At 45.5% G+C, this 139,173-nt stretch overlaps 3 protein-coding genes across 11 annotated transcripts in view; 1 reads left to right on the forward strand and 2 right to left on the reverse strand.

Moving 5' to 3' along the window:
* SCUBE1 (signal peptide, CUB domain and EGF like domain containing 1) overlaps positions 1-22,911 on the forward strand; it is a 234,040-nt gene extending 211,129 nt beyond the window's left edge. For 5 of the 8 annotated variants that reach the window (XM_043969294.1, XM_043969297.1, XM_043969296.1 and 2 more), the window contains 13 exons: positions 658-780; positions 2,296-2,415; positions 3,990-4,082; positions 6,417-6,533; positions 8,557-8,715; positions 9,751-9,954; positions 12,304-12,465; positions 13,210-13,377; positions 14,816-14,977; positions 16,163-16,360; positions 18,302-18,454; positions 18,747-18,826; positions 20,552-22,911. In XM_043969294.1, coding sequence (XP_043825229.1) covers positions 658-780; positions 2,296-2,415; positions 3,990-4,082; positions 6,417-6,533; positions 8,557-8,715; positions 9,751-9,954; positions 12,304-12,465; positions 13,210-13,377; positions 14,816-14,977; positions 16,163-16,360; positions 18,302-18,454; positions 18,747-18,826; positions 20,552-20,704 — 1,892 coding nt within the window. In that variant the 3' untranslated portion in view covers positions 20,705-22,911. The remainder of the gene's footprint in view (positions 1-657; positions 781-2,295; positions 2,416-3,989; positions 4,083-6,416; positions 6,534-8,556; positions 8,716-9,750; positions 9,955-12,303; positions 12,466-13,209; positions 13,378-14,815; positions 14,978-16,162; positions 16,361-18,301; positions 18,455-18,746; positions 18,827-20,551) is intronic. The other 3 variants (XM_043969295.1, XM_043969298.1, XM_043969302.1) reach the window with 1 other exon arrangement.
* A 14,342-nt stretch (positions 22,912-37,253) lies between these two features.
* SULT4A1 (sulfotransferase family 4A member 1) lies at positions 37,254-82,489 on the reverse strand. 2 transcript variants are annotated; one of them, XM_043967279.1, is made up of 8 exons: positions 82,357-82,489; positions 81,692-82,072; positions 52,988-53,118; positions 51,253-51,333; positions 51,038-51,164; positions 45,077-45,171; positions 42,553-42,691; positions 37,254-39,313 (listed from the first exon to the last, which is right to left on the reverse strand). In XM_043967279.1, the coding sequence occupies exons 2-8, from the start codon at positions 81,858-81,860 to the stop codon at positions 39,201-39,203; spliced, it is 855 nt and encodes a 284-aa protein (XP_043823214.1). In that variant the 5' UTR covers positions 81,861-82,072; positions 82,357-82,489; the 3' UTR covers positions 37,254-39,200. The 2 variants fall into 2 exon arrangements, with proteins under 2 accessions (XP_043823214.1, XP_043823215.1); XM_043967280.1 differs by having other exon boundaries at positions 82,458-82,475.
* On the reverse strand, positions 81,935-109,921 carry PNPLA5 (patatin like phospholipase domain containing 5). Its single transcript, XM_043967730.1, is given in 15 exon segments — positions 81,935-82,319; positions 88,454-88,543; positions 88,956-89,117; positions 89,789-89,845; positions 90,416-90,532; positions 91,685-91,817; positions 93,413-93,625; positions 95,571-95,631; positions 98,019-98,228; positions 100,125-100,190; positions 102,767-102,999; positions 106,063-106,257; positions 106,260-106,301; positions 106,465-106,594; positions 109,907-109,921. Coding segments are annotated over 15 exon segments (2,109 nt in total).
* Positions 109,922-139,173: the final 29,252 nt, after the last annotated feature.

Genomic DNA, 139,173 nt, shown 5'->3' on the forward strand with positions numbered 1-139,173 from the left:
AGCATGTTTCCATGTGTCTGTCACCACGTCTATCTGATAAAGGACAGAGGGTGAACTACTAACAGCTGACATTGCTGCTGCATTGGAGGGGTTGCAAGACGCTTTGCACACATGATCTCAGCTGGTTGTCACCATCCCCACAGCCTTAGGAGACAGCCAGGCCTGGTATTATTTCCCTCTTTTTACAGATAGAACACTAAGGGACAGAGAGGGGATGTAATTTGTCCAAGGTCACACAGCTAGTGAGAAACAATTAAGCATTCAACAAGTTTCTATTAAGCACCTAGTATGTACTTAATACACTGTGCTAGGCTGTGGGCATACAGACAAAATGCAAACAGGCCCTTCCTGCCCCCGGGGTCATACGCTCCATCCAAGGACCTCCTACCAGGGCCACACATGAGCAAATGCAAAGCCTCGAGATCTTGACTCTTAGTCTCCTGTCCCCAAGTCCAGGGCACCCCATCTACTCCACCATTTGCCTCAAATGGCTGTCTGCCCATGTGACTCCATTTCTGAGTGTTTGTCTTCTCTTTTCATGGTGCGCCTTCCCAGAAAATGTTCTTTCCACTTTATCTGTTGAGGTTTGTATTTCAGTGAGAAAGGCTGCCTGCCTTCTGACCTCACCAGGCCTGGCCTGGCCTTCTGTGCTTCTAGATGTCGATGAGTGCAGCATCAATAATGGGAGCTGTGACTATGGATGCATCAACACAATGGGCGGCTATGAGTGTGCCTGTCCTGCCGGAAGGAAGCTCCACTGGAACAAGAAGGATTGTGTTGGTGAGTGGGTCCCACCTGCTTCCCCATCACCAGTGGTCAGATCTCAGGACTGACAGAAGGAGATAAGAATTATCCCCATTATCAGCACAGTGGAAGGACTGGAAAGCATGCCACAAAGAGCAAGTTCAGGGTTACAGGTCCACAGGATCATAGATTTAGAGTTCAAAGGCTCCTCACAAGAGTCATTTAACCCAGGGGCAGCTAGGTGGCAGAGTGGATAGAGCACCGGCCCTGGAGTCAGGAGGACCTGAGTTCAGATCCAGCCTCAGGCACTTGACACTTACTAGCTGTGTGACCCTGGGCAAGTCGCTTAACCCCAATTGCCTCAGCAAAAAATAAGAAAGAGTTGTTTAACCCAAATTTCTAATTTTACAGAGAAAAAGGCCAAGAAGGGGAAATGACTTGTCCAAGCTTATGGCAGGAGTAAGCAGCAGAGTCAGGACTCAAACTGAGACCCTGTGACTCCAGAGCCAGGCCTTCCCCACAGTCTGACTCTGGCTCTGTGAGGCTAAGTGGCTCCTTCCTCCCAGACCACGGCAGCCCTGGAGAAAGTAGGAAAAAGTCTCCTCACCCCAGTCCCAGTTCTGCCACGACTTGCTCCGAGTTCTCGGACAAGCTGTTTCCCCTCTTGAGCCCTCAGTTTTCTCACAGAACCTCAGCTCTTATATGTTTTGCTGCTCCACGGTCATCTAGTCCATTGTAAATGTACAAAACTCTTCTCCACAATAACGCTGATGGTGGGGTCACACAGACACCACCTGAAGAGTCCCATTGATGGAGAAACCACCACCTCCAGCCACAGCTCTCCCCTCTTGGAACAGTCCTCACAGCCACCCGGCTGCCACCCATTGCTCCTAGTTCTGTGGGCGAGGCAGAACAAGCACAGCCGACGCCTTCACCCCATGAGAGCCCTTGTAGATACTGACAAGCAGCGGTCTGGTCTCCCGCATCTTCTCTTCCCCAGCTGCTTCAGCCAATCCCTGTACGCCACATGTCCAGTCCTCTCCCTAGTCCTCCATCACGGGTGCTTGCCTGGTGTTTGGCTCATCCTGGTACTCCCATTCTAGAGAAGCGGCCATGTGTCAATGTCCTCCTAAAGATGTGGTGTACGGAACAAAACACAGCACCCCAAAAGCAGGCTGGCCTCTGCCCACCCTCACTCTGGGTCCCTCTTAATGCACCCCGAGATCATGTTCTAAGAAGGCTGGATAGGGCCACTGCCACGCTTCCTTCTGGCTGCAGCTGTGGAAGTCTCCTCTCATTGACGTTGTGGCCTGAGTTCCTGAACAGTCCGCCCATCTCACCAGGGACCTTGCACTGAGTTACTGGTTAAAAAATGTTTGGTGAAGTGAAGTGAAGTGAAGTGATGCTGCATCCTGGCTGTGGGTGCAGTGGGCTCTAAGAAATCCCTTCTCCACCACCCCCGCCCCACCCCTTTCACATTCCTGATCTTTGCATGGGTCTCCTCCTTGAGGATTGCCCTCACCGTGTGACCTCTCGTGTCTTCCCCCTCAGAGATGGTGAAATGCCCCCCGAGTGCAAAGGCAGCCCCCCGAATCCAGCTGGCCTGCAGCAGGACCGGAGGCCTGGAGACCTGCTTCCTGGCCTGCCCTTCTAACACGCTCTTTATTCCAGGTAACTCCAGCAGCTGAAGGCCCACCCCACAGGGAGGAGGGAGAAGGATTCCTCTCTTGTGGCTTGAGCCAGAGCACTGAAGGTTTTCTCACTTCTTTGGTCAAACATGAGAAACATGGAGTGGAATCCATGGCCTCCTGCAAGGCCTCCTACAGGAAGCCCTCCCTGATCCCCTTAATTGTTAGTGCTCTCACCCTCCTCATATTATCCTGCTCAGACCAGACTGTGTGTGTCATGTGCCCCCAAGGGTATGCAAGCTCACTGAAGAAATCTTTTTCATTGTCAGAACATAGTGGGTATTTGATAAATATTAGTTAGATTGGATTAGACCAGATTGGAAAGCGTGCTGGACTCATTAGGAGGCCAAAGTTTGAGTCTCAGCCAGGCCCTGGTCACCTGGGTGTCTTGGTAAGCTTCTTTAGTTCTGTGGGCCTTAGCTGTCCTGTCTGTGAAATAGGGTTAATAGGCTCCTTTGATAGGGCACTTCTAGGGACCCTAAAGCATTTCCTATACGTTATCCGATGTGATCACTACAACACAGCAGAGGGGGACTAGAGGAGCACAAATGGTATCCCTCCTTTTACAAGTGAGTAGACAGGCTCAGAGATGGAAATAGTAACTCACCTAGAGTGACAGGGTCACTAAGTAACCTTGACTTGAGCCCAGGTCTCTTATGACTACAAATCCATTACATGATAAAATACTTCACAGGGTGTTTAGATAATCAGGCTTTGGAAGAGCTTTGAAAAGAAAGAAGCAGTTTGCAAATAGACGGGATCATTCTTATTGTTAGTAACAAGGTCGTGTGGCCCAGTAAAAAGAGCACCCAACCAGGAGTTGGAGGGATGAGGGTCTGACCCCAGCTCTGCTGCTTCTTAATTGTGTGATCCTGGGCAAGGCATCTTCTCTCACCCCCTGAACCTTCACATCTTCACTGGTAAAATGGGGATAAAAATACATTTGACCAACCCCGCAGGGCTTTTCTTGGAAAAGTGCTTTGTAGTATTTGAAGTGCTCAAGACATGAGAGCTGCTGTTATGAAGGGCCATCCAAGTGTCGGTCACTCTGTTACTAGCATGACTTCTTCAGTCAGTGGGGTGTAGTGGACACACAGCTGGCCTCAGTCAGGAAAACCGGGCTCCAAGTCACCCTCTGACCCCTCATAGCTGTGGGGCCCTGGGCAAGGCACTGAATGTCCCAGGGCTCCCCTCTCCACCCTGCCCCTCACCCCCAAGCTGCCCTCCTCAACTAGAATGTGCAAAGCAGGGGTGGATCGGCAGGGTGAGTGGAGCTTCCCTCCCAGGCCAACCCTAGACCAATGAAATGAGGTCCACAATGAGGTACATACATGGGTAATATGTAGACAATTCTGTGTAGAAGCTCATGCACCCAGATTAAACCCCTTTGATTGGTTATCCCCCATACTGTTGGGTGTCCTCATCATCATTACTCCACTCTTAGGCGACTTCCCATTTAAGTCGGAGCTAGAATGCTAATTCGAAGGACTCGGGGGAGGGGCAACATTCTCAAGGACTCTTGCTGGAGCCTCAGTGTATTTGCTCTCTCTTTTCCAGATTCAGAGAGCAGTTACTCATTGAGTTGTGGCATCCCAGGACAACAGGGCAAGTCACAGCAGAAACGCAACTCAACTGTTCCCAACTGCACAGGTAGCACCCCCTATTTATTCCTTTGCCTAGCATTGCCCAGCACTTTACACTGGCAAGCCCTAGGAAAGCTGCACGAGGCCTGAAAGACACAAACTCCAGGGAAGCTGTTGGTGCAACAGGGGAAGAGAGGCTTCTTTATTGTTGTTGTTCAGTAGTTTTTCAGTCACATCTGAGTCTTTAGGACCCCTTTGGGGGGATTTTCTTAGCAAAGATAATGGAATGGTTGGCCATTTTCTTCTTCATCTCATTTGAGAGATGAGAAAACTGAGGCAAATGGGTTAAATGACTTGCCCAGGGTCACACAGCCATTACGTGTCTCTAGCTAGATTTGAACTTCAGTCCTCCTGAATCCAGGGCTAGCACTCTATGCACTGCACCCTCCAGCTTCTTTCTTCTTGACTTAGGGAGCCCCCAAATGCTGAGATACTAAGAGTACATGGTCAAGATTCCAGGGGACTCTGATTCTCATTAACAGTGGGTGGAGTAGATGGAGAGATGGCTTCGGATAGGAGAACCTGGATTCAAGGCCCCCTCTGACACAGACTCCAAGCAAATCCTCAAACTCTAAGTACCCCCAAGAAATTCTAAGACTGCAGGGCAGTTGCCATTTGCCTCCAACATGAACAAAAGATTTCTTCTTGAATCTGTGATCCTTTGAGAAGACAGTCATCAGGAAAGGCAACTCGGCATGATGGACAGAGTGCTGGACCTAGAGGCAAGAAGAGCTGGGTTCAAATCCTGCCTCTGACATTTCTTAGCTGTGTGACCCTGGGAAAGTCACTTCACCTCTACCTGCCTCAGTTTCCTCATCTGTAAAAGGAGAGAGCTAGATGAGACGGTCTCTAAGACCCCTTCCAGCTCCAAAGCCATGATCCCATGGTTTTGTTTCCCAGAGCTCCTGACACATATGTACACAGGGAGGGTGGTAACCTTCTCACCCGATCCATCTTTGCGTACCTTCGGTGATTCAGCTTTTCTCCATTTCCTTATTTGTAAGAAGAGAAAGCTGAACGAGATGGTCTTTGGAGGTCCATTCTACTTTGAACATTCTGTAGTTCTTCGTTCTAACCCTACATCCCTGGCAAAAGGAAGACAAGGAAGAAATATGCTTGGACTGAGAAACTTTGGCAATGTCTTGACCAACGGTGGCAACCGAATGACTGAAGACTTCTTCCCTTTGTTCATTCCCTCTGCCAGCTAGAGAGCAAAAAGCTTCACTGGCTGCTCCAAGAACCATCCTCTTTCAATAATTCGATCAATGAATCATAGGCCTACAATTCACCTAGCTCTAAGAAAATTATAGAACTGGATCTTGTTTCTGCCTTTAATAAGTTAGGGCCTCTTGTTAAAGAAGCCCCACTGTTGCTTCCGCCAAAGTCCTTCAAACTTTAATCACTGAAACCCCCTCTGGTTTATTATTTCGTCAAGAGAAATGAGTGAATAGAATGGAAAGACACTTATTAAGCGGTGGGTGCCAAGCACTGAGCTAAGTTCCAAGGATACAAAAAGGAAAGGAAGAGACACTCTCCTTTCAAGGGGTTTGCATTCTAGTTAAGGGAGACAGCAACATAGTTTGGTTTCATAGTAAAATGGAAAGACCCAGTGGTCCTTAGGGGGCAAAGCCCACCCAGGTTGGGAGTAGCAAGAGATATACCCATTCTGACTAGTTACCATAATAAGGCCAGTTTTTGGCTAAAAAGTGAGCAAAGGCAGCAGGTACTGACAATAACCCTAAGAGAATAACACTCTGTCCCACTGGCGTTTCCTGTAGGCAAGAGATCAAATGTGAGAGAATAAAGGTTATTGGCTTCTGTGTGGAAAAGCTGATTGTAATGTCCTAAAGCCAATTATATTGAAAGGCAGGAGACATAGTAAGGCAGATAACAGGTTTCTATGGTGGACCCAGCGTGGCTGGTGAATGCACTTGTTCCTAGCTGGCTTTCCCTACCTGTCTTTGTGATCCCAAGTGTTCAATGTCCCTAGGAAAGTCGGCTTCTCTTTTGTGGTGCAAAATGCCTGAGGTCTTAGGCTTAGAGAACTGTGAAGAGTTTGGCCTGTGATAATTCTGTGCCATAGATAGGGCCATTGGTAACTAAATTACTGACACATTCTGAGCCCTTCCTGATTCTTTCAGGTCACCTGTAAAGTCAAAGGTGACAGGGCACTGTCAGTCAGAGTAACTGCAAACCACCATTAATCACAGCAGGGTGGTGGGCCAGGGAAGGAGATGGATAACATCCTGGGGAACATCATGCCCCCACCTTGGAATGCTCCCTCAGTTGGGCCCCCAAGCATCTGGGTCTGAGGAGTCCTCTGCTTTGGCTTTTTTTGCAGATCCTCTGGTTCCTCCCGTCAAGCAGAAAGCCCGCTTCAAAATCAGAGATGCTAAATGTCACCTGCGTCGACGCAGCAAGGATAAGGTGAAGGAGGTGGGAAAGCAAGCACTACTAGGTGAGTTGCCTGCCTGCCTGCCATGGAGTCTGGCACATGTCATCCATCCTCATGGGAGCCAGTGAGCAGAGGATCTTAATGACTTGGAGAGGAAGAGGGCCCTGATCTGAGGGTCTGACAAGTCCCTTTCTTGGTAGGAAATAGGGATAGCAAGTAGGGAAGGCAACAGAAAGGACTTCAGGAAAATCAACATGTATTTATCAAGGGATGAACAAACATACTGAGTGCCCACTGTGCGTAAGGCCCCTTGCTCTGAAGGCCCTGGGGAAACACAGACAGATGAGACAGAGACTCTAAAAAGGCACCACATGCCAAGTCTGTGCTCCAAGGAATAAGAAGTTCAGGGTGTGGTGATGGGCTGAGCTATACAAGCAGCAGGAGAAAGCAGGGAGAACAGGTCTTAGAGTCCGGACACCAGGGTTCTTGTCCCTGCACCATTGAAGGAGGTCAAATGACCCACCAGAACATTTCTTTATGAGCAGAAAGCCAGAGCCAAAGGAGCTGCAGCAGGTCATTGGAGACCATTGTCAATAAGCAGCTGTGGCTGAACTGACCCTCCCCCACTCTCCAGATTAGAGCCGTCTCAGGACCTGAGGCTGGTCACTTTCTACCCCAAAGAGTACTGAGGACACAGTGAACAACTCTAACTCCAATTCTCTCTCTTCAACACCCCATGTCAGATTGGAGGGCAGGGGAGAAGCATTTCTATAGTGCTTCCTTTGTGTCAGGCACTGGGCTAAGTGTTTTTCACAAATATTATCTCATTTATCCTCAAAGCAACCCTGGGAGGTCAATGCCGGTGGTGTCCCCATTTTAAAGTTGAGAAGTTAAGTGACTTTCCCAAAGTCACAGTGTCTGAGGCCAGATTCCATGCCCAGTGCTGGATCCCCTGTGCCATCAGTGGCCTCAGTCGCTGCTGCTATGAACTAGTAGGAGAAGCAGTGGATTGGGGTATCTGTCAAAGACATGAAATGTGCTACCTACACCCTAGAGTTATTGTGAGAACCAAATGAGATCATGGATATAACGCACTTTTCAAACTACCAAGGGTTGTACAAATTTAAGACATCATTACAAGGGGGCATCGAGGTGGCACAGTGGATAGAGCACCGGCCCTGAATTCAGGAGGACCTGAGTTCAAATCCGGCCTCAGACACTTAACACTTACTAGCTGTGTGACCCTGGGCAAGTCACTTAACCCTCATTGCCCCACAAAAAAAAAACCAGTAACAAAACAAAACACATCATTACACAAGGAAGCAGAAAGAACCCTGGGTTTGGAGCAAGGGACATGTGTTTAAATCCTGCCTTTGCTACTCACTAGTTATGTGACCTTAGACAAGTCACTGACCTGGCCTAGGCCTCATTTCCTTCACCTGCAAATTGAAGGACAGGATGCAAGGTTCTCTTAGCTCAAATCCTCTGAGCCTTCTGTGTCCAAGTTGTTTTTATTTTAACACTTTCCCATCACTAAAATATTTCAGTTGTTGGGGTGACAGCCTAACTTTCATTAATTACATTCCATATGATGTTTCCTGAAAGCCACAGTGACACAGTGGATGGAGCTGGCCTCTAAGTCAGGAGGACCCAAGGTGGCTATGTGACCCTTAACCTCTCTGGCAATCCTCTGAAATTCATTGCCAAGGAACTGCCAGTCCACGTTGGCAAAGGATGCCACTCTGACATTTCCCATGGCCTTGATCCTGTTCTAGCTTATGCTGTAGTTGTGTTCATATCTTATCATCTCTATTAGATTGTGAGCTCCTTGAGGGAAGGGACGGTATCTCTGTATTCCCAGTACCCACATTCAGTAGGAACTTAATAACTGAAGTCTTTACTTACCATCCTCCATGTAGGCCTCTGGTTAATGGCACATCCATCCATTCATTCATTCTATATGTCCTGAGGGTCTCCTCCATGCCCAGCACCATGCATGAAGGATACTGTCCAATCACTGCCCTCCCAGCTCTGCCTACCATATACTTCTTGTCTCTCTCTCTCATGTCACCTCTGTCATGCCAAGGTGGTCAATTTCCTTGTACAGACAATTGCCAAGTGACCTTTGTGAACCTCCAGTGTGACTCATCCAAGAAGAAGCGTCGAGGTCGCAAGTCTCCTTCAAAGGAAGTGTCCCATATCACTGCCGAGTTTGAGGTAGAGATGAAGTCTGATGAGGTCTCAGGTTTGTGAAAGGTTGTCTTACAGACTTTTATTATTTTATGCAATAATTGTATAACAAGAATATATGTATATATGTGTGTGTATAATACATACCACATATGTTATCTATTTTATACACACATACACACACAAATATACACTTGTGTGTGTGTGTACATATACATAGACACAGATTTTAGCCGTAAGGATTCAAGGCAAAAATGAGGAAGTGTCTCTCCTCTGTGCGTTGGTAACCTGCTTGACCCAAAGGAGGTTTTTCTCTGGGACAGTCTATGAAACAGTGCTAATAACAACAATGACAAGAAAAGCTATAGAGGAGGCAGCAGGCCTCAGAGTCAGAGGTCATGGCTCAAGAACCACCCCTGCCATGTCCTTACTGGCCAAGGTGACCCTGAGGAAAGAACTCGGCTTCTCCACACCTCAGGAAACTCAAAAGCTCTGAGTTGCAGAAGAGCCATAGGTCTTATTAGGAAAAGCAGGTTTCTTCATCAGAAATTCCTGATACCAACGAAATCCCAACCAAGTCCTCGTGATAACAGCAGCTTCCATTCATTGGTCTCTTTACAGTTTGCAAAGTAGTTACCATACCCTTCAATGGATCTCATTACAATCCTGTGGCTACACGCTCTTCTTACTCCTGGTTTACACTTGAGGAAGCTAACAGAGGCCAGGTCACCTGGCAAGGGTCCCTCCCACATCTCAGGAACTGCAAATACAGATCTCCTAACTCCAATCCAGAATGCCATCCACTCCACCAGGAGGTCTCACTCCTGTCTGGGACACTAAACAGGCAACTCTGGAATTTAAAGTGGAAAGAAAGCTGGCCCAGAAGTGGTCAGAAGTCTGGAACGTAGGCCTCAAGCACCTCTGGACAAATCATTTAGGCCCTCAACAGTTTCTTTATCTGCAAAAGAGGGATAATAATCCTCACCCTAATAATCCCATGGCTGTTATGAGGAAAGCACCATGTAAACACCAAAGTATTATAGAAATGTATCTTACTATTAAAAATTCTTCCTGTTCATCTCTTACTCAGACACCTGTAACACCGACTGTGTCCGGAAAAAGCTGGAGCAGAAGTTGCAGGCTGCCATCAAAACTCTGCGGAAATCTATTAATAAACAGCAATTTTACCTCCAGTTTTCGGGTACAGAATATGAAGTGGCCCAGAAACCAGCTAAAACCCCTGAAGGACAAGAGGCGTGTCGCCCTGGCACGGTGCTGCAAGACGGCAAGTGTGGTGAGTCAATCGGTCAAGGAGTATTTGTTAAGCACCTACTATGTGCCTGGGAGTAGGCCAGGTCCTAGGGCTACAAATACAACAGGGAAACAGTCCCCGCTCTCAAGGAGTCTGTATTCTATCAGGGGAAACAACATATACAAATATAAATAGATACACTATATCTCTACACACATACATAGTCCCGGGGCGGGGGGGGGGGGGGGGGGGGGCCAGGAAGGTAGCATTTGGGCTGAGTACTGAAAGAGACCAAAGATTCTAAGAGACAGTGTATTTCAGGCATGGGGCATGGAGAGTGGGAGATAGGAATTGGAGGGCTGTGCATGGGGAACATTAAGAAGATCAATTTGACCAGACCACAGAGTATGTGAAGGAGAATAATGTATAACGAACCTGGAAAGGGAGACTGGAGCCAGGCTGTGAAGGGCTTTAAAGGGCCAAACAGAGAAGTTTGTATTTGATCCTAGAGCTAACAGGAAGCTACGGGAGTTTGTGACCTGTGCTTTAGGAACATCTCTTGGGCAGGCTGTGGAGGACGGACTGTAGCAGAGAAGAGGCGTGAAGCAGAGAGGCCAAATAGGAGGCTATTACAATGCTGTATTACAATGGTCCAGCTGTGAGGTGATGATCTAAGGTGGTCATTGTGTGAGTGAAAAAAGGAAGAGAGGTTATGGACGTAACAAGGGCAAGATTGACCTATGGGGTGAGGAAGAGTGAGGAGCTGAGGATGAACAGGTTGTGAACTTGAATGACTAGAAGAAGGCTGGTGGTCACCTAGACAGAAACAGGGAAGTTCAGAAGAGAGGAGGGTCTAAGGGAAAGTTAATGAGTTTGGTATTAGACAGGCTAGATCTATGATGCTTGTTAAAGATTCATTCTGAAATACCCAGTAAGTAGTTGGTGGTGTAGGACTGGGACTCAGGAGACGAAAACTGGGTATATAAATTTTGACAATCATTTGCCATTCATAGGAGCTCACCATGTGAGAAAATAAAGATAATTACAGATAATGGAACAGTAAAAATGTATTCACAGGAGACAAAGAAATCACAACTCTCCCCACCACCTGAGACCAAGAACCCTAACAAGGTCACAACCCAAGAAACTTATAGCAAAGAATGCTAATTCCTAATTCCCAAAGTGCCCACTGAGCACCCCCTTCTTTATTAGCCCCCATGCTATGGCATGGTGGCACAATGCAATGGCTTGTACCAGAACCCACACCTACTGCATCCTCCCTGCTTTGAGGTCAAGGTACAGTTTATCTGTGAACAGTTTATTCTGCCTGAGATAACAGAGTATAAACACACTATGCTGAACCACTATTCAGCCAGACAACCAAAGGACAGAGATGAAGGAGGCTCTACCACATCAGAAGAAAATTGGCATCCAGCTGAAGGCAGGTCTGTCCCCCACCAAAAAAAATCACTTGGGGCACAGACTGAGACTACTGAGAACTAAATTGCTCAGTGTGGGAGAAAGCTGGTACAGCTTTGAGGCCCAGCCCCAAGGGAAACCACCCTTAAAGGGGAAACAGTCAGAAAGTGAGTGATAGGGGAATAGAAGGTAAAAAGGCTGAAATTACCAAAGATCTCAGGAGAAAGAAAAGTAAGTTTCAAACCTTGCACATAGGCAGGGGAGAGATTAATAACAGGGAAAATATTAATAACACAAGGGAGTATAACCTCCAGATCAGCTAATTGAGTCCAAATATCTCTAAATAAATATTGTAAGACAAAGGAAAATGAATCAATATCAGATGATGCAGATGATCTTACAGGTTCCCAAAATATCATAGAAGTACAGCAGGATGTTTCTGAAAGAACAGAAAATCTGAATTTGTTGTCAAGTAGTTTTTCAGTTGCATCTGACTCTCTGTGACTCCATTTGGGGTTTTCTTAACAATGGTATTGGAGTGGTTTGCCATTTCCTTCTCCAACTCATTTTACAGATGAGGAACTGAGGCACGTGGGGTTAAGTAATTTGTCCAGGGTTACATGCTAGTAAGTGTCTGAGGCCAGATTTGAACTTAAGAAGAGGAGTCTTCTCGACTCCAGACCTGGCACTCTATCTACTGGTAAATCTTACCAAAGAGATAACAACTGATTGTTAATACATATACGCAGAAGTTAAGGACAATCTGGAAGAAAAAGAGATACAAAAAGCAATAATGTTAAAAAGAAAATATGATCTCTATACAAGCAAAACATTGATCTGGAAGACAGGATGCACAGAGAGACAACTTAAGCATCATAGATCTTCCAAAAGAACATCCATTTTTAAGGTCTTCCTTGCTCAGAAGCAAATTTAGGCATGTCCTCATAGTTGCATTCTGCTTTGGTTTTTCAGTGGCCTGTGGACCAGGCACCTATTACAGCGGAGAGCACAGTGAGTGCCTTCCTTGCCTGCCAGGAACATATCAAGATACAGAAGGTCAACTCACCTGTGAGCCTTGCCCAAGTAATGATGGCCAGGGCCTAGCAGGCGCCCGAAATGTGTCTGAATGTGGAGGCAAGTGAAACTTGATTCCTAAAGGAGTGGGCAAGTCCACCATGTGCCCTATGTTGTCTCAGTCTGTCACTATTTTGTCTTGGGAAGCACAAACACTTACCATTAAGCCCATGTTACTGGAGTCATTCTACTCAATGGAATCGCATCAACTTGGGTCAAGCTAACACCCAAGGGAAAAACTGGAAGAGTATTCTGGGTAATACTATACAACTGACATACAAGCATGTATTTCCCTCCCCTGGGCCCTCATACAACCCCATGGGAAGCTCATCCCAGGCTTGCACCAAACCAAGCCTGCTTTCTCATCTAGTCCCAGTCAAAAAGGAAACCCTGGGCTCTGAATCTCAGTTTCTGTGAAATAAGTTTGTACTACATGACCCTAGCTCTAAATCTAATGAATTCCTATCAAGTTATTCTGTCAAAATGGGATGAGGGCGTAGGTCCAGTCAGCAGCTCGATCAGAGCTGGTCAAAGGGGCCCCTCTGTTCTCTGCTGGAAATTTCCATTCCGTTTGGTTCTAGAGCTGGGGGCCTGCTTTCTAAGCCCCTTTTAACAGCCCAAGTTTAGAAGCTCTCCCTCCTCCAGGATTTGCCAGAAAGTGCCTTTAAGGCTTTTCCCTACTTGTGAGCTGGAGGAAGAGCTGAAGCATAGAAGTAGCTGGTCTGCTGGTGGCTCTGTCCTTCCAGACCACTGGTCCCTACTGGACCAGCTTCCTCCCATAAGAGATGACTTTTAATTTTTCAGGACAGTGTTCTCCCGGCTTCTACTCATCCGATGGCTTCAAACCTTGCAGGCCATGCCCTCTGGGCACATACCAGCCCGAGCCAGGACGCACCCTGTGCTTCCCCTGTGGAGGGGGGCTGGTGACCAAGTATGAAGGAGCTGTTTCATTCCAAGACTGTGAGACAAAAGGTAAATGCACCTTCCCCATACCCATTCCTGCCTCTAATGTTTAGCAATAGGTGTGGAAGTGGAATAATGCAGCTCGGGCCATGAACCAGAGAGGAGGTCTAGAACATCCACCCACACTTGGCAAATTAGAGGAAGGATTTCAAGTGGGGTTCAAGCGGGGTTCATGCTATAATAGTGCAATCTGGTGTGATCCAACAAGCATTTGTTAAGCGCTTTATGTGTGCAAGGAACTAACCTAGGTACTGAGGATAGAAAGACAAAATGAAAAGTAGTTCTTTCCAACTCCTAGAAACACACTCCCTAAGGTTTTACCTTGTTTCATATCTGACTTCCATCTTTAGTCACATACACATGTACATGTACACAACACACACATACATATATATATGCACATGCATATCCAGATATACACACATATACACCTACAGACACACAGCACACAAGCATACATACACATCTGTGTTCACATATATATATATATATACAGACACAGACACAAATGCACATATAGAAACACATTTGTACAAGGCACATATGCATGTACACACACACACAGATATGCATATATACACACATACAGACACACTCACAAACATAAACACATATACACATGAGATGGAACCTGTAGCCCAGACCAACACAAGCAGGCCACCTCACTGGAACGAATCCCTCTCTCTTCTTGTACCTTGACTGTTCTGTCTAGTTGTTAGAGTTACCTATCTCTCCCCAAAAACAGGGAATTGAGCAAGACAGGTCTTGTCACCTCTCTGGGCCTCAGTTTCCTCATCTGTGGAATGAGGAAGGTAGGTGACTTCTACAGTAGGCCCTTCCAGCTCTTGAGCTAGGGTCTGTGAGGCCTCCATGGTGAAGTCAATGTAAACCTTTGGGTTATATTTATGATAGAGGATGGGCAATCTGCCCAAGACTAACAATAAATTTTCTAGTCCAGAGGAAGGAATCAGTGAAGGTAGGAGTAATCAAGGCAGACTTCATAAAGGAACTGGGTTTTTAAGAATGTGTAAGGTTGGGGCAACTAGGTGGCGCAGTGGATAGAGCACTGGCCCTGGATTCAGGAGGACCTGAGTTCAAATCTAGCCTCAGACACATGACACTTACTAGTTGTGTGATCCTGGGCAAATCACTTAACCCCAGTTGCCTCACAAAAAAAAAAGAAAGAGAAAAAAAAAGAATGAGTAAGGTTTAGGTTTTGTTAGAAAGAAATAGGGAGTTTTGCTGATTTACAAGCCTAGACAGAAGCAATTTCTACTTTTGATCCCATCTCAGCGACGTGAGCATTTTGAAATATTAGTTATAGAGATCATAGCTCTGTGAAAAGTTGCTTCTGGCAATGCTGTAAAGGGATTGATGGAATGTGATGCACACTGAGAGTTCTGCTTCTGTTGACTGTAGTAACAGCTTGTCTTGTGCCTCTCTGCAGTCCACTGTTCTCCTGGACACTACTACAACTCCTCCACCCATCGCTGTATCCGGTGTCCCATTGGCACCTACCAGCCAGAGTTTGGTCAGAATTACTGCATAACTTGCCCTGGTAACACAAGCACTGATTTTGATGGCTCTACCAATGTTACTCATTGTAAAAGTAAGTCATAAACAGCACTGAGGAGTCTGGGATTCCATTACTGTTAATAATAATAATAGTGATTATGTGGTGCTAAGTATTCACCTTCATATACATTCTCTTGTTTGACCATCTCCATAACTATGAGAGAAGACAGACAGTCATTACTGTCTCCATTTTTAGAAGGAAAATAAGGCTTAAGACTGCAGGTATACCTTTGACCCAGCAATTCCACTTTTAGGTCTTTTTCCCAAAGAAATCATGGAAAGGGGAAAGGGACCCACATGTACAAAAATATTTATAGCTGCTCTTTATGTGGTAGCAAGGAATTGGAAGTTGAGGGGGTGCCCATCAATTGGGGAATGGCTGGACAAGTTGTGGTATATGAATACAATGGAATACTATTGTACTGTAAGAAATGATGAGCAGGAGGAGTTCAGAGAAACCTGGAGGGTCTTACGTGAGCTGATGATGAGCGAGTTGAGCAGAACCAGAAGAACATTGTACACAGTATCATCAACATTGAGTGTTGACCTACTGTGATGGACTATATTCTTCTCACCAATGCAATGGTACAGAAGAGTTCCAGGGAACTCATGATAGAAGAGGATCTCCAATCCAAGGAAAAAAAAAAAAGAACTGTGGAGTATAGATGCTGATTGAACCATACTATTTCTTTTGTTTTGGGTGCTATTGTTTTTTTTTTCTATTTTGAGGTTTTGCATTACTGCCCTGATTTTTTCTCTTATAACAGGATTAATGCAGAAAAAGGATTAATGTTATTATGGATATATATGTGTGTGTGTGTGTGTGTGTGTATATATATATATATATGTATATGTATATAGATATATAGATATAACCTATATCAGATTACCTGCTGTCTAGGGGAGGGAGGAGGGAGGGGAGGGAGGGAGAAAAATCTGAAATTGGAAAGCCTGTATAAACAAAAGTTGAGAACTATCTTTACATGTAACGGAAAAAATAAAATACCTTATATGTAAAAAAAAAAAAAGACTGCAGGTATAGATATTACTTAGAGGCCTAATGACCTTCACAGCAGCTTATGTGTGGCCCAGAGGAAGCCCAGTCCCCAGTTTTTGTTTCCTTTATCCACAACCATTAAGGGTGCCTAAGGGCTAGGACTGGTACAGAGATAAATGCTGCACAGCTGGTGTTCTCAAGAAGGTTCTGGTTTCTCCACAGACCAGCACTGTGGAGGAGAACTGGGAGATTACACTGGCTACATCGAGTCTCCCAATTACCCGGGGGACTACCCAGCCAATGTGGAATGTATATGGAACATCAACCCTCCACCCAAGAGAAGAATTCTCATTGTGGTGCCAGAGATATTCCTACCCATTGAAGATGAATGTGGTGATGTTTTAGTGATGAGAAAAAGCGGTAAGTGGCTGGTGATAAACTGTGGAGACCTTTAAGTCAAAGGATATGTCTGTTAATAATGAACTAAATTCCAAATATTATTCTTACTCTTACTCCTACCATGATCTGTTTCATAAGATACCATATTCAAAGAATTCACTGCTGAATGATGAATACCTTCTTCTCCACATTTCGATCTAAACTAGTTTTTGAAAGGCAGAAAAAGTAAGACAGTGGTCCTGTTTAGTCTGTTCCAGTAAAGGGAAGCCCGCTTAACCATCTAAGTCATTGTTATAATATTGTTATAATTTAGCATCATTATTAATATCTCATTTTTGATATTTGAAAAGGGAGTTTCTTCGTAATATCCTATGTCAGGTAAGTATTATAAGGATTCTTTTCCACATTTTTCGAATGAGAAAACCAATACTTAGGGAGGGGAAGTGACTTCCCCAGAGTGACAGAGTTAATAAGTGTCAGAGCTAGAATCAGCCTGAGTCTCCTGACTCCCATCAAGGGCTCTTGCCATTAAATTCACATTTTCACAAAAGCTCAGCACCATGCCGCTACTCCCTTTATCCCATCACTGTAAAAGAATAACATGGTGTCAAGTCTGACAAGGGGACCCTAGAAGTCACCTAGTGTAACCTCCTCGTGTTACAGATGACAGAGGGAGATGCTCACACCACACACTCACATATTTCTTTCTAAAAGCCTTCTCAGAGTACTAGCCAATTGTGTAAATAACCCCACCAATACTAATGCCTTGCATTTGTACAGACACGACGTCCTTTTGAATGCAATTTCATCTCTGTTATTGTCTCTGAGGAGCAGCATGGCACCTTGGCAGGAGCCCTAGATTTCAGTCAGAATGCCCCCGGGCCCAAGGCCAGGCTCTACCAGTTGTGACTGGTGTGATTCTGGGCAATCCCTTCCATCTTCTTTGGTGTCTTGGCCAAGAAATGGAAATAATAATCCCTGCTCTGCACCCTGCCTCAAACGTTGTTGGAATGGATGAGAATAATTAAACAGATGTTTGTTAAACGAGACCTTCTAGTTAGCTGAATTTTTCATGAGGCACCAGTCCTGACCTCAAAGGGCTCACCTTCTACCAGAGGGGAAGAAGGACTTACAACCTGGTGCGTTCACAAATAAGTGTGCCACAAGTTAGTGTGCAATGAGCAAGACCCAAAACCCTCTCGGAGAGCTAGGGAAGGGAGAGATCACTCTCACCTGGAAGTGAGGGCAGGAGCAGGTTGAGAAGGGCTGGGGGATGCGGCGCCTGAGTCAGGCCTGCAAAGGAAAAGGAAGCTCGCGATGGGCAGAGCTGAGCAGATAGTGTGTTCCAGGTACGGGGCACATCTTGGGCAAAGCGTGAAACATCAAGTGCTCCCATTAGGGGTAAGAATGTAAAACCTGGAAAGGTTGGAAAAGGAGGGTGGAGCCAGAAAAATGGAGGGCTTTACAATGCCCGCCTGAACAGCTTGTATCGTATTCCCTAATCACTACAAGATTTCTTTAAGAGGGTATTGAAATGACCAGCCCCATGTACTGGTTATAGTATGAGACTAGCTTGGAGGGAGGAGAGTGTGTATTAGAAAGTCCAATTAAGAACCAATCAGGCTTATCCCATTGAGTGTCAATGTGCTCCTGAAGTCAAGGGCAGGGCTGTATGAGTACAGAGATGGAGGCAAGAGATGATGCAGAGCTAAAAGGCCACAGGACTTGGGCATACATTGGAGGCAGGGAAAGGAAAGAGAGCCCCAAATGACCCCCCGGCTTTGAGCCTGTGTAGCTGGGTAGAAAGTGGTGTCATAAGAGGAAGACCCTCCCTTCCCAGGGTGACTGTGCACCCTCACACTGGGGAGCACCATGATCTTCACCTTAAAGCCGGGACAACATCAGGCAGGGATGAAAATCCAGGATGGCTTCCACCATGGTGATGTCTACTTCACTTTGCAGCCTCCCCCACATCCATCACCACTTATGAAACATGCCAGACCTATGAGAGGCCCATAGCCTTCACGTCCCGGTCTCGGAAGCTCTGGATTCAGTTTAAATCAAACGAAGGAAACAGTGGCAAAGGATTCCAAGTACCCTACGTGACCTACGACGGTAAGGCTGGAATCATTTCCCATCTTTATGTCCAATCCAATCCAACAAATATTTTCTGGCCACCTACTACAGGCATGACACTCTCCTAAGTGCCAGGGACACAAGGAAAAAACAAAGATCTGTCTGTGGGTCAGGCTGCAGGCTCAAAGCATGGTTCTGGGCTGAGAACAGAGAGATGAAGATCCAGGTCTACCTGAGTCTCTCTATTGGCCAGGAGGGGACAGAAGGAAGGAAGCAACTTAAAGCTGATGGTCCCAAATCACTTCTCTTCTTTTCTGCCTTCATTTCACAGAGGATTATCAACAGTTAATAGAAGATATAGTTCGAGATGGAAGGTTGTATGCATCAGAAAATCATCAAGAAATTTTAAAAGTGAGTGTTTTGCTTCAATTCCTGTGGGGCCTAAACACAGTAACAGACTATGGCATGTAAGTCGTGTGCGAATGGAGGCAGGATGATTGAGGATAAGCAGCTAACTCAGAATTGCTATTTTTCAAGGACTGATGAATCCCTGAAGGGTCACCTTCCTTTACATGCATACTTACTCCTCGGGGGAATCTGTCCGTAGAGTTTATGGTCATGTTGTCACACTAACTTGAAAACGCTCAGGGTGACAGGCAGCACAGCAGAGTGGGCATAAGGCAATGCTCGAAGGTTTGCCAAAGCACTCTACACACATTTCATTTGATCATCACAGCCTTGCAAAGTGAGTAGTACAGATATCGTCCCCATTTTTCAGAGGAGTATCAGAGGCCCAGAGAAATGGCATAGTTTGCTTATGGTCACACAGCTGGTGGCCATCAGAAGCAAGTTCCAAACTGAGGGCTCTCCTAACAACACATGCAGCTCCCATTCTACAGTACAAAGGCGGTCCTAGCATAGATAACAGGGGAAAGAAAGTGGAGGGTTAATGGGGTGCTTCAAGGTACTCTATTTCCCTGGATCATCAATACTGGGTGTCCCAAAAGTGCTAGGGCAGTTTTAGACATAGCTTTTTAACGTATAGAAGACCCTAGAAATCCTATCTCCGTAATCATTCTTACATCTGCCCCTATTCTAGGTACTTATTACCACCTACTTAAACTTGGACAACAGGCTCCTTACCGGTCCTCCTGCCTCTACCCTCACCCCCACTCCAACCAATGTCTTTCAGTTACCAGAATAATCTTCCTTATACAAATATCTGGTCCTGTCCCTCTTCTACCCAAAATCCTTCATGGCTCCATATTGCCTACCAAGGAAAACCCCAACTCCTTGTCCAATTATCTTTGACCTACAAGGTCCTCCAAACTATGGAGCCATGCTTCCTTGCAAATATTACCTGACTTTATTCCTTTCCATGTTCCAGCCAAACTGGACAAATTTTTGTCCCCCAAACATGCTCTGTTTTCTACCACCACACCTTTGCTCAGAACAATCCCTGTGCTTGAGATGTCACCCCTCCCTGTCTTTGCCTGCTGAATACCTACCCATGATAACCTTGAAAGACTTTTGGGACATCCCCTTTGACTCTCTTCACTAAAGGTGCGGCCAGGACTTGGCCCCCAATCAGTCTCCCCAAGTTATGGTGACTATGCAATTCAGCACAATTCCAAATTCTACTTCAAACATAATTAAACATATAATAAGTCTCTACTGTGTACAAAGCCTTGTGTTGGGAATGTATCTAAATAAACTAAAGATAAGCAGTTAAGTACCATAATGGATAATCAATTCAACACGCATTTACTTGACTTGGATAGAGTATTGTACCTGCAGTCTGGAAGACAGATTCAGATCCTGCCTCTGACATGACTAGCTATAAGTGTAACCCTGGGCAAATCATTCAACCTCTCTGTCTCTATCTATAAAACAGGAATAAGAGTATCTTCCTTAGGGGCAGCTAGGTGGCGCAGTGGATAAAGCACTGGCCCTGGATTCAGCAGGACCTGAGTTCAAATCCAGCCTCAGACACTTGACATTTACTAGCTGTGTGACCCTGGGCAAGTCACTTAACCCTCACTGCCCGCCCCCCCCCCAATAAAATAAAAATAAAAGTCATGCTCAGAGTATCATAATGGCCACATTCCTCATGCCATTTTATCTCTTTCTCCACAGGACAAAAAGTTGATTAAAGCCCTCTTTGACGTGTTGGCACATCCTCAAAACTATTTCAAGTATACAGCACAAGAGTCCAAGGAGATGTTCCCAAGATCATTTATCAAGCTTCTACGGTCCAAAGTTTCCAGATTTTTACGACCATACAAATAACTTTCCTAGAGCTATGCAATTGGGGGATGGTTGGGGGTATTTTGGGTCCACTTGGTTGGGGAGAGGTTTTTTTTGGTTTTTGCATTTGTGTCAAATATTTTATTTCCCTCCACAGTAGAAACATTTGCTGACTGTGAAAAGCTCTTCCAGAATTCTTGAATTCAGTTCCATATTGAAGAATCTTGCTAACATTTTATATTCATTAACAGTCCATGGGGTGGCTATTTTTGCCTGGAAGAGAATGTGAAGAGCCATGGGCATTCCCAGATGAAGACACTGGTGCATGCCTGCACCAGCAGTATCCATTGTCAGCAACCTGAAAATGTCTGGTTGGAAAAATACTTCTTTGCCCCAAACCTCTTTATTTCCTAGGAAGCCATGCAGTACCTTTCTTCTGAGCCAAGGAGAAAGTCTTTAACCCTGATCGACTGATGCCAATACACTATGGGAGGGGAAGAAGTCCAGTATGAAGAAACAGCATTTGGAATCTGAATTGCACCTGAACTCTGAATTTGGAACTTTCAGGGGGAAAAGGAATTAAATTTTGATGTTTCTCCCCTTAGTTTCCTAGAGACTTGGGTGCTGTAGAAACCAAACAAGAAAAGGAAAAGGAATACTGATGTATAACTTCTTTCACAGACTACCAAAAATGAAGCCCCACATGCACAGGTTTTATCTGCCCTCTTCTATTTTTCTTGAGATCTCATTTCTACATCCATCCTCTCCTGCTGTGGACACAGTGACCATGCTTGTCTGCTATTTGGACTCCGAAGAACTTTAAAATACCATGGATTAAAGTTGTGATGGGGAAGGGGACAATAGATGTTTCCCTCACCACAAAAGAGCATCTTAATTAAGTACTATATATATATAAATATAAAAATATATATACTTCTATTTGTGGGTACATTAGAAACACTACCTTTAGTTACTGTAAATATTAATTATGCAGACATCTCTTCTCCCAAATACAATATACAGACACACCCTGGTTTTTTTAGCTTTCCTAAAATGATTAAACCACTGCTCCAAGGCCTTGCAACTTGCCTCTATCCGGGAAAAAGGAGTCTAATGAGTTTGGGGAAATACAACTTTTCCTCAGACTTTTCAATCATAAGTTATTTGGTAAAATTAAATAAACTCCCATTTCTCTATTGCTTTAAGGAAGTACAAGGATTACCCCCTCCCCCCCACCGCCGCCATTTTATGGAGAAATAGGTTCAAAAAGATGAAGTCACTTCTTAGCTTCTTAGGAGTAAGAGAGCTCCAAGGGACCCTAGAGATGCTCTAGGTCAGTGTTCCCTCCATAAGGATCCCCAAGGGCTGTGGATTGACTTAGGAAGCCACCTATTATCATTAGCTCTGTTATACTGTATGTTTATTTATTTGGCTAAATATTTCCCAATTATATTTTTGACCAGCTTCTAGCTGCATTCCCTGGCTAAGTGTTGGACAGTTCTGCTGTAGGTGACCCCTCTTATATCACAGAGGAGAAAACTGAGACTTGGGGTGGAGGGGGGTGGGAAGGGACAGGGGAAGGACTTGTCCTTTATCCTCTGGAGCAAATTAGTCTCTGGACCTGCATTCAAACCCAGGTTTCTCATAGCCAAGTTCAGCACACTTTCTCTTTCCACTGCACTGCCTCTAGAAGGGGAAACACAAGACAATCGGAACACCACTAATGGCAAACTTCTAAATGCCTATATGCTCAGTCACCAGAGAAACATATAAAAAGTCACTGGTTGGTATTGAGCTGGTCTGCCTTGAAACTTGTTCAAGGGGATTTACTGAGGAAGGAACGAAGAACGGTGGTTATGAAACTATGGTCCAGCATGATTATATCCTCAGGATATCGTAGGGAAGTTTGGTGTATTAACATTGCTGACAAAGAACACTGGTTAAAGAATCAACTCTTTAAACAAAACATCCTATAACATCACAGCTAGAAGAGACCTTCAAGGTCGCCTAATCAAACCTCCATTTGCATGCACCGTGCCTGGCACAGAGTAGACACTACATAAAAACTTATTCCCTTCCACTTTGTTTACAGATAAAGAAACTAAAGTGCACAGGGTTGGAGGGGTTGAGAGCCCAAGGGCACACAGAGTTAATGAACAAGCCAGATCCCAATCCAGAGTTCCTTCTAATGCACAATGTAGCTTTCATCTAAAATATTTTTCCCTTAAAAAAGAAAGATTCCAATGTCAAAGGGCCTTACCCTTGGCTATTAAATTAAAATCAAATTATTAAAATTAAATCGTGTCCCCCTCAAGTTCAATTGTCTTTGCATGAAATCCCTTAATTTTAGAACTAGAAGAGACCTTGAACAACCCCATCATAAGAACACACTAAGGACAGCTAAGAGGTGCAGTCCTTCCATCATAAGGCAGCCCATCCTTCTAAGGCTGGATGTTCTTCATTGCCAGGAATACCTTCAGGCAAATGGGCTGAGTGATTGCCACTGAGTACAGAATAGAATTATACACTGATGGTTTATTTTTTTAATGAGATCCTTTAGGAGCTCAAGGATTCATTAGGCCATTGGTAGGGACACTTCAAGCTTAGAATGTCTTCATGAGATAACGGAACCATGGAGTGTCCACCACCATGATGCCATACCTCTCTGCACCCCGATATGCTAATGCCCAGCACACCCCCAGGCCCATGCTGGAAACCTGCCTAGCTCAACAGGGCCTAGCTGCCAGAGTTTGTGCTCTAAAGTCATGGACTTGAAAATCCCAGGGTTCTAAGGCATAATGAGGCATCGGTGGAAGGGAAGACCTTAATGGATAACTTGAAAATTGTGGAGGGAAGGAGAGAATTGTAAAGAGACCTCTGATTCATTCAGGTATCATCCTCTATCAAGCGAAGACTAAATGATCTCAGAGATGTCTCCTAACTCAACATTCCATGTTCTCGAGTCACTTCCAGCTGTCACATTTGGTGTTTTCAGTTCCTTTCCAGCTGTAACATTCTATACCGTATGGTCCCTTCCACCTCCATTGCAGCACAATTTTATCCTGGGCCAGTGACAGAAACATTAAGAAGCAAGTTCAAAATGTCTGTTCTCAGAGAAACTTCCTAGCATAGAGGGGCCTGGGCCAATGCAGAGGCTGATGACATGAGATGTGTTGCCATGGAAAAGAAGTGGTTTGGACACATACTAAAGGATATGAAACTTGCCGCATTTTGTTAGCCCAGATTATGTCAATTGTTGGTAAGATTCAGACTGTGGATAATATCTGGCAGGGTTCTTAATAAGACCATAGGCTTTGAAGCTTGGAGGAACCACAAGGGTCATCTACTCTAGACCCCTTATTCTACAAAGGAAGCCAGGGAAAGGAAGCAACTTGACCAGTTACAGAGGTGTTAAGTAACAGGAGCCTACACTTGAACCCAAGTTCCCAGACTCTAAAACTAGGGCCATTTCCTCCCAGCACCCTAAGGTTTCCTGTTTGTTCAGTCTACAGAAGCAGCCCCAAGGGAAAAATAATTATTTAGTCTCTAGGTTTAATCTGTTAGCTAAATAACTTCAAGAAATAATCATTGAATTAAAAATGAACTAAATTGAACTGGTTCTATTGAAAACAACAGAAACTAGATGCTCTGGTTCTTGACTTTATCCAAAATCCAAATCTAGGCATTTTTCAATGCGTCTCAGAGGCATAAACACTGACACCTGACCACATATCTGTTTTACTGTTTGTACCTTCTGTTCATGTCCTTATTCTTTAAAATATAGTTACTAAACACACACACACACACACACACACATATGTGTGTGTGTGTGTGTGTGTGTGTGTGTGTGTGTGTACTGACTCACCTAAAAACCAGGTGCTGCCCTGGACTCCCTCCCCTTTTCCATACCAGGGATAGACAGACCCTGTAAGGAGCTGTGAACAATGGAACTAGAAAGAAAGTCAGGAATTCATTCTGCTGGGCCATGAACTTACTGCAGGATCTCAAACAAGTCACTTTTCTCCTTTGGCCTCTGAGTCCTCTCCTCTGTAAAGTGAGGTTTTTGTTCTCAATAACCTCTCTGACATTCTAACAGCAGGTACGGAGGGAAAGCTCTAGATCTGTAAGTAAGAGGGTATGAGGGTGAACTCTTCTGCTCACTCACTACTAGTCTGGCCTTTGGCAAGCCACATAATGTGGCTGGATCTCAGTTTTTCCCTCTGTAAAATGAAGTTGTACCAGATAATTTCTAAGAGTCCAGTTGGCTCTAACAGTCTAGGAATGTGAAAGCTGCAAAACCAGGTATGTCCCATCCATCCCTAAATGTTATCTGCAGAGTTTATTTCCCAACACATCTTTTTTTTCCATTTTCCATCTTAGCTATGAAATATGAGCATAGTGGAGCTTCATTCCCTAAGGAAAGCATATGAGTTTCCAAGGTGGCATCTTCTCTGAGGGAACAGATTTACTTTCCCTCACTATGCCTTTATCATAACAAGATCTCTACAAGCCAAGATCATGCTAAAAACTAAGGTCATTACTCTAGGTTACTGCCACCACTCCACCAACAAATCTTGCTTTCCCTTAAATGGTGGGAGTCATGGAATCTCAGAGTTGGAAGGGGTTTCTGAAGTCTGGCCCGTACAACAGAGGAATTCCCTCTCAAGACTCTCCGACAGCTTCTACCAGAAAGCATCTGCTAGATAGGGAACTTGCTAGAGCTCAAGGCAGGCCCTTCCTCTTTGGTAAAGCTCTCATTGTTAAAGGGAATATTTCCTTGCTTTGAGCCGAAATCTATCCCACCCCAATTTCTCTCCTGCCATCCTCTTCTCTCATGGCCTGTGGCATCTCCTGGAGCATCCTTTCTTGTTAATCCTTTACAACACCCAAATGGGTCAGAGAGAACCAACACCTAACACTGACTGGGAGGTCAGGGCTCTCCTGGGAAATCCGACTCCCTTCAATTCACTTTTCCATAGCTCAGAGTACATTAATGTTTTAGTAAAAAAGACAGTCGCTTAGAGCCTGCCACAAATTCCACTAGGAACCCTCAGTAGGAATGGTCCATTTTATATTCATTCAGGATTCCCCAGTGCTGTTGTGAAAAGGAGCCGTCTTGGACTGGAGTAAGGAAACCTGCATTCAAGTCTCCTCTATTCCACTACCAGTTTGCTATTTGATCTTGCATATAATCAATCAAAGACTGCTCTGAGCTTCATTCTACTTATCTGCAAAGTGCCTTGCCTACCTCACAGTGTCATTAAGAGATTAAAATGAGGGGGCAGTGGATAAAGCACTGGCCCTGGATTCAGGAGGACCTGAGTTCAAATCCAGCCTCAGACACTACTAGCTATGTGACCCTGGGCAAGTCACTTAGCCCTCATTGCCCCACCCAAAAAGAGAGAGATAGAGAGAGAGAGAGAGAGAGAGAGAGAGAGAGAGAGAGAGAGAGAGAGAGAGAATCAAATGAGATAATAGACATAACAGCAACATGAGAAATAGAAAGCATTAATAGAAATACAAGGAACGATTGTGACATTCCTGGATGCCCACTCAAGTTGCCTTCCATACTGCTTGGAGCTTCTGTCAGATTTCCTGTCTTTTAATTTTGACTTTGCTACTAGTAGTATGACCCCAGGCATGTCACTTCCTCTCTCTTATTCTTGTATTCCTTAGCTGTAAACCAAGGCAGTTGAACCCGATCATCTCTGAGACCCCTTCTACCTCTCACTGCTGGGAATCTATGTTAGGCACCTATTCAACGCCAGGATAATGAAGTGCCAGACTGGCTAAAGTAAAATCTCCCTGGATCTTCAGGTTACAGAATCCCAGAGGAATAAAGGACCTTAGAAGTCACGGAGACTGACCTGAGCAAGAATTCTTCTCTCACATCCCTATGGCATGGAAAACAATGCAATTCCTTAAAGAACCAAAACTTAACTCCCAGCTACCAGTTTCTGGCTTTCATTTCATTGCCAGTGATACTATGTTCTTATCAATAGGGACACAACAGCTCTCTGAGGAGTCAAACTTTAGAAATAGAAGCAAAAGAAAGCAGTTGCATCCAAAGAACTGAAGAAGTTTGTCCACAAAAAGGTGTTTCAGCTGACTAAAAGAGAATGCCCCCATGTCTTCTTGTCCATTAGCCAACAAGAAAAAGGAAAAAAAAAGACCTGAGGACTCTAAACACAGAACCATGCCAAAAGAAAATGCTTACCAATAAATCAATGATCACTCATAGAGTACCTTCTAAGTTCTCGGGCTTTTGTCAAATGTTAGGGGTATGCCAACAAGTATAAGATATGGACCCTTCCTAGAGGTAGCACACAATCCCTCAGCCCATGAACTGTCACTATCTGGCCACATTCCTTTGAAAACGTCCCTTGTAAATAAGAAGCTTGGACGCAGACTCCCTGACACAGTCAGTACCTTCTTATAGGCTCACTTTTCCCCCACTCAGCATGGTGATGAGTTAAAGACCAATTGAAAACTCCCTTGTTTCATCCTTTGTTTCTAAACAGGGCCAATGACATCACAAATTTTGGGATAAAATAGTGGATGATGGGAGATATCTTACTTGCACATGAATTGGATTTGAGTGAGGTAGAGTTGGACAAAATCATCAGCCAGAGTCATCAAAGTTTGGTGGCAGGACAAAAATCAAAATGACTGATGATGGCCCAGGGTACAGTGCATGATCTCGGCATTTTCGATGTCTGATCAAGCTCTAAGCACTCCACCATGCCTGCTTCAGCTGCCTTCATGGTCATTGGAACAAATTTGTTCTCATCCACCCATTCTTCTGGGGGAAGGAAGACTCCCTTAGACACTGATCAAAAATCAAACTCAAGGTGGTATTCTCTCAAATTATCCATGAGTGTCTTAGGACAGATTAACCACAAGTGATCCATAAATCTAAATTATGTATATTAAATCTTCTCCTTACCACTAGCCCCAATTATAAAATTAGAGGGATATTCCTCTGGAAAAAATTTAATCCCCATAATAAAATCATATCCTAAAACCCACACAAAACAAAATAATTTATGTAGGGAACATTAATTACCATCATAGCTTTACATTTTTATAGTGCTCTAAATTTTACAGTGTGCTTTCTGCATTAAGTATTTCTCTCACAAAACCATCTAAAAGCTCTGTGGAAATAACTAAAATGGCAAATGAGGAAGTCATGTTTGACCCAAATTGACTCAAAACATGGTTATTTTGCTTTCTGGGGTCAAAAATCATTGTAAGATTTTGAAAACAAAGTTTTTGTCCCCAATGGGGCCCATTAGTGTAAGAAATCATTTTACATAGTAATAGTAGGCCTCCGTCAGTCGCAGATGACCATGGATCAGTGCCTTGAAGAGCCACAAGCCACAGTGTAGCTGAGCAGTCCGATATGGGAGCCGAAGCTCCTGAGTGACTTATAACCGGTAACTGCTGCATCCCAAGTTGTATCTACCCCATGAGGAGTAGCTGGAGTGTCCTCTCCAGGGCGCTGGCCTGGGCGGATCAATATGGAAAACAAGCTGTTGCCCACGCAGCAGGTTTTCCCTCTCCTCGACATTGGTGGATCCAAAGGAGAGGCAGAACCAATACAGTTTGGCACCAGTGCTGCCACAGGAGTTGCCAGAGGGATGTGATGTCCAACATCCAAGTGCCTAAGGGACTCCCACTCCTGATTTTTCCTCGGGGTTAACTCCCGAAGCCTTTCCCACATATGGGTATAGCCGCAAGGCAGCGGAAATTTAAAATCAGGGTTCCTTCCCTTAGGCGAGTTGCCTGCCAAGGCTAACAAGCCCCACCTGCCCGAAGCGACTGGTTTTAAGGCGCCAGTGACTCGCCTTTGCCCCTTCTCCTGTTAGTGGAAACAGTTCCACCACGAGAAGGCCAGGAGTTGGGCTTCAGTTGTCAAAGGCTATTTGAGACACACGCTATTGGAGCATTTTATAGAGAGTGAGAGCTTATCCCCACTCCCGCCCCAGAATGACAAACCTTTGGAACCAATCATTTTACATATAGGTTATATTATCACTTTCCACTTTATCATGAAGTCAGGAGAAAATGCTTTCAGAAAACCTTCCCTATGAAAAACCAGGTACATCTAGGAGACTGCTTGCATACTCTCAATCTGAGGTCATGAGTCCAACCGTTCACAAATGTATTCTGTATCACTATTCCATTTTTAATATCTGAACTTGACATTCGGTACACAATAGTGAATGAACAAGGGCTCCTCCTTGGCATGTTCATTCCAAAGGCTGGCTCTTGGAGAGCAAAGGAAAGGTTAAGGAGCATCGACTTCTTTCCATTTAAATCCAAGAGCAGTGAACTTCAAGAAAACACTTTTGGGGCAGCTAGGTGGCACAGTGGATAGAGCACCGGCCCTGGATTCAGGAGGACCTGAGTTCAAATCCAGCTTCAGACTCTTGACACTTACTAGCTGTGTGACCCTGGGCAAGTCACTTAACCCCAATTGGCTCACAAAAAACAAAAACAAAAATAAATAAGCCTTCTTGAATTAACTTTGATTTAAAAAAAAAAGAAAAAAGAAAACACTACTGGGTTTTGGAAGGTGGACCTAAATGCTAGTAGTCCCACTGTACTCTGTCTTGAGAAAAAATCCTATGTTGTATTCAAGCTGGTTAAGGCTAGAGTCAAGAAGATTTCATTTACAACAACCTATATCCTCCTCCTGATTTTGGTGTGATCATTTAATCCCCACATACTTTGAATGAAATTCAGACACAAAAAGTTAAATGTTGCTGAGAAAATCGGATTCCTTTAATTCCACACTTCATTGGATCCATGATCTCATAGGTGTGGGTATACCATCCACTGGCATATACTGCCATTCACTCATGCCTTCTCTTTCACATCTCTCTGTAAATCTCCCAGAGGGACCACTTAAGGTGCAGAAGGTCTTCCTCAAGTTCTTTAGATACGTGTCATATGAAAACACCTACCTCCTGAAGAGAAACACAACCCAGATTTTTCTCTTAAATGTTTGAGAAAGTGGATCTTGCTTCATGTCTTAAACATCTTTCTTCTCTCTGCCTGTGATGGTTTCTTTTTATTCACATTTTTAAGTAACGGTGCTTTTCAATTTCTTTTTAAAATCATGAAAAGATGTTCCAGGGTTGAGAGAAGCAAATCTGAGAAAAAGTAAATAAGGGCTGCATGGCCGTTGTCCATCAGCATTTTCCTTCTCCTAGCACCTGGGCACCTGAATTTTGAGGGCAGAGAGAAGTGTGTGCCCATGCAGTAACAACCCTCAGCACAGAGAATCCCTATTTAAAAGAGGAAGGGAGCACTTCTGATGGTGATAGAATGGTTTTCCACCATTACTGCCATCAATGCTGGGCAAGCAGGGCAATGAGACAGTGGACCTGGCAGCCCAGTGTCTCCTAGGAGAACTCAGGCAGCTGCTCCACACAGTATTCCAGAAAAGGAAGCAAAGGCCTGGGTCATTCATTTTACCATGTAAGACTGACCAATATGATAGGCCTTGCCACATCCAGTGGATCCCAAGGAATGTGCTATAGCATCAGTTGTGCTTACAGAGTTAAGCAATGAGATGCAAAGGGAAAAACATCCTGGGGAGCATAAAAAATCACATCCTCACCACTGAATCAGACAAACATTCTGGTGTGACATACCCACTGGAGAAGGTGCCACAGTCCACCCGGTCTGCATCTTGTCTATCAGACCCAGGGCATCAAGAGACAATTTGGGGCTCAGTAAGAATGTGGAAGAACTTGGGCAGAGGCAGCAGAGCAATAATGGAAAGGGCACTGGAATGGGAGTCAGAAGACCCAGATTTGACTCCTGGATCTGCAATTTACTACTTAGGTGACCTTGAATAAACGACTTCCCCTTTCTGGGCCCAGGATCAGACTTGAAAAAGATGATCTCAAAGGTGGCTCCTAAGTCTGAATCCTGTGACTCTATGATCCTCCTGCCACCTAACTATCCGAAAGGTGATTTCCATATCAGTCTGCCCATGTTAGTGGTGAGTAATGCTTTCAGAGAGCCACAGTTTGTGAAAGGAGCCTGAGATGGACCAACACCATAACCACCCTGCCAGCATCAATGGCAGAAAAGGCAGACTGTGTCTTTTGATTCTCTTGCCTCAATCTATCAAAAGCTTCCTTTTCTATGTCAAAGCTGTACCCAAATCATGTCATTAAACTTTTCTGGATAACACTTTAATAAAATACTGAGCAGACCTGTATCCTTCCGCTGTCTTATTTCTGAGACTCTACTGAAGCCCTGAGGACACAGTGGTTAAAAACACACCCTCAAGAAGCCCACGTTTGGATGGAGGAGACAGCAAGAGAAAGCTGTGACCACACAAAACAGATGCATTACAAACTGGAGGGAATGCCGGAGAGGAGGACATCGGCATGGGGGGGGGGGGGGGACGTCCTCCTTGATAAGGTAGGAAATCGGGACATCAGCTGGATCTTGAAGAGAGCCAGGACCTTCAGATGCAAGGATGCCTCGTTGAGGACATACATATATTCTAAGATAAGTCTCCTGGAAATCAATGTTCTGCACAAACAATCCTTTTTCCATGCTTGATTCCGCGATAAAATTGGAGATGTTTCCTCCAAAGCACATTTTGACCCGATACATAATAGAATCTCATTTTCTAGCCAAGTCGATTCCAATAAATATGTGTAAAGCCTCTCTCTGCGATGCGCGGACGCTGGAGGGGGCAGTGACCTCCCCAGGGTCACACGGCTGTTTTTCCTGGCCCCCAAGCAGGCTCTCCACTCACAGAACATCGTGCAACACGAGGCAGGGCGGGGGGGGGGGGGGGGGGGGGGGGGGAGGCAAAGACCATGACGTCACATGCTCGATGAGAGAAGGACGCTTAATGATACAAACCCAGGCCCGCTGAGGCACGCGAACCTTGGGCCGAACAAGGAAAAGGGCCAGAGTCGGGCAGCCGTGGCCATTTCACTGGACCCGCGGGTCGGCTCTAGGAGGACAGAGGGGCGCCCCCAAGCAGAAATCGCCCCCCCAGCGGAGACTCTTTGAAGCGGAAGAGAGCAGTAACTGGCCACCAGCCGGCCCTCCGCTGGAAAGGGAAGGGGCCCTGCCCGAGGGGCTCGACCCCCCCCCCCCCCCCCCCGCCTGCCCTACCTGGGCCGATGCGTGGCTGGCGGGGCCTTCCTCTGGTGGGTTTCCTCCCTTCACCGAGCCCGTCACCACTCCTCCGGGGCCTCCACCTCCTCCTACTCGGCTCAAAAGACCCCCCCCCCGGCCTTGGGAGGCCTCCCTCCGGCTCCTTCAGGAACCCCACAGCAGCCCCTGGCTAGGCCACGGCTGGTCACGCGGGTCTTCAGCGAGGTGTTTCTCACGGGCGAGCCACTGGGGGGGGGGGTCATGGGGGGCCCCGCGCGACCTCGGACCCCTGCGGCCTGTCACATGCTCCACGTGCTCCGTCAGGCTTCGTCCGGGCCCTTCCCACGTGCCTCTTCACACCTCACAGGCTGAAGGCGGGACTTCCGGAGCCCGCTCCCCGCTCCATCCAATCCGGGCGCGCCAGGGAGCCAATCAGAGGTCGCAGCACTGCAGACCTCGGGCGAAGTTGGGGGGGGCGGGGAGGGGACCCGCCGTGAGCCGAGAGTGGGCGTGTGGCCTGAGGAGCCCCAGGGATTCTCAGAGAAAGAAAGGCAGGTGGGTGCGCCTTGCTGAGGGGTTTGAGGAGCTAGAGGGAGGCAAGGACTAATAGGGGGCGGGGACCGGAGAAGAGAACGCGGGGCGGGCCTCAGAGAGAGGAGGAGAGAGGCGGAGCCTCAGAGAGGGAGAAGTGAGGGGCGGAGCTTCAGAGAAAGGAGAAGACAGAGGCGGGGCCTTAGAGATGAGGTTGGAGCTAGAGGCGGAGCCTTAGAGAGGGGAGGAGAGCGAGGGGCAGGACCTCCGAGGTGGGGAGGAAGTGAGGGGCGGGGCCTAAGGGTGAGGGGTGGGGCTTCGTGATATTTTGTAACCATTTCCGTTTGGGGGCATCCTGGAGGGAAGCGTGTCTATGCGCAGATCCCCGACTTGGAAGCAGCCCCCAGTCCCCACAGGCCATTTCCTGTCTGGGTGCTGCTCTGCATCTACGGAGGGACTTTCCCCACCTGGGCTATCCCAATGACGTCACAGGCCCAACCCCTATTCTGTACAGGAGGTGGAGCTCGTCCAGTCCCACAACCCCAACTATTCATGCCTTACAGCCGGCAAGCTTTTGGCCCCTCTTGTTTCTTAGTCCGGAGCATCGTGTTATTCACGGTCCTTCCCCGTGCACATGCTTGTATCGAAGTCACCAAGTGTCACAAGACATCCTGATGGGACCGGAAGGATGCTATCACCTCCTCATCCTCTACCACAGATGTTGCTGCATAAACTGTAATGATCTTCCTGCTGATGACTTTGCAAATGCTTGTCATGAGCCAAATGCATGTGAGTGATTAAGGATCTTATTTAACGTCTCTGCAGTATTCCAAGGATTGATACAATCAGCATTAACGCGGTCCGACAACAGGAGTATCTGGAGGACCTCACAGTCTGTAAGGGATCCCTCCTTGCCCCGACTCTGTTCTGGATCAGCTACAGGACGCTAGCGAACACTTTGGGTGAGCTCACATTTTCTTCTTTTATGCCTCCCTTGAAAACAATAGAGGATCAATGCACAAGGTCATTTCTTGCTTTATCTTTCAATGATCTTGGCTAATTTTGACCTGCACCTTGGCAGGGAAGGCTGGTACGGATATTGGTAACTGGAGACTCTTGCTTGCAGAAGTGTGCCTTTTCCCTTCTAATAAACTCATCGGCATGTTCTCCATACATGTGTAGAATACTCCAATAAAACGTATAGAAATAAGCAAGTACAGAAGTTGGACCTTTGTTTCAGGAAGAAGCTTAGCAGGAGCTTAGTGGTTTTTCAAAGGCAACCTAATCTGTCCTCCCAGAACCTCAGGGTTGTTTTGACTTGTATTTCTCTTATTTTTAGTAATTTGGAGTAGTCTTTCATAAGTCTCTTAATCATTTGCAATTCCCCTTTTGAGAATTGTTCATATCCTTTGACCACTAATCTATTAGTCCTTGAACTTATATATTTGTGTTAGCTCCCTGTATATGTTGGATATAAGACCCTTTTTTGTGGGGCAATGAGGGTTAAGTGACTTGCCCAGGGTCACACAGCTAGTAAGTGTCAAGTGTCTGAGGTTGGATTTGAACTCAGATCCTCCTGAATCCAGGGCCAGTGCTTTATCCACTGTGCCACCTAGCTGCCCCCAATATAAGACCCTTTTGAAAGATTTTCCCCCAGTTGACTGCTTTCCCTTCTTATCTTCGTTGTTACTTTTATTTATGCAAAAGTTTTTCAATTTCAGGTGTCAAAATTATATTTTCCTCTCTCTTTTATGACCACTTCAACTTACCTCCTGGACTATAGACATGAAAGCACCTGATCTGATTCTTTTCTAATTTTGTTATGATCAGACCTTTAATATTCAGGTCACATGTGAGGTTATTGCATATTATGGTGTTGAATGTTGGTTTATACCCAATTTATGCCAAAATGCTTTCAATTGTTCCCAATAATTTTTGTCAAATAAGTTCCTCCCTAAGGAATTTATATTCTTGGGTTTATTAAACATTGTCCCAGTGAGTTAAGCTATCTCTGGTGCTTCCTTATCTTCTCTGTCCCACTGATCTACTTTTCTAGTTTTTAACCAGCATTAAATATTATCTTATATTTATAATTATTACTTTAAAGTATATTTTTATTTTATTATTTCTCCATAATATACTTTGAAGTTTAGATGTACAGCAAGGCTTTATAAATAGTTTCCTATCTTTTTCTTCTTGAGATCAAGCAAGCATTTATTCGGTGCCTTCTGTGTACTGAATACTTTGCTTACCTCTGGAAAAACAAAGACAAAAAAAGAAACAATCCCTGCTTTGGTGTTTGTTTGAAGTCAGGAAAACCTCCATTCAGACCCTACCGATGACACATACTAGCTATGTGATCCTTGACAAGTCACTTCTCCTTTCTGAGCCTCAGCTTCTTCTGGGCAAAGTGAAGAGGTTGGACTCAGTGGCCTCAGAGGTCCCCTAAATTTACTGTACTCTAATATGATTCATTCAATAAGGGGACACAACATGTACAAACATAAATAGATCACAGCAACCATAAGCTCCTCTGGAGCATATATGGGATGGGATTAGAACTCTGGTGGCTCAATGGGCACCCAAGAACTTTTAATGGAATACAGGAGACTTTAAGAAGTTTGACTGCAAAGCCACCCAGTGAATAGCAGGAAACATAGCTGATATGTAAGTTGTAAGTAACTCATTGACTGGAAACTCCACTTTTGCAAAGGAATTTGACCTTAATGTGACGGTGAGTAAAACTGGCTATGACAGGGGTCTCACCTGAACAAATGGGGGTGGGTGGAGGCTGGGATAAGGGGGTGCTCATGTGTGATGGTCCCTGCAAGTGATCGGCAGAGGTGGGCTGGGTTGGTAGGCTTGACCATTCAGTGGAAAAGGAATGGAAAGAAGACAATCCCAGGAACTCTATGAAAAAAATTACAAAACACTTTTCACACAAATCAGATCAGATCTAAATAACTGGAAAAAATATCAATTGCTCATGGATAGGCCGAGCTAATATAATAAAAATGACAATTCTACCTAAATTAATTTACTTATTCAGTGCCACGCCAATCAGACTACCTAAAAATTATTTTGTAGAGCTAAAAAAAGTAGTAACAAAATTCATCTGGGAAAACAAAAGACCAAGAATATCAAGGGAAATAATGAATAAAATGCACAGGAAGGTGGGTTATCTGTACCAAATCTGAAGCTCTACTATAAAGTAGCAGTCATCAAAACTATTTGGTACTGGCTAATAAATAGAGTGGAGGATCAATGGAATAGGCTAGGCACAGGAGACACAGTAGTAAATGACTTTGGTAGTGTACTGTTTGATAAACCCAAAGACTCCAGCTTCTGGGATAGGAACTCAGTATTTGACAAAAACTGCTGGGAAAACTGAAAGATAGTATGGCAGAAATTAGGCATAGACCAACATCTTACACTTTATACTAAAATAAGGTCAAAATGGGTACATGATTTAGACATAAAAGGTGATACCATAGGTAATTTAGGAGAGGAATAGTCTACCTTTCAGATCTTTGGAAAGGAGAACAGTTTATGACCAAACAAGAGATAGAGAATATTATGAAATGCAAAATGGATAATTTTGATTACATTAAATTTAAAAGGATTTGTACAAACAGAAGCAATGCATCCAAAATTAGAAGGGATGCAGAAAGCTGGGAAACAATTTTTACGGCCAGTACTTCTGATAAATCAAAGCTATCTATTGCCATATGAAAAAATGCTCTAAATCACTATTGATTAGAGAAATGCAAATTAAAACAACTCTGAGGTACCACCTGACACCTATCAGATTGGCTAATATGACAAAAAAGAAAAATAATAAATGTTGGAGAAGCTGTGGAAAAATTGAAACACTAATGCATTGTTGGTGAAGCTGTAAACTGATCCAGCCATTCTGGAGAGCAATTTGGAATTATGCCCAAAAGGCTATAAAGCTGTGCATACCCTTTGTCCCAGCAATACCACTATTGGGTCTTTTTCCCAAAGAGATTATAAAAAAGCGAAAAGGACCCACATGTACAAAAATATTTATACCTGCTCTTTTTGTGGTGGCAAGGAATTGGAAATTGAGGGACTACCCATCATTTGGGGAATGGCTGAACAAGTTGTGGTATATGAATGTAATGGAATTCTATTGTGCTGTAAGAAACGATGAATAGGCAGATTTCAGTGAAACCTGGAAGGACTTGCTTGAATTGTTGATGAGTGAGATGAGCAGAACCAGAAGAGCATTGTACACAGTATCATCAACATTATGTGTTGATCAACTGTGATAGACTAGATTCTTCTCACCAATACAATGGTACAAGAAAGTTCCAAAGAACTCATGATTGAAAAGGCTCTCCAAATCCAGAAAAAAAGAACTGTGGAATATGGATGCTGATTGAACCATACTATTTCTTTTGTTTTTGGTGTTGTTGTTTTTCTTTTTTGAGGTTTTTCCTTTTTGCTCTGATTTTTCTCTTATAACATAACTAATGCACAAATATGTTTAATGTTATTGTACATATATAACCTATATCAGATTACCTGCTGTCTTGGGGAGGGGGGCAAGGAGGCGAGGGAGGGAGGGAGAAAGAAAAATTTGAAATTTGAAATCTTATAGAAACAAATGTTGAAAACTATCTCTACATGTAACTGGAAAATAATAAAATACTTGTATTTTTTTTAAAAAGGAATGGAAAGGACCAGCCTTTCTTAAGTGGTAGGGGCTTTAGACAGAAAACCTTTTCTCAAGGTTCTTTCAAGTCCTGGCTTTAACCCTCACTGATTAGGTGCTGTTGGGCAAGTCAAGTCCCCTTGCTGAGCATCAGCTTCTTTCCCTGATTAAAAGCCCTGAACAGTCTGCAGCCCTTTGTGAATAAGAAAAGCCAACAGCTTCATAAACTGTGATGACGACAGCATCCAAAAGGACCCCAGGCACGGAACACATCTTTATTAGAGAAGCAAGCGAGCAAGCACAGAAATAACACGCAGTGCTTAAGGTCGATACAATACGGAAAATAGAAAAATAGAAATAAAATTTCATGGAAAGCAGCCTCACACAGCTAGACAAGAGAAGGTGCGGGGCACGCAATGGGCCACCTGCTCTCCAAACAGCTTTTACTTTTTTATTTAAAAAGGATAAAAGTATAAGTGCAGTGTCTACACCTGTGTTTCAAATAAAGCAGCACAAAAGTGAGCCCTTTAAGGTGGTATCTGCCCTTCTAGTCCTAGAACTTGGGTGAGTACTGCAGTTCAGCTTCTGGTTCATCTTAGAAGAGACAAGCATTCTCACAGCTCCCATGGATGAAGTGATTCAGAAGCAGACGACAGCCGCCCACGTCCCTTCCCACCACCCTTCTGGCTCTCCTTTCCCCAGGCTTTTCTCTGATGCTCAGGAGAGTCTCTTTCCTTCCCCCTCTAGGTTCTCTGTGCTTTGGGGCTGGTGGGAAGGCATATCCCCTTTTCCCTTCAGATACCATGAGGTTCAGGGCTCACGTAAACAGGAGCAAGAACTGGGCTGAGTGCAGTACAGTGCCAAGCTTGCAAAATGTTTCTCCTGTAGCCGAGGGAGGACTCAAGTACAGACAGAACAACACAAACAGTATGGGAAAAGCGAGAATATTTTAGAAGTCTCATGGTTGATGGTTTGCTCGCCAGTTTCAGTTGACTGCTGGCTTAGGGGACAGAAAAGGCAGCTGTGGACAAAACATGATTTCCAGTTGCAGTTTATGGCTAATGTTTTCTGCCACTGTGAATGTCATCTTTCACATGAATACTTCATGTGCCCATGTGCTGGACTCCTCTGGCCAGGCCTCCCTTACCAAAGTTCTCCTAACAACCTTCACAGGCCTCTGAATCCACCCCCCTCAAAAAACCCCAATGCAGAGGTCCCTCCCTCATCTGGAAAATCTAGTCGATAGTTTCTACATCTGTGGGCACCCCCTGCATAATGTGACCTCAACCAACACCACCCTGTGCTGATATGATCCAACCCACCATTACTTCGAACAAGCCCTTCCTGGTATCGCTTGGCTATTTGCCTCAGACCAGAGCTGCTAGTTGGACATCATTACAGCTAGCCCTGTCATACAAGCACTGTTAACCACCAGTCTGCTTACTGTCTGACTTGTAACATCATCCTTAGAGAGTTAACTGCCCCTCCGGCACTGTTTTTACTAATGCCATGCTTCCAAGAGATCCAGGAACTGTGAGAAGCAGGTTATGCCTGTATTTCAGAAGAGACACTAAAGACCGAGCCCTAGAAAAATCAAAGCAGGAAGAGCTCTCTTCCCGACTCTCACCCCATCCCCACTCTCCAGCTTGGAGCCATTACTCATCTAGAACCAGATAATTGTGCCCTTTATGATAAAACTACAAAAATAAATACAACAGTTAACCCCTGAGATCTTTCTAGAATTCTGTTTGGGCTTATCACTGATTCCCCTCTGAAATTAACATTTATTTGGTTTACTATGTTTATTCAGAGTCTCGGTGAAAAGCTCTATAAAATACAATAAATAATCAGGATGGGGCTGAAAAGGTATACATTCTAATTGCATATATGTTACATACTTTGTACTTATATTTAATACAGTCCACACAGCTGCATGTTTTTGTAACGGCTTATGTTCATACAAGTAGATAAGGACTTCAAACACTACAGGTTAAGGGCTGCTTGGGACTGAAGGTAATTACGTGACCTACAGTTACTTAGCTGTTGGCTTTTTCCAGTTGTTTTACACAGAGCTACCAATGTTTGTCCAGCAAGTCATAAGGGGACGCATCAAGGGCTTCTAGCTAGTCGTATAGGACGTGGGTGCTGTGAGCATGCAAAGCTTTTGTAGTTTGAGTTTTCTCTCTATCTCTTTTATAAATAAAAGTCAAAGACGAGATCACACTTTCCCATCTTCTGTTTGTATACCAGATCAAACTTCTCATTCATGGATACAGTGAAGATGTCCTTCCATAGCCCGACTCTTCCTGAAATGAAAAGTAGAAGAGGTGTCACTTGGTTCTACATGCCTGCTGCATAAACTTCTAAGACTCTGGGAACTCTTTGCAGCAATGGAAACACCAGGCTCCAAACTCTGCCTTAGAACATGGTGGACTAAGGCTGGAGCCAGCAGATATAGAACAGCCATGCTTCAGTGGTTGGACTTTCACTGGCCGAGGGTGTTGGGTTTGGGGAAATGTGACGACCCCAAGCATACCTGAGTACAGGGTCACAGAACATCATTGTCGGTGAAGACCCTCCTCCAAGGTCATCCAGCCCAAGTCATCATCCAGTCACCTTTGAAGACTACAGGAGAGGAGGAGCTCACTCCCCACAGTGTCTGGCATACAGTAGTCACCTAATAAGTGCTTACTTGTCCATTGATTGGCTGGCTACCTTCTGAGACAGCCTGTGCTACTCTTGAGGAGTCAAGACTACTCTGTCTTCCTCATAAACATTTCAATGATGACTACTAAATTTTGTCTTCATTAGACTTAATATTGTAGCATCCTAGAGATAGATCTGGAAGAGAATGTAGACTCATCCAACCCCTTCACTTTACAGTAGAGGAAACTGAGGCTCAGAGAGGGGCAGTGAGCTGCCCAAGGTGACACAAGTAATAGATGGCAGAGCCAGGTCCTGTGACTGCAAGTTCAGCACTCTCCACATCTCATGCTGCCTCTCAGATGGGATGGACCCACTTTATAGACATAAAGTTCTCAAGGTAGGACTCAAATGTCCAGAATGCATGTCCTAACAGGCAACTGCTCCTCTGATATAGGCACAGTTCAGTGGTGGATTGGCCAAAGCCCGAGGGAATTTGGAAGAATTCCTCTGTATTGCAACCTGGCTTTCAACGACCAAGTAACAAAGGATCCCCCCTCTGATGCACACTATCAGCACAACCATATATGTCTAATTAACTATTCTGTGCCTCGGTTTTCTACTTTGTAAAATTCATGGTGCAATGTAGGGAATGTATGAAGCATGTGGAACACTAAAAGGAAGAACCTCTTTCCTGGAGAGATAATAACGTGGGAACCTTCTCAGCCTGCTTGGGCTAGGGTGGTCCTCAGAATAGACCTTACCCTTCCCACTTGGCTCACAGCCAAGAAAATTTTCATGCTGGGCAGGAAATCTGGTAAGTCTGGATGGCCTTATCCCATCTTTCCTTGGGATGAAGAAAGGAAGGACAGGACCACTGAGAGGCTTGGTCTATTCCACAGAAGATGATAAAAGGCAAGAGTTACATGGTTTGTTAGACTGTGCAAATGAACAAACGACCACAGAGTGGACTTTTCCTACTGTGAACTATTCAGTGTGACTGTCTACACAGATCACCAAATCCATTTGTCTGTCACTAGACTATTCCCACTAGCTAATACCTAGCTATACTTCAACATCCAGTCACTGACAATGTGAAATCGATGTTCTTCAGCCAGATAACTGGGCAGCCCTCAGCAATGGAGAGGATCTGACAGGTTGCTCCATGGGTGGCCTCAAACCATCAATTATTGTGTCCAAATACAGGGATTAGCCATAGTCCCACTGTCTTCTGCTCTGCTCAGTCTCCATCAGGAATGCTGGGTTTAGCTTCATGAGCTACATTTGAGGAGGGACGCTGACAAGTGGGACACCACATGGAGAGGAGAGTCACCAGGGGGTGATAACAGGAAACCAAATTATGGGATAGTCGATGGAGGGAACTGAAAAGGGAAAATCTAAGAGGGAAACAGGGTGGCAGGCTTGAAGTGTGTGAAGGGTTAGCACAAGGCAGAAAGGATCATCTGGTTCTGTTTGAGGGCAGCACCGGAAGCTGTGGGGGGAGCTCAAGATGAGGACGTTTTGGCTCAGCCCAAGTCAGTACTTCCTAGTCATTCGAGTTGTCCCCAAAAGGAGCGGACCGCAGGCCTTCCAGGCAGCGTGTAGTCAATAGGAGCATATGGGGTTGGGAGGCAGGAGGACGCTGGTGCTAATCCCATCTCTGCTGCACACTGGCTGAAGGGTAATGGACAAGTCCACTTAACCCCTCTGTGTTTCTGCTTCCTCCTCTGTAGAGGGGTGATAAGACCTACCTGTTGGCCTGTTAACGAGATGATGTGTGTAAGTAGCAAGTTGTGAGGCCTCTAGAAGCACCAGCTGTTAGGACTGGCCATCTCCAGGCACAAGGGCATCAGCACGCAGAGGAAATGTTGTAGAAAGGGGCACAGTTTGGGCAGGAGTGGACTGGAGGCCTCTGAGGGCTGTGATTCTAGATATCTGCATGTGGAAGTGTGAAAGTAACCGGTCTTTGGCTTGTGAAAAACCTAGGACCAAGTGATCACAGGGTCTGAAGCTAGAAGGAACTGGCCTGTGATGGGCCAGGCCTGTGCTCGGTCCTAGGGATCCACAGAGAAGGAAGCCGCCTCTGCCCTCAAGGAACTTACACTCTCCTGGAGGAAAATAACACGTGTGCAGGCAAGGGCACACAGCCTGGATGCAGAATAAATGAAGAGTGATTGGGGGGAGTAAATACAATGTGGTGGAGCCAAGAAAGGCCTTCTGGAGGTGGGGGCTCCTTAGCTGAGCTCGGAAAGAGACTAGGGATGGCAAATGGTAGCAGTGAGAAGAAAAGGTGTTCCAGGCATGAGGCCTGGCCTAGGCAAAGGCCCAGAGTAATGGATAGCTGCCAAGGTGGGAGGTGGAGTGTGGTGAGTGAGAAACAAGAAGGCTCATGAGGCCTTCTGTCCCTTAGAGTTCAAGAATGACCTGGAAAGGTAGATTGGCCAAGATGGTGAGGGACATTCAAAGCTGAACATTTACCTTGGATCCTGGTGCCAACAAGGCACTATTGATGTTTACTGAGCGGGAGAATAACACGCAGGGAAATCACCAACATCTGAGTGGAGGATGGGTCAGAGTAGGGAGAAACTGAAGGAGGTCATTGGATGGCCACTGCAAGGGTCTGGGCCAGGGTTGGTGGTGGCCTGGCCAGGGTGCTGGCCCAACGGGCGTCCCCCAGAACCCCTTCTCGGATTCTCTCTGTCGGTGCTGACCTCCCCTCTAGCTTCCCCTCACCTGGTCCTCACAGAACTCACTTAGCAGGGGAGACTGAGTGCACATTCGCTACCTGGGTTTGTATCTGACTACCAGAACTGCAGGGTCTCTGCCCTAGTGCCCAGCACAGGGCTCTGCACCCAGGAAGGGCTTCATAAATGGTGCTTGAGCTGCAGACCAGAGAACATACCCCGCCCCACAGGAAGGGCCTCTGCGTTGCAGCACTGGTCAATGAGCTGATGGCAGTGTTCTACCATGGACTCCAGCTGGGCCTTGTCATAAGATACTCCTAGAAACCTCACCAGCTGCTCCACCATGGTCGCCAGGTCCTGGGGGAGAAACACAGGAAGCACGATGCATGAGCTGAGAGTCAGAGAGTCGTGGGGGTCCCTCCTCCCCTCCCTCCCATCCTTGGAGAGGTGGACCAAGCCAAGCCCCATCTGGGACCAAAGAGGATGAAGTGAGGCGCTGAGCCCGAGCTGAGAATACAGCGATGGGGCCTGTGGCAGGAATCCAGGGCCCATGAGGAGGACACATTGTAAATTGCCAAAGCGGGAAGAGGCAAGGCTTCAAATACTGATGGCTGCTGGTAATCTCTCCACTCACAGTCATCACATCTGGAGCTGGGAGAGACCTTAGAAACCATATAGGGCAACCCCTCCTTTTACACATGAGAAAACTGAGGCCTCAAGAGGCGAAATCACTTCCTCAAGGTCACACAGGCATGCAGAGCAAAGCAGGGCCTCCAGTTTAGGTCTCCTGACTCAGCCCCCTCCTCTTGCTGCTCTGAAATGCTAACTCTCTATGGGGTCCTAACTGCCCCTCTTTTCAGGTGGAGTCAGCAAGTCTCTTGTGGCCCCTCTGGGTGACCAGCTGCATGCTGGATGTTGTGGGGGGACAGTAGAAGGCAAAGACAAAATTCCCCACCCTTGAATCACTCAGAGTTTTAATGGAGAGTTGAAACTTCCTCTGCTTTCACCATTGTATGGAAGGATCAATTGAAAAGAATCCTGCACTGTCATCGGTAAACCCAAGTTTGAACATGGGCTCTGACATTGAAATAGCTGTGTGATGCTGAGCAAATCATTTCCTTCTCTGGGCCTCACTTGCTTCCTCTCAAAAAATGAATCATAAAATTGGAAGTCAGAAAAACCCTTAAAAATTGTCATTTTAGGGGCAGCTAGGTGGCGCAGTGGATAGAGCACTGGCCCTGGAGTCAGGAGGACCTGAGTTCAAATCTGGCCTCAGACACTTAACACTTATTAGCTGTGTGACCCTAGGCAAGTCACTTAACCCCGATTGTCTCACCAAAAATAAAATAAAATTTTTAAAATTGTCATTTTATACACGAGACCCAGAGAAGAATGTGACTGGCCAAAAGTCCTAAGTAGCAACTAGTGAAATGAGGATTCCAATTCCCGGCCACTTCCAGAAAGGGCCAGAGAGGAAGGCTGGAGGCTGAGGGCTTGGCCCACCCAAGGGGTCTGTTGGTCAAGAGAGTAAAGAAGCCAAGGGTTGGTGCTCCCACCCCATGAGGCCTCATTTGGTCTGAGTGTTGGTCTAGGTAGGACAGATGGAGCTTTGCATCAGGGACAAGGACACTGTCAGGAAAATGAGTGTCTCAGGATATTCTAAGTAGTAATAATAATAATAAATATTAAATTTATATAGTACCTACTGTGTTCCAGGCACTGTGCTAGGTCCTTTATAATTATTCCCATTTGGTCCTCACAACAACCTTGGGAGATAGGTGCTATTATTATCTACATTATACAAATGAGGAAACTGAGGCAAGCAGAGTTTTAGGGATTTTCCTAGGTCACAAAGCTAATAAGTGTCCAAGGACAGATTTGAACTCAGAGCTTCTTGATCCCCAGGATCTAGCACCATACCACCTAGCTGCCTGTAGGCTACAGTGGAAAGAACAAACCTAACTTGTCCATTCTTCAGCAGTGAACAGAACTGCCTTGGGGTGGGTGAGTAGAGAAGCAGAGAATGTGTGTACATCTGAGAGAGGAATGGTTTTGTATATATGTGTGTGAAAAGGTATATAATATGTGAAAGCACATGTACTGGTCGGTGTCTATGACAGGTAAGGAAGATGTGGGTGTGCACATATGATCTAGTGAAAAAGGAATGGGGGCCCAGCTGTGCCAGGTACTGGCTCTGTCGTCCTGGGTAAGTCACATGTCCTTCTTAGACCTCAGTTTCCTCCTCTGTAAAATGAGGGTGTTGAGCCAGATTAGCTCTAACAACCCTTCCAGCTCTGAGGCGATCAATTTTTAGTCTTTTCACATCAGTGAGATAGAATTAATTTAACAAATATTATTCTCATTCTGTGTGTGTGTGTGTGCGTCTGTCTGTCTGTCTTTCATTTGAAAGCATATTCTGAGTATGTGCTGAGGAGTACGAGTTGGCTTGATTCTTTATACTTTGAAAATCCTCTGCCAACTCTGAAGGACTTATGAAAAATGCAGTCCATCTACTGAGAAAGAACTGATGGTATCTGAATACAGATGGAAGTATAAAAAAATCCTCATGCATCCATTTTCCAGAAAGGTGTCCTTCCCCCAAGCCCAAGGAGTGTGGGATCTGATACAGTTTGAGTGAGCTTGTGAAAAGGTATGAGGATTCACATTGATGGGTGGGCATGATGGGGGTACAATCAGTGCCTTCGAGACCCCAGGACACTGGTGTCTCCAGACTCCACTCACCCGATGCATGTCTTCATACTTGAGGAAAAGCACATTTGAATCCATATGATGGTCCCAGAATTCCTGGACATGCTCAAACCACGAACCATATCCCACTGCAGAAACAATAGGAAGCAAGCTCATCGTCCACAGCAGGCCTGGGGCAGAGGAAGCCTCTGTCCCATTGCCTTGTCCCCTCAGATATGGAGCAAAGCAACCACATAGCCCAGCTAACACCTGTAAAAGAGTTTCCCTAGCATGTTGGCAGATGTGCTGCCTATGCTTGGAATGCCTATGCATTCCATTCTAGTTATTCTTCTACTGCTAAGCCTGCCCTCTAAGACCAAAGAGGACAAATCAAGTATGACTGTGGTGGTGGTGACGGTGGTGGAAGAGGAGGAAGAGAAGGAGGAGGAGGAGGAGGAGGAGGAGGAAGAGGAGGAGAAGGAGGAGGAGGAGGAAGAGGAGACAAAGAAGAAGAAGGAGGAGGAGAAGATGAAAAAGATGAAGAAGAAGAAGAATCCAAGCCCTCTTCAATGGCAGCCCTCTTACCCCTTCACCCCCTGACCTTATTCATAACATGGAAGAGGATGATAAAATGTTTTGGAATTCATAATCCAAGAATATGTTATTTATAAGAAGCACATTTGAAGCAGAAAAATTCATACAGTTAAAGTAAGAGGCTGAAGCAGAATCTATTATGCTTCAGCAGAAGTAAAAATAAAAGCAGGGGTAGCAATCAGTCTCAGGCAAAGCAAAAGCAGAAGCAAAAAAGGTCTAATTATAAGATATAAACAAGGAAAATAAATTTTGTTAAAATGTATAATAAATAATAAATCAGTATCAATACCAAACATATATTCACCAAATGACATAGCATCTAAATTCTTAAAGGAAAAGTTAAATGAGTTACAGGAGGAAATAGTAAAACTAGATAGTGGAGGACCTCAGTTTACTCTTCTCAGAACTAGATAAACATAATCATAAAATAAACAAATAAGTGAAAGGAATGAATGGAATTTTAGAAAAATTAGATGTGATAGATCTTTGGAAAATATTAAATTGGAATACAAAGGAATATACCTATATCCTAGCTATACATAAAACTTTTACAAAAACTGACTATATATTAGGGCATAAAGTCCTCACAAACAGATACAAAAAAGCAGAAATATTAAATTGATCTTTTCTGACCATAATGCAATAAATATTTTTTGTGGGGCAATGAGGGTTAAGTGACTTGCCCAGAGTCACACAGCTAGCAAGTGTCAAGTGTCTGCAGCCAGATTTGAACTCAAGTCCTCCTGAATTTAGGGCTGGTCCTTTATCTACTGTGCCACATAGCTGCCCTCTATAAAATTTATTTTCAATAAAGGTTTTTGAAACAAAGATTAAAAATCAGTTAGAAACTAAATAAATTAATACTAAAGGATGAATAGATCAAAGAAAAAATCATAGAAACTCAATCTCATAACAGCAATGAGATAGCATAACAAAATTTTCAGGATGCAGCTTTATCACTGTTTAAGAGAAATTTTACATCTTTAAATGCTTACATCAATAAGAGGAAAAGAGCAAATCAACGAATTGGGCCTGAAATTTCAAAATTCCAAAACAAATAAATTAACCGCCCCCCCCAAATTAAACACTTAAAATATAAATCCTGAGTTCCAAAGGAAAGATTAACTCAATTGAAAACATAAAAAAAACCTCATAAATAAAACTAGGAACTGGGTTGTTGTTTAAAACTACTAAATAGATAAGCTAATTTTATTTTTAAAAAAAGAAAGAAGAAAACCAAATTACCAATATCAAAAATTAAAAAGGTAAATTCATAATCAATGAAGAAAGAAATACAAACAGTTATTAGGAACTATTTCATCCAACTATATGCCCACAAACTTGACAATCTAAATTAAATATATGATTATTATTATCATTATTTGTTGTTGAATCATGTCCAACTCTATGTGACCCCATGGATTTTGTCCATGGGACTTTCTTGGCAAAGATACTGGAGTGGTTTGCCATTTCCTTCTCCAGTGTGGCCCCATTTTACACATGAGCAACTAAGGCAAATATGGGTTAAGTGACTTGTCCAGGGTCACACAGCTTATAAGTGTCTGAGGTCAAATTTGAACTCAGATCTTCTTCTTCTTTTTCTTCTTCTTTTTTGCAGGGCTATGGGGGTTAAATGACTTGCCCAGGGTCACACACCTAGTAAGTGTCAAGTATCTGAGGCCGGATTTGAACTCAGGTACTCCTGAATCCAGGACTGGTGCTTTATCCACTGCACCACCTAGCTGTCCCAAGAATATTTACAAAAATATTAATTGTTCAGATTAACAGAATAGGAAATAGGGTACTTAAATTTCCCTGTCTTAGAAAAATAAGTTGAACAAGCTATAAATTAACTCCCAAAAGGTGAGAAACAGGACCCAATGAATTTGCAAGTGCATTTTACCAAATATTTAAAGAACAATGAATTCTAATCCTATATAAACTGTTTGAAAAAAATAAGTAAAGAAGGGGACCTAACCAAATTCCTTCTATAACACAAATATGGTCTTTATACTTAAACCAGGGATATTCAAATCAGAGAAAGAAAATTATAGACCAGTTTCCCTACTATATATCAATGCAAAAAATTTTAAATGAAATACAAGCAAGGAGAATACAGCAATATGTCACCCAAAAAATAATATATAATAATTAGGATATATTTATACCAGGAATGCAGGGCTGGTTCAATATAATTGACCATATCAATAACAAAAACAGCAAAAATCATATGTTTATTTCAGTAAATGAAAAAAAAAAAGCTTTTGACAAAATAAAACACCCACTTCTGTTTTAAAAAAAGAAAGTAGAAAACATAGGCATAAATGAAGCTTTCCTTAAAGTGATAAGTAGTATCTGTCTTAAACTAAGAGCAAGCATTATCTGTGATGGGGATAACCTAGAAGCTTTTCCAGTGAGATCAGGGGTGAAGCAAGGATGTCCATTATCACCATTACTATTCAATATTATACTAGAAATGCTAGATATAGTAACAAAACAAGAAAAATAAATTAAAGGAATAAAAATAGGAAAATAAAAAATAAAACTATTACTTTTTATAAATGATATGATGGTATATTTAGAGAACCCTAGAGAGTCAACTAGAAAACTAATTGAAAAAATTAACAACTTCATCAAAGTTGCAAGATATAAAAATAAACCCATACAAACTATCAGCATTTCTGCATATTACCAACAAAATCCTGCAGGAAGACATAGAAAGAGAAATTCTATTTAAAGTAATTTACATAGTATAAAATACTTGGGAGTTTTCTTGCCAAAACACATACAGGAACTTTATAAACACAATTATAAGACATTCTACAAATAAAGGCAGATCTAAATAATTGGAGAAATTAATTAGTCATGGTTGGGTTAAGCCAATATGTTAAAAATGACAATTCTATGTAAATTAATTTATTTATTCAGTTTCATACCAGTCACACTACCAAATGATTACTTTATAGAGCTAAAAAAAATAACAAAATTCATCTAGAAGGAAAAAAGGCTAAGAATACTGAGAGAGAGAGAGAGAGAACACAAGAGAATGAGAACCTAGGAGTACCTGATTTAAACTATACTACAAAGTTGTAATTGTCAAAACAGTTTGGTAGTATGTCAGAAATAGAAAGGTTGATAGGTAGAATAGATTAGGTTGTTGTTGTTTGTCCTTAGTTCTCAGAGAGAACCATAACAGGTGTTATTAAGTGAGGAAGGGCTGTGCAAAGTCACCAGCTTCACTCTCTCCTCCAGAGCCATCTGGGTCCATTGGTAAGATATATTATCAGGACAACTAGAGATGGGCCCAGATGTTTAAGGCAATTGGGGTTAAATGACTTTCCCAGCTAGTAGGTGTCTGAGGTCAGAATTAAACTCAGGTCCTCCTAGCTTCAGGGTCAGTGCTCTATCCACTGCACCACCTAGCTGCCCTAGATTAGATACACAATACACAGAAGCAAAGTAGCTGAGTAAGATAGTTTTGATAAACCCAAAGATCACAGATACTAGGGCAAGAACTCATTATTTGACAAAAACTGTTGGTATAACTAGAAAATAATCAGAAACTAGGGGTAGGCCATCATCTCACATCATATGCCATAAGTTCCAAATGAGTACATGATCTAGACATAAAGGGTGACATCATAAGCAAGTTAGAGAAGTATGGAAGAAATTACCTGTCTATGGATCTATGGATAAGGGAAGGGTTCATGACCAAACAATAGATAGAGAGGGCCACAGGAGGTAAAATGGACAATTTTGATTATGTAAAATTTAAAGGATTTTATACAAATAAAACTAATGCAGGTACAATTAGAAGAGAAACAGGAAATTGATAGAAAATATTTGCAATTTTCTCTAATAAACATCTCATTTCTAAGATATATAGGGAACTGAGTCAGATTTACAAGAGTAAAAGCCATTCCCTAATTGACAAATGGTCAAAGGATATGAGGAAGAAAGCCAAGCTTTTAGTAACCTATGGAAAAATGTTCCAAATCACTAATAATTAGAGAAATGCAAATTAAAACAAACTGAGATATAAACTCACACCTATAGGATTGACTAAATTGACAAAAAAGGAAAATGACAAATTCTGGAAATGTGGGGAAATAGGCACACTAATGCACTGTTGATGGAGCTGTGAACTGGCTTAGTCCTTTTGGAAAGCAGTTTTGACTAAGCCCAACAAACTATTAAAATGTAAATGGCCTTTTACCCAATGATACTGCTATTAGGTCTATACCCCAGCAAGATTCAAAAATCAAAAAAGGACCTTGAAAGTGAAGGGATGATCATCAATTGGGGAATGGCTGAACAAGCTGTGGTATATGATTGTGATAGAATACTATTGTGCTATAAGAAATTATGAAGGAGGTTCCTGCCCTCACTGAGCTTATATTCTACTTTGGGAATATAAAATGTACACAGATAAGCAGATACAAAGTCATTTCAGGAGGGAGAGAGTGCTGATCCTTGTGGGGTAAGATGGGGAGAGGGAATTCAGGAAAGACGCCTTGTAAGAGATGGCACCTGGAAGAAGTCAGGAATTCTAAGACCCAGAGCCCCAGGCATGGAGATGGGAAATGGCATATCAAGTTTAGGAAATAGCTAGTGGACCACTGTCTTTCCCATCTTATCCCCTGGGCGCTCACCCTGTCTTTTGCCAACCCCTGACCTCATTCCTCCCTCTCCAAGCCCTCAGCCTTCACTCATGATTTTCCCTGTGTTTGTAACACCCTCTTCCAAAGCCCATTTATGCCTCCTCGAATCCTCTCCATCCTGCAAAGCCAAGCTCAAATGTTGCTTCATCTAGAATGTTTTTCATAATCTGGTTCCCCTAATCGGAAAGAGCTTTTTCTTTCCTCAGTCCTCTCCTATGCACTTGTCCTGCTCCCATTCTATCACCTGAAGGACAATGGAGAGGTGGGTGTGAGCAGGCTGCAAAACATCATCAACGATGAGTAAAGACGGAAGAAGAGGGTGAAGGATGTCATCAATGAAATGGGAAATCAGAAGAGAAGGGCTGCTGAGACTGGACAGCCCACACTTCCCACTACTTGTACTCTCTGGTAGTTAAGAACACAAGGAGGGCACATTAGGCACCCTCCTCATGGACAAGCAGAGGATTGTCTGAGATCTACAACTCATTGATGAGAGTCCAGAACTAACAGTACTTTAGAGTAGAGTGAATTACAATCCCTCTCCAATCACCCCAGCTAACCCAAGTTCCATTTGGGCAGAAATTAGAACTTCTCTACTTTTCCATTGTTCCCAGCACCCAACATGAGGCTGAAGGGCTGAAAGAGGGGCTGAAAAATGGGGGAATTAATAATTATGACAACTTATCCAGTTATAATTTTAAGCAAAGCTAAAATGTCTAAGAAATACATTGGTCCATCCCACAGAGCAGTGCATTCTTACATTTGTCATTCATGAATCTTCGACAGAATTCTTGGAATGTTCCCCTGTAGCTCATGGTCCTCAGAGAGCGGTGAAACTGGTAGTAAGACACTACCAGATCTTTGGGGTTGCGAGCCATGTATATCACCTGCCAACAGGAATATACATCATTAGGTTCTCCCCGACCTCCCACAGGCTGGCCCTGGCAGCTTAGGGAGCACTTGGGTGACCATTACCTTGGAGTCCCCATTGTGGAGGTCTGAAGGCAGGAAGCGGTAGGGGAGGTGGCTTTTGATGAGTCGAGGGGATGTGAGCTCCTGCAAGAGAATAAGGATGGTAATACTAATTAATAATAGCTCCCAGTCTTAGAAGGTTTTCCTCAAAACAACCCTGTGAAACAATGAGCAGATATTCACTGTTTCCCCTTCTACCAAATGTGACCTCCAAGGACTCAATAAATAAATATTCAATGACTTCTAAGGACTCATCCATCTTTGAGTCCTGTAATCCAATGCTCTATCACCTCCCAGCCTCTGTTTGCTCATCTGTAAAGTGGGGATAACCGTGCTTGCATTGTTTACAAAGAGCTTCCTTGAACGACTCTGTAAGGTAGGGAGTACAAGGAATACTAATCTAACAAGTCATACTGCAACAACAACAGCACTTATGTAGCTCTTATGGTTTGCAAAGGGCTTTACCAAGATCTCATCGGATCCTCACTACCCTGGAAGGGAGGTGCTATTCTTCTCTCCATTTTACAGAGGAGGAAATGGAGGCAGACAGCAATGAAGTGATTTTCTAGGTATTGCACATAGTGAGTAAGTGCTGGAGACAGGATTTGAATGCGGGTCTTCCTGACTCCAGGCTCCATGAACTGGGAACTCTGGGGGACTCTTGCTGTATGTGCTCTGTATATACTTAATTTACATGCCTGATTTCACCTTCTGATAGAATGTAAATTCCTTCAGGGAAGGGACTCTCACTTTTGTTTTTGTGTCTCCAGTGCCTTGCACAGTGCTTGGCAAACAGTGGGTGCTTAATAAATGTTTGCCAATTAACTTATATATCACCAATTTAAATCTTTTCACCTATAACCCACAATATAGATGATGAGACCTCATTGAGCACTGTTCTTGTACCTTCCTCATGTGCCTCAGTTCAAGTCGACAAGCATTTATTAAGTGCTTACTATGTGCAAACATAGTCACGGACCTTAAGGAGTTGATGAATGTAAGTTCTACTAGGACACACCGAATTTCACAGAATCACTGCGACCTCAGTGGCCCCCTAGGCTAACTCACACCCCAAGGGAATCCCCACTTTAACCTAACCACCAGGTCATCATCGCCCGCCCCCCTTCTTCAGACAGTCTATTCCACCTTAAGGCAGCTCTAATTCTTAGGAAGCTTCTTAATTATTATTTGTTCTATAATTTTATGAAATATTTATGAGTGTTTCATAACATTAATATTTATTTAACTATTTAGAAAATTTTATAAAAGATACTATTACTATATTGTATATTTCATTATAGCTTTTTGTGCTTATGTCTTATGCTCCTGCTAAACTGTGAATTCTATGGCATCAGGGTCTAATCATCCTCATCCTCATGGGGGTTTATGTTAGATTTTAAGATTTGCCACATGCTTTACGTATATCTCTCGTATCCTCACAATAACCCTCATTCTGAGGTAGGTGCTACAAGTATCATCACTCCCGTTTTATGATGAGAATACTGCAACTCAGAGCCGTTAAAGCAATTCTCCAAGGTTACACAGCTAGCTAGGCAGGATGGGAGTCCATGGCCCTCTTAACCCCACATCTGGCACTCTCTGCTGCATCCTGAGATTTTATATAAACCGGGCACCAAGAGCAGGGGCACCCACAGCAGATAATCACTGAATGTGTCTTCCATTGAACTGAAGCAGACTGTGATGGAGACACAAGTGCAAACAGAGAAGGGCCGGTCACCTTGATGATGTCCAGCCCTGGCTGAGGGTACTCCAAGACAGGAAGCTGTTCATCGATGTTCATTAAGCCGATTTCATCCGGGTCTGCCCCCTGACTCACCAAGTACACCACTTCCTGGAGTAAGCCCGTGCCTGGAAAAGAAAAGGAGTGAGCTACCCCCATCATGCCTGTGTTAAAATTAATTAACACAAGGACAGCTCTCATTTGTCCAGGACTTTACAGAGTACAATGCCTGTCAGCCACATTATCTCATTTGAGCCACACAACAATCCTGTGAAGTAGGTCCTACACACCTTTTGTCTGTGTGACAGATGAGCTAGAGAAAACTGGTTTGACTGAGTGGGCTCCAGGTCCCAAGATACATGGAGATAAAGACCGATAAACCTGGAAAGTGGGCATTGTCCTCTCCCTCCCCCCAGATCCTGCTTACATGGCCCAGTTAGGGGCAGGTTCTTTGGGTATATGTACCTCATTCCTCTCCCTTATTAGGCCATTCAGAAAATACCCTCACTACACTGATGCTGAGTATCTTATCTCCTCCCATGGATGCTGAGACAGTCTCCTATTTGTACCATGTCAGCTCTTTGTCTAAAAATCTGTGTACGTTCCAGCCCTGAGGGGCCCTGGGCCTTCCTGCTCGAGTTTGAAGACTGGCACATTCTGGGCCACCTCTGTGCCTGCTCTTCTTCAGCCAAGGGCCATGATGCCAAGTCTGTGTCTGGCCTCTCCTCCCCTTGTGAGCACAGGGCACCACTACTCTTCATCTGAACCACTTTCTCCCTTCCCTTCTGAACTGCAGCTCCAATATCTTTGTTTCTTTTCATGACAGAAGGCAAGTCAATCAGACCTATACTCTTCAGTCTGGTGGTCAAGGCTTTCCACAGTCTGGCCCCACCCGCTCTCCTGAGCCTCCTCAGAGCACAGCCTTCACTTCTTCCTTCTCACTACCCCGGCCCAATCTGGCAACTTCCTCCCTGCTCTGTGATTGGGCCCATACTTTCCCCTCCAACTTGAGTTATGATTTCCTTCCCCACTTTCTGTCCAAATCCTAACCATTCTACAAGGCCCATCTTAATCTCTACCATCCCATCCGTTCCAGTCCAGAGAGCCCTAGAGTCATCAAGAGCTCAGAATCCATTCATTCCAATACTTACCTGAGAAAGTATTCCCTCTGCAACTTCCCTAACATTGTTGTGTATAAAGCATGGGCCAGCTCACTGACAAGTGATCATCCAGTATTTCTTGGAAACTTCCAGGGACAGAGAGCTCACTGCCTAGCCAAGTATCCCATTCAACTCTGGCTTGGCTGTGATTGGTAGGAAGGTTTTTTTCCTTCTATTGAGTCCAAACCTGTCTCTACTCTACTTCTTCCTCTTGTTCCTAGAACCATCATTTAGGGCCAAACATTATCCATCAGATCCCTTTTTCACACGAGAGCCCTTCATTACTTAAGGACAGGTTTTATCCTCCCCCCTCTCAAGTCTTCTCCAGTTATTTCTACTATGCTTCATATGAAACAGTTTGGACCTATTCTCACTTTTTTTTCTTTCTCTGACCTTTCCCACCTTTGCTCACACAATTATTTCCATGCATGGGATACTTGAATCCTCCCCTGCCCACTTTTCAAAACCTCTCTGGGTTTTCTACAGTCCTCACCCCTACCCTCTTCCAAGTCTTGTAGAACAAGATGGTGCTGGCCCAGAATCCATAGAACTTGATAAGGGATTGGAGGAGGAACAGATAAGAATCAAAGGTCACAGCAAGGCTTTTAATATGGTCAATCCAGTGGTGCTGCATGATGTCACCGTTGACAAAAATAAGGATCTCAGCCCCTGAAGACTGAGGATGTGCAGGGATTTCATCAGCTCCCGTCTCTGGATGGGTCTCATACCTCTGCCCCTCCTTCACCCCCCATATCACCTCTATCACCACCCCCTCAGATATATAATATCCTTGTCCCGAAGATTTTCAGGTTGGGAGGGATGAACATATACACATACAGCATATACACATAAACATGCATATATACATGCTCAAGGGCACACACACACACACACACTCACACTCACAGACTGCCCAGTGCCTGGCAAAAAGTGGGTTCTTAATAAATGCTAGTTTGACTGGCTGTCTGACTACAGCAGCTCCATTCACTGAGCACAAACCCTGTTTCAGGGGCAGGTGGAAGAGGAGTTACCCCTGTCTTCAGTGTAAGGGACAGATAGGAAAGCAAAGCACCTGGAATCACTGGGCAGGAAGGGCCCTCCAAGGTCATCCAGTCCAGACCCCCTGAATTAGTGCTTATCCCTGCCTGTTCTTGAAGGCTGAACTCTAGTGATATCTCCTCCAGGAAGCCCTCCCTGTGCCTCCCTCTCATGTGCTCCATAGCTCTTTCTTGGGCACTTGTATGACATGACTTGCTGGAGTTAGCTGGGGTTTTGTCTTTTCCCCCTATTAGACTTGGAGCCCCATGAGAACAGGGACCATCTCCTCTCTACACCTTGTTGTATATCTCTGTATATCTCCCTCTGTACTTCTAGAATCAATCACAGCACTCTGTGCACAGCGCTCAATAAGCCATTCCTTAGAGCAAATCTTAGCCTCAACACTTTCCACGATGGGCTGCTAAGGTGGTTGGAGAGATAAGGAGCACCAGATTCGGAGTCAAAGTATCCATGTGACTTGCACTTCACTTCCCTGGGCCTCAGGCTCCTCACCCCTAAAATGGGCAAGTTGGATAAGTTGGCTTCTAAAGCTCCAACCAACTCTAAATCTATGATTGGAGCCAGCTGGGGTTAGTCATGGCTGCCATGGTGGAGGGGGGCAGGGGAGAGACTTTTTTAAAGTAAAGCTCTGAATGAGGAGTGGGTTAAAGTTCAGGGCATTAAGACAGGAGGACATTCCAGGCTATGAAAATAGCCTGGGCAAAGACTCAAAGGCAGAGTTCCAACCCACCTCCTTGCTCTCTTCACTACCTGACCTTTCAGAAATGTCAATCTCAGAAAGGTCCTTTCTATGCTCTGGTCCCATCACCCATTTTATTTTTAGTGCTCACTTCAGCTCTCTCCTCCAGAAGCTCATGAGCCAGAAGAATATTTTTGAATGTTAAAATTCTCTTATGGACCTTGGCCACTGCACCTCATCTTCATGAAATATTAAAGCCAGAAAAAGTACTGGAGGAAAGGAGACTCCTTGATCCAAGGAAATCGACTGCTGCAGTCATTTCTGGCTGAGCTGGAGAGGAGACGGGATCCCCAAGGGGCCTTTCTCCCCAAGCCATGGGATCATGGAACCTCAGAGTTGGAAGATACCTTAGAAGTCATCTGACTCAAACCCTGGCCCTGCACAAGGTCTCTTCTGTCACATCCTCATCGGGTGGCCATCCATCCTTTTCATTAACCCCTCCAGCACCTGGGAGAGCATTCATTACCTGAAGAGGCCAGCTTCATCACTGGCACATTCACCTTTCAGTTAGTCTTCTTCCTCATCGCTTCCACTTAGGCCAAGTCAAATCATTGCCTCTGAAACCTCACAGGACATGTCATCACACTTTGTCTTGTGATAGCCTTTCATTTCTTTCAAGACAGCACTCTTGGCCCCCCTGAATCTCCTCCAGGCTGGTTCTCATGCACCAAGGCTTCCAGTGGCCTTACCACAAGGGTCTCTTTCCTTTGGATGTTCTCCAAGCTGTCAATGCCCTTCCAAATATAAGAGGAGTCGGATTGGCACATACTCCATGAGTCTATGGGGACTATCATGTGGAGAACGTAGAGTCTCTTGGACCACTTCTGGGGGTACATGCTCAGCACTCAAGGACTTGCAGCTTTTGGATGATGCTGCAATCCTTAGGCCCCCAGAATGGCAGCATGGGGAGGGATTGACCAGTGAACCAGGAAGCATCACCCACTGAACAAACTTAAAAGGGGAAGATGGCTTCCCTTCGCACTCTCCTCTTCCTCTCTCCAGAACATGTGGCATAGAACTCTCCATCCCTAGAACATCCTGTGGGGGAGGGAGAAGGGAATCCTCTCCCACCATAGCTGTGGTGTCTGTTCACCCATGGTTTCCAGAGCATGGGCTCTTCTAAGCCAGTTTGAGCTGTCATCTCCAGGTTCTGACTGCCTCTCCTGCTTGCATTCCTATCTGAGCAGAGGGGATTGGCCATCAAGCCTGAGAAGGAAGCTTCCTCTCTGGAAGGCAAGCTTGTGAGTCTGAGGTTTGGCAACCTTGGTCAGCGCCAGCTGCACTGGGAGAAGGGCTCCCTGCAGTGATCAGTTTCTCAAAGAAGAGGATGATGACTATCATGAGGAGGAGCCGGATCCAGTGGGCAGTTATGAGTTGTTGGTTTGGTGGGTTTTTTTTTGGTTTTGGGTGTGTGTGTGTGTGTGTGTGTGTGTGTGTGTGTGTGTGTATGAGAGAGAGAGAGAGAGAGAGAGAGAGAGAGAGAGAGAGAGAGCGCTCAAGCGGGTTAAGAAAGTAAATAGCAGTCTCATCCCTGATCTGCATTGCATGTTGAGTGCCTTCCTGCTCCCTCGACTTAAGCCAGACTCAACTTTCTTGAAAGAATTTTGCCCATGCTTTAACATAAAGATTTAAAGAGCCAGAGGGTGAAAGAACAAATGTGACTCTTCCCTATGGGACCAGGCTTCCAAAGGACCAAATTCAATCTGCATGATGATAAAGCTGGGGCCCTTCAATGGGGCAGGGTTGGTGTCCCAACCCCAAACATGCATTGAGCTCCCAGAAAGGAACCAAGTACCAGGGTTCATTAGAATCAGGTGGGAGGGAAAGAGAACCACTTTTCTATAGGACTTACTACGTGCCAGGCATTGCACCAAGCACTTCTTACAAATATCCCATTTGATCCTTACAACAACCCTGCTATTATTCCCATTTTACAGATGAGGAAACCAAGACAAAAAGAGGTAAAGTGACTTGCCCAGGGTCACACAGCTAGTAAGTGTCTGAGGCCAGATTGGAACTCAGGTCTTCTTCACTCCAGGCCCAGTGTTTGAGCTAATATACCACTAGCTAATTCTCAAATCCCAAGTGAGACTACCAAGTATAATAAGAAATCCTCTGGGCCTATTTCCTGTTACTCCGTCTCACACACTCTCTCCATTATTTAACAGCTTTTGTTATTAGAAAATTGGGACAGTTAGGTGGCACAGCAGATAGAGTGTCAGACCTGAAGTCAAGAAGACTCATCTTTCTGAGTTCAAATCCAGCCTCAGATACTTAGTAGCTCTGTGACCCTGGGTCAGTCCTTCACCCTGTTTGCCTCACTTTCCTCACCTGTAAAATGAGCTGGAGAAGGAAATGACAAGCTCTTCCAGTATTTCTGCCAAGAAAACCCCAAAATGGGGTCATGAAGAGAAGGACATGACTAAAACACCTGAACAAAAAGTGATTAGAAAATTCTCTATAAATTATCACAGGATTCAAGCTGATAGGGACCATTTTATCCAACCTCTGTATTTTATAGATGCAAAGACTGAGGCCCAGAAAGGAGAAGTAATCTCCCCATTAGCCCTAGTTCTGCCCCTAAAGCCACAGACTAAGCCACGACTTGCTGTTCCCTGTACAGGACACTCCCACAACCCCCTTGGTGTACAGTCTGTCCTCTAAACCTGGGGCACCTACCCTGGGTAGGGCACCTGGCTTCCTTCAAGATTCAGCTCATGTCTGCCCCCCCAGCCCAGGGACCATAACAAACCCCCACTTACTTCATGAATGATCTTACACCCACTTATCTATTTTCATGTCGGGAACTCCTTGAGGGCAGGGATGATTTCACTTTTGTGGCACAGTGTTTGGCACATAGGTAGTGCTTCTTAAATCCTCTGAATGAAATTGCACAAAGTCAATGAGCAAATGGCAAAGTGCAAGTAGAACCCAGAGTCTGGAGGCCAGAGTCCAACCTTCTCGTTTGACATGTAAGGAAACTGAGGCACAGAGAAGTTAAGGAATTAATATGCTGTGGCTAACATAGCTAATGTCTGAGGTAAGATATGAACCTAGGGTATCTCGTGCTCTCTGTTGAACCAAACTCCTCCAAGAGTCTCGAGAGTAGAGAAAGACTCTTCTCATCAAGTCTGGTGACCACTTTCTGCTTAAGTTCCCAATATGTCTAGAGAGAAGACTACCAAATATCCAGTGCTTATCAAGCACCCCCTGTGCTAAGTGGGAAAAGTATCCAACCCCACCCAGGCAGGGAGGGAGCTGTCCTAACCCTGGCACCTCTTGGGCACTTCCCTGGCAACCACTCATATGGAATATTTAGGCATTAAGTGGGGCTTTGTGGTTAAGGAAGTGATTCTGAGTCTGGGGCCTAGCTGATAGGTCATATTTCTGTGTCCTTGGAAAAATAATTACAAGGCTTCCTCCTGAGGTAGGGCACTCTGCATCCTGAGGGCAGGGCATTCCACCTCCTGTTTCACAAAGATTCCGGGTATCACTAGGACTCCCTGATGAGACTCATAACTGGATCATGGGTTCTTCATGCCAGAACCCTCTCAGCTGCCCTCCTCTGTTCTGTAAACCCTTTTAGCAGCAGCAGCAACATCCATTGTCTCCATCCCTCTGGTCATGAAGGCCATTCTCTAGGACATCCATGATCCCATTTCTTCCTCCTTCCTCCTCCACAATCAGGTTGCAGCAGTCCTGCCCCCCCCCTTTCTCCCAGTGCTTGATCCTTGCCATGTCCCTAAAAACACACTCAGGTCTCCTTAATCCTAAAAAATAAAATCCATTTCCTTGACCCTTCTGGTCTTTCCAAATGTTCTTCCATCTTCCTCTTTCTCTTTCCTGCTAAACTTCTCAGAAAAGTCTCCTAGAAGAGGTCTTTTTCACTGCTGTGGTCAGGGGTATGGGTGGGGGCTTGGGCAAGAAGCTTAGCCAAGCAGCTCCTCAAGGAGCTTATAGTCACATAAAGAGAAGAGAAATCCATGTGGACCAAAATTGATCATGGCTGAAACAAGACTTGCTTGGGCCTTGAAGGATAAGTAATATTGGATTGTTGAAGAGGAAAGGGGTATGGAAGCCTTCATTGAGTCATTCATTCCTTCAACATCAAGGACCTCAAGAGAAGTAAGAGAGGCTTAGAAGAAGAGGAGAAAGAAGAGGCAGTTGTGGAAATAAATGAATTAAAATGTAAGGGTGATTACCTTTACATCATTGATTACATTGATTATCCCAGCCCACTTAAAAGTAATTACCTGTGTCAAGTAAGAACATTGCTTACTGAATCAGTCCATCGGGGGCTTGCTAGGTCTATGCAACTCTTTGAACCAGTCAGTGGCATGCAGGAAGATGTGACAGGAAGTCTCTTCTGATTGGGTGAGGGATTGGGCAATGCCTATAGAAATTTAGGGAGCTAGTTTAGAACCTGTGCCTGGCACCGGAGAGGAGAGCGCATTTCAGCTGGAAATCCAATGGAGTAGGGGCCTCAGCCTTGGTCTTGGTCTCCTCATCCCCCCTCTCCCCACCCCAACTTTGGTCAAAGGAGGGCCTCATGAGTTTCAAAGGGTCCTGAGGATTTGGGACTTTCATTCCCCTTGGTACTAGTGGCATGCCCATAACAGCTAATGGCAGCTAATGGGTCTGTGTCAGGAGCCAAGAACAGACTCTGCACCATGCTGGAGCTCAAGACCCCCCCGCTGGAGCTCTCCAAGGGGCACTAGCAAGAACCAAGAGGACTGGGGATCTCCCTTCCAGCATATTTGGAAAACAGGGAGAATTTGCAATGACCTGCATGGAGTCAGACGTTTGAATTTCTGCCCTAGGAAAGAGATTAATGTGCTCATGAAGGCAGGATGGTCTCCCTCCTAGAAAAGAAGGTGAAGGGCATGAAGAATGTCCTCCGCTGTGTGACCCTGGGCAAGTCACTTAACCCTCATTGCCCCACCCCACCCCCAAAATAATAATGTCCTCCATGCACCAGATGGGTGGGGACAATGCCATGCTCCACAAATGGCAGAAGGACAGGTTTCAGTGTGGAAATAAAGAGGGCTCAGGAGGAAGAGGAGAAGGATCCTTGGGTGGGTGAAAGGAGAAGGTAGAGGAGGAGGGTCCCTGAATACAGGAAAGGACCCAGAAGAGTTGACCTTTAAACTGAGAGTAGAAGGAAATAAGGGGCTTCAGGGGGCAAGGAGAAGAAAGAAGTACACCAGGCATGAGGGACAGCCTTGCAAAGACAGGGAGGACAGAGATGGAGAATCGTATACAAGGAAGACTAAAGGGGCTGGTTTGGCCAAAGTGTAGCATGCATGAGGGAAGGAACCTGTAATGAAAAATCAAATTGGAGTTCATGTAAAAATGAGACTGAGGAAATGGTAGTGCCTAGTGTGAAAATATCCTTGATGGACTAGAAATAGCCTGCAGAGATTGTGAACAGTTTCAAATGCCAAAGAAAGACGAGTTCTAGAGGGAGCAGGGAGCCCCTGAAGCTTTTTGATCAGAAATGTGGTAAGATCAGCCCTGTGCCTTAAGAGGGTCCCTTTGACCTGGGAGCAAAGCAGATGCCCATTGATCATGGAATACATAAATGCAATGAAATGTTACTGTGCTATATGGAACAATGGACATGATGGTTGGGAAAACTTATAAGAATGGATGCACAGTGAAGTAACCAGAACCAGGAAACCAATCTACATAATGTCCAGGCTTGACCCCAAAGAAGAGATATGAGGGGCAGCTAGATGGCACAGTGGATAAAGCACCAACCTGAATTCAGGAAGACCTGAGTTCAAATCCAGCCTCAAACACTTGACACTTACTAGCTGTGTGACCCTGGGCAAGTCACTTAACCCCAATTGCCTCACCAAAAAAGAGAGAGAGAGATGAGAAAGTACCTGCCTGGCATCTTTGTAAAGAGGGGGGACTATGGGCAAGGACCACTGCATATCATGCCAGACTTTTTTGATATGTTGGTTAGTTTCGCTGAACTATTTTTTTAATCATTATTTATTCTTTGCTATAAGGAATGGCTTTCTGGTAGGGGAGGGAGAAAGGACATATTGAGAAATGTGGATGATGTAAAAACAAAAAAATCAATACAAATCCATTTTCCAAAAGAATTTCACTTTGTTACCAGTGTGAAAGATGGACTGGGGAGGGGTGAGATGAGGTAAGGAGACCAGTCAGAAGGCTGTTGCACCAGTCCAGCCAAGAGGGGATGAGGGCCTGCACCAGGGTGGTTGTGCTGTGAGTAAAGAGAAGGGACATATGTGAAAGATGTTGTATAAGGAGAATCCACACTGACTTATGACTGATTGATGGTGGGGAATGAAGGAGAGGAAGACTCAAGGATGCCTCCAAGGTGGTAAGCCTACAAGGATGGTGGGGCCTTGGCAGAAATAAAGAAGTCAGAAGGGAGTTGGCAGGGGAAGGATAACAAGCACAAGGATGAGGCTGATGTGTGCAGGGTTCTTGGAGTGGCAAAGCATCAAAGCTGAGAAAATGAAGATGCTCATAAGATGGGGAAGACAAGCCTTTCCTTCTCTTTTTCCACCCCCTCGCTCAGGGGTTTGCTTCTGAGCCAGGGCAAAGTCACACAGCAAATGCAACTCTTGTTTCCCCTGGTTCCTTAAATGCCTCTTGGCTGCTTGAGGCCCACTTAGAACCGTGTCAAATACCACTTTGGGAAATACAGAATCAAGGTTGCCCCCCAAAGCAACATACTGAAAAGTGAGCCAAGAAACCTGAGCTTCAGCCCCTTTAGCTCCCAGGGTGACTTTGGACAGAGCTCTTCACTTAGCTTCCTCCTTTAGAAAATGACCCATTGGATGAGGTCATGTCCTTCTGGCTCATCCCTGTGACCCTTGTGACCCCAGAAGTCCCTCTCAACCCCAAGTCCACAATTCCATGACTTTTTCACTGTGCCAGACACTCCACTCCCAGGATGGCTCGAGCAAGCCTGGGAATCCTCTGCGAGGAAGCAAATGGAAAAAAACAAAAATAACTCTGAAGGGAACCCATAAAAAACCAGTATGCACATCACCTCTGCTTAATGGACCCTTTCAAAGCAGGCACATCGATAGCAGGCCTTCAGCCACAGAGAGGGCAGCGTCTCTGCAGGAGAGCGTGAATGATTGACTCTTCTGTGTGTTGAGCAGCAGCCAGGCCCTCTCTGCAAAAGTTTAGCTCCCTTTGAGCCCCCTCCTCCACTAACTCCCCTGATATTCCACCAAAAATGATATTCCTTCTTTCATTTTTGTTTGTATGGCCCTAGTGCCTACAACCGTCCTTCAACATTGTAAGGGCTTAAATCAGTGAAGACCGATGGATTACCAACTTTGTGAATGCAGACAAAACACATCTTGCTTCTGTTTCCTCACCTGTTATCTCCACATGATTCACCTGAGGTTGTGAGGATCAAATGAGATCACGTGTTACATGTTTGGCATATCTTAAGCCACTGTCGTTACTCATGGCAGCCTCGTCTTCAGGCAATGCCCCGGTCCTCCAACATGGCCCTTGTGCTGAGGCTCACCCACACTAGGGCTCACAAAGAAAATCTCTTCCTAGGAGGGCCTAGTTGCTCTCCCGTAGAAGACTGGGCCAATGGTCTGGGTTCCCAGGCTCCTCTGTGGGGCCTTCCTTTGAGAGACCTGGGAGATGGGCTAGAAACACCTCCACATGCCCCAGAACTAACTCCCTCCCTGTCCCTGCAGGCTGTGCAGACTCCAAGCTACTAGAGCTTCCTCACACAGAATGATTTGTCCCCTGAGCGGCCTGCCCCTGGGAGCTCACCTTAGATTTGGTTGCTCTGAATATAGGCTTCACAGGAGCCTGACAAGGGGCTTGAAGACCTCCTAGGGCAGCCTGTTTCATTTTGGGAAAGTTCTTATTTGGGGGAAATGTTTCCAATTTCTGAGCCCAAGTCTTCTACTCTGAAACTAGCAGGTACTACTAAGGTAGTCCAACCTCCTTATTTTATAAATGAGGAACCTAAGATCCAGATGGGGAAATGACTTGTCACAGGTAGTGAGTAGCAGAGTCAGAATTCGAACTCAGGTCCTGTGACTCCACATTCAGAACTCTTTCCACTGCACATCCCTGCCTCTAATTGCTTATATTTTTGCCCTCAAAGATCAAGGAGAACAAGTATTCTGTATCACTTCTGCCTGGAATGCCCATGCCTCTCATTTGGACCTAAGTCCCACTTACCCTTCAGGGCTCAGCTCATATACCATACCTGCCATGAAATCATCCCAGAATACTTGGGCTCAACATCATCTCCTCCTTCAGAGAGCTCCTATAGTCTGAGCCAAAAGCACTTTACACTCTGTCCATTATCTCCATCGAACTCCATGTCATTCTGTCCCTTACACCCACCCCTCCTCCATTTCTGGGACGACACCATCATCTGTACAGTAACCCAAGGTCAAAGCCTTGGAGTCATCCCCAGCTCATCGCTCTCCCTCATCCCCAGTTGCCAAATCTTGCTGACACAACATCTCTCACATCCACCCCTGTCTCATTACTCACAGAGCTGCCATCCTAGTTCAGTTTCACCTGAATTACTTAAATAGGCTCCTAATTAGTCATCCTGCCCCCCTTCTCCAAACCTTTCTTCCCATTGCTGCCAAACTGATATTCCTAAAGCACAGGCCACCACAAGGAAGCCAATCCCCATTGCTTCTAGGATCAGTTACAAACCAGCTCTGCTTGGCATTTAAAGACCTTCATAATCTCGGGCTACCCTTTCTTTCCAGGCTGATTTCTCATTACTCGTAAATTCACAAAATTTGAAAGTCAGAGGGGACCTCAGAGACAATCTGGTCCAACCCATATACAAAAAGAATTTGGTTTGCAAAGTATTTTCTTCCTACTATCCTAGTAGGGAAGGTAATGCAGTTAAAATGGGCCCTATTTTATAGATGAGAAAACTGAGACTTGGGCCTTGCCCAAGATCATACAACCGCAAAATGTGAGGTCCAGTATTCATAGCCACTTCTTCAAGTGCAGGCTCTGGCCTGGGCTAGCTCATGCCTTATGAAGCCTGCTCCAGGAGGCCAAAATGCTCACCACAGTCCTGCGCACCTACATCTGAGGGCAGATCCTGGAAGAGTGGCTGTGATTGGGAAGGAAGCAGAGGGGTCTGGCTGCGTAGTCCCTCAGGCCAGCATGGCCACTGTGGCTTCCTGAAGGGCCCTAGGATAAATCAGGAGCATCTCTGAGAGTCAGGAAGCTGAAGTCCAGAGCTGTCATCACTGGTGAGCTCTTTGAGCTGTGTCTGAGCAGACGCCAACTTATGCCACCATCCCCATAAATCAGAATTACTATGCGGTAAGGGCGTCTTCCTTCGGAGCCAAGGCTCAATTCACTTTGGAATCTAACCACTACCAAGGCAATTGGCGGGGGTTTTCTATCTGGGCTGTGAAACTGGTGGGCGCCCCCAAATCTCAGCCCACTCAGCCCCATGGGCTGATGGCGACCCCTGAACAGACTACATGTTTTCTGTCTAACTAGGCTTGGTCTTGGTCTTGTCCCTTTCAGAGAGTTGGCCAGATGACCTGCCACATTCCTCCCAGCGCTGTGGTTTCATGGATCCCCAAGACAGTTGGCATGATCTCAGCAGGCACAAGCAGGGGAAATGTGAGCTATAGGCTGGGAGGGGTCTGCTGGGCCTCTCTGACTGACTTCTGTAGCAGAAGCCATCTGAGCCCCCTTGGCTGTTTCCTCCAAAGTCATTTTCCTACCTGTGTCGCCTCCCCACCCTCCACACTCTATAAACTTCAGCAGCTCCCTATCACCTCTAGGATCAAATACAAACTCCTTTGTTTAGAATCTAAAGCCCTCACAACCTGGCCCTAAACCTTCCAGCCTCATGCCGCATTCTTCTCCTTCACACGCTGCAGCCTAGTGAACTAGCCTTGCCACTGTTCTTTACCCAGGACATCCCATGCCTTGGCACTGCCCGGCCCTCACACCAGAGGTGCCCTCAATCCTCAAGGAATCTCTAATTTCCCTTAAGACATAAGTGAAGCCCCTCCTCCGCCCCTGCCCCAGGGACCTTGTGGCTATTCTGTATATGAATGTGTCTGTGTTATAGGCAGGTGCACATACATGCATACATTCACATACTGTATGGTGTGTGGCACGTTCATGTTCTCTCCCCCAACAGAACGTAAGCGCTTTGAGGGCAGGGCTGCTTCACTTTTGCCCTTATATCTCCATTGCCCAACAAAGTGCCTGGCACATAGTAGGTGCATTGTTGACTGAGCAGTTGATGGCAGCTTATTGGGAATGCTCTAGGGGGATTTCTGCTCAGGCAGGGCCTGGACTAGGGGTTCTCAAGGGCTTTTCTGGTTTGAGATTTGGGGGTTCTGACTTCTGATGGGCAGCTAAGCCAATCTTGTCAATGCAGAAGAGGCTTGTGACCCCTCGACTACAGGAGTGAACAGCGAGGGAGCTGCCACGCTGCTGTGCTCCACAGAATTGGATTTAAATACGCTATGATCCTGTCCCTGAACAGCTTATAGGAAATGCGGTCATCTCTCCCTCATGTGCATATCAAGCCCCACACTGGAGATGCCGACAGAAACAGTTTCTGCCTTCAAGCAGCTTACATCTATTGGGGGAGATCACATGAATATAATTAGGGATAAATAGAATAACAAAGAGGAAATATTTTGAATGTGGGGGTCAGGAAGGACTAGTAAATGGGAGGACCAAGAATGGCTTCTTGTAGGCAGGTCTTGAGCTGAGTCTTAAAGGAAATGAGAGGTTCTGAGCGTCTGAAATGAAATGGAAGTGCTTTTCAAGCCTGGAAACTGCCACCGCAGAGGCAGGGAGACTGGAGATGAGGGATCCTGGGTGAGGACAAACAAGAAGGGCAGCCCATCCAGGAAGCACCTGGGACGTGCACACGTTGTGCAGGGAAACAAGGAAAAACGGACCCTGCCTCACAAGCAAATACAAAGTGTCCACCTCCATACTGTCTAATAGAGGACCTTCCATTTAAATTTAATTCAATCCAACAAGCATTTACGAAGGGAGATACAAAGACAGCAATGAAACAGTCCCTGCCCACAAGGGGCTTACTCTCTTCTGTGGGAAAAATAAAGGCTTTATTTCTAGGGGTGGAGAGCATGCAGACAACTGGGGGGATCAGGAAATCATCAGATCTCTAGCCATAGGGAGCCTTCAGTCTGATCTCTCCCTTCTCCAGGTGAGGATGGGGAGTCTCAGTGATGGCATCTCCCGGAGGTCAATCAGTCAGCTGACCAACAGGTGTCTATTAAGCACCTACTTTGTGCTAGGCTGTGTGAGCAAGGGCTCAAGGACAAGAAGCAATGTTTGCCCCCAAGGAGCATACAGTCTTGCAGGGGAATAAACATGTACATGTGCAGGTCTATAAAAACAGGATAGGAGACTTTTAAAAAGTAATTCTGGCTGGGACGAAAGACACCGGCAGTTGGGGCAATTTGGAAAGGCTTCATATGCACAACATGGGGTTTGAGCTGTGATTCGAAGGTGAGGAGCAAGTGCGTTTCTGGCAGGGGCGCAGCTGGTACAAATGTGTGAATGAGCAATAGCAGAGAGGCCAGTTTGGCCAGATCACACAGGGTAGTAAGGGAAGAAATATGTAACAAGGTTGGAAAGGTCTGTCTGGACCAGGTTGGAAAGGGTCAAATAGAGGCAAGAGACAGCAAGAGATTTTGAAATGAGGCCTTTTTACTGAAGACAGGAGCCCATGGGCATCTGGGGTCGGAATAACCACTCGAGTCTGCAGAGGGGATTCCTGCTCAGGTACAAGCTTGGGCCGGCCTTCCCTTCCTGAACGGCCTAATCTTGGGCCAGGCCCACTTCTGACTTCCAGAGCTCCATTGTGCCTAACATATTTATGGACCCTTTTCTGAATAGGTTAATGCCCTCCTGGGCTCAGCAGAGACATGTGAATGAATGGGGTGGGGAAGGAGAAGGCACCAGGTCAGACAAAAGGCCACCTCCTCCACCGGCTGCTCGTAGCCTCCCCCTTGTCTAACAGGAGCCCAAGCCCCTCAAGGGGACTTGACTTTCATAATTGTGACTCTGCAGATGCGAGGCAGTCTAATTGCCACAGCAAATCCAATTTGATGTGGATAGGAGGCTGGGTTTAAAAATAGAAGCGCAGGAGGGCGGTTGTGCTTGGAGCCACCTCGCTGGGTAGGTAAGAGGAGCCAAACATGCTTCAGTCAGGTGGCAGCCTTTCTGGGCCCCATGGAGGCCAAGAAATCAATAGCTACAGATGGGGCGGGAATGGGGAGCTCCATCCGAGCCCTACCAGAATGCAAGATGAGAAGCCACCAGGATCCTAGGGAGAAAGATGGTTGGAACTTTGGGTCTAGCTTTGGGACCAGAAGGCAGGAGAGCCCATTAGAATTCCGGAATTTGGGAGATCAGATCATCAGATTATCAGACATCTAGGACAGCCAAGTGGTAATGGATAGAGCACCAGACCTGGAGTTAGGAAGACAGGTTCAAATCCAGCCTCAGATATTTCGTAGCTGGGTAGTAACCCTGGACAAGTCACTTAACCTCTGTGTGCCTCAGTTTCCTCATCTGTAAAATGGGCACAAGAACAGTACCTATCTGCTGGGCTTGTGTGAGGCTAAAAGGACATAATGTTTGTAAAGTGCTTTGCAAACCTTAAAACGCCATTTAAATGCTAGCTCTTGTTACAAAACTGAGATCATGGTAGCACAGCCTACTCAGTTTCCTTTGTAATCCTGTGTATGTTGCTTATGCATTTGAAAACATGACTTTGAGAAAGGACCTGTGACACAAACAAAAGTAAGGACCCCTGAGCTGGTGCCAGGAGGGGCTTCTGAGGCCAACTAGTGGAACAGCCTCATTTTAGATAAGGAAACTGAGGGCCCTGAAGGATTAGCACTTGGCGTAAGGCCACATGGGTTGGAAGTAGCTGGAACTCTGAGATTGGAGGGCTATAAGGCATTGCAACTCTGGAGATAACATGGCATATAGTGACTTTATTCTTCCTCCCAAAATTTTTTTGCAGAAGTGAGGGAACTCAGGTATGGAATGCTGACTAGAGCATCAGACTCGTTTTTGTTGGACTGATTTTTCTTTGTTATTCTTTACTATAGAGGATAGCATCGTGGAAAGGAGATACAGTAGAAAATATACGTGGCCAAAATATATCAACAACAATTGAAACTAAAACAGTTTTCCATTTTCATTCATTTCAATGCCTAGAATTTCCTAGACATTCCCTCCCTCCCTCTAGGTTGCCATCAGGACTCTCAGTCTATTCATTCTCCTTCCCTTTCCCTCTTCTGGTCTTAGCATGCATTCCCTTCTTCTGGTGCTCGCTTTTTTGTTATGCGTTACTTACCACCCTTCACTGCATCATGATGTCCCATATGCAAGTATGCAATTCATTTATGCACTCTCCTAGTAAACACTTAGCTTGTTATAAGTTTTGTGCAACTACACATAATGTTGAATGATGAAAAGTGATGAAAATCTTGGATCAGAGTTTTTTCTGTTGATGTTTTTAATAAAATACTCTCTGAGTCGATTCCTAAGAACAGAATCAGTGGATCAAAGGATATGACTTTTTGTAACTTTTCATCCTGGCCAATTGTTCTCTAGAAAGATCCAATGAGTTTGCAGTTCCACCATCAATGAACAAGTGCACCTGTTTCTCTACAATCCAACCAGCACTAAGTTTCTTTGCATTTAATTGGTTTTTTGCCAATGGGTGTGGTGTAGAGCCTTGAAGTTATTTTAACTCACAACTCTTTGATTATTGATGAGATTGAGGATTTTTGAGCGATTATTAATAATAATAATAATAATAGAATAATATTTAATGTGGTTTTTGGCTTGTTTCTATGCAATATTACATAGAAATATTAAATGTAACATTACTTTTAAACCTTTCCCTGGGGGCTCATCAATATATATATATTTTTTTTTTAATTAGAGTGGAGATGAGGTAAAACACAAAACCATGAAATTTGAAAAACTTCATCTGGCTCCAGAATTTGAGAGTGGGCTTCCTAGATCCAAAGCAATTGTGTCGATTTAGATGAAGCTGTACTTTGCACAATTTCCTCAGCAGGGAGGAGTGCACAACTCCTTGTGATTCTCCACACAACCTGTTCATCTTCACCCCATGGAAATTCAGTCCTTTATATTGTGGGCATTATGTCACTTGACCTGCTTCACAAAGTAGGCCCCATGCCCACCCCCAGAGATGCTGAAAGGAAAAAATTCAGAATTGAGTCTAGAATTTCAGATCTTTCTTTTCTCGAGATGAGGCTGATGAGCTAGAAAACATCCCCCTATTAGGAAGGAGAAGGACTGGCAATAAGGGTCTCTAGTACTAAGCCTGTGAACTGGGACAAGCTCCTACTCATCTCTGAGCTCTGGGGGGAAAAGGAAATTAAAGGAGATGATCTCTAAGGCTCGTCCCATATCAGACAGCCCATGATTTTAGGACCAAGGAGGGACCAAGATCCTTCACAAACCCAGGATTGCCTAAGGACCCATACTCAGGGACTTTGTTGGCTGCTTGCCACCCTCTGCTACCCATCCCCATCCCTTCCAAGAGGCACTGCTTCGAGACCCTTCTGATACTGACACTTCCCTGGTGGGATTCAGGGCATACTCACAAAAATACACTTCGAAATGGTTACTCTGGGGTCTTGAGAGCAGGGACGTTTCATTTTTTGCCTTTGTATGTCCCCACTGCCTGTCACACAGTTGGTGCTTAATAAATGTTGATCGGTTCTATAGCTTGGTGCAATTAGTGCAATCTCATCTCTAAGACAGTAGGTAATCTGGCCTCTAAAGCAGCTAAACGGCCCAGTGGAGGGACTTGGAGTCAGAAGGATCCGCTTTCAAATCTTGTTACAGACACTCAGAATGATGTAACTCGATCTCTTTTCATTCCAGTGCCTTCCCTCTCTTAGTTGTTTATTACCTATTCTGTATATGGCTTTTTTATACATATTTTTTGCTTATTGTTTTCACCATTATGTTGTAAACTCCTTAATAACAGGAACTATCCTATGCCTCTTTTTGTGTGTCTGTGCTTGGCATGGTGTATGGCATATAGTAGGTGCTTATTGACTGATTCTGCATAAATCATTTGACCTCTTACAGTCCCAGTTCCTTCTTCTATAAAATGGGAATGATAAGAATAGCACCTGGATCACAAGGTTGTTGTGAAGATCAAATAGGTGTATATGAAGGGCTCTGAAAACTTGAAAGTGTTTTGTAAACCTGAGTCATTATTATTATCAATAGGATAGGATCTCTAGAAGAGTGCATGGTATGTACAGCCCTGCGTGCTATAGGATTGCAAAGGAGGAGAGCCTGATAGGGGTTACAGTGTCTGGATACTCCGTGAAAGCTCCCCCTCCTGGAGTTTGAAACTTCACCATTGGAATCGCAGCTTTGGTCAGAGGAGAGATTCTGACCCAAGCCTCCCAACAGCCAATCAATGCTCTGTCCAACACATCAAGCTGCATCCCCTCTTGAATAACGTGAACATCCCTAGCAGATGGATACCAAGCCGAGTCCAGGACTGAACACCCAGGAGATGACCAGGCTGGATCACATTTAGGAAAGCACCCAGGACTGTCGATGACCCCAAAGTGACCACTGCCACCAAAGCCCATCTTTTTAACCCTCATACCAACAGTCTACTGGTATTTCCCTCTATCTTCAAAGAACTGAAAAGGAGTGTCACACAGAGGGCAGGGGGGCATGCAGCTGAAATGAATGACCAATCAGGAGTCCCAGAGAACAGGACCAAGGATGCTACCAAGGAGATGTGTTCTGGCAAGAAGAGAAGGGTCAGTCAGACAACAAGGGCAAGAAATGACCTGGAACAATCTCAGTGCCCCGTGGTACTCTTGTGATCTCAGGAAAGGTCTCCAGCACTTTGAGTGGGCCCCCTTGTAGTGAAGTTTCAGGAGGATATGAACAAGAGTCTCACAGAATAGGCAGGCACAGATTCATTGCAATCTGTCAGTCAACAAGCATTTATTAAGTGCTTACTTTGTGTCAGGGACTGAGCCAAGCACTGGAGACACAGATGATAGAAAAGGCACAGTCCTTCCCCTAAAGCAGCTTACATTCTATTTAGGAAAACAACATGAGGGGCAGCTAGGTGTCACAGTGGATAAAGCACTGGTCCTGGATTCAGGAGTACCTGAGTTCAAATCCAGCCTCGGACACTTGACACTTACTAGCTGTGTGACCCTGGGCAAGTCACTTAACCCCCATTGCCCCGCAAAAAAAAACAAAAAACAAAACAAAAAAACAAACAAAAAAACCAACATGAAAACTATATATATAACACAAGATGCATAGTCAGTCAGTAAACACTTAGTAAACTCCTACTGTGTACCAAGCTCTGGGGATACATAAAGAGGCAAAAAAAATCCAGCTCCTGCTCTCAAGGAGGTCACAATCTAATGGGAGAGACAACAAGCAAATAAATAAGGATAAACAGACTATGTACAGGATGAATAGGGAAGGCACTAGAATTAAGAGGGGCTAGGAATGGAGGATAAACAGGATTAGGAGGAGACTTGAGGCAGTCAGATACACACACCCCTAGTAGCCTATTTCAATAATCCAGGCATGAAATGATGAGGGTTGTACCAGAGTAGTGGAAGTGGAGAGAAGAAGCTATGTTCAAGAAATGTTACAAAGGTATCTCTCTGAAAGGCAGCTGAAGAAGAGAGATTGAAGGTCAGCAGAGAGTTTGGGGTGGAGTAAGATAAATATATTGGAGAATTATCAGCATATAGATGATAATTAAATCCATAGGAGCTGATGAGATCACTAAATGAAATAGCATGAAGAGAAGACCCAGAGCAGATACGTGAGGGACACCTATGGCTAGAGGGTGTGATGTGGAAGAAAATACAGCAAAGGAGACTAAGAAGAAGCAGACAAGTTGGTAGAAGGAGAACCAGGAGAGAGTGGTGTAGAGAGAAGAGAGTATCAAGGAGGATAAAATGACAGTGTCAGAGACCACAAAGAGGCGAAGAAGAATGAGGACAGAAAAAAGGCCATTGGATTTGGCAATCAAGAGATTATTGAGCTCTAAATTACTATTGATTAGAAAAATGCAAATGAAAACAACTTTGAGGTACCACTTCATACCTATAAAATTGGCTAACATGAGAGAAAAGGAAAATGACATTATGCTGGAGGGGAGAGGTGTGAAAAAGCAGAGACACTAACACATTGTTGATGGAGCTGTACACTGGTCCAACCATTCTGGAGAACAATCTGGAACTATGCCCAAAGGGCTATAAAACTCTGCATCCCCTTTGACTCAGCAATACCACTACTAGGCCTGTATCCCAAAGAGATCAAAGAAAAGGGAAAGGACCTATATGTACAAAAATATTGATAGCAGCTCTTTTGTGCTGGCAAAGAACTGGAAGTTGAGGAGCATGCCCAATAACTAGGGGATGGCGCTCAAGAAGGACTTCGAAGATAAAGTAAGAGAGGTAGAGGGGAAAATGGAAAGAGAAATGAGAGTGATACAGGAGGATCATGAGAAAAAAGTCAACAGCTTGAAAGGCCAAATGGAAAAGTTCTCTGAAGAAAATAATTGCCCAAGAGTTAGGATTGAACAAATGGAACAAATGGAAGCTAGTGACTTTATGAGAAACCAATGCAAGACATAATAAAGCCAATCCAAATGAAGGAAACAGTCACTTATTAAGTGCTCACTCTGTGCCAGGCACTGTGCTAAGCACTTGACAAATATATTCTCATTTGATCATCACAACAACTTTGTCTGAAGTCAAATTTGAACTCAGGATTTCCTGACTCTAGACCCAGTGCTCTATCTACTGTACCACCTGGCTTCCTCAGAACATAGAATACTGGATCTATGTGAGACCTTGGAGATCATCTGCTTCTCCTTATCTTACAAACAAAGAAATAGAGGCCCAGGGAGATTGTCGCTTACCAAGGTCACATGATAATTAAATGGCAGAAACAGGATGGAAACCCAGGTCTTGTGACTCCCAGACCAGTGGTTTTTCTACCACCACTGATGGACTGAATATTTAAGGACCCATAGACCTCATCTGAGCAAGGAATGGGAAACAGAAAACATTCATTTGTACATTAAATGTCCATTAAATACTCACCATGTGCAAGGCCCTATGCAATACATATGATAACTAAGATATCTAACCCTCTATTTGCTTTTCTGTGGAACTCTAAAATCCATAGGTGGCAATAACATTTCATTTAATTCAATTCAAATCCATCTTATTTAATTCAGTAAGAGTTTATTATATACTTAATATGTGCAAGATTCTTCTTGTTTATTGTCCAGTCAATCCTTTCTATCCAGAATTTATGTGCTCATGAACCAGCTCTGGGGGCTGCTTATCGTCCAGTTACATGTCATACTGGACAAGAGTCATGCTTCATCCACTTGGTTTTTCCTGGGTGGATAGTTAGCCCAAACCCTTTTGAGTGGTTATGGATCTCATTTTGGAAGCTCTGCAGGGCTCCAGGCCTTGAGGCAATCAGCGCAATGTTATCCACAAAACTGCTAGAAGTCTGGCTGGAAGCCTGAGCAGGTGCCCCATCCTTCACAGGAAGGAGTAGTGGCTGCTCTGGCCTCTGTAAACCATGACCAGAGATCTGACCAGACCCCCTGGTCTCCCAAGACTTCATCTGCTTTGGTGCCCTGCACAATCTTCCTCTCTTCCTTTGTACATTTTTTCTTCCAGCAAAGCTGACCTTGCTAACGGACCTAACCTATTTCATCCCCAGGCTGCCCCCCAGATCTGGAATGCCCTCCATCCTCACCTCTGTCTTTGGGGCCTTTCCTGTTTCTTCCAATTGCTAGTGCCCTCCTCTTCTTCCTTGTCCTCCTCCTCCAATTACTTTGTATAGAGGCAGTGAATAGAGCACTGGGCCCAGAGTCAGGAGACAGTGATAATTTGCCCCAGACACTTACCAGCTGTGGGACCTGGGCATGTCAGTTAACCTCAGTTTGCCTCAGTTCCGCATCAGCAAAATGAGGATAAGCTCAGCACCTCCTTTGGGCTGTTGTGAGTATCAAAAGAGAGACCTCAGTAAATAGGTTTCCATCCCTTAAAGCAATATAAAAATGTAAACTATTCTTCTGAGATACTTTGTATCTGCTTTTCTGTGTACATATTGTGTTCCTTCAGGAGAATACGAGTTCCCTGAAGGAAGAGACTGATTCCTTTTTGTCTTTGCATCCCCATTTTAATGCCCAATACACTGCCTGGCACATAGTGACTAATAAATGTTTGTTGAATGAATGGAGAGAATGAATGAATGAATGAACGAATGAAGTGCTGATCCCTTCAGGCATACATGTGTCACCCCAATGAATATGTGCTCACACCGGCTGGGCTTTAAATGACAAACAGAGATGGGAGCCTGTCTGGGGATGGAATTAGGATACCATTTATAGTAATTAATGTGCCCATTATGATCAGAGGCAGAATGCTGGGCTGTAATTATCATATTCCTGACCTCATCCCCTATCTGTTTTCATCTGGATAAAGCTGTAGTGCAGGCCCCTGAATGCTCTTCCCCCTAATACCCACAGGCTGCTTCAGCAGATTCCCAGACATATGAGATGATTTTGGTACAGACAGCATTGAGGCAGGAGGATAGGCTGGGTAGGCTGAATGACCTCTCAAAGACCCTTCCAGAACTGGGATTCTGGGATTGCAAAGGTCTTTGGGGCCCATGATTCAGGGAACTTTGGTCTGGAAGTCAGAGGACTTCCTAGCTGTGTATCACTTTGTGTAAGTAACTTCTCTGGTTCCCACTTTTCCCATCTATAAAATGGACATGATAATATCTGTTGGGTGTCCTTTCAAGCCTATGGCTAGCTATGTCTTCTAACTGGGTAATAAGGACTGCTTGATACATCTTTGTCCTTCAAGAAGCATTTAACTTAACTTGGATTTGCCCAGGGCTTGACCGTTTACAAAGGACTTTCCCCACAACAATCCCAGGAGGTGGGTCCTATGTGGGTTATTCTACTTACCACACATAGGAGCAAATGTAAGCTCCCTGCCATAAGGGGACTAGCCCAGGCTCACCCAACAGGGAACCATCAGAAGCAGGACTGAGATGAAGGTCTCTCCTGACTAAGTCAAAGGTCCTTCTCCGTGACTACTCTCAGAAATGCTTGTTAACACCAGATGTGGCTTATTAGACCTGATTGATTATTAGCCTTGATTATCAGGCAGTTCTCAGCAGGGTCTGAGCAAACCAGTATCTTTCAACAGGATTTTTTCCTCAGCCTCCCCTTTATCTGGGTTGCATCTTGTCTGGTCCCTTGAAAGTTGTCCCTTGTCTGACCTGGAAAATTGGTCAGCATTCCTTGACTGATTTCTCTGGGTCATGTTCCTTCTCCCCTCCGGTGTACTGGAGCTACCTTGAGAAAGCTAATTGTTAAATTTTCAATCTGGGCATTTGCCTCTCATAAATGGGCAAATCAATGGGCAAATGTTACAAATTGAGGCTTGACTTCTTGTTTTGATTATTGATTGTCTAGACTTAATAAAGTGGAGGATAGGTTATTAATGCTGATTAAAATGAAAAATGTGTCATGGTTTTCAGAAAGCCAGTTGTTAAATGATTTACACACACACACACACACACACACAGACACAGCCTCTGGCCTGTATAGTGAGGAAGATAACTATAATCCTAGATAGAGTAAGTTCTCAGAGATAAATGAGAACAAGTGTTCTGGAAAAAGGATTGCTTCTATCTTGGGATTAGGGAAACTCAAGGACTGAAGAGTTGGAAAGTAATTGCCACTAAGTCCATTGACTAAAGTGTATGCATCATAACCCAAGGAGAAACCCTCATGGCATAACACAAAGCCTATTTATTCTTATTTTACGCATTGTTTAAAACAATGCGTTTGGTGCTCCCAGTTTTCCAGACCACAGCAGACTACAAGCAGATCAGAATATATCAGGCAGAAGAGGCAAGAGAAAGGCAGGAAAGGGGGCTCTGCTAGGAGAGGCAGGCACATTGATGGCAACAGTGAATGACAACCAATCACCTGACCATAGATAGTGAAGGTCTTCTTAACAGGCAGTCAGTCACACCTCATACCAAGATAAATTCAGAATAGACAACTAATTTAGACATAAAGGGTGATATAAGTAAATTAAAGGAACATGGGAAAATGTACCTTTAAGGTCTATGGAGAGTTTATGGCCAAACAAGAGATTAAGAAGATCAGAAAAACTAAAATAGATGGTTTTGATTACATGAAATTAAAAAGCTTTTGCACAAACAAAACTAATGCAGCCAAAATTAGAAGGAAATGGGGGGGAGAAGATTTATAGCAAACTTCTCTGACAAAGGCCTTATTTCTCAAATATATAGGGAACTGAGCCAAATTTATAAAACAAAAACAAAAACAAGAGCCATTCCCTAATTGATAAATGGTCAAAGGATATAAACAGGCAGTTTTCAGACAAAGAAATCAAAGCTAATAATATATTTTAAATGCTCTAAATCACTATTGATTAGAGAAATATGAATTAAAACAACTGAGGTACCACCTCACACCAATCAGATTGGCTAACATGACAGAAAAGGAAAATGACAAGTGCTAGAAGGGATATAGAAAAGCAAGGATACTAAAGCACTGCTGGTAGAGCTGTGAACTAGCCCAGCCATTCTGGAGAACAATTTGGAACTTTACTCAAAGAGCTATAAAATTGACATACCCTTGACCTAGAAATATCACTACTATGTCTGCATTCCAAAGAGATTCTTGTTAAAAAGGATACATATGTACAAATATATATAAAGCAGCTCTTTTTATGGTGGCAAAGAATTGGAAACTGAGGGGATGCCCATCAATTGGGAAATGGCTGAACAAGTTGTGGTATATGGTTGTGATGAAATACTATTGAGCTATAAGAAATGACAAGCAGAATGGTTTCAGAAAAACCTGGGAAGATTTATATGAACTGATGCAAAGTAAATGAGAGGGTTACTGGTTGGAACAGTGGCTAGAGCACCAGGCTTAGAGTCAGGAAGTCCTTCAAATCCAGCCTCAGACACACATTAGCTGTGTTACCCTTGGCAAGTTATTTAGCTGTTTGCTTCCATTTCCACATGTATAAAATGAGCTAGAGAAGTAAATGGTAAATCACTGTGGTATCTTTGCCAAGAAAACCCCAAGTGGGGTCATGATGAGTTAGACACGACTGAAACAAACTGAACAACAACAAAAATGAGCTGGAGAAGAAAATGGCAAATCACTTAAGTATTTTTGCCAAGAGAACCCAAAATGGAGTCATGGAGACTTGACTGAATAACAACAACAACAACAAAAAGTAAGCAAGCAGAACCAAGAAAATGTTGTACATGGTAACAGTAACATTATAAGGATGATCAACTGTGGAAAACTTAGCTATTCTGATCAAAACAATGATCCAAGACAGTTCCAAAAGCCCTATGATGAATAATGCAATGCACCTCCAGAGAGAGAACTGATGAACTCTGAATGCAGATTGAAGAATACTTTTTTATACTTTCTTTATTTTTCCTTTTTTATTTTTTCTGTTTTCTTTTGCAACATAGCTAATATGGAAATATGTTTTGTATGTCATCACATGTATAATCAATATCAAATTGTTAGCCTTCTCAAGGAAGAAGGAGGCATTGGAGGGAAGGTGAGGATTTGGAACTGAAAAAAATGTAAAGGATTGTTTTTTAAAATTCACTGTAACTTGAAAATATTTAATAAAATTAAGAAAAATATATAAACTTTGGGGCAGCTAGGTGGCGCAGTGGATAAAGCACTGGCCCTGGATTCAGGAGTATCTGAGTTCAAATCAGGCCTCTGACACTTGACACTTACTAGCTGTGTGACCCTGGGCAAGTCGCTTAACCCTCATTGCCTCGCAAATATATATATATATATATATATATATATATATATATATATATATATATGAACTTTTAAGAACAGGGAGTCAGTCCATTCCAGGGGATTTCTGAACTTGGGTGAAAAAATGACATCTTTATTTTTACTAAGCTCTAACTGAAATTGAGCTTTCTCTTCAATTATTTAAAAGTATTGTCCTAAGGAGTTTCTCGAAAAGAGTCCATGACCAAAATAAGGTTAAAGCTAAAGGAAGAACTCTCTCCAACTCCTTGGGTGACCCCCCTCCCCTTCCATAGGATTTTCAGGAAGATATCACCAAGATACAAGATTGGCAGTCTTGGATACAGGGTAGTGTGTATCAGTGGAGCAAGTGCCCACATGGATCAAATCACAGAAATGCTGAAGAATCATAAGAAGTTGAGATTCAAAATACCCAAATCTCTGCACACACGTCCCCCAGCTAGGTTTAACTTTCTTGGAAGGTGGTGAAGACCTGGGGGGGACCAATAACTTTTGGGGGGCAAGGCAATGAGGGTTGTGACTTGCCCAAGGTCACACAGCTAATAAGTGTCAAGTGCCTGAGTCTGGATTTGAACTCAGGTCCTCCTGAATCCAGAGCTGGTGCTTTATTCACTGCACCACCTAGCTGCCCCCCAATAACTTTTTTAAAAAACCCACTCATCCAAAGAAAACCTGCGGCTTATGTGCAGCCCTGTTATTAAAAAACAACAGATGAATTGTGCATGTTCAAGACCTGCTCTGTAGGAAGGACATGGAGCCTTGGTCCATGTCCTTGGAGATCATCAAGGAGAAACAGACAAAAAACCTCTTCAAAAGTAGAATTGTCTGGAGCAATTTAGGGTAGGGGCAAAGAGTCCAACAGAACACAAGGGGCCATCCCTGGACTATTCATTCTTGAAATCAGCATTAAGCACTTACTGTGTACAGAGCCCTGCAGCAGTAGAGACTGGGGAAGATGCAAAGTTTAGAGGATACAGTTTCTGTGCCCTTGGTGAAGCTCAGAGTTTTGTAGGAGGATAGAACTCCCACCCAATGATGCTAATGCACTTTCTGTCCAGATCAGTACATCAGACAGAAGCAAACCCAGCACTAGGTGATGTCAGAGAGGAAGTCACAGAGCACTCCCTGGCATAATGTTGCCTTCTACCTACCTCAAGACAGAAGAGGCAGCCCTGATGATCTCCTGGGATCCTTTTCCAGCTCTGTTATTCTCATGCTATATGAGAACTACATTATAAGCCCCTCGAGGGCAGAAAGCAGAGCTTGTGTTTCATAGAATCATGCAGTCTGGATGAGATTTATGGATAGCATAGAATCCATCCCTCTCACTTTACAGAAAGAGAAACTGAGGTCCAGGGAAGAGACTTGCCTGGTGTAACATAGATAATTAGTGACAGAGCCCAGCCTCCAACATAAGCCCTTTCCCACTGTGCCTCCCTGGTTTTTTTCCCTTCTATTCACCAGAACACAACTCACAAAGTAAGCACTTCCAATATAGTGGCTGATGAAGATGAAGATGGATGAGTCTACCATATTTCTGACTAGACCAGTTCCTCAGAAGGCTCCCAAAGCTGTTTACAAACAAGCAGCTCTCCCCTCTCTTGTATGGTTGGACATGAAACAGAATCAGCTGAAGTGAGTTGCCCAAGGTCACACAGTAAATCAGGAATGGTTCTAGACCCCTTGATTCTGAGAAGGGCTGAGGGCATCACACCTCATTATTTGCAAGTCCCAGGAAGGCACCAGTTGAAGAGAGTCCTGGACCTACCCAGGTGACTTTCATTGACACAGGACTTTGAGATTTGTGACCCACACAAGGCATAACAATACATCCTGACCAATTTTCAGCCAGCCAGGTGGAGCTGGGGCCCTTCTTGCTAATAAACTGTTAAAAATGGAAGAAATATTAAAGGTCATCTTGTCCAACACACTAATTTCTCAGGTGGATAAATGGGCCCAGAGAGGGGTAGTGACTCCCCCCAAGTCACATAGCAAATTAACAGCAAAAGCATGGCTAAAACCCAAATCTGACTTCTAACCTAGCACTTACACACTGTTGCAATTGGAAAGGGAACTGCAAGAGAGTGTAGCTCAATCCCCTCATTTTAAAGAAGTGCAATTTTGTTGCATGGCATTTGGAGCATCTACCCAACCCTGCAAAGATCAAGCTGCATTTGTGCTTTTGGAAGGCCTGGCCTAAAGTGAAAGAAAGCTCAGGGCCATCCAATGTCTTGAACAGTCAGAGGCATCTGTTAAATGTATGCCTCCCCACTCCCCGAAATTTCACACACACACACACACACACACACACACACCACTCCTTCCCACAGCCTGACTATGGGAAGAACCTAGAGTTTGGAATCAAAAGACAGAGGTTCAAATCCTGTCTCAGGCCCTTAGTTCCTGTATGACCTTAGGCTAGTCTCATACCCTTTCTGGGACTCAGTACCCCAATTCCCTTGCAAAACATGGAGTTGAACTGAATGGTCCCTAAGATTCCTTTCTATTTCAAATCCATGACCCTACTTCTCTGACATCCAGGAGCCAAGCTTCTGTCCCACCTACTGCCCTTCCCCACCCCCACCCAGGCTTCCAAACCTTCCCCCATCCCCCTCTGGCCCCACCCCAGGCTGGGGCCAGCCAAGTCCTCCCACTGCCTCACCCGCCCTGTCCGAAGGAGGAAGAGGAGCTGTGGAAAGGAGTAGGGGAAGGGGACCCTTCTGAACAGAAATGACCCCACAGAGGTTGGATGAGGGAAGGAGTGAGGCTCCTACCTGACTTGGGGTAGGTCACGATCCAAACGTCGCTATCCCTCACGGGGAAATTGGCGATCTCCTCCATCTTCCCCCTGCAGAAGGGCGGCAGCCGGACCCCGTGGTGCTCGAAGTATTTGCTTTCGAACTCGCCTGGGGTGCTCGGGGTCTCCGCCTCGCTCTCTGCCATCCTGCCCCCTACCTCTCCACCGCCGCTTCCGCAGCTTCAGCTGGAAGGATGTTGCTGGCCCTGGCCCCTGGCCCTTAACTCCTGATCCTCCTCTGTCCTCCAGCTGCGATGGATAGAAGGAAGATTGCTGCGCTGGCCCAGAGGATGCTGCTGTCCTTGGTCTTTCGTATCTGGCACCTGGTCCTCTCTCCCGGGGTCACAGCCGCTGCCTCCTGCAGATGGATGGAGGGAAGGATGCTGCACTGAGCCAGAGGAAGCCGCTGTCCTTGGTGCTGGGTGCCTGGCCCCAGATTTTCCTCGTGCCGCACTGGATGGAACCCTGGCTGGATGCTCAGCTGGTCCCCAGGCCCCCTCCCCCCACCCTCCCCGTGCTTCCTCCCCCAGCGAAGTCTGGATGCTCCGGGGGACAGATGGACAGACACGCAGAGGGACTGAGCTCCCTGGACAGAAGCCCCGCCTCTGGGGATGCGGGGGCGGAGGACCAAGGGAGGCTCACCGGCCTGGCTGGGTTCTTCTCCCACCACGCTCACACAGACACACGCACGCACACACAGACACAGACACACAGAGCACCGCGCCCCAGAGAGGAGCCCGCACCCGCAGCACCAGGGCTCAGGAGAAGGTGACGTAATGCACCAGTGGCTCCTCCCCTCCTCCGCCCCAGCCCTCGGAACCACCCTATCCCTGAGCCCCGCCTTCCCTTAACCCTGCACCTGCCACCCTATTCCGGATCCCAGGATTGCAGGAATTGGAGCTAGATGAAACCTTAGCTATCACCTAGTCCAATCCCATAAGGAAGCTGAGGCCCAGAGAGTGGCAAGGGGCTGGCCCAAAGTGACACAGGTGCTGGAGATGCTCTTAGCAGCCACAGGTGACCCGAGCACTCCCATCAGCTTTCTCCTGCTCTCCTGCTCTCCTGGATGAGGACCAAAGGTCAAGTGCATCCCATTAGCTAAACACTGATAATGTCCCTGTTATTTTCACAGCTCTGTGCTGTGGAAATAACATTTTATAAAAGAGACATGGCCACACCTTCCTGGAGTTTACCGTCTGTCTAGCAAGGAAGACTTTCCCTAATTTTAGGCAACACATTATGATAGCAACATCAACAATAAGAGTCAGATGCAGGATATCAGGGCTGGGAAGTGTCTTAAAAAGTAGAAAATACTGTGTTGAGGGCCCTTAGAATCTGCACTATCAAAACTGACAGCATAGAGTGTCATTGCCGAGAAGTTTCCTAGAAAAGATAATATAAGAAGTGGGATGGGGTCTTTGTAAATAAAGAATGAACTTCAAGACATAAGCTCTCTAAAAATGTTCATGTCTGATAGAGAGGATGGTCTATTGCAAGAGCAAATGAAGGGGGGGCGGTATTCCCTGTGGACTGCAAGGTCCTATTTTGCAGGTAACACTACACTGATTTTTGTGGAGACTTAGAATGCTTCAGAGCCTCCTAAAGGAAATCTACAGCCACGCAAAAGTATTCAGTGCCACAAACTACACAGAAAAAACAAGTGGATGCATTATCTAATGCAGTGCGGTTGGAGGAACAGCCAGTCCATAGACTAGTCCCTCAGCAGCAGCTAATATTTTGAAAGGACCCAGAATTGAATAAGAGGAAGAGACTAGGCTAGTACTTGGTAAATTTTGCTTTCAGTGATTCCAAGCTGTTTTGAGCCATGTGCATTGTAAACTAACATATTATTCACTAGAAATGTGAACAGTGTATGGCACTACAGGCTAGACCAGCTCGAAGAATTAGAAGCTCAGAGCTGGAAGAGATCCCGGAGCCCAGCAGGTCCAACCTGTACCGAACCAGGCATCTTCTCTCTAACTTCTATGGCCAGTAACCATTCATCTGCTGTTTGAAAGCCCCTAACACCAAAAAGGGCACCTAGTGGCTCAAGGGAGAGAAATCCAGGCCTGGAGTCAGGAAGACTCACCTTTGTGAGTTCAAATCCAGTCTCAGACACTTACTAACTCTGTAATCCTGGGTGAATCACTTCAACCTGTCTGCCTCAGTTTCCTCATCTCTCAAATGAGCTGGATAAGAACATGGCCAACTACTTCAGTGTCTTTACCCAAAAAAATATTCCAAATGGGGTCATGAAGAGTTGGACAGGACTGAAAAGACTGAACAATAACGATGTCAAAGCAAACGATATATAATGGAAAATCATGGTTTCTCGAATGTTCATTTTCTGTATTTTGCATATGTAAATATTCACGTTTGTATCTGATGTTTGCCTACTTCTATTTTAACAAAGTTAAAATAGTTCACCCACAAAAAAATTTTTTTTAAATTAAAAATAGTTCAGGAAAGCCTATTACTTCCCAAGGAAGCCTGTCCCACTTTTGGGCAGTCCCTTCTCATATTGGATCTCAAAGGACACACATTCTTTCCCATACCAGTGATCTTGAAGCCCTGGAGGCCAATGCATAAAACCCCTTTCCCCATCCAGACTTGATGTTCCCTCGGGCTTATTCACTACAGCTCTGTTGCCTCCCCAGTTTCCTGCTCTACAAGTACTCACCATTTCCACTTTACCCTGTTGCATAATGAACAAACTTGCTTCCATCTTTCTTACTCCTTCAGTCTTCTAGACATCACTGAGGCACACATCTCTCTAATGACCCTATTTCCCATGGCATCTTTTCTAGTACTGGCTACACTTTGTCTCATACCACCACGGACTCCCCAGTCAAAATATTCCTTTTCCCCATTGCTTCCCTCCCTCAATCACTTTCACTAAGCATTTTCTTCTCTGAAATTTTGTGTTATCTAAATTTATCATCCAATCCAAATCCCGGTGACAGTTACCTATAGCCCTCCAGGACTACATAGGACCTTCCTTCCTCAGTGAGTTCACTGTTCAGCAGGTGAGCAGGTGTTGAGGAAAGGAAGGAAAAATGGGAGAAATCATGAATGAATGAATTTATTAACTGAATGAAAGCATTGAATCAATTAATGAAAAAATATCCCCTCTTTCCTCTAAATGACCCCTATAAGCTTTCATTCCCATAAAAGAAGAGAAGACACAGCAGAGAGCTTACCTCATAGGCCTCTTGTCCCCTTCCTTTGTCAGGAAGAGTACTGATTACAAGGGAAATCCGATGTGTTAGATTTGGTTTTTATTCATTAAACTGCCTCCACTGTTCCCAGCCTCCCTTCCTGGCCACAGCCTGTGACTCAGTTCCTATTCATCTATGAGGGGGGTGGTGAGGGATAGGTAGGAGGACCTGGGGAAAGCAGTGCATGAAAAGGATATAATGTAAAAGCTGGACTCCTGGGGGTAGGGTTGGAATAGGATGACTGTCACATCCTTACAATGAATAAGGATTTGGGTCTCTCTTGTAGTGGCCTAAGACAGATGAAGGGAAGCATGTGAAAATGGACACCAGAGGAAAGCTTGGTCCTTGCAATGGGCACTGGACAGCGAATCAGGAGACATGGATTATAGGTCCTCCTCAACCACAGATTGGCTAATTCCCCTCCCAGTTCTGCTTATGACTGTCTGGCCTTTGCCCCCATGCCCCTCTGAGGGCATGTGCCCTCTGCTTAGCACCTGGCTTTTCAACTCCCTTTTACATATTGTCTTCCCCCATGAAGCTCCTAGAGGCCAGGGGCTGTCATTATCCCCAGCAGTTAGTACAGTGCCTGATAAATTAATGCTTTTCTACTCTGTTTCACCTTAGGCAAGCCCATTTGCTCTGCATTTTTTTTCTCCTATTGAGATCAGAATATATAATCTCTAAAACCCCTCCCAGCTCTGACATTCCATGTTCTAAGGTTCCCTCCCAGCTCTGACATTCCATGTTCTAAGATCCTTCCCAGCTCTGACATTTTTTATTCTAACTTAGGCCTATTTTTGTGAGTCTGAGGTCATACTTGAGAGTTATTTCCATTTACATTTCTTGATTATGGAGCTTGAACGGTTTTTCAGGTAAGTATTTGTAGTTTGCTTGTCCTCTTTCAAAAAATGTTGGTTCATGGGGCAGCTAGGTGGCTCAGTGGATAAAGCACCAGCCCTGGATTCCGGAGGACCTGAGTTCAAATCTGGCCTCAGACCTTGACACTTACTAGCTGTGTGACCCTGGGCAAGTCACACATTGCCCAACAAAAAAACAAAAAACAAAAAAAAGTACTGGCCAAAAAATGTTGGTTCATATCCTTTAAGCATTTTTCTGTGAGGAAGTGAATGCTTTCCTTGAATTATATAACTTCCATGTATATTTTAAAGACCAAGTTTTTATCTATAAAAAAAATAAACTTTTGGGGCAGCTAGGTGGCGCAGTGGATAGAGCACTGGTCCTGGATTCAGGAGTACCTGAGTTCAAATCCAGCCTCAGACACTTAACACTTACTAGCTATGTGACTCTGGGCAAGTCACTTAACCCCAATTGCCTCACCAAAAAAACAAACAAACAAAAAAACAACCCACAAACCTTTCCCCTAATTTGTCATTTTTCTATTCATCTTAATTGCATTGCTTTCTGTTGCACAAATATAAATAAATGAATGAATGAATGAATGAATGAATGAATGAATGAATGAATGAATGAATAAGTGATCAACTACATATCTGTTGTTCCCCATAATCTCTTAGTGGTAGTCTGGAATAGCAGAATCCACATTAACCTAGGAGTCAGAACACTATCTGACCATTAGTAGGTGTGACCTTGGGCAAATCAATAAGCCTGTCTGAGCCTCAATTTCCTCATCTGTGAGAAGTACAATCCTCCCCTTTAGGGTTATTGTGAGAGTCAAGTGGGATAATGTTCATAAGATAACCCATAGGTACCTAAAATTATTAGAATTCTGTTTCTTCGGGGCAGCTAGGTGGTGCAGTGGATAGAGCACCGGCCCTGGAATCAGGAGTACCTGAGTTCAAATCCAGCCTCAGACACTTACTAGCTGTGTGACCCTGGGCAAGTCACTTAACCCCAATTGCTTCACTAAAAAAAAAAAAAAAGAATTCTGTTTCTTCAATAAAAAGACATTTCTGTCTGTAGTTGAGATAAAGGCATTATTACCTTTTTTCTAACTTCGCTTATGTCTAAGTCTATAAACCAAATGGAATTCATTGTGGCCCATGGTCTCAATTTCCAAATGGCACATTGAGGCCATCCATCAGTATACAAAGTTCTAACAAGGTTCTGCAGATGAGCCAGGAGCCAGGCCCAGAAGTGAAAAGGAGGGATCATTGTCCATTGATGGTGTCTGTCCAAGCTATTCATGAGCCAGTACCACAGTCTGGCCATCCAACGACATCAGACAGTCTAGAAAACAAACATCTTTCATCCACTTGGTTTTTCCCGTCTGGGTGATCAGGTCAAATTCTTTTGGATGTTCATAGATCTCTTTTGGGGTCTCTCCGCAGTGTTCCCTTGGGCTCAGTTTTGCTGCTATCAACACAGTGTTACCTATGAACTGGAGCATCTGGAGAACTTGATCCATCTTCAGTTTAGATGGTGCTAGAACTCCTCCATTATGCCACCGAGTATGTTGTACTTCATATTTATCACCAGAGGACCAGACGGTGTTGTCTCTGTTGTTAGGTCTTTCGATGGATCTTACCCAGTTTGAATATATACCTGAGCAATGCCTTGCTGAGAGGGTTTGTGGTGGCATTCACTTTACTGAGAGTTAGGATTTTCTAGTCACTAATCTGAGCCCAGTGGATGCTCTTGGATACTCTTTACCTTGCAGACGATTTGTGATGGTAAAGATGTGGTCACCTACAGAACATTGTTTGGAAAGCCTGCCTGCTTCCTGCCAATGCACTCCTCAAGGAAAGACCATTCTCTTGAAAGGAGTGCAAAGGATATTCCATGAGTTCTGAGGGGAAAAATTTGCCCCAATTGGGGGGAATCATGGAAGGTTTCATGGAGGAGATAACACCTAAGTTGTGTGTTAAGGAACAGAATGTAGGGGCTGGCACAACAGGCATAGGAAATAAGTAAATGCAGGTAGTTGGAAAAACACAGGACATGTCCGGGAAATTAAGAATCTCCCAGTATGCCTACACTGTGTAAGGCCTGGCTAGTTAGCACATGAGATATCACTGAAAAGATCAGGTTTAACCAGATTGCAGAGGGTCTTCAATGCCAGGCAAAAGGGACCTTGAATACCAGGCAAAGGGAGTTGAAATTTACCATGTAGGTCAAGACTCTGGAAATGTGGCAGAACACTGACTCGAGCAGGGAAGGATAAGGGGTCAGAACAAGTTCGAGTCACCAACCAATCTATACATGTTTATTAAGCACCTCCTCTATGCCAGGCACCAGATCAGGTCCATTTCAGCCCCCACCCAGTACAATGGAACCCTAACCAAGCCAGAGAGAGGCCTGAAGAGCCCAGCAAACAGAAGGCATGCTCCAGGGCATCTCAGGATTACAGAACTGTGCCCACCGCCCAGTCAGACAGCACCCCCGGGAGCCAGGGCTGGCCAACAGGCACTCCCCACTCTGAGGAAGGAAGGACAATGACTCCAAAGGCCCTACGACCATTTCCCATTCAGGGACTGAGCTTTCAGCCAGCTCATGCCCTCAATGGTTTGGGTGGCAGGACAACCTCTGCCAAGGAAATGTACATCTTGGAGCGGTCAGGGTTCCACAGATCTGGCTGGGGAAGGAGAGGCTGTGTTGAGCTGGAGGAACCAGAGGAAGAGGAACTCTGCAACCTGGAAAGAAAGGAAGGAAGAGAAAGGCCATCAGGTTTCAGCTTCCCAGGGCTCTGCTTTAAATGGAATCTCACACACACACACACACACACTTTTAATTTTTTAATTTTAAAAATAAATAAATGAATGGAATCACGGATTCATAGAGTTTGAAGGGACCCCAGAGAGCAGCCAATCCAACCCCAAGCTGAGCAGGAATCCCCTTGGAAGCATTCTTTGTTTGAAGTCTTCCACTTTGGGGGAGCTCATCACCTGGCACGACAGTCCATTCAGGCTTTGGACAGCTCCGGTTGTTAGGAAGTTTGTTTTTATAGCAAGTCCAATTCTGCCTCTGCCTGCTGGTGACTTCCTCCCCTCCCCCTCCCGACCTCCATTATTGTTTCCCAGTTAGCCTCGTGGGAACAAGCCTAACCTACTAGAGGAAAGCCCTTCAGATGCTGGAAGGCCTGTGGAGTGGCCCTCCTCAGGCTTCTCTCTTCGGGCTTGTGCAGGCGTACCAGCTGCTGACTTGGAGGCAGTTCTGCTGTCTTCCGTTATCTGAGGGGTTCCGGCAGAGGCAAGACTGATGGGATCCCTGGACACAAAGTTGGACAAGCTGAGCCGGTGTCCTGGTCCTGTCGCTTATAACTGATAGCTAGCACTGATGTAGGGCTTTAAGGTTGGGAAATGTTCTCTTATTTCTTCCTCACAACACCTCTATGAGGTAGGTGTTCATTCTCCCCATTTTACAGATGAGGAAACTGAGGCACAGAGATGCTAAGTGTCTTGCTCAGGGTCATATAGATAGTTTGTGTTTAAGGCAAGATTAGAACTCAGGTCTTCCTGACTCCATCACCAGAACTCTACCTACTGAACCACCCAGCTACTTCATTCACTGTGACCTTGGGGAAGTTTCTTAGTTTCCTCATCTGTAAAATGAGAACTCCTTTCAAGCTCTTACTTGTTTTTCTGGGTCATAGAATGCAGAATTTAGACCAAAGACTAGAAATTAAAGGGAGGAAGATTTGGGGGTCCATATAAAGAAAAATCTCCTAGAAACCAAAGTTGTCCAAAAGTAGAAGAGTCTGCCTAGGGAGGTAGTATGAACTTTCTTTCCATCAACAGAGGTCTTTGAACAGAGGCTGATGACTTCTTGTTTAGGATCTATCAGTCAATCGAGCAATAAGCATTTATTAAACACCTCCTATATGCCAGATCCTGTGCTCCTGTAGCCATGATTCCTGTTCACATTGAGGGTTTGCTTACCTGGTCCCTTCTGGCTCTGGATGGATGAACCTGACCTTCAAGTCCCTTCTTGGTTCCCTAGGGAGAAGGAAGATAGTTTGGGGAGGTGGGAAGGTGTTCTGGGAGTCCTGGGCATCAAGGTGAGGTGGTACCAATATCAAGCTCAGCCAATGTCCTAACAAGGGAATTCCCAGAATGCACCAGAAGTATTGGGCAGGTATTGGTGAGGATAAGGAAGAGAAGAAAGTTTAAAATCATGTCCCCCATGGGAAAATCTGAAGGGAGTAAGATGTTGTGGTACAGTGTAGAGGATAGAGCAATGGATTTGGAGGAAGAGAAGCTGCTCCTGACTTTTTGCATGATCATTAGCAGGTCACTTCACCTCTTGGAGTCTCAGTTTACTCCTTTGTAAATTGACAGGGTATGATGAGATGTCAGCTCTAGATCCCCAAAGACGAGAGGGATAGACAAGAAGGTGGAGAGTTTGCAGAGGCCAAGAAAAAAATGAGTGTTTGTTTTGTTTTCATTGGGGCAATCTGAGCATATAGAGAGAGGAATGGAAAGGAATCCCTAAGGAGACAGTGATGACTCAGGGCCAGGACCCATCATGCCTTGGTGTGGCAGAATTCACCTCCCACCTCCACTTACCAAGCTGACCCCAGAAGTCTGTCTTTCACTTCAGAGAAGACAAAACTGCCAAACTTTTTGAGTTCGCGATGCATCCACTGGATATCTTCTGGGGCCTCTGGAATCCAGTTTATTACCCTGCAAAATATGGGAGGGGCAGGGGGAAGTGACTGGGAGTTAGCAGCAAGAAGCAATAGTAGTAGATAAAACACCAAGCCTGGAATCAGATAGAACCGAGTTCAAATGCTGCTTCAGACACATAAGCTGTGTGACCTCAGGCAAGTCACTTAACCCCTCCCAGCCTCAGTTATCTCAAATGAGGAAGGTTAGATATAATGCAGCCATATAAGGTCCTTGAACTTTAAATTTATGATGATAAGAATTAAAGGAGAAAATGTTACTTGAGCCAGAATTACAACAAAGAGGATGTTAGTAGATCTGAGCTCCGGGCTCCCACCAAACACCTCGGGGGGCTGAGAAGACAGATCAATGAATGAAGGCTAAAGGAATGAGGGGTTTGTAGCTGGAGAAGAGGAAGAAGGATCAGACCCTTGAGAAGGCTCAGACTGACGCTGAAGTGCCCATACATCTGGGAAGACTGTTAACAGCCCAGCCCACTTCCCCAGGGCTTAGGATGGCATGAGAGCCTTAGGGAGAAGGAAGGACTTAGACCATGAACAAGTGAAGTCACCTCCCTTCTCTGGCCTCAGTTCTCTCATTTGTAAAGCTAGATGTTTGAACAAGAACTTAAAGGTCTCAGCTTTGCCATCCCCTCTTCTCAGGCCCCTTCCACTCTGACATCCACTGTTCTAAGGTCCTTCCCAGCTCTGACATCCCCTGTTCTAAGCCCCCTTCTGGTGCTAATTCTCTGTTCTATATCCTAGTGTTCCATGTTCTAGGTTAACTTCAAAGCATCTCTGTTTTACGGTGCAAGGGTCTATTTCCTAATGTCCCTTTCTGGCTATAGCTTCTAGACGTTCTTGACACTTTGACTTCCCTTGACCCTACCCAGCTGATCCTCAGCACTGGGTCTTCAGCATCCTTTTCCTGTTGCAGACTACTTCACTGTGGAAACTCCTTGGAGAAAGTTACACAAACCAAGCTCCCTTTACCCCCTCCAAAGTACAGTGCCCTAGCTCTGGTGCTCCACAAGTCTTCCATCCTTCTCCTATTACAAACCTTAAAGTGTGATTGAAATAGGAATTGTTGTAATAATAATAGTAGTGGTTATTATTATCCCTAAAGTTTAAACTTACTCACTGTCTCACCCCAAGACAAGATCTCACTCACCTCTTAGTCTTAAAGTACACGTACTCCAAGGGAAGTATGCAAGGCAGGAGTGCATAGGTCAGCACTTGGCCAGGTATGGACCGGGAAAATTGGGCAAAGAATCCGCTGGGTTTTTCACATGACTTCTTCAAGGCTACAACAACATGTGGGGACATTTGACTGAGAAGCCTAGAACCTCAACACTGGGATGAGTCTGTAAAACAGTGCAGTAGTTCATGACTGGGAGGAACACTGGAACACAAAATATCAGGCCTGGGAGAGCACTTGGAGAGGTCAAGGCCCCAGCTTCTTAAACTGTGAGTCACAGCCCCATATGGAGCCATATAACTGAAAGTAGTGGTCCTGAAAAATTCTGCAAGAGTAAAAGGTTCTGTAGACCTACTTTATATACCTATATCCCTGCAGTCATGTCAAAATGTGGAAGAGGAAGCTCCAATAATAGCGATCATCATTACTGTTAGTTACTCTGAAGTGCTTTGCAGCTGGGTGAGGTCCCCTCACCTCTCCCACAAGGGTCCACTCCTCCATGACCCCTCTATGACTTCATCCATGGTCTTTAAGAGTTTCTGTGACTAAAAGAATGTATCTCCTTGCACCCAATCACACAGTGGGCCTCGACAGCTAAGCTTGGCCAGACCAGATCCTCAGATGGTTGGCCCACTGTCTGTCACTGGGCCTGCCCTGGAAACTCCCCCAGCCTGGTAGGGAAGAGCTTAGGTGGCAAAGCTTTGGAGGGCCCAGGGTCCCCTCTACCACTAGCTATTACCAAAAGGCATGTCATAAATTAGCATAATTATAACAAGAATTGTGAGATAAGGACTACAAGAGAGATGCAAGGAAAGTGTGGTGGGCATCGCTCTAAGAGAAAAAGTGAATGAGTGAGGTGGGGACAGTGGGAGGAAACCAGGAACAGCTTTATCACAGAGATGACATCTGAACTGGGATCCAAAGGAACAAATATGGGAGAGATTCAGGAAGTAGAATCAATGACAAGGAAGGAAGGCAGTGTGAGGATCACCATGGCAGGTTCCAGGATACGCTGGATCAAGTTGGAGGTAGCCCTGGACCATCCAGGAGGTTTTGGATCCCAGGGTCTCTCATGAACCAAAGACAATACCCAAGGTCAAAACTCCCATTTAGAGAGAGGGGAGAAAGAGAGATCAGGTAGGAGTAGTTAGAAAGGTAATCATTAGAAGAGTGGTTAGAAAGGCTTAGTCTCCTTCCTGGAGGGGAAGGAAAATCTTATCTACCTCTGTGAGCCCATGGTGCCCTGCACAGGGCACAGAGCTTTGAACCCAGAAGAGGCCCCCAGAGCTCCTCCAAATCCAGATTATCTCATTCTTTCTACTTCCATCTCCAGAGCCCATCTCAGTGCCTGGTACATGCTATGTGTTCATTGTTGTTATTATCGTTCAGTCATTTCAGTTGTGTCTGACTCCTCACAGCCCCATTTGGGATTTTCTTAGCAAAGATACCACAGTGGTTGCCCTTTCCTTCTCCAGCTCATGTCATAGATGAGAAAACTGAGGCAAACAGGATGAAGTGACTTGCCCAGGGCCACACAGCTAGTAAGTGTCTGAGACCAGATTTGAACTCAGAAGATGAGTCTTCCTAAGTCCAGGGCTGGTGTTCTACCTATTGTGCCACTTAGCTGCCCCCTATAAATATTTATTGATTGGCTGATGCATTTATGCTGGATGGATGGATGGATGGGTAAATTTGCATTACCTGCTTCAAGTTCTGGAGACAGGAGTTCAAATTTTGCTATGTCTCTGACCAACACATTGGGCACCGTCCAGTTGATATGTAGTCCTCCTGGCTTTCCCTTTTCCTCACTACCACCATTTCTTCCTTTCTTACTGCTGCCTGGCCAGATTACAGAACTAGGCAATGAATTCGCCCCACAGAGCAAGCCTGGGATGACCGCCTCCTTTGTAATACCTGAGGAAGGAGAGAGGTGGAAATGATATACCAGTCACTGCAAATAAAAATACCAGGAAATAAAGGAAGAAAAATACCAGAAACCAGACCAACTTGCCAGCCTGGACAGAACATTGTGGTCTTGGTAACATGTATGTGCATACCCACCCATGTATGGAGATGTGGGTGTGCACAGCAGAGCACCAGGCAGAGAGTAGAACCTCTTATCTCCTTTGCATTTTAAGATTCATAAATCACTTCAAAACACCTCTGTGGAACTGGAAGCTCAAGAATTGCTCCCTTTGTTTTACAAATGAGCAAAGTAAGGTCCAGAGAGGCTGGGACTCAAGCAGAAAGGAAGCTTAGAGGCCATCTGGTACAACTGCTTCATTTTATAAAGGATGAAATGGAGGCTGAGAGAGGGGAAGGGACTGATTCAAGGTCACAAAGAACACTCGCACCAGGAGGCCAGGAAGCCATCTCCTGTTGTCTACATCTGCATCATGGAGAAGCAAAAGGCTTCTGACTTCTCTGACTTGACATCAGATATCCTCCCCTTACTAAGCCATATGACTCTGAGTAAGCTTTGTGCTCTCAGGGCCACAATTCCCTCACCTACAAAGTGGGGCTAGTCATCCTTGCTGCCCCTTCCTCATAAGGAGGCTAAGAGGGAGAGCTGTGTGGACCTTGATGCACCACAGAAAGGGTGGCTATTGTTATGACAAAAAAGGATTCCAGGGGCAGTTAGGTGGTGCAGTGGATAAAGCACCAGTCCTGGATTCAGGAGGACCTGAGTTCGAATGTGGCCTCAGACACTTGACACTTACTAGTTGTGTGACCCTGGGCAAGTCACTTAACCCCAATTGCCTCACCAAAAATAAAAAGGATTCCAGAAGTCCAGGTCAATCAAGACTGCAACTACCAGGAATCACAAAATGGAAAACACTTTCAGACCTTGGAAAAATTGTATGAATTGATGCAGAATGAGGTGAGCAGGACCAAGAGAACCATCAACACAAAGACAATATTGTAAAGACAAACAGCTTTCAGGGCAGCTAGGTGGCGCAGTGGATAGAGCACTGGCCCTGGAGTCAGGAGTACCTGAGTTCAAATCCGGCCTCAGACACTTAACACTTACTAGCTGTGTGACCCTGGGCAAGTCACTTAACCCCAATTGCCTCACTTTAAAAAAAAAAGAAAAAGACAAACAGCTCTGAAAGACTTAGAAGCTTTGATCAATGTAATGACCAACCACTATTCCAGAGGACCCGGGCTGAAGTATGCATTCCTGACCTCACTGGAGGTCTCCAAATAGCCAAGATGACCGACTTTCAAGGAATTGCTATCGTTGGAAAAATTAGTTCCCTTGTAGCTATTCCACACTTGGCCAGACTGGGCCTTGGACAACAGATACATGTTGTCTCTGTCCAGGCCCACAGCAGGACTGGTCAGAGCTTGGGCTTCAATAGCCCAGCATTCCCAGTACCCAAGGGACATCTCTCTGCCATGGTGAGGCATTGAAGGAGGGTGTTAATGAAGAAAGAATCCTAACAATAGCTCACATTCATTCATATAGCACTTTATACTTTCCTCTTAAAATCCCTGTGAGGTCAGTAATGTGTATCATCATCCCCTTTTTATAAGAGAGAAAACCTAGGAATAGAGGTGGAGTTGTTTGTGTAGGCTCACCCTATAAGAGGTGCACATTGCAGCTGGCAGGCCCTGAGCCCCTCTAGTCAATCCCCTCATTTTACATATGAGGAAACTGAGGATCCAGGGGATTTACCCAAGACCACCCATACAGGAAACATCAGAGAGGGATTTGAACCCAAGTATCTGCCTCCAGAGCCAGTGTGCTGTCTGGAACACGTCTTCTCAATCCATGTTGAAGACTCTCTGCCTCACCTGACACTGTCTCTGCTGGTAAATAACCCCATTACTGAGCTTCACAGCAGCCAAAACGTACCTCGTCTTTCCAGGAACCTCAGAGCATCTAAATAGCCTTGTCTGCAAACATCTGCCACCACCTGCAAACACAGAAGACACCCTGGAGCCACATTGGAGAGAGGGACAGACACCAGGAGAAACATCTTTGGCTTTAAATGCCCTGCACCTCTCTCCCCTCCCCTCTCCCACACAGCCCTTGGCCCTTGAGTGTACTGATACCAGCCCAAGAAATCCTGACTGTGCGCCCAGTCCTATGATGGGGCTGTGGAAAATGTCATAGAAGAGGTACCCCTGGCTTGAGGAGCTTCCACTATAGTTCATCCTTAATGGCTTTCCCGGGTGGGGGGAGGGGGCGTGCCTTAGCACCTTCCTCCAGTTTGAGAACATGCCCAGGGCTTGAACCCAGGGTGGAAGAACACTGAGTTATGAGCACCACCTGACCCGGACTAAGCTTCTGAACATCATCCAAGCCTCCTGTGCATGTGCCCACATAAACACACACACACATACATATACACAATCACACACATATACTCACACCCACATACACACACTCACACACATATACTCACACACAATATCATATACAATATCACACACATACAATACACAAATAACCACACACATACACACAATCACACACAAAATCACACACACATACATATACACAATCACACATTCTCACACACACACATATACTCACACAAACACAGTATCACACACACACAGACAAAAGGTTCTTAAGCTCTGACAGGAGTCCCATCTGTCTTAGAAACTTCCCAAAACAGCCGAGGTATATTATAACCAGGATGCCTGGCTCTCCAGAGCTCATGGAAGCACATGGAGCCGAATGTGCCTCCTCTCCCTCCAGAGAGCTCTGTGCACCCTTAAATCAGTCTCACAGAAGCCAAGGAGCCTCTTCGTGAAGACCTCCCAGGAGTGGGCTCCATTGCCAGAGCAGGGGACTACTCCGAGATGCCGTCCCTCTGCACCCTTCCAAGGCCCAGCTTGAGTGCCACTGGCTGCCGGAAACCTTTCCTGACCCCCACCCCAGGCACATAGATGGCACCTCAAAAGATGATCATGCCCAGTGCTTGCAGTTTGCCATTCGGCTTACCCTGGCTGAGCCCGGGCGCTCTTCCTGCCTGGGCGTATTGTTCCGTTATCTCACTCTCAAACAGACAGTCCTCAGCTCTCTGCTCTGCCTATGTCTCACTCAGCCTTTCCTGACATGACACAGAGCTGGATTCTGCTTTTTGTGCCAGAGCAGCGGCCACCCGACTGGCAGAGGCTGCCCAGCACAGGGGAAAGAGAAGCCTGAACGTCCAGTCTGGGGCCTCCCCCTGATCAGCTGTGTGGCCATTTCACCTCTCGCCTAAGTGAAATTGAGCTGAGGGAATGAAAACCCATTTATTAAGGGATCACTGTGTGCCCAGCAGTGTGCCAATACTTCTCCTTGCACTGCCTGATTAATGGGATTATTGGGGAAAGAAGCATTTTGAAAACCTGGAAGCTCCCTGGGGGTGGACATAGCCAGGATCTTCCTAGAGGCAAATGGCTCAACAGAGTCCAACAGGCACTCTCAGGAGCCTCAGAGGGCTCTGGTCAAGCCTGCGCCTGAACAGGACTCCCTGAATTCTTGGAGAGCAGCCATCCAGGCTCCACTTGAAGACCTGCAGTGAATGACACGGAGCTCGCCATCTCCTGGCACATCCTAGTCCTCCTAGTTGCTAGGTGCAGCAACTCAGACTTGGGCGAAAGCAGCCCCTCCAGACCACTGATTCCAACCTCCAATTTTATTGATGAAGAAACTGAGGCCCAGAGAGGTCACAGGGTCATAGATTTAGAGATGGAACTGAATGTAGAGGGAATGTAGAGGCACCTTGGCAACCTGGGAGCTGTAAGTTCAAATCCTCCATCAGACCATGGGGAAGACACTTAAATGCTCTTTGCCTCGGTTTGTCTATTTGCAATATGGAAATCAGAGCACCTGCTCCAGAGGGGTGATTGTAGGGATCAAGGGAGTTAACACATGTAGAATGTTTTTTCAAACCTCATCATCATCGCCATCATTTGACAGAAAAGAAGTGGAGGTCAAGGACAGGGAAGTGACTTACCCAAGGTCACTGAGTAGCAGAATCAAAATGTAAAACCAGATCCTCTAAAGCAAGATAGAAGGTGGAGAAACTATTCCAGGGAAGAGATTGTTGAATTTAGAGATAAAAGAGACTTTGGGAGTTACTTCTTCCAAACCCCTCATTTAGCAAGTGGGAAAACTGAGACCATGAAAGGGGAAGCAACCTAGCCAAGGTCACACAAGGTCATACACAGGCACAGCTATTCAGCACCAGGGTCTGGGTGACCCCTCAATTTCTGCTGCCCTCACCAGAGTGAGTTCTCCAACTCTCCAACTGTGTGCTCCCACACACAGGCACTGAAAACGGCCCAGAGCAGAACGGGGTTGTACCTCAGGCTCTGGAGGGAAGAGACTCATCACCCCTAAGTGGAAGTTGTCCGTGCACATCTGGAAGCTGGCACTGAAGAGGTTCAGCTCATGTAAGCTGGCAGAAGGGCTTTCTGGGCAGATGTCCAAAGTCCCGTGGAACGGGGAGATGGTGATGGTCGTCTTCGAATCAGTGAAGGGCACGTTGTTACTCAGAGCTCCATCCATGTAACGCTGAGTGACAGCAAGGGAGAAGGGCAGATTAAAGGGCAGATGCCCAGACACAGGCCCATCCTTTCCCTCTTCCACCCTCTATTTATCAGAATGATGAGAAGAACCACTGCCATTTCTACAGTGATTCAAGGTACTCTTCAGAATGGGTCAGGGAGGAAGCTCATGCAAGCACTTTTAGCCCCAATTGCCAGGTGAGCAAACCAAGGCTCAGAGGAGGAAAGTGTCTTACCCGGGTCACAGTCAAAAAATGTGAAATGCATCTGGACCTGGCAAAGACCTGCACTCTTTCCACTATCCATCTATCCATCCATCCATCCACTCATTCATTCATTCATTCATCCATCCATCCATCCAGTCATTTATTCATCCATCCATCCAGTCATTCATTCATTCACTCATTCATCCATTCATTCATTCATCCATCCATCCATTCATCCATTCACTCAAAAGCATTTAGTAAGCACCTACTGTGTACCAGGCACGGAGACTAAAGAGACAAAACCAAAGCAATCCCTTCTCTGCCAGAGCTTACATTCTACTGGGGGAATAATATTTTTATTGTTGTCCAGTCATTTCTGTCATGTCTGACTCTTCATGGCCCTAGATGGGGTTTTCTTGGCAAGGATACTGGAGTGGTTTGCCATTTCCTTCTCCAGTTCATTTTACAGAGGAAGAAACTGAAGCAAGCAGGATTAAGTGACTTGCCCAGGGTCACACAGATAGTAAATGTCTGCACCTGGATTTCAACTCAGGAAGATGAGTCTTCTGGACTCTTGGTTCAGGGTTGTATGCACTGTGGCGCCACCTCGTGGCCTCAAAATAGCACATACCCAGATAAGAAATCCAGAATTTCCTTCCTGGATCCTTTCTTCTGAAGTCAATTCCAAGCTTCTTGAGGACAAGAATGTGCCTCATGCTCCTTTCTAACTATATTCACAGATAATAGAGCAGGGGAGCATCTTAGAGATTATCTAATCCAACCTCATTTTACAGACAGGTTAAGGGAAGTGCAAAGATAGGGAAGCGGAAAGAATGTAGGACTTGAAGATGGGAAGATCCTGAGTTCAAATCCTGTCTCAATCACCTCTCCTCTCTCTGTGCCTTAGTTTCCTATCTATAAAATGGAAAGGATAATAGCACCTTCCTCCCAGGGTTGTTGTGGGGATCAAATGAGTTCAAGCATGTAAAGGACTTTGCAATCTTTAAAGCCTATTCAAGGCGGGGGACTAGGTGGCACTACAGTCGATAAAGCACTGACCCTGGATTCAGGAGGACCTGAGTTCAAATCTGACCTCAGACACTTGACCCCTACTAGCTGTGTGACCCTGAGCAGGTCATTTCACCCTCATTGCCCTACAGAGTTGGAATGTATTCCCAACTCTTCCAATAAAGCCTATTCATTGATTGTCTAAATAAATGCTATTCATCATTGTCTATATATTATTGTCTAAAGTTATTTATGGGGCAGCTAGGTGGCACAGTGGATAGAGCACCGGCCCTGGAGTCAGGAGTACCTGAGTTCAAATCCAGCCTCAGACACTTAACATTAGCTGTGTGACCCTAGGCAAGTCACTTAACCCCAATTGCCTCACTAAAAAAAATAATAATAATAATAAAATAAAAACTAAAGTAATTTAACTAGCTAGTCTAAAGATTTAGAGCTGGAAGGGACCTCACTCACTCAGGAACAATAATTCCAAGCCCCTCATTTTACAGAAAGAGAAAGTGAAACTGAGAGATGTTAAATGATTTGCCCAGTCACACAGCTAAAAAAGTAGGAGAACCAGCACTTGAATGCAGGTTTTCTGAACCCAAGTCCAGGGCAGTTGCCGCTTGGTTCCTCCCATCTATTCCCAGAACTCTTCAAGGATATAGGTAAAGCACCTGTCAACTTACCTCTCCCCGAAATGTCAGAGGGATGACACCACAGTAGAAGGGAATATATATACTGCAGAGGACTGCCTGGGAAGGAGAATAAGGTAGTAAAATGGTTCTGTTACACATGGAAGGCCAAGGGGAAGCCAGGCCACCCTCATGATACCTCCCAAGCTTCCCCAATAGATTGTAAGCTCCTGTCTCTGGCACCTAATAAAACCTTGGTGACTGAGGGACTAGTGAGGAATTGGTGGTTGGATAGACTAGTATCAGAGAGTAGGAAGCTTCCGTACCTATGTGGGTATTTTGTATACATTTTTACAAACGTGTCTCCCCAGATGGAACGTAAACTCCTCAAGGGCAGGGATCGGTTCACTCTTGTATACCTGTGCCTGGCTCAAAGTGGACACTTCAATTCTTGTCAATTCATGGATGGATTGATAGATTTCTTTTTCTTTTTTTCTTTTTTTTTTTTTTTTTTTGCGGGGCAATGAGAGTTCAGTGACTTGCCCAGGGTCATGCAGTTAGTAAGTGTCAAGTGTCTAAGGTCGGATTTGAACTCTGGTCCTCCTGACTCCAGGGCTGGTGCTTTATCCACAGCGCCACCTAGCTGCATTACTTATTGCTATGACCTTTAGCCAATCTCCTTCCTTGGATGTACCTCATTTTCCTCTTCTAAAGAAAAGTTTAGGGAATTGACACAGATGATATCTAATGTCCTTTCCCAGCTTTTCATCCTCTTGATAAAAGCCAGTCTTTCCTCTCCTTTTGGGAAGCCATTTCCCACCAGCTAAAGAAAGCAGTTTCTCTGCCTGCTAGATAAATCAATCCTCAATCTCTCCTTCCATTCTATATATAAAATTGCTCTGGTCTCCCCCAAATCAAAAACTTTTCCCTTGACTGTCACCCCCTTAAGCTATCATACTCTATCCTTCCTGCCCTTCAGTTCTAAACTGAAAAGAACTGTCTACACTCATGCCCTCCCTTGCCACCTGTCACCTGGTTCCTGGCCTGCCCATCCCACCAAAATGGCGCTGTCCACAGTATACTAAGTACTTCCTTGGTGCTTGGTGCAATGGTCTTTTTTCTGTCTTTGTTCTCACCACATTCCACACAGAAGGTCACATCCTCCACATACTTTGCTCCCTCATCTTTGGAGACACTGATCTCTTTTGAGTTTCCTGCTACCAACCTGAATGTTCTCTTTCTGTCTCCTTTGCTAACTCCTTGCTCACTACACTCTCTCCTTTGCCAGTCTCAACCCCCATCATGGGTTCAATGACCTCTCTACCAATGACTTCCAGATCACTAGAACCATTTCTTGTCTCTCCTGAGCTCCAATCCCACACCTCTGACCATTTCCTGCTTGCCCTCACTTGCTCCTTCCGTTCAACACACCCCAAATTGAACTGATCTCCTCAAAACATGGTCCTTCTCCTCCCTTCTCTGCGTTGGTGGCCCCACTGTCCTCCCAGTCATCCTGGCTCACAAACTCAAAATCATCTTTTATTCTCCCCCTTTTCACCTCCTCCATCCAGTTGCCAAGTCTTCCTCCCCATCAATATTCACATCTGTCCCCCACTTCCCATTCACACTTTGGCATCCCAGCCACTCCTCATCACCTCCCACCTGGATTATTACAATAGCCTTCTACCTGTTTCCCCCTGCTTGCAGGCTGTCCCCCTCCCACACATTGGGTAAAATCTTGCCAAACCATAGGTCTGACTGCATCATTCCCTGCCCAAGGGAATTCAGTTGTTCCCCATTGGTTCTAGAAGAAAGTAAGAAGTCCTAAGTCTTCCAAGCAAAGCCCTCCACTACCTGGGTCTAGCCTCCATGCCTTGTCTGTCATACCAGACCCTCCCCTCTCTGCTTGCCCATGATGAAGTCTTTTCTTTCCCTTAAGGCCCATCTCGGGGGCATGTCCTCAGGACACTTTCCGGATGCCCCACCTCCTGTCAGGGCCCCTCTATCTCCCATCATCTGATTAGAAGTGACTTGAGAGGAGGGTCTGTGTCCCCGTGCCTGTATAGGGTGGCACTCTGCACAAAGTGGACACATCAAGGAAAATGCGTCAAACTGACTTGAATAGAGTTGAAAGGGGTCTTGGAGGCCCTGTCGTCCTTCCTCCCAGCCCAAAGCAGGAAGGCCTCAAACAACTGCAACGCTCCCAAGTGTGGCCCCAACCAGATAGATGATATTAATGTGTGGTTTTCTAAGTCACTCTGTCCCCACAGGTATCCTCACATATAGTCATGTGGCCCTCGTCACCCCGCTGCTCTAGGGCGGACACGCTCTGCCAGACAGATGCCTCCTGGCCAGGCCTGGTATTTTCCCCAGAGCAGGCTGGGAAAATCCTCCCAATGTAGCAAGGACACTGGGAGGGCAGAGATTCCAGGGATGTTCACCGTCACCTGAAAAGTATCTTGTCACCCTCCACACCCCACTTCCAAAACAGATCACCTGGCCTGAGTCCTTCACAGGAGGGTGTTCAAGCCTGGAGCAGCTTGCTCAAAGTCACACAGCTCTGGTCAGTAGCAGAGCAAGGATCAAAGCCAAGTCTCCTGACCACAAACCAGTGCTGCCTGGTACACTCTGAGGCTGCCCAATCTGTCATTCTCTTTGTTGGGGGGATCAAACCTGACTCAGCCACAGAGACACACCTGGATGAGCTCATCTCTGGTGGCAAAGTGGGTGATAATCACATTCTTTCCATCCGGCCACTGAGTGAGGGAGACACCCATCCTCTGGGAGGCCACTTCATGGATATTGTCAGGAAGATGTTTCTCAAGGCGCTGCTTCACAAAACTGATGCAGTCATAGGAAGGGTGAAAGATGCCGATGCTTTTCTTCCGGATGTCCTTGACCATGTCCTGAAGGTTGGAACAGCAGAAGTCTAGAAGAGAACAGAAGACAGGACCTTCCCTCAACACTACTCCCTTAGACAATACCTTCCCTTGGGTTTGGGGGAAGAGGGGAGGTGGGATGGGGAGCTATGGCTCCTTCTCTGGTGGTCCCTTCCCTTCCTCTCCTTTCCGCTTCTTTTCTCCTTCCTTTCCCTTTCCACACTGAGTTTCTATATGTCACCCAAACTGGAAGTGCAGTGACCACTCACAGGCCCCACCCCACTGATGATCAACTGGGATGCTTTGATCTGGGTCAGTTGTTGTCTCCTTAGGCAGTCTGGTGTGGTGCTCTACTCCTTTTCCCCAGGCCTAACCCTCCCCTCCTACACACACACACACACACACACACACACACACACCGTACTTCACATCTGATCAGCTTTAGGCCAAGTGCAGCTCAGATCTCTCAAACTCAAGAGATCCATCATGCACAGCCTTTCCTTATGCTAATAAAAAACACAAGTCCAGCCCACTCCCATCCCAGAATGAAAGGAGAGTTAATTAATAAGAGATTGGGGGGGCAGCTATGTGACGCAGTGGATAAAGCACCAGCCCTGGATTCAGGAGTACCTGAGTTCAAATCCAGCCTCAGACACTTTACACTTACTAGCTGTGTGACCCTGGGCAAGTCACTTAACCCCCATTGCCCTGCAAAAAAGTAAAATAAATAAATAAAAATTTAAAAATAAATAGATTGGGAGACCTCTTAAAATCCTTAGCTTCCTTCAAGATACTTCTCAAAGTCCATCCATTGCACAAAGCCTTTCTGGTCCCCGTCATCCTCAAATCCCCCCCCATCCCTGCAATCCCTTCCACTGAGATCACCTTTCATATACAGCATTGTTATTTTCCTGTTGTCTCCCTCACTAGACTATGAGCTCCTTGAGGGCAGTGATTGTATTTTTGCCCTTCTTTGTAACCCCAGCACTTGGCATAGTAACTGGCACATAGCAAGAGTTTACTAAATGCTTATCTACTAACAACAACAAAAACACACACAGAGGAAAGACAGTGTGGCCTCATGCATAGTGAGCTGGTCTCAGAATAAAAACCGAGATTCAAGTCTCACCTGTAACACATACTAATGCCCCTGGGCAAGTCACTTAACTCTTCCAGTCTCTAAGTTACAAATGAATTGCCTCTCTGTGTCAGTAAAGGGAATTCTCTCACTGAGAATTTCCAAACTGGTGAATTCTCTGATGGGGGTGGGGGGAGGGTGGGAAGCCTAGAAGGTGCTTGCAGCACTTTCCACTCTCAGTTACCTGTGGGACTGAAAGTTAGCATAGTAGACGGAGTTGAGCACAATTTTTTTTATCTAAGAGGCCTACATTTGAGTCCTGGCTCTAGCACATACTAACAGTGTCACTGGGAAGAACTTACTTCCTCTTATTGGGCCTCAGGTTTGTCATCTAGAAAATGGATTCAACAATCTTTGTATTACCTGCCTATCAGGACTGTCATGAGCAATGTACTTTGCAAACTGCAATGCATGACAGCTACATGAGTCAATGAGCTTCTTTCTTTTTTGTCTTAAAGCTTTCTTCGTGGGGCAGCTAGGTAGCGCAGTGGATAAAGCACCAGCCCTGGATTCAGGAGGACCTGAGTTCAAATCCGACCTCAGACACTTGACATTTACTAGTTGTGTGACCCTGGGCAAGTCACTTAACCCTTATTGCCCCGCCAAAAAAAAAAAAAAAAAGCTTTCTTTGTCATAGACTCACAGATTCTTGGAGCTAGAGGGACCACAAAGGTCACCTAGTTACATTCCCAACTGAATAGGAATCCCCCCTACAACATCTCCAACAAGTGGTCACTCAGCCTCTGATTGAAGACCTCCAGTGAAAGGGAACTTACTACCTTTCAGGTCAACTCATCCCCAGTTAGCCAGTTCTGATTGTTAGGAAGTCTTGGTTTAGGAAGATTGTTAAGAATCTGCTTCTGAGGGGCAGCTAGGTGGCGCAGTGGATAGAGCACTGGAGTCAGGAGGACCTGAGTTCAAATCCGACCTCAGACACTTAACACTTACTAGCTGTGTGACCCTGGGCAAGTCACTTAACCCCCATTGCCTCACCAAAACAAAAGAATCTGATTCTGCAACTCCCACACACACACACACACACACACACACACGCACTCCTCTTGGTTCTTCCCTCTGAGGCAGAAAAGAACAGGTCTGATCTATCTTCCACATGACAACCCGGAGATAACTGGAAATCAGCTACCATGTTCTCTTTTCCAAGGGAAACCTCCCCTTCCTAGGATATAGTCTCTTTCCGTCCCCTTCCAAACAAAAGCCCTCCAGTTTGCCACCACAGCCAAGTCTCTGGTCCAGGAGATGGATTCCGACCAAGATCTGTCTTTTCTGTGGCTCTTCCATCTGGGTTTGGAGCGGGCTTAAGATCACAGAAAGCTCCTCTCCCACTTTATCTTCGCTTCTCCCATGAACTCATCAAAAGGTGAAAGGCAGGGAGTCCCCAGAAGCAGGGGCTGGCCCAGACTCCTCCACGATCTATCTGCCTCTGTGCCAGTAATCTCCCTTCTCTCCCTGGGCTTCAGTTTACCCTTCTGTCGAGGGAGGGAGGTGGGAATGCCCTTCCATGCTCTCTCCAGTCTCTGCTATCTCTGTCTCGGGGGAACTAGCTGCCCACTGAGAGCCTCCAGCCCGCCTGCCCGCCCTCCCCTTCTCCCCCATTTACCTGCCTGCTTTTAAGGTTTAAGCGTTCCTGATCCTGAAATCCCTTCAAAGACGCCTAGCCCGGGGCAGGGCGGGCACCAAAAGCTGAGGCGCTGGAACTTGCCCAAGATCACCGTGGAATCAAAGGCAGGGCATCTGACTAGATCCCCTGCCCCTACCCCACCCCCATCCCCAAACTGAGAAGAAGCCTCGGAGATCGTCTGCTGCCTTCTCCTGGTTTGAAAAGAAGGGAGGTGATTTGGCCCAGGGCCCACAGCGGGTGAGTGGCATGGTCGGAAGCCGAGCCCAGGCTCCGCGCTGCGCCCGAGTCTGGCTGCGGCCCCGGCCCGCCCCGCCCCGCCCGCTGGGAGCTACGCACCCATGGACTTGCCGCTGAGGATGGCAAGGCAGCAGAGCGTGCCGGACGACGAGCCGTAGAAGCGGCCGGCCCCGCGCAGCAGGTGGGGGGCGCGCTCTCCCAGGCAGGCCACCACGCCCACGTGGTAGAGCCCCATGAAGCCCGAGCCCGCGAACGACACGTTCCAGCTGCCCTCCTGTTCGTACATGTCGAGGGCCTGGCCTGGAAGCAGCCCCGAAGCTGGCCTCCGCCTCCAGGGGCTCAGGGAGGAATCCGGAGCTGGTCCGAGCCGCCTCGGGTACCAAGCCAACTTTCTACTGCCTCCACGCCCGTGACGTCACCCGCCGGCCCATCCAATCCCGGAGGCTGCGCCCTTCCCCCTTCCTGCAAGCAACCTGGGGTCCCGCGCCCCGGGTTCTGAACCTTTCCAGGTCAATGGGTTGTCCAGGCTGCCCCGTATCTTCCAGAGCCGTGTCCACGCAGGCATCCTGGCAGTCAGGTCAGACCTGCCTCCTCCTCTGCGGTGCGGGGGACGGGAGCCACTCACCGGTTCCTAAGGATCCGACATTTAGAGCCGGAGAGGGCAGATATGTGTCTTAGACGTCGTCCAGCTCAGTCTCCTTATTTTACACGTAAGGAAACCCAGAGAGGGGAGGTGACTGGCCACAGTCAAACAGGAGCAGGTCTGTCGGTGTGTGTCCAAGCTCCGCTGCCCAGGAAAACATGCTAGACCTACATGATTTTTAAAAGAATGGCATTATACTGTATGACCCTGGGCAAGTCACTTAACCCTCATTGGCGGGGGGGGGGGGGGGGGGGGAGGGAAGAATGGCATTAACTCTCATTAGGGCCTGCTCTGTTGTTTCTCCAGAGTTCGTTCGTTCGTTCATTTATTCATTCGTTCATCCATTAATTCATTCGTTAGTTCGTTCACTCGCTCAACCATTCATTCATTCGTTCACTGAGTGAATTCTTTCATTCTTTCATTCGTTCACACTTGGCTTCACTCATTTTCTCATTCATTTGTTTACTGAGTCATTTACTCCCGAGAGCATCCCTTTGTTCATTCACTAACTCATTTATTCATGTATTCGTTCTTTCACTAACTCATGGGTTCACTTAGCAAATATTTACTAAGTGGCAACTTTGTGTTGGCAAGTAAGGTGAAAAGCATTTGATTTCCATTTCAGAGAGCTCCCAGTCATCTCAAAGGAGGCAGCAGCGAGATACAGGGGAAGAAATAATTATAAAAGTAGACAAAGTGCCACCTGCACCATTGACAAGGCAGAGAGGGACACATGGGCAGCTTCCAAGGGGGAAAGGTCACTTCCACCTGAGAGGACATGAACCCTCCATACACTCACCCAGGAGCCCCTTTGGATCACAGAGGATAGAAATAATGATGTTTTATTTTATAGCACCTTATAGTTTGCAGGTCATTTTCTTCCCAATGACCCCAAGAGAGGGGACAAGTACTATTATTCCCATGTCACAGATGAGGAAACTAACCTAGGGAGGGGAAGGGACTTGCTATTGTCACCCAGCTAGTCCAAGTCTCTCCCCTCTCTCTACAATATCTGAAAAAAAAAAAAGAAAATTAAAAGGGCAATGGAGCTAAAGTTGGAGACTTCACTGAGGCTGTGGATCAATGAGGTAGATGCTAATTGGCCCAGATAAGGAGTGACTAACACTTCTCTGTATTTCTATATGAGCTGTACTGTGGGCTGACTCCAAAAGTGTGAGTTGCTATTATGACAGATGTTCAGGTAGGGACTGGATACTGACTCGTCAGAGAGTTCTCCAGGTATGGGGCCACCATTGAGCCTCTCACCTCCTGACTCTGGGATCTGGAGTCTTTGATTCCAGAGGACTAGCACTTTATGCCCACAATCTCCCTAGCTCCTCACCAGCACTCTATGAGGGAAGGAAGGAGGACCAGGCTTATCATTCCCATTTTACAGAGGAGAAAACTGAGGGCTTGAGAAAGGAAATGATTTGCCCAAGGGCACTCAGGAAGTCTGGCTCAACCAGGCTTGGGACCAAGTCTCGGGAATCCCTGACCAGAGCCCATCCCTCTCTACACCAGCCTGTACTCTCACCCATTGATCTGGTCATCTCATGGGATGAGCTTCTGCTTGCTGATACAACAGGACTGAGTCCTCTCCGAGTCACCCTCCTCTACTTCCAGCATAGCCTCTCCTCCAGAAGAGTAATCCCTCTCCTCCCTCACACCTGTGTCCTGCTTGGGAGGCTATCAACGATACCCTACTGCAAACAAATCAACAAGGCTTGGCCCAGGAGGTAGTGGCTTTTTTTTGGGGGGGGGGGGTTGTTTGTTGTTGTTGTTGTTTTTTGGTGAGGCAATTGGGGTTAAGTGACTTGCCCAGGGTCACACAGCCAGTAAGTGTCAAGTGTCTGAGGTCGGATTGGAACTCAGGTCCTACTGAATCCAGGGCCAGTGCTTTATCCACTGTGCCACCTAGCTGCCCTAGGTAGTATTTTTAACATTTACCAAGCACTTAAACATTAGTTTAAATTTTCTTTTTTTGTTTATGAACTTAAGCACCAACAAACATGAACAAAGGGGCAGCTAGGTGGCTCAGTGGATAAAGAACTGACCCTGTATTCAGAAGGACCTGAGTTCAAATCTGGCCTCAGTCACTTGATACTTATTAGCTGTGTGACCCTGGGCAAGTCACTTAACCCCCATTGCCCCGCAAAAAAAAACAAACAACAACAACAACAACAAAAAAAAACCCAAACATGAACAAAAATAGAATATATAAAATATGTGCAACATACAAAAATAGAAATGGAATACAATTCCCCTGGAACATATACACAGCCATGAATGGCGAAAAGATGCAAAAACTGACTTAGGGCAAGCCAAATAAATGGTTTAGCCTGGCATTCGAAGCTCTCTGTGCTCTGACCCCAAGATACCAATATCACATCCAAACCTCCCTATGGTCTAAGGTACCTGTCAGCATTTCCTTGAAAGCCTCAAGGAAGGGCAGCTAGATGACACAGTGGATAAAGCCCCGGCCCTGAATTCAGGAGGACCTGAGTTCAAATCCAACCTCAGACACTTGACACTTACTAGCTGTGTGACCCTGGACAAGTCACTTAACCCTCACTGCCCGGACCCCCCCCAAAAAAAAAACCCTCAAGGGAAGGGAAACCTATTGCCTCAACTTTGGGACAGCTCTAATTGTTAGGACCATCTGAGGCCCCTTAGTGTCTTCAGGCAGGAATGAACTTCCATTGCTTGAGCGCAGGGTAGAGAGGAATCTTGTGCAGTTGTGGACTAGAATGACTGGCTTCCAATGCCCCTCCCAGTTCTGAAATTCCACCATGACTCCACTTACAGTACCTTTATTGAGGCCCTCAGCACCTCCTGCCTCAGGGCCTGAATCTGGCTCCTTCCTAATCTGTCTCCCTTGCTCTAATTTCTCCCACTCCCTTCTATCCTTCACATGCTGCCTGACCCATCTTCCTAACGAACAGCTCAGGTTACATCACTCACCTACTTGTGGCAAAAAGAGCAATGTACTGGGTGTTAAGAGACCTGGGTTCTTTCCCCCTGTTTCTTCATCTGTGAAATAGGAACGATACCATACTGGTCTGTACATGGCCCAATCCTCTAGAATGGGATCATAGGTTTCGAGCTGGGCAAGAAGCCCTTGGAGATCGATCATCTAGTCCAAACACATCATTTTACAGCAAAGGAAAGTGCAGCCCAGACAGGCAAATGGCCTTGCCTAAGGAGACAGAGCTGGCCAGTGGCTGATCCAGATTTGCACCCAGGTCACCTGGCTCGAATCCTGCTCTGTTTCCACTGGACCACACTACCTTAAAGCCTTACATCAACAACCGCCATCTACCGTCTCCTTGAAAGGAAAAGAAAATGCAGGTGTGTCCTGAGGGTTTCTATAAGGAAATAGCAACTTTTATTTGGACTCAGATCAAATCAACCAACGAGCATTTGTTATAATATATAATATAATCAAGCAATCAACAAGCCTGCTATGTGTCCAGTGCTGTTCTGCTGCTGAGGATCCAAAGAGAAAAGAGAAACAATCTGTTCCCCCAAGGAGTTTAAATTCTATAGGGAGAAAAGATCAGGAATATTTGCCCAGGAATCCCCCTCCACAGTGTCCTGGGCCAGTGGTCATCTAAGATCTGCTTAAACATCTCCAGTGATGGGGAACTCACCACCTCCCAAGGCAGCCCATTCCCCATGTGACCTGCTCTCCTAGGAGACTCAGATGGCTTCTTCCCAACTTCTACCCACTGCTCCTGGTTCTTCCCTCAAAGCCCAGGATCTTATTTCTTAAGGAAAGGAATTTGTGGGGGCAGCTAGGTGGCGATATGGATAAAGCACCAGCCCTGGATTCAGGAGGACCTGAGTTCAAATCCAATCTCAGGCACTTGACACTAGCTGTGTGACCCTGGGCAAGTCACTTAACTCATTGTCCTGCCAAAAAAAAAACAAAGATGGGAAGCAGAAAAGAGCCCTTAAAATCAGTCTGGCCTCCTATTTTAGAGAGGAGGAAACTGAGGGCCAGAGAGGGGACTGAACTCAATGATCTTGATGGACGTTGATACAGTGAATGGAAGTTTACAAAGCAGTTTACTAATATCTTAAAATCCACACATGAAACAGGAGTACAGCTATTACCCTTGTTTTTGATGGGTGAGCCTCAGAGAGGGTGAATGACCTGTATAAGGCCACACAGAGTAAATACAAGATTGTCATGTTCTTTCCTCCTCACTGCTCTGCAGCAGGCTTTCTCAAAGTACCCCAAATCTGTCCCCATTCCAGTCCACCCTCCATACAGCTGCCAAACTGACCTTCCTAAAGTGCAGGTCTGACCATGTCCAGTGACTTCCTATCACCTCCAGAATCAAAGATAAGATCCTTTGACACTCACAGTCCTCCATACCTGGCCCCCGCCCACCTCTCCAGTCCCTCCATGTACTCTGTGAGCCAGTGACACCAGCCTCCCTGATCTTCCTCCTGTCCATCTCCCAACTGCCCCCATTTTCCCTGGCTGCCCCCAAACACGGAACTCTCTCCCTCATCATCTCCATCTCAAAACTTCCCTGACTTCCTTCAAGTCCTAGCCAAAGTCCCACTTTTTATGCTTCAATCTGTCTTCAGACACCATCAGTTCTTTCTCTGGAGATAGATTGCATTTCTCATAAGTCTTTCAGAGTTGTCTTGGATCATTGTATTGCTGAAAATAGCTAAGTCATTCACAGCTGATTATCTCACAATATTGCTGTTACTTTGTATACAGTACATTTCACTTTGCATCAGCTCATGTAAGTCTTTCCAAGTTTTTCCGAGAGCATCCTGCTCATCATTTCTTATAGCCCAATAGCGTTCCATCGTAATCCATCCATCATAATCAGCCATCCCCCAATGGATGGGCATCTCCTCAATTTTGAATTCAACTTTTTGGTTTTTATCTATTTTTGGATACCAACCTAGTAGTTGTATTACTACATCAAAGAGTATGCGTGGTTTTATAGTCCTTTGACCAGAGTTCCCAATTGCTCTACAGAATGTTTAAATCAGTTTACAACTCCACCAATGGTGCATGAATGTCTCATTTTCCCCATATCCCCTACAACATTTGACATTTTCCTCTGCTGTCCTATTATCAAGTACCCAGAATTGTTCTGACCTACATCTCTCCAGTCAATAGTGAGTTAGAGCATTTGTTTCATATGGCTCTAGGTAGTTTTGATGATTTCATGTGAGAACTTCATATCTTTTGATCATCTCTCAACTAGGGAATAAAGTCCCACTTTCTCCAAGAAGGCTTGCCTCCTCAGTCTTAGTGCCTCCCTGTTGAGGATGTCTCCATATTAACCTGTACATATCTTGTTTGTATGTAGCTGTTCAAATGCCATCCCTGGGTTAAGCTCTGGGTTGTTGGAGAGTAGGGACCCTTTGAGGGGATTTGCCTTGCTTTGTATCTCCAGTGCCTGGTACATGGTAGGTGCTTAATAAATATTTATTGATGGACAGGTCAGTCTCTGGATTTTACAGGCGCACAGACTGAGGCCAAGAGAAGTTAAATGATTTCCCCAAAGCCAAACAGCTAATAAGTAACAAAACAAGATTTGAACCCAGGTCTTCTGTCTTCAAATCCAGACCTTGTCTCCTCACACTCTGCCAACAAACTCAGGGAGCCTCATCCTCAGAGGACTGGTATCAATCCAATTACTTCCCAAAACAACTTATTAAACCATGAGCACCATGATATCAAGGAAAGAAGGCTGACTTTGGAGTCCCACATCCCAGGTTCAAATCCTGCCCTTTGTCATATACTGCCTTGCCACCTTGGTAAATTCAATTAACTTCCCCAGGCCTCAGTTTCCTCATCTATAAAGTGGTGGAGTGAAACTAGCAGGCCTCCAAAGTTCCTTCCAGCTCAAAGCCTATAAGCCTATGCCCCATGTCCTAAAACAAAGAGGGTCTGGGGGAGTCTCTGGTGGGTATTGGAACCACAAGGTAGGTAGAATATTGGAAATACTAAAGATGCTTCCCAACTACATTTATCAGCACCTGGATTAACAGAGGTTCAAACCACCTGAGAAGTCATTAGGATGTGTGTATCAGCTGCTGGGACATGTTCTGATTAGGGCAGAGCAGAGTGAGACTGAACCACATGACATGGTGGAGAGGGCACTGGGATAGGTCCCATCATTAAGAGCCAAGTAAAAGCAGTCTCTTATAATTGAGTTTTATAGGATAGAATCCAAGCCCATTTAGAGACTCCACCAATGGAACTGCAACCACTTAAACAACACTGAACAAACCAGCTCCAACGTGGGAGCAATTCTCTTTCCATGAGGAGTCACAGAGAGATGAAGCCCTTGGCCCAATCCTTGCCTTAGTTTCTACATGTCATGGGTGATTTAGAGATACCTAAGCAAGGAAGTCAATAAATCAACATGCATTCACACATTCATTGGGCATTTCCTATGCATCAGGCACTGTGCTAACTGCCGATGCAGAGAAAGATGAAAGAGGTAAATGACGTGTAAGCCCGAGACACATAAGGTCTTAGAGCTGGAAGTAAACTTGGAGATCATCTAGTCCAGCCCCATTACTTTGGAGAAGAGGAAACCAAGGACCCAGAGGGGAAGGGGCTTGCCAAGGTTACATGGCCAGCTAATGACAGAGCTGGATTCCAGCCCTGGGGACAGACTCCTGCCCCTCACCCTTTGCATTTTACCACAGTACTTCTCAAATTGGGGTTGTATCCTATAGCAGTGGGAAGGAATCCATCTTATTTTCCTCTAGGAAATGTAAACTCCTTGATGGCAGAGATGGTTTCAATTAAGTCTTTCTGATGGTATCCTTGGCATCTAGCACAGTGCCTGGCATATGGTGGCAGCTTTTGTTGAGTCCCTTTCAGTCCCAGTCATGTCCAACTCTCCGCAACCTCATCTGAGGTTTTCTTGGCAAAGACACTGGCATGCTTTGCCATCTCCTTCTACAGTTCATTTGACAGATGAGGAAACTGAGGCAAACAGGGTTAAGGGACTTGCCAGGGTCACACAGCTAGTATCTGAGGATGGATTTGAAGCCCGGGAAAATGAGTCTTCCTGACTTCAAGCCCGGCACTCTATCCATTGTCCCACCTAACTGCCCCTAGCTGGTATGTGGTAGGTGCTTCGTAAATACTTGTTGAGGTAAACAGGTTCAGTGAGACCCACCCCCAAGAGATGAAGACCATGCATGCTTCCTGTAGTACTCTCGAAGGTCCTGATAACTTCTCATTTATACATCTTGTACAGCAGTACTACCTGGTCCTCATGGACCATGGGTAAGTTCCTTAACCTCTGTGAGACTCAGGTGGTGGTAAGAATCAAATAAGATAATGTATATAAGAGCACTTTGTAAACCATAAAGTGTTAAGTAAATGCTAACTGTTCTTGTTTCAGGAAATTGAGTCATTTCAGAGAAAACCAGAGCACTGAATTCAAAAGCCCCCCCACCCCTTTCTTTCTCTGTGCTACTTTAGGCAAGTCACTGAGCATCCCTCAAGCTCAGTTTCCTCCCTTATCACCATCTGGGGATGGAATAGACATTTTCAAAAGCCTTTTTCATCTTTCAAACTATGATTCTAGGATTTTCTTGATGTCATTGGCATTACCTAGCACTGATAACCTCTGAGGCACCAAGGGGGCTGGGCACTATGCCCACTCCCTTCTCTGTAAAGGGGGCCCTCTACTCTAGACCCACACATTTGTTGCAGACCAGATTCAGTGATGGGAGAACCTGAACTCTAATGAGCAGGTTAAGCAGTCTTTACTCACACTCTGGTTTGTTAAACTCCCACCTCAGTGCCCTATATACAAATTACTTAGGGATTAGGTGTTAGCTCATATCTGGGGTCTTCTTCCAAGGGTTAAGTAGATAGGTACTCAGTGTATAAAATGAAGCAAATGTGGGACACCTATTTACATCCTACATTCAAAAGAACACTGGGGGCAGCTAGGTGGCACAGTGGATAGAGCACCGGCTCTGGAGTCAGGAGTACCTGAGTTCAAATCCAGCCTCAGACACTTAACACTTACTAGCTGTGTGACCCTGGGCAAGTCACTTAACCCCAATTGCCTCACCAAAAAAACAAGAACACTGGATTTGAAGTCAGGTGACTTGGGTTCCTTTGCCAGCACTGCTACCTACTACCTAGGGGACCAAATAATTTCAGCTTCCTCTACCTTAGTTTCCTAAACTGTAAAAATGTGAGGGTTGAACTACATGGCTTCTGAGATCCCTCCCAACTCCATAATTGGGATCTTATCTTGCCTTTACCATCATAAAATTAAATGTTTCTATGGTGTTAAATCTTTTATTGCTCACATACATTATCTCATCTGAATCTCACAATTCTGTAAGGAAAATATGCTAAGGGATAATCAGATCCTAGAGCTGGAGCTAAGCTAGAAAGGATCTAAGAGACTGTCTGGCCAACAACAAGAAATGATTAAGCACTTACTCTGTACCAGCTAAACGTGACCCCCTCTACGTTTGATAGAAATAGAGCTGTGACATCCTGATCTCTGGAGTCCCTTCCAACTCTGTCCTTTCTGAGCTATGAGTCAGGGATTAGAAGGCCCATTACTCATCATCTCTATTCTTTTTACTATTAGATAACCCATCACTGTTATCCTAGCCTTGTTTTAGAAATGTTCTCCAGACAATATTTCTTTACTTCCTCTGCTAAGAGCTCAAACATCTTGGCCACCTGGATGCTTTCTTCTTAGGGTTGTTAAGCACATGAGGGGTAAGATCCAATCTACATGGATGAAGTCACAAAGTCAGACCTGGGAAGGATTTCAATCTTGTCCATCTCCTTTATTTACCAGATAATAAAAATAGTCATAGGGCTAGAGTGGACAGTACCCTGGTTAGAGCCAGAAGTTCCAAAATAACATTTATACTCTACCACAGACCAGCTTTGTGACATTGGACAGGTCCTTCTCTGAGTCAGTTTCTCCATATATCAAAGGAGAATAGAAATATCTGAGATTTATATAACACTTTAATATCTACAAAGCACTTTACATTCATTGCTTTGCCAGGTCCTCATAAAAACCCCATAAGATAAGTACCATGGCTATTATCATTCTGACTTAACAGAAAGGGAAACTGAGACTCAGAGGAGCCCAGCAACTTGTCCATGGTCACTCAATTGGTAAGTGTCAGGAGGTAGGATTCTAACCCAAGTCTTTCCACTATACCACATTACCTGACTACCTTTTCCATAGATTTCTCATTTGGATCCATTTAGAAACTACCCCCTCCCTTTTGACTCAGTAATCCCATGCCTTGGTTACAGGAGGATGCCAAAGGAGCTCAAAGACAGAAACAAAGAGCCAGTATATACCAGCACAGTCATTACAGCTGTCTTTGTGGAAGCACAGACAAAGAAATAAAGTGGGTATCTGTCGGTTGGGAAATGGCTGGAAAAGAAACAAAACTGTGTTATATCAACTAATCAGCCAACTCACAAACATTGATTAAACTGTTCTGTGCCAATCACTGGGCAGGGTGCTGAGGATGCAAAGACAGAAGGGAATGGGTCATGCCCTCAGGGAGCTTACATTGTACAGTGTAATGGAATATTGATATGCAATAAGAAATTACAAATATGAGGATTCAGAGAAACATGAGAAGATTTCTGTGAACCGATGCAGAGCAAAGTGACCAGAAGAAGAATACGTTTCACAATGACTATGACAATGTAAATGAAGAAATCAAATAAAAACAAGTTTTTAAAAGGAAAGAAAAGACAAAAAAGGACAGCAAGGAAAAGGGAGGAGTAGAAAAAGGAAGGAGGGAAAGAAAAGGGAAGGAAAAACAAGGGAAGGGAAAGGAAAAGAAGAAAAGGCAGGAAGGGAAAGATCGCTAAAAATCAAGAGTTTTGGTGTTCTTCACATTGTTTGTGTCCTGGATTCCTCTGGCAGTCTGGTGAAACCTATGCACCTCTTCTGAGAGTTATATTTTTAAATGCATAGGTTTACAATGGAAACCAATTACTCTATATTGAAAAAACAATTATGGGGGCAGCTAGGTGGCACAGTGGATAGAGCACCAGCCCTGGAGTCAGGAGTACCTGAGTTCAAATCTGGCCTCAGACACTTAACACTTACTAGCTATGTGACCCTGGGCAAGTCACTTAACCCCAATTGCCTCACTAAAAAAACAAACAAACAAACAAAAAACAATTATGGAATGTTTTTGTTTTGGAAGCAAGTTCACAGATCACAAGTCAGGAACCTTTGACCAAGAAAGAATTGTACTCTGGGTAACTATAAAGCCCCTGGTGGTCCCAGAGAACATTTAGTGAAACAGGCCACCTTTCCTCCTAGCTGCCAAAAGGTGAGGGACCTCTGGGGCAGAATGCGGCATATGTCGACAGATATGCTCATTGTGTTCATTGGTTTTTCATTTTGCTCTTTTTCCTTGTTCCTAAGGAGAGCTTTTATTGGTGCTGTTCGATACAAATATTTTCCCAATTTATAATCTCTGCATTCTCTCCATTGATTGTATTTGTGTAAAAACTCCCAACTTTTTTTTAACCGTCTCTGTAATTTCATCTGTGGAAAGAGTGCCCAGTGAGGGACTTCCCCTGCTGTTGTCAATTGGCAGCTTCTCTTCAGATTCTGATCTCATTGAGTTTTTCATTTTATTTAAATGAAAGTGTCCAGTTTGTTCTTTATGATTGATCACCTTTATACTCAGATTCTTTTGGAATTCGCTCTTTCTGGTACCTGGCACATAGAATATGCTTAATAATTGCGTGTCTATTGATTAATTGATTGATTTACAAAGTATTTGCAGTACAACCACCCCATGAGGTTGAAAAAAGGGCCCATTTTACAGATAAGGAAACTGAGGCACAAGATTAGGGGAAGTGACTTGCACAGGGGTCCACATCTAGTAAGCCCAGTGCCCTTCTTGTTGACACCTTGCCACCCACCTCTCCCTGCCCTGTAACTAGATTCCATTATGGCTATACTCAATTGGATCTCTGAGTTTGGACAAGTGTGGGCTAGAAAATGGCCCACAGTTGAAGGAGTGAAGCAATCCTGCCCACTACCCAAGCTTGGGGAACCAGGAAGCACTTCAGGGCATGATTCAGGCCTGTGGGCCAGGGGAAGCCAATTGGTGATGAAGGGCAGTGTTTCTCATTGGGAGGGCCCTGGACTAGAGTCCAAGGTGGGAAGGGAATTAGAGATGTCTTCTAGGATTTAAAGGGCTATCTTGGGAAACAAGAATCACACTTATTCAGCTTGGCCCCAGAGAATGGAACTAGGATCAAAGAAAAAAACTTTGTCTCAAACGAGGAAAAATCTTCCTGCCAGTTTGAGTAGAACCTCAGCTCATCATGGGAAGCCTTCGAGCAAAGGCTGCAAAACTCGTTAGGGATGTGCAGGTCCAGCTTGGACCAGAGCAGGGGTTCCTAACTGGGATCCAAGGACCCCCAAGGATCCATAGATAGATTGCAGGAGGTCTGTGAATTCGTTTTGGTGTTTTAATAATGCTATGTCAATACAACAGGCTTCCTTCATTATCCTGTGTTTAATTTCATGCTTTTAAAACTCTTATTCTGAGAAAGGGTCCCCAGGCTTACCAGACTTACTGCCTCAAGGGTCAGGGTGATTTCTGAGGTTCCTTCCATCTTCGATTGGACTGGAGTCAGGAGACCTGAGGATAACACCTGGCTTGGACACTCACTACCTGCATGATCCTGGGGAGGCTAGTTCCTTTCTCTGGGCCTCAGTTTATTCCTCTCAAAAATGGATATCATACTAACTACCTAAGAGGTTGTTGTTTGTGGTGAACCACCACAGAATCTGGTACTAGGAATGTCAGAGGCCTTAAAACACAAGTTCAAGTCCCACTTCTGATACTTCTTGGTTGAGTGACCCTGGGACAGGCCTCCTACTGCTCCCTGCTCTAAGCTACTCTCTAAGGCTCTAGACTGCAAATGAAGGGGGCAACCTGCACTGGTAGAAGGAATTTCCTCATCCAGGAGTGCCCTCTATCAGTGACAACACAGGCCTAGTTCCTGCCCTGGCCCTCATCCTCTTCTCCAGGCTACCTCATTTTTCTCTTTTCCCGATGGGTTCCCCTAGAAATGGTCCTGGGAAGCATCCTTTCCTGCTTATGATGATTAATGTTCTAAGACTCATGGCAGGGGTGGATAAAATGGCTGTTTTTGTAACTGATTATGATTATTGCTATGTGAGCTCATCCTCTCAGACTCATGGAAAGCACTTGGATGATACCAGCAGCAAACAGAACCTTGGGGTGGAGAAGAGCCCTGAGCAGGCCCCATGTAGTTCTATTCCTTCCACTAGGTCCATCTGTATTGGGAAAGGATTTCATTCTACATGGTTTGGAGATTATGAGAATTTATTGTGGCCAACATTTATTCAAAACCCTATCCTTAAATTGTGATGGTTCAATGTCAGATCTGAGTGGTCATGAATAGCAGCTCTGTGTGACAACAGAGAGTCTGGGCCCAGGACATTGATTTGCTTAGTCAATCGATCAATCAGCAAATATTTACTAAGTAACTACTATGTATCTGCCATGCACTGTTCCAGGCACTGAGAATACAAGCACAAAGAATGAAATCATCTCTAATCTCAAAGAATTTACAGGAAGACAAGTATATATTACACAGTGTACATATATGTGTGAACACATCTATAAAATGGAACTAATTATACTTGCTGTGTGTGTGATATATGGGGGAGAGGGAGAGAGGGAAGAGAAAGAGAAGGAGGAAGAAAGGGAGACAGAGAGAGAAAAGAGGAGAGAGAAAAAGAGAGGAGTGAAATAGAAGGAGGGAGAGGAGGAGGAAGGAGAGTTGGGAGGCAGAAAGAGAAAGAGGAGAGAGAGAGAAAGAGGAAGGGAGGGAGAAAAGAGAGAAGAAAGGAAGAGAGAGGAGGAAGGAGGGAGGGGAGGCAGGAAGGAGGGAGAGAAGGGGAGAGACAGACAGAGAGAAGCTGAGTCTTAGGGAAGTGAGGTCAAAGGTCCTCAGTCTCCAAGCCCATTGGTCTTTTCCCTGTGCTGTATTGCCTCACACGGTCCCTCTGACTCCCTGACCTTTCCCTCTCTGAGCCATGGATCAAGGATGAAAGGACCCATTATTCATCCTGCCCATTCTTTTTGAGTCACCCCTTGTTATTAGCCACACCTTAGATTTCAAACATCCTCTGGGCAGTATTTCTTCACTTGATGAGCCCAGGAATCAACCTAGCACCTTGAGTACCTTGATGCTCAATTAAGTAACTATTTCATCAACCACTAGCAGAAGATGAGACTTGAGCTGGCTTCTGAAAGAAGCCAGGGATGACAGGGAGCATGAAGAGGAAAAACATTGCAGACATAGGACAGAGTCAGGGGAAATGCCTGGAGTCAGGAGGTAAAGGGTCTTGTGGAGGGGAGTAAGGTGTAAGAAGACTAGAAAGGTAGGAAGGAACCAGAGTGCAGAGTTTTAAATGCCAGAGTATTTCATATTTGATCCTGATGGGGGCCTCTTAGGAGACTTACCTTCCTTCAAAGTGTAGTTCATAGATTTTGCAATCGGTCTGTCAACTAGCCTCTATTAATGGGTCCAAGACCCATTAAATACAACATGACTTGGCTGTGTACCTATCAGGATCATAGATTTAGCCCTGGGAGGATCTCAGGGGCAATATAGCACAACCCTTCATTTTACAGATGAGGAAACTGAGGTTCAAAGTGCTTATGTGATTTGCCATGGGTCATTAATAAACATTAGAGCCAACATGTAACCCAGGTGTTCCTGGCTCTAAGTCCAGGACATATTGGTTACAAGGGAGTGTTGTTGTTGTTGTTCTTGGTGGTGGTGGTGGTGGTGGTGACAAGAATTGGGAGTGGGGGGATAATAGTGATGCTGAGAAGAATAAGAGCAGCAACAAAGCATTTTTAAAGCCCTAAAGGAATCAAAAGCAAAGGGAGACACACCCTATTGGGCAGTTTGGGAACTAACTCAATGAATGGATTAGACACCTAGAAAACCAAACCCGACATAGTGGAGATGTGTTCTCTCTACAGTGCATGATAGAATCTACACTCTTCTTTTTCTGTTCTTTCTGTGTGGAAGTGCTCATCTTTGCTGACTTTGGGCAAGCTCAGAATAACAAAATAAGAAAAACTTTATCTTTCAAAAGTGCCCGTTGAGGCAGTCTTCAGACGAAGAAGTCAAAGCTATCCATAGTCATATGAAAAAGAATTCTCAGTCACCATAGATTAGAGAAATGCAAATTTAAACAACTCAGGGGCACCACTTCACGTCTATCAGAGTGGCTAATATTATGACAAAAAAGGAAATTGGAGTTGTGAACTGATCCAACCATACTAGCGTTCAATTTGGTACTGTGCCCAAAGGTGGTGGTTGTTTGTCCTTCATTCTCAAAGAGGACTATGATATCACTGATGTCATAACTTGCAGTGAATTAGATTTAAGTGAAGGACTGTGCAAAGTTACCAACCTCACTCTCTCCTCCAGAGCCATCTGGGACAAGTAGCAAGATATACATCAGAACAACTGAAGATGGCCCCAGATGTTTTCACACAGGGTCACACGGCAAGAGTCTGAGGTGAGATTTGAACTCAGGTGCTCCCAACTTCAGGGCAAGTGCTCTATCCACTGCGCCACCCAGCTACCCCTATGCCTGAAGGGCTATAAAACTGTGTATACCCTTTGATCTAGCAAAACACCTACTAGGTCTATATCCCAAAGAGATCATTAAAAAGGAAAGACCTATATGTACAAAAATATTTATTGCAACACTTTTTGTGGTGGTAAAGAACCGGAAATTGAGGGGATACCCATCAGTTGGTGAATGGCTGAACAAGTTTTGTTATATGATTGTGATGGAATACTATTGTGCTATAAGAAATTATCAAACACTTGACACTAGCTACGTGACCCTGAGCAAGTCACTTAACCCTTGTTGCCCTGCAAAAAATATGTGTGTGTATCAAAGGGAGAATTTTGAATTTAAAAATGTTGAAAACTATCTTTACATGTAACTGGAAAATAATAAAATACTTTTATGATTTTTAAAAATAGTATATTGAAAAGAAAAAAAGAAATGAGGAGGAGGCAGATTTCAGAAAATATGGGAAGATTTATGTGAACTGATGCTGAGTGAAGTAAGCAGAACATTGTACACAGTAACAACGACACTGTGTTAGACTTAGCTCTTCTCAGCAATACAATGATCCAAGACAACTCCAAAGGACTCATGATGGAAAATGCTCTCCACATCCAGAGAAAGACCTATGGGGTCTGAATTCAGTTTGAGGCACACTCTTTTCACTTTCTTTAACTTTTTCATGTGTTTTTTTTTTCCTGTGGATCTGTTTCTTCTTCTACAACATGATTCCACATAAATAACCTAGATCAAATTGCTTACCATCTTAGGGAGGAGAGAAAGAAGAGAGAATGTGGAACTCAAAATAATTTTAATGGATGTTAAAATTGTCTTTACATGTAATTGGAAAAAATGAAATACTACTTTTTAAAGTACATGCTGTGTCACCTCCCCCCCCAAGAATGAAAGGTCCCTGAGGGCAGGAGCAGCTCTGCTTTGGTCTTTGTGTCCCCAGAATTGGGTCTGGCACAGAGCAAGCAATTAGTAAGTGCTCATTGCATTGAATTGAGTGGATGGGTTTCCCCCTACTTGGTTTGTACCCCCCCCAAGTCAATAAATATTTAAGCACCAACTGAGTTCTGAACCACACACACACACAGACACATGATCATTGAGGGCTTGAGGACTTCCCTCAGCTTTCAGGGACTGCTTTCTTAATTTGCCCTGAACTAGATGGTTCTTTTATCTTTGGGGATAGTTCCCTCCAGTGTCTCCAATTGGGTTGTAAGCTCCTTGAGGGAAGGCCCACGAGCCCCATCACACCAGGGCCAATCCCATGGTCAGCCATAACTGTTGAAATTCCCCAGTGATGGGGCAAGCTGTAGAAACCTTGGGACCAGGCCATAAGTAGGATCAGACCAGCTGGAAATACAGTTTCAGGGTTGGCCACTCAATGGGCAGGAAGCATCTGGGCGCTGAAGGTTTTGTAATGAGAGTGTCCCAGCCCACTAACAGCAACTGACCAGCAATGCATCCCTGGTGGGCATCCCAGCTGCTGAGGAAAAGGTAGGAGAATTATCAGATCCATGGAGTGAGTTCAGGGTTGTGTTAGTCAGCTGCACACTGGGCTTAGCTAGTGCTCCAGGAAGCCAGGCGGCACAATGAATAGGATACCAGACTTGGAGGTGGAGATCTGAGTTTGAATCCTGCCTCTGATGCTCATTAGCTTTATGACCCTGAGCAAATCACTTTACAGCTCTGTGCCTCGGTTTCCCCATCTGTAAAGTGGGTGCAACCATAGCACCTACCTCGCAGGGTTGTTGGGAGGGCCAGATGAGGTCATGTATACAAAGGTTAAGGTGTTATCTAAATGTTAGCTCATGACCAATGGGCCCATACAAAGAGCAATACCTGGGATATAAACAACAGGGCCTTTAAACGCAGAGATCAAGCTCTCCATTGCCTCTCTTGCAAGACACCAAGACCTCTCTTACTACTCTAGTGCCCATAGGCATCTTCCATGACAGTCTCTTGCTGACCATCCTCCTGTCAGGGTTCCTAAAACCCTCTTCCCACAGACCCTGATCACAACACAGGAGTGATCCACTTAGCCTTCAGGTTACCATGGTACTGTCATACAGCATCACCTTAGATCCCTCCAGGACTCTGAGACCCCTTCATTTCACCCCATTTTGAATTTGTTCAAATCCACAGCTTTAAGACCCCACCAGTGATGCAATAACAGATCATGCTAGATGACACATGAAAAAGAGCAAAAGACATTTAATTAAAATAGATCGGAAGGTAAATGAGGAGTGGGATCAAGGCCTTGATAGCCCCCCCTCCATTTAATACCCCTGTCCCCACAATACCGAAGGAGAACAGTAGTCAGATCACACATAATGCAGGTATTGGAGCTTGTCATGGAAAGCAGTCTGCTTAGTCTTTTCCCTTTCCATCTCAGGGGATCAGCTATTAAGCACTGGCTCCTGGAGAGCTAGAACTTACACATGACCTACATTTCCAGCCATATTCCTAGAATGCTGTCCCCCTCACCTCCTCCTCCTAGCTTCCCTCCCTCACAGAGATTTGCCCTTTGAGAGGACATTGCTGAACTGTAGACATGCCCAAGGGCTGCTTTGGATTCCCAGGGTTGAGAGATTAGGGATGGCCACAGCTGATGCATGTACTGCAAGGAACTTGGGATCCATCGAGCCTGTGGGAATTGCTCTTCAAATTCACTTGTGCACTGGTGGTATCTCAAAGGTAGGTGGGAAGAGAGTAGCTGCCCTCCAGGTTTTCCAAGCGTATCCTTCCCCCTAGGGGTGCAATCAACCAGCATTTATTAAGCATCTACTGTGTGTACTATTTGTTCCAACAACCATGAAGATAGCTGAAGCAGGCACCGTGGACTATTTAGAGCTTGGTCAGACACCAAGACCATATCCCAGGCCATTGCTAGTCATCGTGAATTTTGTCTTGAAGAGAGAGTGAAGCTGAGGACTTTGTATAACTGTGCCTCACTTAAATCCAATCCAAGATGTCATTGGTCTCTTCAGAAACGAAGGATGAACAACTATGTTCTGGACACTGTGCTAAGGTCTGGGGATTCAAAAAGAGGCAAAAGCCAGTCCCTGCCCTCAAAGAGCTCACATTCTAGTGGGGGTTGAGGAGGCTGGCATCACCGGCCCTTTTATGTAAGAGAAGACAGCAACATGACCAAGGAGGTCAGAGATCTTGTTCCCCACATGCCAAAAGGGAAGAGCTACCCCAGCAAGGAAGGGGCTTGGGTTTTCTCCCGAGATTGAACTCTGTGGCCCCTTTGACTAGGTAAAAATAGGGCCCTAAGTCACTGCTGGGCATCACTGTGCAGATGGTACGTGGAAGGGGCAATCTTCAGCAAACTCATCACTCCATCAAAATCCCACTATGTTCAACAGATGAGGCCTCTAATAGAGCCAAGGGAAATGTAGAGAGAGGAGTGCTCTGGTCAGGCATAGTCTGGTTGAGGGTGTGAAAGTCCAGAATGTTCTTAAAGGTCAGAAGAGGGAGGGGCTGGCACCAAGGAGGAAGTGGCACCTGGTGTGGCCTCCAGAAGGAACTCACCATGGGCAGAAGGGCCTTCCTGAGGGGTATCTCAGAGAGAGCCGGCTGCAGATGTAGTGGGTTGCTCCAGGGTGCAGAGGCCCGAGGCTCGGAGGGAAGTTCCAGGAGGGGACATGACTTTGAAGTCCAGAAAGGCCAGGACTAGGGGCAGCTCGGTGGTCCAGTGGATAGAGCACTGCCCTTGGAATCAGGAGGATGTGAGTTCAAATCTGGCTTCAGACACTTGACACTTACTAGCTGTGTGACCCTGGGCAAGTCATTTAACCCCAATTGCCTCACCAAAATAAAAGCAAAAACAGAAAGGCCAGGACTAGGCAGGGAAGAGCTAAAAGTGCATACCCCTCCTCTCAGTAAAGAAGTGACGGACTAAAAATCCTGTGAAAACAAATGTTGCAAACTATCCTTATATGTAACTGGAAATAATAAAATATTCTTTAAGTGAAGGACAGGGGGTACAGAACGTTGCATCCACTGTCAGACATGGTTGCAGTTTCAGGATCACAGATTTCAGCTTGAAAGGGACCTCAGAATTCATCTCGTTCCAGCCCTGAGAAATAGGTTACATTAAAACAAAAGGTACCCATGCATCTCTTTGACAGACCTGGAGCAGTTATGTCTGCTTTTAAGGTTTCCACTGTTAACGGCTAAAATTCTAGCTAAACTGTCTAAAATATCTAATGAGTGGTCGCCAATAAATTATAAGCTTTAGCAAGAGTTAGACTTTTAAGCATTTATTAAGGAGAATAAGAATTTGGTAAAGAGAGAGAGAAAGGCCTAGATTCCTATCTATTAAAGGGAGAGCACATTTCTAGCTCCCTTCTCCACCAGAGTCCAGAAGAAAGAGCGTGAGACCGAGCGCCCGTCTCTTCCTTCCTCCTCCCACTAGCCCGCGTCACTTCCTGATACCAAAGACAAGACTCCTGGTCTTGCCCTCAAAGACCTTCGCTTCATGGGCAGAACTCTTCTACAGTTAGTATCCAGCAGGTGGCGTTATTCCAATCGTTACACCACCAAGATGCAAGAAAAATGTTCCTCGTGCTTTCTTTCTGCCTGATTGTGGCCGTCTAGATTGAACAGGGGAATACATCTTTATGTGAATATTCTTAGAGTCCCTTTGTAAGTTTCATTTTTGGTAGGCATTTTGGAACAGAAGTATGGCCAAAATGTCCCAGCTCTGCCAGTTTGCTAGACCTTTTGAGGTTGAGCAAGTCCTATAAGCTTAGTTAGGGATAGATGGTTTAGAATTTTGAATAGTACAGGTCGGATTCTGAAATAGTAATTGTGGCAGGATGAGGTCTGAACTTATTTCCAAGTCTAGCAGTATTAGCTTGCAGTTACAAGCCTCCCACCTAGTGGTAGAGGTCAATGGTACCTAGAAGTCGCAGACTGATTTTTCAAAAAGAAGCTCAAGTGTTGAATCCTATAAATAAAACTGAGTTTTACATCTGAAAAAAAAAACACACAAAAGGTATCATTAAGAAAAACACAATGACAGGGAGGCAGCTGGGTGGCTCAAGGGGTAGAGCACTGGGCCTGTAGTCAGGGAGACCTGAGTTCAAGTTCAGCCTTAAATACTTCCTAGCTGTGGGACCCTGGTGGAGTCACTTCACCTCTATCTGCCTCGGTTTCCCCAAGTGTAAAATGGGAATAATAGCAGTATCTCGCTCCTTGCCAAATGAAGACCAGAGGAGATGATAATTGTACAGTGCTTGGCTCAGTGCCAGGTGTGTCCATTGATCAATGCTTGTTTTCTCCTCCACTGGGCATCTGGAACCTGTCCACCCCCTCTTTGAGAGAGAGCTCCTGGCCCACGCCAGGCACCCCTCTCTCCCCACAGGAAAAAGAAACCATTTTATGATGGAGCAAGAGGGAGGAGATGGCAGGAAATGGAAGCTTTACTTGGCTCTAGGCTTCTGAATAAGAGGCTGGAGGGGCAGCTAGGTGGCACAGTGGATAGAGCACTGGTCCTGGATTCAGGAGGACCTGAGTTCAAATCCGGCCTCAGACACTTAACAATTACTAGCTGTGTGACCCTGGGCAAGTCACTTAACCCAATTGCCTCACCAAAAAAAAAAAAAAGAAGAGGCTGGAGTCGGTCCCCAGAGCAGTCTCAGGGCAGGCTGGGAAGGTGTGGGGGTATTTGTTGTGCCAGTTGCAGCTGTGAACCTGGGCAGTGAAAGAACTCAGGGTACAGGGGAAAGCTGGGTGGGTGGCCTGTTTGGTTTAACTGAACCCAGTTCAGCCACCACCCAGAGAGATGGTGCCCTGTGCCCAGGGGTGGGGCAGGTGCAAAAGTGAACCCTCCCTGTCCTCAGGGAGCTTCCTGTTGAGTGGGAGTCAGCCAGACTTCCATACCTCAATACACTTCTGGGGTAACAGGAGAGATTTAAACACTGTAGGAGGAAATAGGCAGGATGGGGACCTAGAAAGATCCCTGGCTTTGGAGTCCACAGAGAGCTGAGCTCCTCATTAACTGTGTGACCATAGATAAAACACACTCTGTCCCCCGTCACCCCATATGTAAATGGGGATGATAACATTACTCACCAACATTTCATCTGATGTCTCAACAACCCAAGCCAGGGGCAGGTCAAGGCACTGTCCCCATCTTGCAGTGAGGAAGGAGGGAAGTCAGGTATGTAAGCATATACCCGATCCAACCTGGCTCTGGAGGTGCCCCACCAGGGGCCCCCGGCCCCTGCCTTTTCCAACCAAACTTTCCTGACTCTCTTCATTCCTGGAGGTCACCCCTAATGCCTGGAAGCTACTCCCCCTTACTCCACAGCTTGCACATAGTAGGTGTTTGAAAACAGTTTGTTGAATGGAATCCCTGTGTATTGAAGGACCAGCTGAGCTGCCACACCTCTTCCAGCCCCGCCTCCTCGCTCCCCCCAGGAGAGAAAGTGTTTTCGCTCACCTCTGATAGTCCTAGATTTCTCCTTCTGTCCCCAATCCTTACTCATCTGTCAAGATGGGGGATCCTCTGGGGCAGACAGCAAACAGACTGGTGTAGAGGAAAGGCCACATTCATATTGTTTTAATGATTACTGCTTTGGAATACAGTTTGAAGCAGAGCAGGCTCTCATGGGTTGTGACCTGAGTTCAGACTAAAACTCCTGAATTAATGAGCTCACGGGTCTATGGGGTGGGGGTGGGAGGGAGGTGTTAAGTGCTGAGAAATATCAAAAATGAAAGCAAAACAGTCCCTGCCCTCAAGGACTTGACATTCTAAAGGGGGGAGGTATCAAGTCCATACTGGTGTCCTTCAGAATCTCTGTAACCTCCTTATGGTCATCCCTAAGAGTTTAGTTGTTCAGCTGGTTCAGGCGGGTCTGACTCTTGGTGACCCCATTTCGGGTTTTCTTGGCAAAGATACTAGAGCTGTGTGCCATTTCCTTCTCCAGCCCATTTTACAGATGAGGAAACTGGGGCAAGCAGGGTTAAGTGACTTGCCCGAAGTCACACAGCCAGCAAGTGTCTGAAGTTGGATTTGAACTCAGGAAGATGAATCTTTCTGACTCCAGACCTGTGGCGCCCCTTAGAGGCCATTTCTAAGAGTTAGAGGCAAACAAATTTTGGTGTCCTTCAGGCAAGACACATTGATTTGATTTGATTTGATTTGGTGAGGCAATTGGGGTTAAGTGACTTGCTGAGGGTTACACAGCTAGTAAGTGTCAAGTGTCTGAGACGGAATTTGAACTCAGGTCCTCCTGACTCCAAGGCCAGTGCTCTAACCACTGAGCCACCTAGTGGCCCTTAAGACACATTGATTTTAAAGAGAAGGCTTTGACTACAGCTGAATAGTTAAGAGACTTACTGTCATTCTGAGATCAAAACTGAAAAAGAACATGTTTAAAGCAATTAACACTAACAATAATAAATGCGTATTGACAGATGTACCTCAGGGGACAAGTCTACAAAGGGCTTTTAGTCTAGAGAAACGCTTATTCTTAATATTTTCAGTTGAATTGTAAAATCTGCTCTTCTCAACCTTCACACACACCCTACACTCTCTTGCACACTCACTGATATACTCACACACACACATCACACACATGCCACAAGCTCTCATACACACACATGTCGCACACTCACACACACCACATACTCACACACCACACATACTCCCATACACAGCACACACTCACGAAGCCTTTCCCAATTGCCTTTAGCTCCAGCCCCTCCCCTCAGTTAACCTGTGTCCAGTTTCTGCTGTCTCTAGCTTGTTTGCACATTATAGTTGGCTTTCGTGTCCCGAATTGGGTGGTGAGCTTTTTGAGCAAAGGAACAGCTTCTGTCTTTCTCTGTATCCCAGTGCTTAGCACAGTACCTGACCCAGAGTAGGTGCTTGACACACAGTAGGTGCTTAGCATTTAGCTTATTAACTGACAAGCCCCTCGCTCCCCCCGTTTCCAGACCCTCACTCCTTGGATGGAATCTTACTTCATCTCTCCATACCAGCCTGAGCAGATGCTTGTTGAGATATCTACCAGCTCCTGGCCACATGTCATCCTTTTTCACATTCACCCATTTCCCATCTCTACCCTGCCTCGTCTGCTCACAGGACTGGCCCTGTCTGAGCTTTGGACAGCGCTATCCACGCCATGGTCCTGAACGCGGAAAGGCGGCAGCGTGGCAGCTCTGTGACTCGAGGGGAAGGTCAGTGGCCCCTCTGAACCCCCCGCCCCAACCTCAGCTCCCTTGGGACTAGACATAACCGTGGGACAAATGAAGAGAAAGGCATCTACTCTCCCTCCAAAGGCAGACCTAGAGCCCAAGGAGGCAGCTCAGGCTTCGAAAGGAGTTTAAAATGGAAACCTCAAAAGACCGAGACTCTCTGAGGTTATGCGCTCCACACGCCAGCAGATGGCAGAAGAGAGCCTCAGATGAAGCCAGCAGCCCGGCCACACGGAGCCGGCGGCAGGCGGCAGGAGAGTGAGCCCGGTTGGAGCCCACTGAGCCGGGTGTGAAATTTTCCATGTGAACACTCGCGCTCCCCGAATGTTGGGGAAGGTTTTCTATGGAAGGTGGGATTTTAGTTGGGACTTAAAGGAAGCCACGGAGGTCAGAAGGCAGAAATGAGAAGAGGATTCGTGGCAAGGGAGACATGCCCAGAGCCGAGAGGTGGAGTGTCTCGGTCTGGAAACAGTCAGCAGGCCAGTGTCCCTGGATCAAAGAGTACCAGTGGGGTGCAAGGTATAGGAGGCCTGGGAAAGCAGGACGGGGCTGGGTTATGACGGGCTCGGAAACACATTTTGTGTTTGGACCTTGAGAGCCATCGGGAGCCAATGGAGTTTACTGATTGGGAGGGAGAGGGGTTAACATCATCAAACCTGTGTTTTAGGAAATCACTTTGGTGGCTGCATGGAGGGTGGATTGGAGGAGGGAAGAGACCTGAGGCAGGGAGACTCCCCAGCAGCTAACGCCATAGTCCATGTGTGAGGTGACCAGGATCTTCACTAGGGTGGGGGCAAGGGCAGAGGAGAAAAAGGGACATATTTGAGAAATGCTGCTGAGGTGAAATCAGCAGGCTTTGGCCACAGCCTGGACATGGGAGGTGGCAGAGGGTAAGGAGAGCAGGATGACTCCAGGTTGGGAGCCTGAGGGATGGGAGGATGGGGTTACCCTCCACAGTAATAGGAAAGGTAGTGGGGTGAGGGAGGGGGCAGACCTGTTAAACTTAAGATATCTACATCAGGCTGAGATGTCCAGAAGGGAGTAGGAGATGTGAGACTGGAGATCAGCAGATAGTTTGGGGCAGGATAGGCAGATTTGACCATCTGGAGCAGAAAAAACTGAATCCATGGGAGCTGATGAGATCACCAACTGAAGCAGAAGGAGAAGAGGACCCAGGACATCACGTTGAGAGACACCTAGATTAGAGGAAGGGATCTGGAAGAGCAGCCAGCAAAGGAGCCAGAGGAGTGGTCAGATAGGAAGGAGGAAACCAGGAGAGAGTGACCAGCAGTGTCCAAGGCAGCAGAGAGGTGAGGGAGACTGAGGACTGAGAAAAGGTCATTGGATTTGGCAACTGAGAGGTCAGGGGTAACTTTGGAGAGAATAGTGTTGGTGGAATGATAAGGTCCAAAGCCAGGTAAAGAGGGTTTAAGGAGAGAATGAGAGGAGAGAAAGTGGAGACACCTCTTATAGGTCTTCTAGTTTACCAACAAAGAGCAGAAGAGAGTTACCAGGGAGGGAAGGGTCAAGGGAGGGTTTTTTCAGGATAGGAGAGACATGGGAGTGTGATTAGGCAGCAGGAAATGAGCTGAGAGACAGACAGACAGACAGACACAGAGAGAGAGATAGAGAGAGAGCAGAGAGAGTGCAGAGAGAGGCAGAGAGAGAAGGAGATAGAGGACAGAAAGAATCAGAGAGGGAGACAGAGAAACAGAGACAGAAAGAGGGAGACAGAGACAGACAGAGACAAACAGAAACAGAGACAGAGACAGAGACAAAGAGAGGCAGAGACAGAGACAGACAGAGAGAGACAGACAGAGAGAGACAGAGAGAGAGGCAGAGAGAGAGAGAGGCAGAGAGAGAGAGAAAGAGGGAGAAAAAGACAGAGAGAGAGGGAGACAGAGACAGAGAGACTGAAAATCCATGAGGGGGGGACAGAGGAGGAAACAAGGCTAGAGAGTCTACTCTACTTCTCTTAGACCAACCAAAGATGGGCCCCTCTCTGCTCATAAGGCTCCATCTTGTTCCGTGGGGGAGCTCTGTCATTTGGTCGCTCAATGTTGCAAGACATCATGGAGTTTGGCAGGTTTTTCCCCTCCAAAAGCTGGGACAGCAGCTCCCACTTCTTTCATTTCTCTAGATTAGCCCAGTGTGTTTTAAACAGATCTAGTTAGACCAGCTAGACCAGGGCTTCTTCAGCTTTTCCCATTCAAGGTCCTGGGTATACAGGTCTATAAAGTAGGTTCGCACATAACCTTTTCCTGTGACCTCCCATCCCCCTGTCCCCCACATTCTCAACCCACAGTTTAAGAAGCTTTGAGCAAGATGGTGCCTTTGAGCCCCAATCACCTCAGGCTTTTACAGAATGGACAATCAAAGCCCCCAGTCCACACATCACGAGTCTCATTTTTTTAGCTTTGATGACAAAATGAGTGTAAATAGCCAATTTTTCTGCAAGTTTTACATTGTGTATTTGTAAGCCAATTGCTTTTGGCAAGTTCCGAGGGACTCTACCACCTAGACTGATTTTTTGGTGGAGGTGAATCGTGACACCACCTCCTTTTGTCTCAATTCTCCCCAGCCCCCAATGATTGAAAAGGGAGCTTGGTGGCACAGCTGAGGAGAGAGCGCCTGGAGTCAAGAAGGTGGGTCTTCCTGAGTTCAAATCTTGTCTCAGACACTGAGGAGCTGGGTGACCCTGGGCAGGTCACCTTGCCCTGTTTGCCTCAGTCTCCTCATCTGTAAAATGAGCTGAAAAACCACTCCAGTATCTCTACCAAGAAAACCCCAGATGGGGTCAGAGAGAGGTGGGCATGGCTGTGAACCACATGTCACCCTAAAAGTGGGGGAGACTTATTACGATTGTCTGCTAGACACAGGAGCCTCTAAATCAGTATTAGTAAGCAAACCAGATGCTGGGTATAGAGCTGGACCCTATAGCGGCTGAAGCGCCAGCTTGCCTTAGAGCAGTGGCGGCCACAGCCCTTTTAATAGAAAAAGCCTCTGATTTGGTCCTAGGTAACCCTCTAACTGTGCAATGCCCTCACGAAGTGAAGGCTCTCTTACTACATCACAGGACACAAGCCTTTTCAGATCAAAGGCTGGCTAAGTATGAAATAACCCTGTTAGGTAATAAGAATATCACTTTAAAACGCTGCACAGTTCTCAATCCAGCAACGCTACTCCCTAACTTATCATTCTCGGGGGAACCATTGCACGACTGTGCTTCTTTAGTTGATATGGTTGAAAAACCCCGTGATGATCTTTTTGATACACCTTTAGAAAATCCTGATCTTGTCTTCTATACAGATGGTTCCTCATTTATGAGAGAGGGAACCCGTTTTACTGGAGCTGCTATAGTTTCTGATTATGACACCCTCTGGGCAGCTTCTCTGACTTCCCATTTTAGTGCACAGGCTGCTGAACTTGTGGCTCTTACACAGGCCTGTAATATAGCCAAAGGTAAGAGTGCCACTATTTTTATTGACTCAAAATATGGCTTTGGCATATGCCACTTTATTGGTATGATTTGGCGTCAACAAGGCTTCCTAACATCCTCGGGCAAGGCTATTGCCAATGGGAACCTTATCAAGGACCTCTTAGATGCCCTGAAACTGCCTTCTTCCCTAGCCGTTGTACATTGCCCTGCCCACACAGGGAATAGTGATCCTGTTTCAAAGGGAAATGCACGAGCCGATTCTGCAGCCAAGCTTGCTGCATTAGAAGCTCCTGAACATGTATTTAACCTTTCACCTTCTGAGGATATTCCTTCCAACCTAACCTATGACGATTCTGAAGTAGAAAAGTGGAAAAAGAAATTTAAGGCGAAACAGATCAATGACAATTCAGAAACCCCTGCCACTTTGGCATGCAGAGAATTGGGGAACCAGTTAAAACAATGTGGCATACCCCAAACTCTAGCAGCTTAAATACCTTAAAATTTAACAAGCATTTCCTTCTACAGGCAAAAGTACTGAAGTACATGGCCTAGTTTTCTGGCCCACCTCAATTTCTCCCACCCTTTCCCTACCCTATACCTATTTTTTTTAAATCCTTTTGTTTTTGTTTTTGTTTTGTTTTGACTTTTGAAAGGCACTGAAAAGACCTGGAGTCTTCCATGCCTGTTACCTTTAAAGTTAAGGGGGGACCACCCCCCTCCATTCCACAGTATCCATTGTCTAGGGAAGCAATAGAAGGGATCACACCTATAATTGAGGCTTTGAAAAGCCAGGGTATTATTATTCCATGTCATCACTCTCATGCAATACTCCCATTTTGCCAGTTAAAAAACCCAAGCCTGGGCCAGATGGTAAACCTGTTTATCATTTTGTGCAAGATCTTAGAGCGATTAATAATTATGTTATTCCTAGACATGCTATAGTTCCAAACCCGGCTACGATAATTTCATCCATTCCCTATCAATCTACATGTTTCACAGTGGTAGACCTCTGCTCTGCCTTTTTCTCCATACCAGTACATGAGGACTTCCAATATTTATTTGCTTTTACCTGGAAAAATAGACAGTGGACCTGGACTAGACTCCCACAGGGATTTGTAGACAGTCCCACATTATTTTCCCAAATTTTACAGCAGGATCTGGCCTCCATTACCTTTAAAGGCTCCACACTAGTACAATATGTTGATGACTTACTTTTGGCTTCTCCTAATGCTGAAATTTGTCAGGAAGATAGCCATCACTTACTGTTGGAGCTGCACAAGAGAGGACACAAGGTTTCCAAGTCAAAGGTACAATGGTGTTTGCCCCAGGTAGAATATTTAGGATTTATTTTGGCTGCTGGAACTCGCTCTGTCTCTTCTAAGCGAGTCCAGGCCATTCAACAACTCTCTGCCCGCACTACTAAGAGGCAGTTGAGAGCCATTATGGGAGTAGCTGGGTACTGTAGACAATGGATACCCTCTTTTGGTGAAATTACTAAACCTCTCATAGCTCTAACAAAAAGTTCTGTCCCAGACATTTTACAATTGGATCCCCAGCATCTCTCAGCCATAAAGGAATTAAAACGGGCCTTGTTATCAGCACCTGCCCTAGGACTACCAGATTATAGTAAGCCTTTCACTCTCTTTGTGCATGAACAAAGGGGGGTGGCTTCTGGAGTTCTGACTCAATCACTGGGGCCTAACCAATGCCCTATAGCCTACTATTCAGCTCACCTGTAGGATTTTTGAATGTAGTGGGAGTCTCAGGAAAGAGCCAGAGAGTGGCAAAATTGAATCCTCGCATGGTATCTATGGGGCCCTTAACAGTAGAACATTCATTTTTACTCATGCCTGATGCCCCTGTAAATTTATTAGGTCGTGATCTCCTTTGCAAGCTTAGAGCAACCATATCTTGTGCTCCAGATGGGGCTAGGTTAAGTAGGGGAGATTTATGATCTAATATCCAATTTTAATCTCACAGTTGAAATGTCAGAACAACAACAGAACCAAATCAACCCTGCACTGATACCTTGAATCAAATTTGCCACAACTGATGGGGAAACATACATCAAGGTCAGACTGTGAAGCCAGACGGGCCTTGGCTCTGTTCTAGGCAGAAGGTGCCAATGGGTTATTCCAGGCCCAGCCCCGGCCTTGTGTTCCGGCTCTATGCCAAGCAAGAGCTAGGTCGACCCTCCATCATCCCTTCTCTCTAGAGTCGGCCAACACCCCCAAGCTGCATCCCTACATCCCTTTTCCCTTTCACAGCCAAACTCCAGAAAATCGGTGGCTAGTCCTGTTTCTCTCACTCTCCAGCCTCATTAGAGTCTTCTCATTAGATGGCCTCTCCTCTCTGGGCTTTCGTGAACCACCTTCATCCCAGTTTCTCTCATATCTGACTGATCCTTGCCTAAGTGAGTGTGCTGAGCTTGGAGAAAGTCAGACTCAGGGGAACCTGGGAGCTGTGGGGTGCAGGAGGGCTTGGTCTTGTTTCACTTAGCCCCGGAGGGCCAAACTAGGAAGGATAGAGAGGGAGTTACTAGGAGTTCTCATTCCTGCTGAGAGGGGAAGCAAATGAGGGAAGGGTTCCCTGAAAATCTCTCTCTCTCTCTCTTTTTTTTTGTGGGGCAATGAGGGTTAAGTGACTTGCCCAGGGTCACACAGCTAGTAAGTGTCAAGTGTCTGAGGCCAGATTTGAACTCAGGCTTTATCCACTGTACCACCTAGCTGCCTCCTCCCTGAAAATCTTGTTTGTTTGTTTGGGTTTTTTTGGTGAGGCAATTGGGGTTAAGTGACTTACCCAGGGTCACATAGCTAGTAAGTATTAAGTGTCTGAGGCTGGATTTGAACTCAGGTCCTCCTGAATCCAGGGCCAGTGCTCTATCCACTGTGCCACCTAGCTGCCCCCTCCCTGAAAATCTTAATGCAAAGACTGGATGCTTAAAAGGAGACTTCTGTTCTAGTGTGGGACCCACTCTGAGTAAGGCGCCATGCTAGGCAGTAGAGGAGATACAAAGATGCACCATTCACTGAGATGTTCCATCCTCCTAGGTGAGTTTAGACTTTATCCGGTAATACAGGAAAGGGACTGGATTTAGGCCATTCAGGTCTATGATTTCTCTGCAGTTTGTCATCTCAGGGCACTGAGAGGTGAAGGTGACTTGTCTAGGGTTGAAGGATTTGGACCCAGGTCTCGTGGGCTTTAAGGCTACTTCTCTATCCATTATGCCACATTGCTTCCACTATCCAGTGAGAATCCCTCATGGTTTTATAACATGCGACAATCTGAAGAGCTGGACAGTGCCACGTTGTAGGATCAGAGGTCACGGCTGAGAGCCATCTAGTACATCTCTTTCCTTTCAAAGAGGAGAAAACTGAGGGTGAGGATTTGACACGACTGCCCAAGATCACACAGGTAGTGAAGGGTCAGAGGCAGGATTTGAACCCAGCTCCTCTGATTCCCAAGCCAATACTCTAACCACAAAGTAGTACAGTCTTATCTCTATTTCAGAGATAAGGAAACTGAAGCAGGAGAGATGAGACAGGAGCATAAGCCCAAAGACAGACCAACGGTTCTCTTCGTCCCTGCAGGTCATGTGACCTTGGCACACAAGAGGCATCCATGACTCAGGAGGCAACACAGAAACTTGGAGGGTAGGAAGGCCACTCTTCCCCCAACACAGACAGCTGTCAGCAACAACGGAAAGACCTCAGCTGCTCCCTGCTGCCACAAAGCCACCTGGGAGTAGGAGCCGGACGAGGCTTTCTTCACTTCCCTTCAATGAGGTCTGACTCACCTTGGCTGCTGCCCCTGCCCCCCCCCCAGAGCCACACACATACACACACACACACACACACACACACACACACACACACACACACTCTACCTTCGATTCACACCGGAGAGAGTGTGAGATGCTTGACATTCCCCAAAAGGGAAGGTCAGAGGGGTCTGGTTATTCCAATGCCTGGCTGGTCTAACAACCCTTACCCTGAAGAAGTAGAGATCACAACAAAGAGATAACTTCTCTTTCTATAGCCCTTAAAGGTATATAAACCACTTTCCTCTCCAAAAACCAATCACACAAACTCCTGCATCAATACTCAGGGATTGCAAAGATTCTTTTATTTTTTTTTTCAGGGCAATGAGGGTTAAGTGACTTGCCCAGGGTCACACAGCTAGTAGGTGTCAAGTGTCTGAGGCCACATTTGAACTCAGGTCCTCCTGAATCCAGGGCCGGTGCTTTATCCACTGTGCCACCTTAAACAAATTCCACTTTCCTGGGGCTCAGATGATTATTAAGCATCCCAGGGAACCACAATGTATGTGTCTTAACCTCACAGCAAAGGCCTCTTCTGGCTGGGCAGTGGAAAAGAGCGATGAGCTGGGAGTGGGGGGACCTGGCAGGCCCCATCCCTGCCCTGCCCTGTACTTACTTCCTATCACCTGTTAGATGGAGGCTCTCCCAGATCTTCCAGCCCCTCAGGCCTATTGTGGGGCACCAAGAAGCTCAAGGACAGGAGGGCAGAGGTAAGGAAACCATCTAGAGCTAGCCTGGCCCTGTCCCCAGGAGGGATGCCCTGCAGCAGCATCCCAAGCTATGGATTCTCAGTGGAACACTCCGGGCTTCTGAGCTCCAAACTTTCCCTTCAATCAGGTCTGTTTCTGGTGGACACAGGTAGCCCCTGGACAAGCACACCAAGGAGGCCCCTCCCTTACATGAGTGGTGACAAATTCAAAAAGAAATGGGGGGGGGGGGTGGAGAAGCTAGGTGGTGCAGTGGATAGAGCACTGGCCCTGGAGTCAGGAGGACCTGAGTTCAAATCCGGCCTCAGACACTTAACAATTACTAGCTGTGTGACCCTGGGCAAGTCATTTAACCCCAATTGCCTCAATAAATAAATAAATAGATAGATAGATAGATGGATAAATAAATAAATAAATAAATAGATGGATGGATGGATGGATGAATGAATGAATGAATAAATGAATGAATGAATGAATGAATGAATGAATGAATGAATGAATGAATGAATGAATAAATAAATAAATAAATAAATAAATAAATAAATAAATAAATAAATAAATAAATAAATAAATGGGGGCTCTTAAACCATACATAAGGGCCACTAGGTGGTGCAGTGGACAGAGTGCCAGACCTGGAGTCAGGAAGACTTATCCTCTTGAGTTCAAAGTAAGCCCCAGACACATCTACCTGTTTGCCTCAGTTCCTCATGTGTCAAATGAGCTGTAGCAAGAAATGGCAAAGCACTCCAGTATCTTGGCCAAGAAAACCCACATAAGGGGTCATGAAGAGTCATATATGACTCAACAACAAAAGCCACACAAGGCTCCTTGTGGCCATGAATTGATTCAGAAAAATGCACATCAACATTGCCCGTGTTCTATTGTATTTTTATTTATTTTGTCCACTATTTACCAATTACATTTTAATTTTGTTCAGGCCTCACTAGGGAGTGGAAAAGGCATGGATGACTGCCTCTTTCACTTGCTTCTCTTCAGTGTGAATAATCCAGTGTCCCGTTCCTCCTTTTAATGGGTTCTCTAGAGACTTCCAACTAGCATTAAGTTTTCACTATTGACCAAAGCAACCTTAAAGCACAGATACAATTGTATTCCTCCTCTCCGCTCAAAAACCATCCAGAAGCCTCACCTCTTGGAAGTGGGAAAACATTACTTACCCCCATTTTACCCAGGAAGACACAGAGAGCAGGGGAGGAGGGGTCAGCTGCAGAATCCTGTCCTGTTAGGGGAAAGAATGCTGGCACACAAACTATCTCTGTGATCTTGGTCGAGGCCCCGAGGGGTCTCCGCCTCTCAATTTTCTCAGTCAGTTGAGGATAATAATAACCCCAACAGGGGGCAGCTAGGTGGCACAGTGGATAGAGCACTGGCCCTAGATTCAGGAGGATCTGAGTTCAAATTCAGCCTCAGACACTTGACACTTACTAGCTGTGTGACCCTAGGCAAGTCACTTAACCCCAATTGCCTCACCAAAAAACAAAACAAAACAAAAGGCTTCTTAAACTGTGGGTCTCCACCCCATATCGGGTTGCGTAACTGAATGTAGGGGTCGAGAAAAATTTGGCAGCGGTAAAAGCACCTATTTTATACACTTATGTACCCAGGTTGTGTAAAAATTTCTCGGGCGAAAAAGGGTCACGAGTGGAAAAAGTTGACTTGAAGCCATTTTCATAGTAATAGTTGAAAGCAATAGT

The sequence above is a fragment of the Dromiciops gliroides genome, chromosome 5 (genome assembly GCF_019393635.1).
Source record: "Dromiciops gliroides isolate mDroGli1 chromosome 5, mDroGli1.pri, whole genome shotgun sequence".
Lineage (NCBI taxonomy): Eukaryota > Metazoa > Chordata > Mammalia > Microbiotheria > Microbiotheriidae > Dromiciops > Dromiciops gliroides.

Coding starts and splice junctions, on each gene's coding strand:
- SULT4A1 (XM_043967279.1), bottom strand. CDS start 81,860: ATGGCAGAGAGCGAGGCGGAGACCCCGAGCACCCCAGGCGAGTTCGAA. Junction 51,334..52,987: donor CAGGGCTGGACATCATCAAG/GTGACCGGCCCT, acceptor ATTCTCTTGCAG/GAGCTCACATCCCCTCGACT. Junction 39,314..42,552: donor GGCCCTTCCTGTGGGGCGGG/GTATGTTCTCTG, acceptor TTTTCATTTCAG/GAAGAGTCGGGCTATGGAAG.